This window comes from Pithys albifrons, chromosome 21 (assembly GCF_047495875.1).
Source record: "Pithys albifrons albifrons isolate INPA30051 chromosome 21, PitAlb_v1, whole genome shotgun sequence".
Classification (NCBI taxonomy): Eukaryota; Metazoa; Chordata; class Aves; order Passeriformes; family Thamnophilidae; genus Pithys; species Pithys albifrons.
Genome location: NC_092478.1, coordinates 4,471,106 through 4,577,647, shown reverse-complemented (window position 1 = coordinate 4,577,647; position 106,542 = coordinate 4,471,106). Strand labels below are relative to the sequence as shown.

The 106,542-nt window shown below is 49.0% G+C and overlaps 4 protein-coding genes across 10 annotated transcripts; 3 read left to right on the top strand and 1 right to left on the bottom strand.

The window, feature by feature from the left end:
• The first annotated feature begins 508 nt into the window (after positions 1 to 508).
• On the top strand, positions 509 to 84,268 carry CAMKK1 (calcium/calmodulin dependent protein kinase kinase 1). Of its 7 annotated transcripts, none has more exons than XM_071574795.1 (17): positions 509 to 632; positions 14,075 to 14,159; positions 36,287 to 36,828; positions 45,328 to 45,375; positions 47,003 to 47,056; positions 54,564 to 54,615; positions 55,181 to 55,314; positions 55,887 to 55,923; positions 56,693 to 56,714; positions 58,621 to 58,709; positions 68,909 to 69,108; positions 69,805 to 69,858; positions 70,772 to 70,845; positions 74,711 to 74,798; positions 75,656 to 75,784; positions 76,419 to 76,522; positions 82,461 to 84,268. In XM_071574795.1, the coding sequence occupies exons 3-17, from the start codon at positions 36,388 to 36,390 to the stop codon at positions 82,531 to 82,533; spliced, it is 1,599 nt and encodes a 532-aa protein (XP_071430896.1). In that variant the 5' UTR covers positions 509 to 632; positions 14,075 to 14,159; positions 36,287 to 36,387; the 3' UTR covers positions 82,534 to 84,268. The 7 variants fall into 7 exon arrangements, with proteins under 7 accessions (XP_071430896.1, XP_071430897.1, XP_071430898.1 ...); XM_071574796.1 differs by lacking the exon at positions 14,075 to 14,159 and adding an exon at positions 11,089 to 11,151; XM_071574797.1 differs by lacking the exon at positions 14,075 to 14,159 and having other exon boundaries at positions 509 to 576.
• A 5,377-nt stretch (positions 84,269 to 89,645) lies between these two features.
• On the bottom strand, positions 89,646 to 90,960 carry MIS12 (MIS12 kinetochore complex component). The gene has a single exon (XM_071574893.1). The coding sequence runs from the start codon at positions 90,561 to 90,563 to the stop codon at positions 89,931 to 89,933; it is 633 nt and encodes a 210-aa protein (XP_071430994.1). The 5' UTR covers positions 90,564 to 90,960; the 3' UTR covers positions 89,646 to 89,930.
• A 254-nt stretch (positions 90,961 to 91,214) lies between these two features.
• Positions 91,215 to 95,706, top strand: DERL2 (derlin 2). The gene is made up of 7 exons (XM_071574892.1): positions 91,215 to 91,351; positions 91,731 to 91,796; positions 92,065 to 92,138; positions 92,573 to 92,666; positions 93,087 to 93,282; positions 94,235 to 94,325; positions 95,320 to 95,706. The coding sequence occupies exons 1-7, from the start codon at positions 91,259 to 91,261 to the stop codon at positions 95,423 to 95,425; spliced, it is 720 nt and encodes a 239-aa protein (XP_071430993.1). The 5' UTR covers positions 91,215 to 91,258; the 3' UTR covers positions 95,426 to 95,706.
• A 552-nt stretch (positions 95,707 to 96,258) lies between these two features.
• On the top strand, positions 96,259 to 106,024 carry DHX33 (DEAH-box helicase 33). Its single transcript, XM_071574891.1, is given in 14 exon segments — positions 96,259 to 97,174; positions 97,177 to 97,253; positions 97,255 to 97,450; positions 98,643 to 98,803; positions 98,966 to 99,193; positions 100,088 to 100,258; positions 100,775 to 100,960; positions 101,236 to 101,347; positions 101,708 to 101,867; positions 102,282 to 102,370; positions 102,657 to 102,784; positions 103,335 to 103,538; positions 104,147 to 104,233; positions 105,246 to 106,024. Coding segments are annotated over 14 exon segments (2,151 nt in total). The 5' UTR covers positions 96,259 to 97,131; the 3' UTR covers positions 105,555 to 106,024.
• Positions 106,025 to 106,542: the final 518 nt, after the last annotated feature.

The following is a 106,542-nucleotide window of genomic DNA, read 5'->3' as shown; positions in this document are numbered from 1 at the left end:
AGCAAAAAGCCCCGTGTTTTCACTCAAGACCCCCCACCCCAGACGTGCTTTTGGCTGGAAATAGTCATATGCGCCGATAAAGACGGTTTTTTGCCTCAAAACCCACCCGGAGCTGAGGAGGGCACGGAGAACCCAGTGCCTCTCCCTGTCCCTGTCCTTCTCCCTCACGGCACACGCGCCGAAAATGGTTTTCTTGCCTCAAAACCCACCCGGGGCTGAGCCGGGCAGGGAGACACCAGTGCGTCTCCCTCACGGCCACAAGTCCCCGAAGAAAGGGAGGTTTTGCCTCAAAACCCACGCAGGGCTGAGGCGGGAGGGGAGATCCCGGTGCCTTTTCGTGTCCCATATGGCCACACTCCGCCAAAAAATGGTTTTTTTTTGCCTCCAAACCCGGCGGGGCAGGGCCGGGCGGGCAGGACCCCTCACGGCCACGCGGGCGCGCGCTGCGGGGGGCGCGGCCGCCGCCAGCCAATGGGCGGCGCGTGCGCGGGCGGGGCGCGCTCCGGGCCCGGCCCCGGCCCCGGCCCCGCGCGGCCAATGCGGGGCGGGCGGGACCGGCGGGGCCGCCGAGCGCAGGTGAGACCCCCGCGCAGGTGAGAGCCCCGGGCACCGACCGACCCACCCCCGCGCAGGTGAGAGCCCTCCCGGGCACCGACCGACCCACCCGCGGAAAAGTGAGATTCCCGGGTAGGGACCGACTCCCGTGTAGGGATCCGCACCGGGGCACAGACCGACCCCTGCGTAGGGACTCCCACCCGGGCAGGACCCGCACCCAGGCACTGACCAGCCCGTGGGCACTGACAGACCCGCACCCGGACAGGGACCGACCTCTGCGCACGGAGCGACCCCCGGCGCAGGGACTGACCCCCGCGCAGGGACCCGCACCCGCGCAGGGACCCTTCGCCCCACCGCGGCCAATGCGGGGCTCTCGCCGGCTCCGCCGCCGCGGTGGGAGACCCGGGGTGGCCGGGGGCAGGTGACCCTCGCGGGCAGCCCACGGGGACAATCCGCGAGGGACAGTCGCTGCGCAGCGTGCCGGCGGAGGCGGAGGGGACGCGGGTGGGCTGCGGGGATCGGTCGCAGGTGGCCGGTGCGGGTGCGCTCGGGCAGCCGCCGCATCCCGCGGGCTGCGGGAGGAGCCGCCGCAGCGGGGCCGGGGATGTGGCGGTGCGCCCGCAGCCGCCGCTCCGGTGCTGTTGCTTTTAGCACGCTCGAAAATAAATAGGGGGAGAAAATCCGTTTGAAAACTGGGGCTTTGAGCAGCTTACTTCACACGAGCTGTGTCTCGCCCTTTTCTAGAGGGAGCAGAGCAGAAGGTGAGAAGTGCGGTGAGCTCGGTGCAGGTTTGTCACTGCTTCCTAAGGCTCTTTGCTGCCCTTGGGATCAGCCTGAGCTCCTCAAAGTTTGGGTTTGTTCAGGGGTGGGTGCCTTGGTCTGAGCTGTCCTGCCCTGGCCGTGTCTCGGAGCACACACCTGGCAGCCAGGCTGGCGTGAGAGGGGCTTATCTCCTCTCTGCTTACCTTGGCTCTGAGGGACCATAACCTGCAGCTTCCAAAGGCCTGTGTGGTGTGAACAAGGAAAAGTGCTGATCCTGCAGAGATATCACTTTCTTCAGCTGCTCTGATGAAGGTAAAATTACCATTCTGTTGTAGTTGTAACTTAATGGAAAAGGTTTTGCTCAATAGGAAACTGTTGCTTGTCTATTTACTATAATCTGAGGATCCACATTAAGCTTACAGTGCTTCCCATCATGTATTAACTTCCTCCCTGTGAGGCATCTCTGGCAGCTTCTGTTTGTCCTGGGGGTTGACATGGAATGGCTTTGACTGTTGCTTTTGAAACTGGGTAAGACAAGCAGAGAGCTGCTGTCTCAGTTGCTTGAAGAGAACAACCAAAGCCAGCGTGTCCCTGTGCTCAGGCTGGGGTGCCTGGTGTGAATGGGATTCATCTCCAGGCAGAGCAATAAATTGCTTCCCTGGGCCTGCTCCCTTGGCTTTTTCCTGGAGAAGGCCAGATCTTAGCAACCAGGAGTGTAAGCACCAGCCTCTTACCGTTCCAGTGAGGAGTTCAGGCATGTTAAGGTTTGACCTGGTATGAGGGCTGGGCTTTAAGTCACAGGAGTTGCTGGGCCACTGGGTCCTGATAATTTTCCTCTTTTTTTTGAGGAAGCTGTGTTCACTGACCTGAAGTGCCTTTAATCTGGAACTACCTTTAGCTATTTCTTCTTGCTTTTGAGGTATGCCTAATGGGTTGGAGTGGGGTTTGTGTGGATGCTCCCAGGACAGCTCCTGGCTCAGAGAGGGTGGCGAGTGAAGCTGCTCATCCTGCTGCTTCTGGAGCAGAGCTACCAGGGGACCTCACCTGTCCCAGTGCTGCCCCACAGAGCAGGGAGGTGCCCCATCTTTTGGGGTTGTGGGATTTCTTTTCCCTTATGTGCTCTTGTGGGGTGGCTGCTGTGGGAAAGCTCTCAGCCTGCAGCAGAGGAGGTGTTTGGAAGGACAGTGTTGCAGTGTTCTGTTTGCTGGAGGAGGAAGCACAGTTTGGGCAGTGGACACCACAAGCATTTCTGTGGTTTAAACCTTGGCTGGACATGAAGAGGTGCCACAATGCTGAGCATGTCACTCTGCTTCAGTCAAGGCTCTGCTTGCCAGAGTACTGCCTCTCTTTTTGGTGATACTTGTTCCCTGAAGTTACTGAAGGGTGTATTAACCCTGGTTTGTGCCAGCTGACAAGCACTGGCTGCAGGGAAGGCAGGTTTTGCATATGTGGGAGATTTCCCTTGGCTCCAGGGCCCTGTGGATGCTGAGCACGCAGTGTTAAGCAAATCAAGTGTGAGAGAGGTAGGAGGAATCATGGTTTGTGTGAGGTCGGCAGCAGAACTCAGGTTTGGGCAGTGCCAGGCTGAAGTAGGAGCTCTCCTGACACCTCAGTGTGAAGGAGTGTGGGCAAACAGGGCTTCTGGGGTGGGGAGTTTACCTTTAACTTAGGGTGGGGGAGACTTCTGCAAAGCTTCTGCCCTGTCCCTGCTGCAGTTTGGCAGGTGGAGAGGGAGGGAAGCTGAGAAACCCTTTGCTGAGAAACAGTGAGGGGGCAACTTACCCCTCCATCTTTGGGATGAAAGCAGTCAGTGTGAAAACCCAGTATAAAGTTGGCAGGAGGTTAAATGTTATTGGCTTGTGTCTTAAAAGGTAGCAAAGCAGACACCTGGGGGGACAATCAGGTATACAGTAACCCTTATCAAAATTCTTCCTCTTACGTCTTTCTCTTCATGGTTTCTTCTCTGATTTTCAGTCTTTTTTCTTATTATTTTTTGCAAGGGATGTCACTTGCTTTGAGAAGCAAACATCCAGCATGCAGGGAGGTGACCAGAAAATATGTGGTTGGGGAAGGAATGTGTGTGGCTGGTTATAAAAGCAGTGGGGATGATTGAAGTGTACAAAGCAGTTGTTGACACGACGCAGTCACCGTGGCAGATGTGAAGGTTGGTTAGTGATGTTTGTAATGGATAAAGCAGCAAAGTATCAGGTACAGCAGGTGAATGAATGATACCAAATAATGGCATGTGGTCAAGTGTGTTGATTTAATTAAGACAGTGGTTAAGCTTAGCAGGGGTGGGGGAAATGTCTGAAAGCTTCTAAGGAGAAGAAATCCTGCTAACTGATAAATTGGAGTAGGATACCAATCTGAAAGATAACAGTGGGAAGATGCTGCAGTGACTTTTCATGGATGTGTGGGAGGGTGGCTGCTGATCTATGGTGGTGGGTGAGGTGTCAGAACCCATGTCCCAGCTCTTCAGAAACTCAGGTGTTTCTCAGGCTTGTGTAGTTGGCCACAGGTGGTGACTTTTAGGATTTAGTCCTTTATCACAAAAAACGTTTTATACACGTCATTATAAATACTGAGGTGCAGTCAAGGACTGCAGAACTTGCAGCTCTATCTTGGCTAGGAATTTGCAGACTGTATTTGTTGGTCACTTTTTCTGTTGATTTAAGTCTTGAGAAACATTTTCCTGTTTCACTGCAGTCTTCAGTTTTATTGTATGTTCTATATATTCATACTTGTATATTATTCAGTTTATTTTGTATTTTTGGCATAAATGATATGGATAGAAACAGAGGGAGCAGCACAAATGTTACATGTGTCAAGTACATGACAGTGGGGAGATTTTGGTTTTTGCTTTTATGTGCTGGTGTCCCTGGATAGGGAAGTTCTCCTGGAGGGTCAGACCTTTTTGAGGACACAGCCTCTGGGTGGGCTGAGGCTTGCAGCTGTGCCTTGGCAGCTGTGAGCTTCATATCCCACAAACCTGCTGCTTTAGGGAGTGAACCTGGCTGAGTATGAACCTCTGTATTTTATTTCTTGGTGTCACCCAGTGCATGAGCTGAGTCATGCCTTGGGTAAGGTGTGGTTGGTTGAGGACTTGTTTCTTTTGGGTTGCTGCCCTGGGCAGGCATTATTTTGGGGTGAGTGCTGCTGAAATAGCTGTAGTTGTTTTTAGTAGAATCCGTGTGGGATTAATTTAGGCTGCTTGCCTCTGGGGTGGGTTCAGCGTTTCTGCAGAGTAGTGGCTGTGTTTGAGGAAGGCTGTGAAATGTGATTAATTCTTCAGTATTGTTCAGAGAGTTGATGGTGAAGTCGTTAGCTACTTAACAGTGACTGCTCTAATCATTCTGGTGTGAGTGTAAACTGCAAGGCTGTGATGTGCCACTGCCTGCTGGAGCACTTGACTGTGTATCTCTCTGAGATAAAGACATCCTTTCCCTTTTTCCTGTTCCTGTGCTGCACTCTCTGCAGAGCAGCTGTGTGTACGACAAGCAGCAAAGCCATGCAAGTCCAGCTTTAATTTCTGCTGGTACTGGTGCTGAGTGGCAGCTGCTCCCTGGAGGGCAGTGGAGCCAAATTCATCATCTCACTTTTTTTTCTGCCTTCTGCATTTCCCTGTCTCCAGAAGTTTCCACTCACACCAGTGTAAGTGAGGACTGTGCCCCATCCTTTTCAGCTGGCAGCAGAGCCCGGGATTTTGGTGGGAGTCCTTGCTGCAGAGCAGAGATGGGGCAGAAAGGTCTGAGTTAAACAGAGCTGTGTGCCAAGGAGAGAGGCTCCCTAAAGGCTGCAGTTCCTGTCAAATATCCCTTGAATGTTTCTGGGGTGTGCTGGTTATTTTTCTCAGCCGAGTGACACTGAGATTTTGTGACCTTGTGAGGACAGAGCATTAATGACACATTTTGGAGGGATGTTAGGTCCCTGTTTCCATGAGGAAACTTCAGGGCAAGACTCCTGCCTTTGCACAGCTGTGCAGATAACATTTTCTTCAGCTTCAGAGGAAAAAGTCTTAACTCGGGCATTCTCACTTTACACAGATTTTTGGTATGGCTGCTGAACTATAATTATGTAGAAAGAAGTCCTAGAGACCCGTGAAGCTTTCAGCTGGAGAAGGAATTTGATAAAGCAGGATGTTAAATTAAGAGTAATTCAGTTGTTTCCTCTGGCTGCAGATTTCTTTGGTGAGCTGGAGCTCCAATTCACAGATAGACTGAAAAACTGAGTGCTAAGTGTGGGTGTTAAACTAGGGGCTCAGTTGGGGTGGGAAAAGGATGAACAGAGACATGCTGAGGAAGCCCAGGGTAAATAACACCTTCTGAGGACATGTTAGTGTTGGATTTGTGACTGATGGGGACTGTGGTGAGAGTGTGAATCAGCTGTACCAAGGGATGTGAGATCATCCTACCCTGGTGACCTGGTCTGCAGTGCCAGTGTTTGACACTTTGGTCCTGTATAGGAGCAATGCTCTGAGTCAGGTGTTCTCCTCCTGGTGCCCTGTGTTCCTCAGCTGTCCCTCTGCTGCAGAGATTATTCACAATTTCCTCGTGCAGTCCTGTGAGTGCAGCAAAGCTTGGACCATCCACCCTGTAGTTTGTCTTGGTTTTGCTCTGCTTTCATATAGTGTATTTATTAACTCAAAGAGTGTTTTGTTCCTATGAGAGACTTTATTGTGAGTGTCTCTCTCCTCCCCACTTCCCACTCTAGACAGTTGTTCATGTTTTTATTCCACAGGACAGAAACGAGTCCTAAAACCACAAAGGAGCTGGTGAGGAGAGGATTTTTTGTATACAAGCAGCATGGCCACAGTTGCAGGCTGTCACATCTGCAGTAGATAAAGCTGGAGGAATCAGGCAGCAGTAGTTAAAACCCAAGCCAGCACAGCTTTGCAGACTACATTGATGCCTTCCTGAGGCTGACTAATTACCAGCTCCCATGCTGTCCTGCTGCTGCACCAGCTCTGTCAAGCTACTCTAAACTACCTCCTGCCTTTGTGCTCCCTCTCCATGGTGCAGGCAACACACAGCCATTGCTGGAGCTTCTCTCCTGCCTCTGGAACTCATGTGCTAAGTGCAGCTGGTGGTCTCAGTCTGCTCTGATGCTCTCATGTGGTTTCTTGGAGAGAATTTGGGCTGCTCAAAGGGACCCCTGCTAGAAGAGGATCTGTAGCTGTTGCTTCATGCTGGGTGTTTGCTGCCAGACCCTCCTTTCCCCTCATTCCAGCCCAGCACGTGGGGGCTTTGCCTGTTGTGGACAAGCAGCTGGAAGGTGTGTGAGCTGCCTCCTTGTTAGGAGCTTGGGATGGATGTGATCTGAGGATGAATCACAGCTCCACTGTGGAAGGAGACTTCCTTCCTGCAGCGTGGGAAAAGGGATTGAGGGTAACATGAAAGAAAATAGGTGGATTTGCCCCTCAAGGGACTTGAGTGCTGCCTTGGAAAAGTGTGTTGTGCTGCTTCAGAGCTTCCTTCCATGTTTTTTATTAATGGTTACAGATCAGTGTGGAAAATCTGTGAGGGAAAGAGAGAGAACTGGGTTTGTGTGGTAGTTTTAGTGCTCAACCCAAGACAGTTTGGATACTGAGAAACTGTGAGGGAAAGGGAGAGAACTGGGTTTGTGTGGTAGTTTTAGTGCTCAACCCAAGACAGTTTGGATACTGAAAATCTGTGAGGGAAAGGGAGAGAACTGGGTTTGTGTGGTAGTTTTAGTGCTCGACCCAAGCCATTTGGGATACTCGTGATACACAGAAGGTGGTAAGCCCTATGCCAAAGAAATCAAGATACTTGAAAGGCAGGAGGGCCTCTTGCAGTGTTTCTGTGACAGTACACTTGCATTAAGCCAGACACTTAAATGAGTCAAGTCTTAATTTTGACACTTTGTAACACCTGATTTTGGTAATGCTCTCTGGGTATTGCTGTTCTGGGAATTGTGCTGGAATCAAGGCTTTGGGTCTGCCTGTGCTAACAGTGTGCCTGCTTCAAGTGGCAGTATGAGGACAGGAGGTTCATTGCTCACCTCTTGCTGATGAGGTGCTTTGATGCTGAAGTCTGGATTGGATTGACCTCTCTGTAGCTGTCAGGTAGCTTGACTGACAAAGGTTAATGATTCTGAGGCTGCCAGCTCTGCGAGGCAGAGTTTAAAACTGACCTGAGATGAGTCTTTTTCCCCTTCTGTGTCAGCACTTTATTCCTAGCTGAGAGGTGGGCCTGGAACAGTGGAAGAAGTCCCAGTGCAGTTTGTCAGGCCAACCTTTGCTGAGTGCCCAGGGAACAGAAACATGTGCCTCTGTCTCAGGACTGGGGTATGGGGTTACTGTGTGAGCAGGGTGTGCTTTCTTGGAATGGTGGAAACAAGATCCTGTGGCTCAGCTTGCCTTTGTACCATGTTGTGGTCATGAACTTCAGTGTTCTCAGCTGGCAGATCAGGCTGTGTTAGCAATGTGCATTTCCATGTTAGAGATCAGGCATCCCTTCCAACATGCTTCCACACTCTAATCAGGCTTCTGATTTGTCCTTTCTCATGCAGTTTGATGTGAGCAGTGCTTGTACTTTGCCTTGAAGCAATAGAAAAAAGGCATGTTTTATTCATAGCAATTGCTGGCAGCCCATTCCTTAATGCCAGGTAGATTGATTTGTGTCAAACTGCAGAGTGGAACTGGCATTTTTGGTTAATTTTCAGAGTTTGCTGTTTCCAAGGAGCTGAGACATGGCTCTGCTTCACCTGAATGCCACTGTATCTCTCTGCCATCCAGAATGATTATCACAGTTGCAAGAGGGCAATATGAGATTGTCCCACCTGTGGGAGGTGGTTGTTCTGTGGCACCTCCTCCCAGCCATCAAAGGAGTGAACAAGCAAAACCAGCACAGCTTTCCTGCTGCTGCTCCAAACATCTGCCTGCTTTCCTCCTTGTTTCTGGTGCTAAGAGCATAAACTTCACAGCAGGGAACCTCCGTTTTCTCTGTGCAGCATCAGGCCCAGGTGATAACAGTGTCTGAAGTGCCACAGCAAAGGAAAACAAACCTCCAGATCTGAGGCAGAAAATGGCAGATGTGCTGAAGATGCAAAGAGCAGTTTGTTAGCTGAAGTAATGTCTGATTTGACTCCAGAGCAGCACCTTGCTGGGCTGCCTTTGTTCAGTGCCTGCCCAGCATCCCCAGAGAGGTCCCTGGCTCTTGGGCTTGAGGCTGCTCACCCTTGTTTGCTGCTTGCAGTGGGTGCCCAGCCTCTTGCTAATGCCACGGCTGCAATGCCAAGGTGTTTTTGAGTCTTTGCAGTGAGCTGGATAAAACCACCTGGATTTACTGAGGGTGTTTTGTGGTTACTGCAAAGTGCTGAGAGTCTCATTCCACTGAGGTCTTGTGGACGAAAGGAAACCCAGAGTCTTTAATATTCCATGCCCTTTAGGTATGAATAAATTTTTCCTTGCCCTGAAACCTCCTGCTGTGAAATCTATTCCAATCGTTTTGTCTAAGACAATCAGGCTCCTTCCTTCCCTCCCTCTCTCCTCCCATGCCCCAGCTTTCATTAACCTAGAAATGTGCTGACACTTCACCATCAAACTGGTTTCTAGCACATGAAGGAGCAGAGTGTCTTTGCAAGTTGACAGTGTAGCTGCATGCAAAAGAAGGGGAAGATGGCTCAGAGTTCATCTCCTGGAGAATTTGCTTTTCCTAACTGATGGCTTTCTGCAAAAATGGCTGATGGCCCTGTCCATGTCTATGTGTTCCCCTGTAAAGAAAGAGCATGGGATTGCTTTAATGCATTTATTGTGGCAGTGCTCCTGTAGAAAATCCCTGTCCCACTATGCAGGTGTCCTGAACTGAGCATTCCTAAAGCCGTCCCTTCCACTGTCATGTCCTGGAGATCACTCGGTGCCTCTGCAGTTCTTCTTCTTTCTTGGCAAGAGGCCTGTGTCTCAGACTAAGCCCCTTCCTGCTCCACTCCCCTGGAATCTGAGCTTTCCAACACTGCCATAAAAGTTCAGTTCATATGTGGAATTTCTGCAGTAGCCTGATTTTGTGGCAGATGTGGCTCCTGAGGGGCGTGAGTGAAGCCTCTTTTTCAGGAGCAGGTACAGGTTCTAGAAGGACTGAAGTCCTGCTGGCAGCTGAAGGCAGCTTGGACAGTTAATACTTGAAGGAAAGTCATCCCAACCACTCCTTACTTGTTGACATTGAGAAGCACCATTTCCAGCAGCAATTTGGCTATTCCAAACATCTTGACCTCCTCTGAACTCTCTGTGGCCCTGGTATCTCCCAAGCTGAGCAGTGTTGGCAGCTGGGAAGTCTGAGTCAAATAACACATCAGCTTTCCTGGTGTCTTCCAACCTGACAGAGCCTGGCTCTTGCTGCCCTGCACAGCCCCATCCCCTGCTGGACAGTCCTGTGGAGATTCACCAGAGCCAAAGGCTTTGTGGGGATCAGCTGAGCAGCTCCTGGAGGCAGGCAGGGAGCCAAGGGCTGGAGCACAGGCTGGGAGCAGCAGGGAGTGTGGAGAACTCCCTGAAGGGAAGTTCTGGCCAGGTGGGGGTTGGTCTCTTCTCCCAGGCACTCAGCAACAGGACAAGGGGGCACGATGGGCTCAAGCTCTGCCAGGGGAAATTGAAGTTGGAGAGCAGAAAAAAATTCTTTGCAGAGAGAGTGCTCAGGGATTGGAATGGGCTGCCCAGAGAGGGGGTGGATTCCCCATCCCTGGAGGTTTTTAACCTGAGCTTGGCCATGGCACTGAGTGCCATGATCTCGTAAAGGGACTGGAGTTGGACCAAGGGTTGGACTTGATGATCTCTGGGGTCTTTTCCAACCCAATTGATTCTGTGATTCTATGAACCCTGCCCGGGAGGGACTCTGACATTCTTGAGGTCTGTGTTAAGTCTGAACAGCCACAGCATCACCCATTTGGGAACCTGACCTGAAAAACCTGGAGCCTTAAAGGATGGGAGGAGGAAAGGAGTGAAACACTCCTCTATCATGAGAAGACCTGGGCTCTGTGGCCTTTGGAATCCACATCCTCCCTGCCTTGTCCTACACACAGCTGGGGCTGTTGGGAGCACAGCACAGCTGCTGCAGCTGGATGTCCCTGTGACCAGCTGGAGCTGGCCAAGGAGTAAGTGTGACACCAGCAAACACTCAGGAGCAAACCAGTCCCTTTAGTTTGGCCTCCTCTGGAAGCCTCAGTGGGAACAACTCCCGGGCCTTGGGGAGGGTGATGCTGATGAAAGGAGGTTCCTCCCATTAAAACCAGATGAACTGCAGCTGCTCCTTCACGTGTGAAACTGGAACCCTTTGGGCTTGCCCTGCCTCTCACAGGTGCTGGGAAGCAGCTGCTCCTTCCATGGTGCCAGGGTGGTCCTACATCCCTCTCTGCAGTGTGTCAACCCAAGCCTGCTCTGGGCTTTAGGGTGGGCAGAGTCTCTCTCCTGTCAAACTGTTTGTTCTGGATACAGTTTTGCTTGGAAACTTGTCATTTTCTAGCCTTTCAAACCCACCTCCCAGTGAGCTTGGGAATTGTAAGTATTTAGACATATAATAAGAATGATGTAATTAAAATCCTTAATTTTATTTTTCTTGTTTGAGTTCAATTCCTTTGATTTAAAGGGTGGTAGTGGCTAATTGGATTCTGGGCCAGACTTGCACAGGCAGCCAGGGGGGAAGGGACTGCAAATGAGTCTAGCCAGGAAATTGCACATTTAAATATAGTTCTTGGTAGGGTCAGCAAAACACCCAAGGGACAAATTAAGAATAAAAGTTCTTCTCCAATGTGTTCATTTAGCTGCAGACATCATCTTAAGGGAAACAGAAAGGAAGTTTGGGAGTGAGAGGAGCAGATTTCAAGGTAGGTATCCCTTCTGCAGTGTGTTTGTGTGCTGCTGCAGATCTCTGACAGGAGCATTCTTCTCTTGGCTCTGTGCTGTCTGCTGCATTGGCTGATTCCAAGAAGAGACCACTGAAAGGATTTTTGGGTTTAGGGGTGTTGGTGGCTTCACTGGAGGTTGTAAATCCACAGTTCACACAGTGCCATGGGGCTGGTGCTGCTGTTCCAGCTTTGGCACAGGCTGCCTGGGTCACACTGTTCACCAGGCAGTGGAGAGATGAGACCAACCACTACCTTGTTGCACTGCTGGGTCACTGGGGGACATTCCCTCTGAGAATGCTGCTTTCTTCCCAGGTGGGTGAATGGGATGGTGCTTCCCACTCCCATGGCTACTGACCAGTTTTCCTGAACTTGTAAACAGGAAGGTGACTGGAGCCTGTGGCAGGTATTGGATTCAGCCTGAATGAAGAGAATTTAGGGAGTTGAAATACTGGATTTGTCCCTTTGGAAATCTGCAGTCTTTGCTGTGTGGGATTTACCTGCCTGCCAGGTTAAACTACAACATTTAAGCTCTCTTTTTAAAGCCTGCTTTGGTTCTCAGCTCTGTGAGCAAGGCTTGCATTGCAGTGTGCCTCACAGCACAGTGGGGCAGTGAGCTCTCTATTAATTGGGGCTGTTGCCAGGCTATTGAAAAGTTGAAATAACCTGACCAAATTTTCCAGTGTGGTTTAGGCTCTCTGCCTGGATGTCAAAAAGGGAAAGATAATTACAGTGTGAACAGAGGAGAACAGGCTGGCCTGAAAGAAATGTCATTAAGGTTTTCCTCAGGCCCCAGGTCAGCCCGTGTCAAATCACAGCTTCATCAACCTCTAAATTTCTTCCTCCTTCAGTTAAATTACTACCAAGTGATTTCTTGCAAACATAACCACATTTTATACCAAGAGAATGAATATTGGTTGTTCTCTCTAAATCCAAATAATAGAGGCTGGGCTGGGATTGCAGAAACAAATAGAAGAGGGCAATTTCTTCCCTTGCCCTTCTCTTCACTTGGTCCTGGAGGATCCTTGTCCTGTGACCTTTTTGGAGGCTGATCAGGGACTGTTCTGATTCAGACCTGGGCTTCGGGTCCTGAGCCTTTCTGAGACCATTTTTCCCTTTCAAAGTTCACATGGGCCCTGACAGATAAATAATGTATGTGGACACAATTTATGGTGTTCCCTTTAGCACTTCATCCTCCTCCTGAGGTGCCTGGGCAGACAGCATGGAACCCTCCTGCACAGAGGAAGGAAGATGCTGTGTTTGAGGTCAGGGTGAGCTGAAGTGTCAGATCAAGGCACAAATTTATCTTCATGTCCTGGATCACAAATCATTGAAGGAGTTGGTGGGATGTTTTTTATGTGGGTAAGGAGTGGACAAGTGCAGTCTGGCTAGAGAGCTGGCTAATAAAGAGTGTAGGACAAAAAATAAAATCCTCAGAGAAGATTTAATAACTGGGGAGAATAATTGTAAAGTACTTCAGAATATTAACCAATGGCTGAATGCATCTAATTAGCCTGATGAAGCTGGGTGGTTGGGTTCTTTTTTAATCAAACAGATGGGCAAAACATTATGCACAAAAAATGAGATCAGAATACAATGAACACATTTAATTAGCAAATAAAAGAGAAAGGATTTGTTTTTTCAACTTGAGAAGTGAAAGCTGCTTCACTAAAGAGAGTCTTAAATGTCATGATTTCTCAGGAGTCTCAGATTGTTACAATTACTTTTTGGAATGGCTCCTGTGCCTGAGATGGTTCAGCTCGGGCTGGCTGCACCTGTGGGCAGGTGAGTGGGCACGGGAGGCAGAAATGCCTGGGCAGGTAGCAATCCATGGCTGCTTGTTGTGGGCTGGATTCATCAAGGGTGGACTCAGAAGTAGTAATACTGCTTAACCCTCTTCTCCAAAACCTTTTGCCTATGTATTGATAAGTGATCACCTCTGTTCTGCAGAAGGAGAAATCCAGTACCCTGAGTCTGAGCAGGGTGTAAGGTCAGTGTCGAACATATGGTGCTGGTCAAGGTACCTTCAATATTCAGGACAGCTGTGGAGTGTTTCCCTTATGACCTCTGCTTGTGCTGGCCATGCCTGAAGTTCCTTCAGCCACCCGTTAATGCTGCTGGCCCCAGTTGGGGGGATCTGGCCCACCACTGGTTTCACTGTCCTTGCTGCAGTGCCGGCTCCCATCCCTGTTGGTGCCCCTTCCAGCACACACACTCCTCTGTCATATGTTTTCCTGGGCCATGGAAACCTGGTACAAACCAAAGCCTTGCCTCTCTAGATGGGAGACTCCCCTCCATACAAACCTCGAGTGTTTATGTAGGTGTGCAGTGCAGAGCTGTGATATCTGAGGCTTGCCAAGACTGGGAGCGTTTGCTCCAGTGTAATAACCTGAACAAGCCATTTTGATATTAAGCCTATAATAATAACACCTTGTAGCTAAAGAGTGTGTTTTCCCCCACTGGTGGATTACTCAGCCCTGTTCTTTTTGAGGCAGTGTTTAACAAAAGCAGAGACTTTCCCAGACTATATTTAATTAAACAGAGCTCAGGGATCTCTTCCGCTTCATTTCAGTGCTGTGATTATGTTGCTCTGCAGCCTCATCTCTGGGGCAGCTGCAAATGGAGCTTGTGCTCTGCCACTGCCACAGGCTGGGCTGGTCACTGTCCCCTGTCCAGATGTGCCCAGTGGTGTGTAAATCCTGGAGGAGCTCATGTACAAAGGGACCCACAGGCTCCAGCTGCTCTTGTGTGTGATGAGGAATGGGGCACTTGGGCAGCCCCTGAAGCTGAGTGGGGGCCTGGGCTGAGCCATGTGACCCATGCAAGTGGCAGCTCACTTAAAATGCTTTACATTACAACTAAGATTTGGGGTCCTAATCTCTGCCTTCCATTTTTTGTTTTGCAGTGTAGCTACAGGAGCACTTCAAATATGATGGCTTGATTATCAGCAAAGGGTTTAATTTGAAGACTCCCCAGTTCTGCCTTAGGAGGTATCTGTGAGCAGATGGTGATATGCTCTGGTTTTGCTTATCCTTGCAGATTATTTGCCAGATAATTTTTCTGACTAATCCTTTGGCCTGTGTTCTGTTTATAAACCTGGAGTCAGGTTTCTGGTAAAAACACTTGTGTTTGCAAATTTTAAAATCTGTTCCTGTGCTGGCTTGCTGATGTCACTGTGAGCAGGAGGGTGTTCTCTGGGTGTCAGATGCCCTCTGCTCCATGAGAGAGGGGCAGCTCCTAAAGCGGATCTTCCTTCCCAGTGACAGGATGGGAAGTAGCACCTTCATGCCTGGTTTTGTGTTTATTTTGTTTTAAAGCATGATGTGGCTGAAAGTCCTAACCCCAGAAATAGCACTATCATAGTGACCTCCCCTGAGGTCTCACTGCTGTTTTAGGTGTCATGGTGAGGAGCCAGTTCTGCTGCCACAGAGCTTGTCCTGTGCAGGTGATGCTGCATAACCTCACCTGTGCAGAGCAGAATTTGAGGGATTTGCCTGGGCAGGACACTGGTGGCAGTGGGGACACTGCAGCCACTGGCACAGCTCTCTCTGCTGAAAAACTGCTGATTTTATTGTTATTAGTAATAATAGTATTATTAATAGTATTATTTCCCCCTCATCTCTTGTCAACTCTCCCTTTTATTAAAAATCAGTTCTCTTGGATGTCTCTGGAGAGCTGGCTGTGGTAACTGCCTGACTGATTTATCCTAATGTTTTAACATTTACTGGATTTACATAACAGCCAAACAATCTGTTTCAGGAGTTTAATATAAACCCCACTCTAGTGAGTCACATCCATGTCAGCAGTAATGCAAAGAGAGGCAGCTGTGGGAGTGAGGAGGTGACTTTTTCTGGATTTCTGCATGGGAATATCTGGCTGCCTGAAATATCTCTGACACCTTATAGCCAAGTGATGCTGCCAGTTCTGCTCTGCCACTGGGGATTTGTTCTGAAACTTTGAAAGAGTGGTGGTTGAATCACTTCAGTGCTCCCATTGTTGCTCCTGGATGAGCTTGGGGTCTTTTCCAGAGCTCCCCAGGCACTGCTGTGTGTCCCTGGTGCTCCACAGCCCTGTGGTGTGTTAGATACCTTTACATGTATGTGTGTGCTTGACAGAGGGAGTGTAAGAATGAGAGTTGCAGGATGAAGCCTGTAGTGATTTGCTGCTTGCTTTTTGAATTAAAAACCACGTAGCCTTTTTTTGTGCCAGGTCTTTGTGGGCCAGGTCCTCAAGATGTGCAGATCAGCACAGCTGAGATGAGTTCAGTTGCTTAGAGTGGGGTGTTAATAACACTAAGGTTGTGGGTACAATCCCTGTATGGGTCATTTTTTTAAATGCAATAATCCTCATGGGTCCCTTCCAACTCAGAATATTCTGTGAAAGTGGAGTGCTGGTGTGTACCAGCAAGTCCTCCTGGGGTCTGGTGACCCATGTGTGGGTTTTGGGGACAGATTTTGAGCCCAGCTTGTGGCGAGCTGGCCCTGGGCAGTCACAGCAAAACGTTGGAGGTGTTGGGGACTCCCTGCCCAGGCACATAGCATATGAGCAGGGCTTGTTCACCTGGGACAGCAGGAGTGAGAGGCATCAGAACAAGTAACAGCAGGAGTTTTTCCAAGCATGGTGTGTAACCTGTGGCCTCAGGTCCTGTCCAGGCAGAGTGACTTTGGGATTCCCTCAATTGTCTCCTGGTTGCATGACCACAGCAAATCCCTGGAGTTGCTGTGCCATGGGCAGCCTGGCCCCTCATGCTCTGGAGGCTCTGGCACCTCTGTGATGTTGGGATTGTAATGTCAAACCAAACAGGTCTCCAGCCCTGAGCAAGATCCAGCAGCAATGGAACAGCCAGGTTTGTGTTGCTGCCCGAGTTAGAGGTTGGCTGTTCAGCTAAGCAAGTGCTTCTCTTGCTGCAGCTTATTTGAATTCTTGTCTTTAGAATGGAAAATAAATGCTGGCTGATGAGATCTATTACAGCACTAATTTTAGAGTGTGCCAAACACTAGGAAATTGTTTTCAATCTTCAGTCTCATTTCTCCTTTATTTCTCCCCTCTATTTGGGAAAATGGCCTTTGTCATTCTTCTAAATGCCTGGTGATGTCCTGCTCACTGATATCTTCAGGCATTCTCCTTCCAGTTCTCTTTTCTGTTATTTCTTGTTCAGATGCTTAACACTGGCATTAGAAAAGCTCTGTCTGGGGCACAGGCAGCCGTGTTGGCACGATGCAGGCAGTGAGGGCTCTGCCAGCTGGTGTGAGATGCCAACAGAGCCCCTGTGAGGCTGGGGGAGCAGGGAAGGCAGAATCAGAGTGGAATTTCTTATCCTTGGATGCCCAGGGCTTTTTAAGTGTTTCTAGCCCCACCCCAGCCTGCTTTCTTGATGAGCAAGAGGGAAAATATGAATTCCCCTCTAGTCTGCTGAAGAGTTTAGGAAGCAGTCCCAGAGCTTCAGTGTTTGTCCTTGGCACTGATGTGAACCTGAGTCGTTGCTCAAGAGGTTGGAGCAGGCAGCGAGTTAGGAATTGAAGTGTTTGATCGATGCCAGAGGGAACCAGTGGTGCACAAACCCCATATTTTTAGAACATGATTCCTCTTCATCAGCTGGAAGGTCTCACTGGCTTGAGAAGAGCCTGGATGCCTGAGTGGTGGTCTGCTCTGAAACCTTCAGAGTGCTGCAGGCACCAGTGCCTCCTTTAGCCCTGTGCCCATCTTGCAGTGCTTGGAAGAGCCTCACTGAGCTCCAGATTAAAGTGGGTGGCACAAGTCCAATGGTTTCACCCCGTGCAATTTTCAGAGGCTCTCTGGAATACGTTCCATGGGTTTGGCAACCACATGTCCCTGTTGGCAGCTGCTGTGACCATGAGCACAGATTGATGAGAGACTTGGTGCCTGACCTGGGGGGTGCTTTGAAAATCCTGCCCCTCCTCACCCCTCCTGCTCCCTCACCCTCCTCTCATCCCTTGGCTGGCAGCCGGTGATGGCTGTTTCCCTCAAAAATAGCTGTCTCTTGCCCTGGCATCTTGTGCTGGAGACAGTGAAAAACTCCCTGTTCTTACCAATTACCATTCCATGCCTTTCCCGGGTGCGCTCCGAGCCCTGAGGCTGCTCGAGGTGTCAGTCCCCGGGAATTCGGCTGCCAAATGTCTTCATAGTCAGCCTTTGTGAACATGGCTGAGATAAACCCTTTACTGGACTAAATGTGGTAACAGCTAATCCCTTGGAAACAGTCACCTGGGCCCTGCACGGTGAAAAGAGGCTTTGCTGCTCTGCTTTACAGCACTGGCAAGAACATTAACTCGCTTTTCTTTGGAAATGAAAAGCACCTCTCCACGAGAGTTCAAGGGATTAGATGCCAGCTGGAATATTAAGGTAGGTTTTTTTGCACCTTCCTCCTAAATATGTAGCTGAAAAGTGTGTTCAGTCTTGGTGGGATGGCTGAGTGTCCCTGGGCTGTAGTAAGGGAGCCAGTGTGGGACTGATGTCACCCGAGGAGCTGCCCTGGGAGGATGGCAGTGGTGACCAACTTTTGGCACCAACTGCCCATGCTGGAGTGTCTTGCAGGGCTCTGGGGCTCAGTATTGTAAATTAACCCCTGTCAGACTGGCCATCCCTTCCCCAAAAAGCTGCAACTCATTTAAGGTGTGCTAAGGGCCAAATGACACTGACCTTTTCCAGCCCCTTTAAGCAAACGCCGAAGGCTGTGGAGAACATTCCAGCTCTTTTGACAACTCCAGCTTCCTTTTCTGGGGGAGGTTTGCACTGGTTTCTTTATCATTATTTTTTAACACAACACTTCATTTTGAAAGCCTGAACTAGAAATTCCATCTCCATTGAAAGCAAAGCTCCTGTACTTCAGTGAAGGCTGCCTGGGCTGTGTTTTTGAGGCCAGGCTTTTCCCTTGGTGATTTCCATGAGGCTGCATTCCCAAGCCCTGCCCTGGCAGGAGTACAGCCTGACCAGTGAGCACCACATGTGATGGTTGCTGATAAAGGCTGCAGACCAGCAGCCTGACTGACTGAAGGGATTAAAACAGGTGTCTGAACTTTGTCCATAAAATAAGGTAAGACTGAGGAAAGTTTAAACACTTGTGTTAAGTATTTGTTGTTCAGAACACATTTGAGTGCTCAAACTACTTCCAAAATTCTGGTACCTTTCAACCTGCCTTTCTCCCACAGAATTTTCTATTTTAAGTAAATAGCACAGAGTTGGCTCCGAAGGGAAAAGATACAAGTGTCATTGTTCAAAATGTGCTTTACTGGTTAGGTATTTATGGGAGACATTCAGGAAATGAGCAAACACTTGAAAGTATATGTATTATTTATTATTGCAGCTGATGAATTACCACTTGAAACCTTTTGGTTGGTGTTAATGGCTCTGTATACTCTTCACAGTGTCCAGTGCTCCAGCAGAGTCCACAGTGGCATTTGTCCCACTTAAACATGCAATGGATTTATGGATGATGTGGGTTTGAGCAGTGGAAGATGACAAGCACTAGTGGAAGTGAGTGAGATCTGCAAGGACCTGTGAGATGTTTAGTCATGGCCCAATCCTCTCAGGCCCAGCAGGAGAATTTGCTGGCCCTTGTTTGTGGAGAAGCAGCAAGGTGGGGTTAACGTGTCTCACTCTGTCTGATGAAGTGATGACAGTCAAGAGTTAAAACTTGGCTCCCAAGCATTGGGCTGCCAGCAGAGACTTCTGCCCTGTTTCTTCACTGCATCTACAGCAGTGATTCCTCCTCTGGACTGGAATAGAGAAATGCAGAGTAATTGCTTGAAAAAAGAAAGCGACTCTTACCAGACACTGACCCCATCGTGCTTCCCAAAGCACTATGTGCTCTTTGCTGAGCTTTAACAAGACTTAAGCACATAAGGCATGTGTTGAGATACTTATTTAGTTCTAATCTGCACATCTTGAAGAATGACATGATGAAATCACGTTGGAGGGGGGGTGGGACTCCCTCTGCCTTCAGCAAAGTAGATGTGATGCTTGGTTGCATTGGCAAGAATCCCCTTTCCCTTGCTATCCCCAGTGGAACAGGAGGTTTGCCCTTTGCTCTGGCATCAGCCATCCCTGCAGGGATATACCCATTTAACCCTTCTGCAAAAAAAAGCAACTTTGCAGAATGCATCAAATGTCTCCTCTGCGGGAGAGGAGTGAGGGGGCCTGGAGAGGAATGGAAGAGTCATAAGAGAGCTGTAGGAAAATGCTTTTTATGGAATGAATAATTTTTGGTGCAGAGGCGGCAGCGTCGTATTTCATTCCAATTCGGGGATTTTTGGGGAGTGCGTGACTGAGGCCCAAACAAGGGGTGCAGGATGTCATTCCCAAGCTCCATTTACCTGCCAGTGCTCCTGCAGAGACTTCTCTCTGTGGATGCCATTAACTCATTTCCCACAGCACATCCCTGCAGCCTCTCCTGGGAGCTGGCAGGGCCTGTCCAGCCCCTGCAGCCGCAGGGAACCACTCTGGGCTTGTGTGTGTCTTGCTCTCCTTGGCTGTACCTTTGCTGCACTGGTGGGCAGGAGCCTTCCTGCCTTAATTCCATCTGTGGCTTGTTGCTGCTGAGCCAGGCTCAGCCTGGGCTGCCCAGCCCTGAGCTGGTTGATGCCCCATCAGCTCCAGGCCCGCTCCTGCCGGTCCAGTGTGGTTTTCCTTACTTTGCATCCCAAGCTCCCTTCTCTCCCTGACATGGCTGCATCTCTCTGGCTCCTCCCAACATGGGTTGGGTCCCTGCAGAGCATCGTGCCCAGACTCTGCTGGGTCAGGAAGAGCGATGCTGGCACTGGGTGTCTGTTCTCTCCTGTATGGGTAGTCCTGCCCTTATAAAAAGGGCCATTAAAAGTTTATTATGCTGCAGTATAAATTTCAGCCAAATCCTTCCTCTTGTCCCTGTCCTCTTAATTAAGAGTGTGTGTGTTAACTGCTGTGAGCCCAGGCAGAGTCTCATTGCAAAGTAAATGGAGAGTGTGGGTCTTTGGAGAGCCTTTTGTTGCTGCTGTGCAGGGCTTATGCTCATAACAGCAGCAGAGCTTGAACCCAATCCCTGATGAGCTTTCCAGGAGTTTGACTAATCTTTTCAACAATGGATCTGGGTTTTTGTTTGGATCTTTTTCCTAGGAGTTAAATTTTTGTCCCTTTCAGAGGACCTGTGCATCATGTAAGCACAGCAGTATTGCTTTGCTAATTGGCTTCAGGTTTATCTGTATCTATTATGTGAAGGGTTTGCAAGAAGCACCCATCACCATGGCATCAAAGTGCTTCCTATGCCAAAACCACTTGATAAAAACATACATATTCGTGTGCACACACTTTTTTGAGGCTGTTAGAAAGTGAAAAGACATTCAGCTGGAAGATGATGCTTTTACATGATTGTATTCCCCAAACAGTCAGCTTTGCAATTTGTGCTTTTCTGCTCATTGTCGTGGCTCTGGTTCACATGGCACTGAAGAGAGAGGTGTCTTTCTGCTGAGCTTTGGACCAGCCCCTGTACAAGCAGAATTTTGCATTTCTATTGTTGATGGTTCATACTGGAGAATGGCACTGGTGCTGTACAAAGACAGAGTCAGTGACAGACCCTGACTGAAACTTCTTGTCTAAAAGTCGAGGTGTAGCAAGGGGAGGAGAGAAGGCTGGGGAAGCAGAGGAAAGAGTACACATTTTTAGCCAGACTGGTGCCTCCCTGGGCAGACCACAGATGCCCCAGCTGGCTTTGACTGTCTGAAAAAATGCAGCAGCAGCATATGGAAGCAAGGTATTTGAAGTGACGGTGCAGATGTTGCAGGTAACAGGATTTAAAGGCTGTGTGGCACAAAATACAAAAAATGTTCCACTGTTTATAGCAGAAGGTTCTTCCTCTCTTGGTTTCACCTTATCTTGAATACACTCAGTGATTGCTTTTCATGTGTGAATGCTTGTAAAAATGGAGCTCCCTAAACAAACATGAAATGTTTATATGAGTTAAAGACTTTAGAGAGCTCTGGCTGTTTAAAAAATAGAGTGACAATGAAGTTGTGTTGGCCACAGTCAGTGCTCCTTCATGGAGCATATCCATGGAGCAGATCTGGCGGTGGCTGCAGTTGGAGCAGGGTGAAACCCTTAGCCTGAAATCAGGGTCTTGTAATTGGTCTTTATAAAGTGTTTTACTCTTTGCTCCCCTTTGAATTCAGCTGCCAAGGGAGGAGCTGCAGCTTCATGTTACCATAACCTGGAGGGCAGACCTGCCTTGTCCTTGGGTTGGATGCAAACTCTGTTCCCAGGGGTGAGATCACCTTTAAGCCTCTGCAGTGACCTCCCAGAGAAAGAGATTAAGGAAATAAGTTCCCTCTTTCCTGCCTCTCTTTTCCCCACATACAGCTGTTTGTTTGCTGAGAGGATCTATGTCTTTGGGCTCCCTTTTCACCAGAGGCATAAGTTCACAGTACCATGGCATCATGCTGGTCTGTAATCCTCCTGAGTGTCTTCTGTGATGTCCAGGGAGCTGGAGGTGGCTGGTGAAGTGTTGCTGCCTTGTCAGTGCTCGGGAGAGTGGCCTGGACATAGACAGGCACACAGAGTGGTTATCCCAGCAGGGAGCAGACAGATCTCATCACGTTACAAGCATAGCAGAAGAGCTGGTAATTTTATTTTGAAGGATGCCTTTAGTGTGAGAGTGTGAGTGTGTTGTTTGCCTCTATGAAGAGGATTTGTGGTGCAGTTGCTGTGCACTCTCCTTGAAGGCTGGTGGGTTTTCCTCCCCGGAAAATCCATTGGCTCATCCAATGCCATCGCCATGGAGAGCAGTAGGTGATGATGTGCTGGTGGGGTCAGAGATGCTGGGTTAACTTTATGTACACTGATGTCTGAAGGTGTGTGCCAGTGCCTGTGCCATCCTGGGAGCAGCTGGGCTGTGGTCACAGCTGAGCTGTCAGTGCGAGGAGCTCCATCCAAACCCTTCGGGGACATCAACCCACCTGCAGCTTTAGCAGCGTTTGCTGTAATGATGCTGAAAAGCAGCTCATCCTTTGCTAATCTTGGACCTGCACCTGCAAGCAGATGTAAGGAGCCTTTGTGGAGGTTTTCAGCCTTTTCATCCTTCTTCATCAATACTGGCAGCTGCTGCTTCTGCTTCTTGGTAACATGCAGGTTTTTCTTGGCTGATTCTTTGTGTCTAAGTCTCTTCATCCTCAGGCCAGCCTGTTGTGTGGCCTTTCTTCCCTTTTACTTCCAGAGGTGGGTCATTTTCTGTGTTAGTAGAATATTTCAGTGGTGATTTTGAAGTTGTTAAAGGGAAGGGGGATGTAGAAAGGTGGTCAGGAGGCATGGGCAGACATGAGCTAACATTTCAGCCAAGGAAGATCACTGGCACACTGCAGCACAGCTGTGGAGCCAAAGCTGACCATAGTTATGGGACTGAGTCCTGTTACTTGACTTCAGTTTGCATGAGGTTGAGTTGTGGTCACTGGATTTAGTGCAAAGGGATGCAAAGTTTTCCTCCAGTGCCACAGGGAATAATGGAAGCAGAGCAGCCTCAGCTGCAGGGAGGGAAGCAGGTGGGTGTTGGCAACTTTTAACACCTTTAGTCCAGCACAGGCAAATTGCAAACTCACTCCCAGGTGAGAAATCTATTATTTTATGTTTATGTAAAGGCAGATGCTCACAGGGCTGGCCACTTATATGACAGCCCTGGCTCTGTGTTCTCCTGGGAGTCTGTTGAAACATTCAGGAAACCTGAAACCTGTGGAAGTGCAATCCCAAGACACTGGTCATAGTGTGGTGCGAGTGGTTTGGTGCAGAACAACTTAAATTAGTTCTTTGAAGTTATTCCACTTACAAGTGTGTTTTTTGTGCTGTGATTAACAGAGAGAATTCTGCAGCCCCTGAGAGGGACTGTGCACTGGGCCGTAAAATGGACTGCATAGACTCATCTTTTTGAGGGGATGTGGTTACCAGACTGTTTGCTGGGTGTATTTCTGTCTCTGTGTTCCTGATGGAGAGGCATGTGGAAGAGGGACCAGATCTGCTCACTGGGCTGGGATTTTAGGGAGAGGGGAGAGGGACATCTGCCACAGATCTCCTGTTGGATCTTTAGCTGACCTTTCAAAGGTTTCATGGTATTTGTTGGGGTGTGTTGAGAAGGATCTATAGGAATTCCATTTGCTCCCCTGTGCTGTTTCCCTGCCGGTCAATGTATCCCACAGGATGTTTGGGAAGATGGTTTGTGAGATGCTCTCATTCCTCCAGAATGGATATTTAAGTGCTAGAAGTGATTTAACTTAATGCTTCTGCAACTTCATGTAAAAGAGCTTCTGCAAGAGTAACAGGAGGATGTTGAAGGTGTTTGGCTGCAGTCCTGGCACCTGCTGGCTCCAGAGCTGGGCTCTGGCATCCTGCTGCCAGGGGCAGGGCTGTGTTTGTCTGCAGGGGTGCTGAGCTGCACCAGCACCTGGTGCCAGCAGCTGGTACACACTTAACTCAAGAGTTGGCTGAGGTTGGAGGCGTCTCCAAGTTGACTTTCAGAGCACTGTAAGTGCAGCCTCGCCACGTGGTTTTGCTCTGCTGTTTCAGCACAGAGTGTCCTGGCAGTGCTCTGTCTTTCTTAGTGTGACAAGATCAGCAGCAATTACACTGGTGTTGCAAACAAGAGCCCCTTCCTGGCCTTGGAGTACTGCTGCATTAATGTATAAAATAGATAAATAATTTAGGTAATGAAGTGACTTGGATGTGGTCATGGATTGAATGAGGCTTCCAGAGCCAACGTGCTTACTCATCACATGAGTCATCTCTTAGTCACTTTTAGAATAAGTGCTTCTCTTTTGGGTGCTTCCAGAATGGGATGGGTGGAGATGAGCTTAAAATTTCCATCTCTGCCTTTGATAATTTTTAGTAGCATCTGGATTGTGCTGGGGTGGTTTATCAGACAGGAGAGGAAACAGCTCTATCTTGCCAATAAAGTGCATCCCAGGAGCTTTGCCTGAATTCTACAGCACTGCCAGATTTTAATTTTTCTCTTTGCTTCCTGGTCAGGCAGAGTGATCTCAGCCTTCAGATCAGACTTCCCAAGGTTTGTTCTCAGCTTACTGTGGTGAGTCCCTGTTGTGTGTAGCTGCAAGACTGAGCTTGTTCTCAAATTCCTCTGTGCCACCAACAGTGGAAGCTTCCCCCATGAAACACTGACCATTGCTATGCAGATAAAATCCTGCTATTCTTCACTTTAATTTATATGTGATTATGTTTTTTCATTACCAAAATTTTGATAAAGTTGACTTATGATTGGTCAGAAAAATGAACATGTGTAAGCAAGTGAACAGCATATCTGAGAGCCTGGGGGAAACAAGGAGAAATGTCTTTGTAATCCACTGTAAGCTTCAGATAGCAAGTAAACCTTTGTGTATTTCTTTTTCTTTCTTTCATCTTTCTGATCTCCCAGTCATCCTGCAACAAGCACAAAGTAGGCAATTCCTGCTCTAACCATGTTCCTGATGACTTGAGCTGTGGCACAGTGTGATCTGTGCCTGCCTTGGGCTGCAGCCAAAGTGTGCAGGGTGTGACGTGGGGCTTTGCTGCTGGCTTAGGCAGAGGCTTTGCTAAGCTGGATGTGGTTAAACTCTTATCACTGCTCCAAATGTAGAAAATGGGGATGCACTGACTGCCAGAAACAGGTCTGAAAGCATAACTGCAGTGCAGCCCCTCTGTCTGGTGTCAGAAATGATTATGTAGTATTGTTATAAAAAGTTATGCTGGTGTTAGATCTGCTCTTGCAAAGATTTGTTCTATTATAGAAGAGTACAAAGGCAAGTCAAATAGCCAGAGGTCAGGAATATGAAATCTGAGATTCTCTTACTGACCATAGAGGTGCTGTCTGGGTGACCCTGAGCAAGAGTGTCTCTTTCTAACCCCTCTGTGTGAATCAGTTTTTAGCCCTTGGTGATAGGCACCCTCTGTAAGACACTGGTAGGTCATGGCAGGTGACAGGTACTGTGTAAATGAGAGTTTCCCACTGAAATGTGTTAGGCTGCAACTTCAAAAACAAGAAGCTGAAGAATTGGGTTTTATTGTTAAATAGAACTGGTGAAAGGAAAGCCAAAAATAGTTTCCTTATGAGTGTCTTTTGTCAGGTAATAGAGAATAATTCACAGGCTCATTGGTTTTCAGGTCTCTGTAATTGTCTGTGGAAGATCTCCTGGGTCACAGCAGTGAGTTACCAGCACCTCCTCTCAGAGAATTCATGCAGGAGTAACGTCCCACTTCCTCAAGAAGTTTTCTAGTTTGTTTGCCTCTTTTAATTGCAGAAAAAGGTGGAGTTTTACCTGTTTTAAAATGTAACTAATTTAAAAGGCAAAAAAATTATACTAATACATAATAATATTATGGTAATAATAATCAAGGCAAATGTGAGTGATTTGGGGTTGTTACTGCCCAGAAAAGCTTCCAGATGAGGTTACTTCACATGCAGACGAAGCTGCTTCCAAGTGAGTTACTTCTGTGGGTTTATTTGTGCCTCTGCTCCTTGTCTGGTTGATGATTTGGGGTGGGTTTGGCATCCCTTTCCAAATGAGTGTGTGTGTGGGAGCCTGCCAGACTCCAGCAAGCAATGGGAAGGCTTGGGAGCTCCCTGTTGTCCTCCTGCCCTGCTGGGAGAGGAGCCCTGGGATGGCTCCAGAGTGACTGTGCAGCTCTGTCATTGAGACACCTGTGAAACAAATCCCCCCAGACACTCACAGGAGCATTTCCACATCTCTGAGGCTGAGATTTTCAGAGCTGTTCATGCTTCTTCTGTACATGAATCCTTTCTGCTGTCCTGAGACCATAAAGCTCAAGTCTGTGCTGGAGTGTTTTGCTGGAGAAGAGCCCACATGGCCATCGTGGAGAGGAGCAGCACATTGGGAACCTCAGTGGCTGCACACACACTGGTTGTTCTGAGCTGCAGCCTGGAAGGTGCTGAGCACCCTGGCTGGCAGCCAGCAAGGCTTTTAATCACATGCTTTGCTTAGTTTTTTTCATGCTCTTACCAGTTTCTTCTTTGATTTCTTTTCCCATGGCAACTGGAGAAGGATATGTGAGTAACCAGTGCAGTGTAATTCCTTTGCCAGTGATACCCTGACCTGTCCCACAGGGATGTCTCACAGGACATGGGACAGCTCTTGGGAGCTACCAGTGCCCAGGTCAATTGGCTTCAGAGCTTGGCTGCATTCTCCTGCTGGGCATGGAGCAGGCCAGGCTGCAGGAGCAATGCTCAAACTGCATTTGTAAACCACATCCCATCTTTTCACATGTCTTTGCTTGCTATTAAAATGCACAGATCACATTTCCTTCCCTCCCTTTCCTCTTAGACTGTGTTTGCCTTTCCCACGCCTTGAAAATTTTGGGAGCAAACTGCCAAATTCAGGTTTTATCTGGAAGTGATGTTGTCTGCAGTGGAGTCCTGGGCAGGGCAAAGAGGAACCTAAAAATCCTGTGCAGGTTGATGGATTTTAACAGCTTTTAGGTTTTCAAGGTGTTATTCTTTAGCTTTGCCTGCTGTGAGCAGAAAGGAGCTTTGACTCTGCCCTGTGTGTGCTGCCATCAGTACTGCCTGTGTCTCTTCTGTCTCTGTCTTCAGCTGGGGCAGCTCCTCCTGTAGCTCAGTTGTGCCTCCCTGGGGTATGTGAAGCAGGACTAAAGCCTCTATTGCTGTCCAAAACTGTCAGGACATCTCCTTCCCAGCAGTTTTACTCCCTGTTCTGCTTCTACACCTGCTGACCAGACACCTCCCTTTTCCCACTGCTCTCGTGGCTTTGTGGAAATGGTGGGATTTTGCAGCGTTTCTAACCCTTCAGAAAGGGCCCTGCTGGTTGAGTACAATGCACAGGACTTGTCCTGAGCCACAAGAGAGGCACTGCTTTATGTCCCAGGGCAGCCTGAAACCCCAGCCATGGCAGCCAAGTTTCAACCCTTTCACTGGGCTGAAATTAGGGTGTCCCAGGGTGGCATTTTCACTCTTGTTTTTTAAGTAAAACTGCACCTGGGAACTTTTTGGTTTTGGTCCTTTGGTGCTGCAGAGCCTTTTTCACGCTGATTGCCATCAGCCTAAAGTTCAAGGATAGCATTGCAGGGACTCAAAAGAACATCTTTTTCCCCAGCAGCCCTTGCCTGGATAATCTCCAGTCACTGACCTTGGGGCTTTGAAAGTGCATTTTGGCTTAAAGAGCTAAAGCTTAAGGCTTCAAAGGAGGTGGAAAACTGCTGCCCTTTCCATCTCCCAGCAGTAGGGGCTGTGTGTGCATGGACAGGGCTGATTGTAGGGGTGTGTGTTTGGCTCTGGGGCCTGGGAGAGCTGTTCCCTCTGTGCTGACCCTCTCTCCTGCTGCCTTTGATGCTGTGCAGGTTAACTGAGGACATGTTTTCTCAAGATGGGAGAGTTATCACAAGATGGGAGTTATCCATGTGGAAATAGAGCAACTACTTTGAGCTCCGAATTTGAAGACCATTTGTCTTGTCTTGCAGAGTTCACTGGTTTTTGCCTTGCTCCCTGTGGTTTTGGGCTTTGCCATCTGGATTGCAGATTGGCAGGGCTGATGAAGACCTTCAGCCCATGGACACTTAGAGATGGGTGCTGGAATTGTTGCCCTATTAAAACTCTGCAGGGATCATCTTGAATAGAAATCTCTACTCATATTTGAAGTGCTGGGGAGAAGAAAGCCTGCTGTGTTCTGTGCTGTGCACTTTTACTGGAGATTGGCAGTCCTGGAACAGGTGGAAATTAATGTTTTTAAAGTGCAGAAGAAACTTTTCAGTGCAGCTGGCTTACAGAACTAAGCAACTTGATATATCCCCTGAAATACCTCCAGATCTCTGAAAGGCAGCTGAAAGCTTTCTCCTTATCTGGGACAAAGATAAACCTCAAAGAGTGATATGTATAAATGTGAGCTTGTTCTGCCTGGCATGTTTGGTTTGTTGTGGATGCTTTTTAAACAGCACTGACTTCAGTACTGGTGTGTGCTGTGAGATCTGAGCCTGGCAAAGGTATTTGATGCTGAATTCTTTTGCCATGTTGGTGATCTATGTGTCCTTCCCCAGGTCTCACTTTGCTGCTCCAAACTGTACCAGTGATTTTCTGCAGTGATTTGCTTTCTGTGATTGAATTCTTGTATATTGTGCAGCACCAGGAAATCCGTGAGCACCTGTAAAGCAGAGTTACAGTCGGTGTGAAAGGTGCTGATGGGTGCAGAGGAGGAGGCAGGCAGGACAGAGACACACACTGGGGAAATAAATAAATTGGGGAGGAGGAAAGAGGGGGCCTGGCAGCCTGTGGGCTGTCTCCTGTGTGCTGATGTGCAGCTTGGGCTGAGACTCTGCTGCTGAAGCACCAGCCTGTCTGCACAATTCCAGGTGGTTTCTTCCCTCCTCCTTAATTTATTTAATTACTAGTGTATATTATGGGCTCTACTGTGAAGGCAGGATGCAGTCCCACCAGATCAGCTGTTGTGTACACTTGATTTCTGTTCTTCAGGGTGACAGATTGGTGTGTGAGAGCTGCTTTGCTTGGCTGGGAGGCTCCCCCGCTGTTCTGGAGCCTTTGCTGCAGGCTGGGCTTACCAGGCTTTAAAACCAGACCTTGCAGTAAAACCAGAGGGCAGGTGCCTTGTGCTGTGTCTGTTCACACAGATCTGTGCATGGGCTCATGGCTGTGCATTCTGGATTTGGTTCTGTTTCTCTTATATTCCCTTTTCAGAGATGCTTTCCCCAGGCTGTGCTGCTGCCCTGGTCCTGTTTGGATGGGATTTGCCCTGCCCTGCAGCAGAGTCCCCAGAGCCACTGGCACAACTGCAGTGCCTTAGAAACAGGTTTTATTGGAGTGCCCAATTCCTCTGCTGTGAGATCAGAGCAGATTTGGCCATTGTGGAATATTAGGACTTCACCCTTGCAGACTGATAGGCTGTTCAGGTCCTCTTGATTTCTTCATTTTTGATTTGTTTATCACTGTGTCATCTTCTGTGGCAATTGTGAGGTGTCATTATATCTTGCAGCAGAACATGGCTCACCTGAGATGAGTCCCTTTCTCTTAGCACAACTGAAAATCTTTTTTATAACTTTAACCTGCCCTTTACCTTGTCATGGTACAGACATTTGGAAAGTCCTTATTGCTATGAAGACCCTAAATGTTAAGGCTCCCTAATTCTGAGTTAGTTGGTTTTCTCATTAATCAACAGGGTCTGGCCTTACTTATTAATATTTTTACAAATAGTCAAAGCCTTTCAACTCTGAAATAATCTGACATTTCAGTTATTTTTTTGAGGCACCCCCTCACTGGCTGTTTAAATCCACCTCCAGCAAGCTGTGTTCCCTGCCACTGCTGCCCCCTCTCCTGGGGATCACGCTGCCTCTCAGCTCAGCAAGTGACAGCAACTGTGGCACTTCCTCCTCCTCTTCCTCCTCCTCTTCCCTGCTCGGCTTCAGCCCCACGATTCTTCTCCCTCCACTGCACAGTTTCTGCACTGACCCTACACGGGGCCTCTCTGGGAGCTGCTGTTGTCCATGCCCAGCTGTGCAACCTCAAGCTGTAGCACCGTGTGCTCTTCCAGGTGGTGGCCAGAAGGCTGCTTTTTCATTGGAGTTTTATGGGGTCCAGCTTTCCCTGTGCATCGTACAAGCCGTGTTTGGGGTGTTCCTGCACTTTTGATGGGTGTGGAAGAGGAGGTTGGGGTGGGCAGGCTCTGAGGTCTGAGCTTTGGAAATGGGGCCTCCTGAGTTTTTGCTCTCCACTGACATCAAACTGCGTAGTGGTTCAGATGTTGTCCAGGCTGTGTGTGCATTTTAACATGCCCAATTCCCTCACACTGCTCTCCCCAGGGTTACTTGGAGGTAAAGGCAAACCATCCAGTCAGACTGGGCTCTGTTCTCTGCCCACACCAACCTCCTGCCCCCTCCCAGCTCTCACTGCTGTGGTGTCAGGAGCTCACACCAGGCTCACCCAGGGGCCTTCCCCTGCAAGGCGTTGGTGTCCCTTGTCACAGGGGCAAGTGGGATTTGTTATAATTCGAGCTCAGATTGTCTGCAGAGTCCTTGTGTTGGCATGTGCTGGTTTGTGGTCACTTCTGGGCTGTGGCACAGATGGTGAGTCTGTGCAGCATCACAAGCAAAACCTGTGGGATCTGTGAGCTGAGTGCCTCCCACTGACCATTCCCTGGGCTTCCCCAGCTGCAATTTGCAAAATTAAACCATCTCCAATGCTCATCCACTGAGAAATAGCTTTAAAACATTAAAGCAGAAGAAAATATTGTCCAACATCAGGGTCTGATGCCCACATATCCTGCTGAACCTCTGCCATAAAACACAACAGCCACACCTGTTGTACCACAGTTGTTTGCAGCCAGGGCTTGAGTACCAAGGAGCACAACTCCTCCTCCATTCTTTGGTATTGTCCTCACTTAAGACAGTTAAAATTTACCAGCAGAGCTTTACCCAGTCAGACAATGCTCTGTCAGGGCTCCTTTTCACTGGCATTATCTGGTTTAATGTTAATATTGCTCTCACTTAGATGGACACTCCTCAGTGTTTTCTTGTTACAGGAATTTCCTTAAGTAGAAATTTTTTCTTCAGAGTAATTTTTGGTTGATCATTGCTTATATATGCAATTAGTGTAATGGCATCTGATTATGCAAATGTATTTAATCATATAATTAGAACATGGAGGGATGAGATATAATGCAGTTGGGAAACCTTCTGTGAAACTTTCTAAGCTCAGGACTGTGTGCAAGGGGGTTGTTATCTCGTGTGCTGTAGGCTGGTAGATGGAGATTTGGGTTCAGCATCCTGGCTAGTTTCAAAACATATTTCAAATATGCTGTTAATTGCTTTTAAAACTGGTTATGTGGCCTTTGTGGCATGAAGGAGTGTAATTCACATTCTTAAAATGAGAATATCAGGAGCCTGCAGCTGAGTTCAGCCCCTCTGTCTCACATCTGCATCCACACCTTACACCCATGAAAGCATCAGTTTTTCATCAGATCCAGACCCCAGATTGTTCCTTCTGGGAGGGTCTCATGGGCAAGAGAGGGAGAGCAGGACCAGCAGTTGTGCACCTGGGGTTGCTCATTCTCTGTAGCTTTGGGGCTGAGCTGGCCCCCAAATCCCTTTGGAAAGCACCCTGTCTTGGAAAGATCTATGAAGGATAATGTCGAGTGATGCATATTCCAGGCTTCGAGATGTTTGTTATCATTCAAAATGTCTGGCAGGAGCAGGAGCCTGAACCTGCTTTTCAAATTTCTCACACAGTGCTTGAATTGCAGAAACTGCTGGTTTTGTTGTGCAGTGGTTACTGTTAAAGCTGTGCAAGGAGCCTCACATGAGGCGTCAAAGCACCTGCTTTTAGATCTGATTTTAGCCGTGGCACAACAGCCAGGCTCTCACTGCCAGGAGCTGTGGAGAGAAGAGGGAAAGGGACTGGGATGATTAGAGCAGGATGGAGGGATTTCTCAGCAAGGTGTGTTTGTCTGTGCTCTAAAACAAGAGCCTCGTGAGCTGCAGGACAAAACAAATGTATGGAGTGTGTGCAAAAAGCACCAACAGTATATTCTTATTTATTATTTGGGTTGTGTTAGTGAGTTCTGCTTCTAGTCAGGAGTTGGTACTAAAGTGGCTACTGCTCTGGGAGAGCACAGTGTAAATGGCCAGGCTGGTGTACACCTGCCTTGATGGTCTCTGCAGGGATGAGCTGCAACTTCTTGTTGTCCTCTGCCTCTTGGTTTGGGCTGCCTTTTGGTCGGGGATGTCCTAAAGTGGTGTTTTTCACAGATGCCACAGCACTAGAGCTTCTCCAAGGTGTGATTCCTTGCAGCAGCTTTGTGAGTGGAGATGGGCAGGAGGTGCCCTGCTTGGTGTGACAGGGACTGGCAGGGCTGAAATGAAGGCCAACATAAAATCACAGAATCAAAATGTTAATGGGTTGGAATGGACCTTAAAGATCATCCTGGGCAGGGGCACCTCCTTTTAGACCAAGTTGGTCAAGGCCTTGTCCAGCCTGGCTTTGAACACTGCCAGGGTTGGGTGTACCTACAACCTCCCTGGGCAACCTGTTCCAATGTCTAACCATGCTCTGAATGGAATTGCTGCAGGAAAAGTGAACCCTCTGGCTGCTGTCCCACCACAGCAATGAGACCCATAGGGGACTGTTGCCTCAGATCTGAAGAGCCATGTGTTGCAAACCATTTGTGGGGTTTGTGGCAGCTCAGATGTTGGGCTGGTGCTTGGCTGTGGGACCAAGTCTGCCTTAAGCTTCTTCAGATCAAAATATTGGAGTGAACTGGCTGGGCTTTGGGCAAGTGCCTCCCCCACGTATAGAGTTGATGGGGTCAGGATGGGGTGTGTGGAGTTACTGCCCTCATACTGGGGTAGCAGAGTAATGCTGAGTGCTTGGGGAAGTCCTGCTGAACAGGGAGCACAGGAAAGACTCCAGGATGGAAATATTCCTAGGCTGTATTGCTTGGTGTGGGGAGACAGCTCGGGCTCTGGAAGGGACTTGCTGACCTAATATTTCTAAAATGTCATTCGAGGAGCTGTCCAGGACTTGGCAGCCCAGCCCAGGATGTGCTGCTTCTCTCCTTAAAGGGAGTTTCTGCTGCCAGTTGACAGCAGTCAGAGCAGATTCTTCATCGTGGCTCTGCTGCTGGGGGCAACATCTGAAGGAAACACACACAAGCACAGGGTGAAACAAGGCAGGGCTGGATGTGCTGCCAGCTCTGCCCCAGGCAGGAGGGAGTTTCTGGAGGGGGGTCTCACCTGAGGGATGCTGGTGATGGAGGTGACATCCCCTCTGCAGGCAGCCTGTCCTGACACACGGGTCACTGTGCTGTTTAGAAAGCTTGGCCTGATGCCTGACCTTGGCAGTGTACAGTGAAGCACAGACTAAATCCTGCTGTGATCTTTGGGACCTCTCTCTGTGACAGTGCCTATGAGTCTTGTGTGGTCAAGAGGCACCTGATGGATGTGCCTGCAGGCTGGGTTTGTGTGACATCCCTGCCAGTTCCCAGACTGGCATGGATGATGCCAGCTGTGAGTATTTGGAGTCTCTGAGCAGCAGCAGAGTCGCTGCCTGAACGCTTTCCATGCCATTTAGAGTTTTTATTCACAGGGATTATTTTACTGCAGTGGCCCTTGGTGCCTCAGAACAGGGCAGATGTGTTCCCAGAGACACAGGGGGGGAAGCAGGACGAGGTGGGCTGTGGGCAGCATCCTTCCTCTTCACCTGGGAACTGCCACAGATGAAGCTGTAAAGTCCCTTTTCTGGGTAGCCTGTAGCAAAATTGGGAAATGAAGCTGGACTTGCCGAGACCCAGGGCCTTTTAACCTCTCCATCCTTTCTCACAGGAACATTTCTAGTTAGCCAAAAGGATGGACCAGGCAGTAAACTAGATTTACAGGTTATTATTTTTCAAACAATGCTTAGAAATACTTTATTGAGCAGCAAAACTAATTGCATTCGCCCATCTCCCACTCCCACGTACAATACAGAGAGATTTTCTCCAGGATCATATTCCTTTCAAAGGATTTTTTTTCTACCACGCTCTGCTCGATGCCTTTCTGGGAAACATGTGCAGCCATTTGATAAATATATTGTGAAAGACACGGTTGAAGTGGCAGTCTGCCTGCAGCAGAGGAATAGCTACAGGGAAAAATGGTAAATAAGATATCTGTAAGTAAATTAATTTTGCTCATATAAGCTTGTTTGCAGCTTTGGTTTGTGTCTGCAGCATAATCCTCTGATCTACAGGAGGTGTTTGGTGTGGGGGGGGATCAGCCTGGAGAACGTCAGGCCCAAAGCTGTGCAGGAGCTGGGGGAAGGTGATGGTGGAGTCTCTGTTTCCCTGGGATTTCCTATCACAGCAAGCTGTGGTTGTGTCCCAGCCTGAGAAACTGCAAAGCCACCCTTGATTTTGCCTGGCAGGATTTGATAATTGCCTTTTGTAGTGAGTTTGTGCTCAGTGAGACTGGTCTGTGCAGAACCGGTTCACTTGGTCAGAGATCTTTGCTTTCCAGTACAGTTTTGGAGGATTTATCAGTGAAAAGGAATCCTTCAAAACAGCAGAACCTGAAACAAAGCCCAGCTCTATGGTTGAGCAATTATTTTCCTTTTAAGTCTTGCTGGATTTTTTAGCCTACTTTCAGCAGCGCTGCATTATTTGTTGTGACGCTGTTTGTTTTGATCGGATGAACTGATTTGTGGGGTTTATCTTTGGTTTATCTATTTAAGTTGTCAATTAGCTGAAGATTTGTTTGGCTGCCTGTGCTGTGGGTGAGAGCTGCCCTTCAGCTGTTGAAGGGGGTGACACCCTGGGCTGCCTGGTGTGGGTGGTGAGGAGCTGTGCAGGTGCCTGGCACGGGCATCGCTGTTTGCTGGGATCTGCCTGCTCTTCCCACTGCTTGTGGCCCTTTTTCCTGTTGGCTGAGCAGCATGAGACACCCAAGTGTTAAATCCAGGCGGGGGATTTGTGAGCTTTCATGTCCAGCCACACAGCAGCACAGACAGATTCTTCCTTCCCCTTCATAGGGGGAAAACCTTGTGGCAGAAGGAGGGAAGGAAGAAGGTGGAGGAACTGCAGACTTCAGTTGCCTGTTGATTTTCCTCTTGGTGCTGCCAAGGAATTAGGCGAGTTGTGACTGTCCAGAAGCTAAACCTGCTGCAAGGGAGGACCTTGGCTTTGTTTCTCTATAGGCAGAAGAGCAAAGCTAGGAGAAGGAGGTGAACAGGGAGATGTGAGGAGGAACATCTGAGATTTGGGTATTTCCTTTCTGTGACAGAGTGCCCAGGGTGTATCCCTGTGATTGGCACATGACCGAGGGTGAAGCCTCCCGCCCAGGTCTTAATTTAGTTTCTTTATTGATATACAAAGTTGCTTAAGCTTGGCTGCTGTGGGGGCTCAGGAGGTCATCCCTGTGCAGCAGAGTTCACTGTAGTGTGTTTAACTGGGCATTGCTGGGCAGCTTTGAGCCCAGCTTAACCTGTGCTCCTGCCAAGAGTGATGTGTGTTCCCAGGCTGATGCTGGATGGGCCTTTTTGGACTTGCTCACTCCTACCCTCTCCACATGTAAAATGAAATGTAGGTGCAAGTGTCACCTGACTTGCAGGGGTTTTATGCACAACCTGCTTTGCATGCAAAGGACCAAAGGTTGCAGTATTTCAGGGTTAAGCCTCCTCTGGAATTCACTGGCTGCAGGCCAGGATGCTGTGAGGAAGGCTGAGCTCTTCCCCAGGATCCCCAGGAGCTGGGCAGAGGTGTGAGATGGGGCAGTGCTGCATCCTCAGAGGTGATCAGAGGCTGAGAGCCACGTGCTGCAGGGGATCATTTCCTGCTCTGGACTGTGCTGGGAACACTGAGGGCTGGTTTAGGCTGAGACTGAAATCAGCATCCTGGAAGCAGCAATTTTATGCAGCAGTTTGAGCTTTGCATTGTGTTGTTGTGTTGTGTAGGGCTTTTCCCAGGGAAAAGCTGATTGACACATACTGTAATCATTAAGCATTGTTGATTTTCACCAGGTGTAGCTTTTATACCTGGTGGGCAAGATGAACGTGTGTTTGCACACAGGCTGCAACTGTGGGGGGCAGGGGTGACCCTGGAACCAGCTTAGCTTTTAAATTCTGCCTTGGCTGTTGACTACATTGCAAATTACAGTGTGAAGTCACCAGGCATGGCTTGACTTCCAGGCTCTTGTGTGTCACTCTCTAAGGCCTTACAGGGCAAGAGACTACTGGGGAGCCCTAAATGGCTGTGGAGTTGTTGTTGTGCCTGTTGGGTTTGGGTACATGCCAAAAGATCTTATATTCTATAAATAAGAACTCAGGAGGCTGAGAGTTCAATCCTTTACCCTCAGCTGCACTTCCCCAGTTGCTGCAAGCTCTGGTTGGCTGTTGGTCTGGCTACAGAAGGTGAAATTTTCTTTAGCCCTGTCACTTGTTGCACATCAGATAAAATCTCATCTTTATCTCTTGCCTATTCAGCTCAATGCTGGGGTTTCCCTTTCAGTCTGTGTTTGCACCTTGTTTACAGCCTGCCACTGTTTTGCCTTCGCTTTTTCATGTGCTGAAAGAAGTCAGAGATGCCTGTCTTGGTTGTGTTTATGTTGAGTGAACATTATTACTCACTTGGCCTCTGTTTGTGTTCCCTTTCAGGTGTTTCATGGAGCCTTTTCTCCAAACCACATGCTGCCTGTGAGTCTTAGCATTGCTGCTCTCCACGGGGCCATCTGAGACCACGCAAGCTGGACACAGTGATGGGGGACTCTCCAGGAAATGCCATGGATGGAGGCATGGACACACAGACAGAACTGGCAGAGCAGGTGGCAGCCATAGATGTGTCTGTTGTCCCAGACAGAAGTGACCAAAGTGGTGAAGGCAACGCTGAAGAAAATGACACAGTCTTTTCTGATAATGTAAAGGACATCCAAAGGAATGGAGTCAACAGTGATGTGGGAATCAATGAACTTCTGCCTTCCCCACAGTCAGAAGATGCTCACTTGAGGCATGTTCCCAAGAGACCTCTCACTAGACCTGGTCTGTCAAGTAGGAAGTTGTCTCTTCAGGAAAGATCATCAGGAGGTTATTTGGCTTCCAGCAACACTCCAGGCTGTGGCCCTTATGCCACAGGGCCATCACCACGTATAATGAGGAGACCAACGATAGAGTCCAACCGGGTCTCCATCTCAGATTCTGAGGTAGGCACGTTCTCCCCTGCAGTTGTGGGGTGGAGATGAGGTAAGTCAACTGGCAATGGGAGCAAACTTTTGGAGCAGTAGGTCTGAAAGCACTGCTATTTCTGAGGGGGGAAACAATTCCTGCAACCAGGAATCCTATTAGCTTGGAAAAGGTCCATCCTCCACACCTCTGCTGGGTGTAACCCTGGTCCTGACATTTGGTTCCTTTAGCCATCACCTGCTTGGGATAGTCCTGTTAAGGACTGTCGTGTCACAGTAGAAGGCAGAAGATCTTTCAGGTTGTTCAGAGAAAGGGCTGTGTCCAAATGCCTTTGCTTTCATGTCCCTGCTGTGTGTGCCCTTCGGAGATAATCAGTCACAGCAGCTTTGCTGATGGTATTTTATGGATTTAGACTTCTGCAGATTATGTGTCTCCTATTGTGCTCTGCCATAATTGAAGGCATGATTTAATTTTATAAAGAGCTTAAATGTGCTGGTGTTTCCTGCTCCTGTCAGGGTTTTCCTTTGTCTTTAAAGGGTTTGTAACAGCAGTGGTACAAGGGCTGTGACCCTCCTCTCCTTCAGAGAAGTGTGTGGGTGCCTGTGGTTGTTCCTGCCACCCATCTTGCAGCTGCTCCCCTGGTACCAGGCCTGTCCTGGAGGTGTCACAGGCTGTCAGTGGTCAAGGGTCTTGATGGAAACAGCTGCTGGTTGGAATTCCCAGTGCTGTGTTGTGCTGTCATGGGGAGGACAGGGAGGAGAGAGAGGGGCTGTTCAGAGCACACTGCCCAGTGTCATGATGAAGATGTTGAGCCTGAAGCAACGCAGGGACCCAAATTGCTGGAGTTTAGACTCTTACGTGGGTCCAAGTAACCTGGAGCTTAAGTCTAAGTGTGTGACTTAGTGTTTCCCTCCTGAGAAGTGGTTTCTTTTCCTCCTTGCACATCTGAGAGGATGGGGCTGTGCATGACCAAATCAGCCACTGTCCTCTGGGAAGCTGTGCAAGTCACATTAGCAGTGGGATGGGCCGTACATCCCCAGCTGATAAGGGGTTGCCTGCAGAAGGTGCACTGCAGAGACTGCAGCTTCTTTGACAGCAGCCATGTGCTTTAATAAGGGAGGCAGGGAGGGAAAGGAGCCAGTTCTTGGAAGCAGGACGTGACTTGAGTGCCAGCTCTCCCATCCTGCAGAACTGTGACTGTGCCAGGAGTGAGGCTTGTCTGAAATCTTTCAGCATAACTGCAGGCGAGTGTGACTGGCACATTCCCATCTGCAAGCAAATTCAAAATACTCCATCCTCTTCCACAGCATCTGCATCCTGGGGAACAAGTTCCTGCCTAGGGGTGGGAAATGCTTAGTTTGAAATGCAGATGTGGAGCCTTTGTGTCCCTGCTCCCGCAGCAGCTCTTTCTGCAGTGCTGCCTTTTTAATGGTCACTTTGATATCACTTGATTGTTGGAGCCCTGCTCTGGTGCAGCCCAGCTGCTCAGCAAGGCTGTTCTCATTGGAAACATCATTCATATTAATGGGGAATCGCTGTGGTAGGAGGGGGAAGGGAGCCTGGGAGAGAGCTGGGCATGTTTGGAGGTGGGTGCTCACCCCCACAGAGATGCTCTTGGGAGCTGTGCTGCTTCTTCCCAACTTAGTGCCAGCATCTGTATCCTGTAAGGAACAGGAAAAGGACTAAGGAAGATGCATGTTTGGTTACAGGGTAAAGTTTGAGGCTGGGCACTGAATGCTGAGGAGTGTCAGTGTGTGACAGCAAGGAGAGTGTGCAGCCTGGGCACAGCCCAGCTCCAGTGTCCTGCCTGTGACCCACCACATGCTGCCAAGTGGTTGTTGCAGGGTCATCATGTTCATGTCTGTGAGGGGCACTGCCAGTCCGAGTCCAGGCTGTGCAGCTCACTGAAGTACAGCAGGAAACGCAGAAATGGAGAGCAGGTTGTCTGTTCTCTGTCGGGGCTTCTAAGAGTTACTGGGAACTCTGTTGAGGCTTTTTGTTCTGTTGGGGATAAAATAAGCCTGTGATGAGAAATGCAATCGTGGTGCACTTAGCAGGAGCTTCTGGTGTGTGTCTGTTGGTGACTTTGATACACAGCATGGAGGGAGGGTGTGTATCTGACAAGATCCAGCTCACTGGTCACAGCATTGCCCTGACCTGCCTGCAAAGGACTCTGTGACATACCTTGTTCTGGGCAGGCTCCACATTTGTATTCCTGTCTCTCTCACCTGCTTAAAGCCCTTTTGGAGTTGCTCTTTCTCCTTGCATTGAGTGTCCAGCATCATCAGTCAGTGCCTTCCAGGAGGCAGAACATCCATGGATCCCGCTTGAGGCTGCTGCCTGACTCACTTCCAGTCTGTGCAAAACTGGAGATGAAGTTCAGGAGCATTTGGGCTCTGTCAGTGGCACCTGAGCAGGTGCCATCCATCAGGAGCAGGGGTGGGTGGCACCTCTGCCTGTCACAATTCCCATTACGCCGACAGCCATCTCGGGCTGCGTTCCCTCGTCATCCATGGTGACAGCTCCCTGCCTGCCCATCAGTGCTGCTGCATCCTCGACTCATCTGGAGAAATGATGGACAGGTGTGATTTATGGAGACAGAATATGGGGCTGCAGCAGAGGTGAATGTTCTGTCATTCACTGATGAATTATGGAAGAACCTCATGTTCTCTTACAGAGAAGTGCTGAGCTTTTAATGCTGTGTAATGCTTCACAGGGTGGGCAGAAAACTTGTATCCAGGGATCAAGAGGGCCAAGAGCTGAAGCTGAGCCTGTGGCACTGAGGAAGAATTGATCACTGCCACCAGCAGGCTGTGAATTGGGCTGTCCCATCACTGGGAATGATACCACAAACACGTGCCTTCCAAGTGCTTCTTGGGCTTGTTTTTAGGAAGGTGGTGGCTCCTGGGCTGGCAGGGTTGGGGAGTGTTGTCTTGCACAAAGACTGTTCCCAATCAACCAAGGAGAGCCTCCAATTAGCCAATTGCCCTGCGACAAGGAGTTGGCAGCTGCTGGTGTCTTGTAGTCACTGCTGGCAAGTCTGGATCTGCAGTATTAACTCTGCAAGAGGAGTAACCTGTTCTGCTCTCCCCACAACATTATTGTGTGCTTAATAACCTGATCTGTCAAATCTTTATCAAAAATTGATCTGTAATTTTAAAAACTCCCTGTTCATTCCCCTCCTTTCTTAGATTATTCATGGGCTGTGGCCTGGAAGGTCCTCTCAGTGCTGCCTTTTCTGGCAGGAGTGCCTGGTGAGATTTCTGCTGCCTCTGAGTGCTTTGCTCCAACAAGGGAATGGTGTTGCCTTTAGCTGTGGCACAGAAGTGATTAAGCTGAAGCTATTAAGGGTACATAAAGCTGCAGAGCTGAGGCACAGGCCCCAGAGTTTAGGTTGCTGCCCCACATTACCTCTGTTGATGTGATGTGCCCAGCAAGGCAAGAGGAGAGGATTTTCCTGAGCTTCTGCTTTGCTGCCCAGAGGATGCCTCAGTGTTGTATGCACCAGGTAAAGACTCTAAGGATGTTTGTACAGAGTGGTGGGGGTCTTGTCACTGTGTTTGACAGAACTTGTCCTGCCTAAAATGAGAGGACTTGTGTCTGTGAGAGGTGCTGCTCTTTGCAAAGTGGCATTTGAAAGTGCAGTGCTGGTGTGTTTTTTTATTCTGTCATCCAAAACTAACCTCTTTAGGTAGCCAAGAAAAGTCTTACTTGGAGAGTGGCTAGGAGGAAAAACAAGTTGTCTTTTTCCAGACTTTGTCCCCAGACCTGCCAGCACAGTTTGTTGCTTTATACTGTCTTTTCTCTGGTCTCTTCTGGCTGAATTGTCCTTTTCCTTTCACATGTTCCCTTTCTCTCCTGCATCCACCCACTCCCTGGCATCCCAGTTCCCCTCGCCCCCTGTCCACGTGGTCTCTCACCCTCTGGGGTCACTGGGAGGCTGTCTCTGTTCCTCACTGCCTGGACAGCTCTGCGGGTCGTGGGGAAGGGCTGGGGCCGTTTGTGCTCCAGCAAGAGTGGAGGGGATGAGTCAGGCTGGTGTGTCCTCCCTCCTCGGGGATGCTCCTGGCCTGAGGATGAGCTGACAAAGGGAATTTTCCTATGCTTGATGTCCCAGAGGCATGGAAAATAAATCACTTCTTTGTCCTTTCTTTCCTTGGATTTCCATATCTTTATCACAGCCCCCTGCTTGTTCAGCCAACTGGTTTCATGCAACCAGTGTCAGAGCTGAGAGGCACTGCCTTGGTGCTGGGCTGATCCAGGTCTCACACTCCTCCAGTCTCTGGGAGCTGCCCAGTTTTCTTCATAGTGATTTCCTTGCTGTGCACAAAGCAAAACTCGGGTGGGAGCAGGACAGAGGTGGGGACTGAGCTCCTGCTGGGCATGGACTGAGAGTTTCCCCTTCCAGCCCCACAAGTGCCCCAAAGGCATTTCTTCTAAAGGTGCTGCTGTGGTGCTCAAACCTGAGCTCTCTTGAAAAGATCAAAGATACTTGGAAAAGATTTCTTCAAAGAAGACTCCCCTACAGGCATTGCTAATTTCTTTTCCTTGAGTTAATTAACCTTTGTTTAAAGTTACATTTCAAACTTGAATAAGGCTGGAGAGAAGGAGGAAGCCCAAAGCTGCAGGTGGAGAGGGGCTGCCTTGGTCCCACTGCTCCTACCTCCCTTTTTAGCCACTCTCTCAGTGATATCCCAGTGACCTGGTGAGTGCCTGGGCTCCTGCATCCAGCTCCAGGTCCTGGGTGGGTGCTGAGCCTTGGTGCTGTGCTTTGTGCCCAGCCTCGGGCAGTGCTCCTGCAGCAGTGCTGTGCTCTCGGTTTTGCATTTGGTTTTGGATGTTGTTTAAAAACCTGTTTATTTTCCATGAGGTTTGGCCTTCCTGTCTGTCCTTCTCTGTCCGTGAACAACTTTCTAATTTGTATTCATTGATGCCCTTAATGCCCATTTTCTGGCTTTTATTTTCCTTTTGTCTGCTTTTAGAATCACTTTCACTTCCCCTTCCAGGAAGGATGAGTTTAAATCAGTGTTTCTTCATTATTGACTTTTAGTTCCTACTTTTTTTCCTCCCATGCTTCTCTTTAATGTGTATTTCTGAATTGCTGAAACTTGCAATTCTTTTCAAATTGGTGAATTTGGCTTCTTTTAGTGGGCAAAATTCTCCATTATATGTCTACGTGTGTTGTTTTCAAAGTGTCTTATTTTGGAAATCAGTGCTGGTTCTTCCTTCCAACCCCTACATCTCCCTTGGGACAGCAAAGGCTCAATTCTCAATTTCTGTCACCCAGTGATTTATGGAATTGGGCCTGGACTCTGGGCCAAACTGTGCTTTATGATTTTTTGACCAATTTTTTGTTTTCTGGGGTATTGATTCCTCCCCTTCCTCTCTTGACTAATACCTTGGACATGTTAACAAATGGGGCATCTTGTTTTTTAAGGCAAAACAATTATTTCCCACTGGATGGACTCAGTCTAATTTGCTGACAGCTTTTCATTAAAGGATCTCATTAGGGTTCTTTCTCTGTTTGTGTTTATCAGCAGTTGCAAGTACATTGAAATCAAGAGAATTGCACAATGTTATCTTAAAGGAACACTTGGCCCAGAAATAGGTGTTTCTTTCTGATAAAAGAATAGTACAATTATCCCACTTCCTTCAGGAGAACCAAATAACATAATAACAGCCCTGCCAGTCTGCAGCAACACGTGGCAGGAGCCACTTGAGCTGTGAATTATGGTCTTCAGCAAGGAAAAAAGAGGTAGGAAGCACCTGTGATGTGGTTTGATTTTGCTGTGTTCAGCTCAAGTGCTGCAAGCAGAGCAGCAGCTGAGGTGATGGTGCTTCTCAGCAGGAATTGCCAGAGTGGAGAGGGATGGGGGAATGGACCAGACAGGGATGTGCTGACAGGGACCCTCAGGGAGGCTCCATTGTGCCAGCATTGCCTTTCCCTTGGACCCTCTCTGGGTGTTACACTCCCAGTATTTATCCACCCCTTCCAAAAAACTGTTGCCTGAAGTTGAATGTCCCTTTTAGCAGCAGTGAAACACCAGAGATGCTCCAGGTGATCAGTCTGGTGTGGGATAAGAATGGTAATTTCTGGCCAGAGGTAAGAGACATTGTGGGAACATGATGGTGAAAGGAATTGGTACCTTGGACAGAGGGACAAGGCACAGTCCCTGCTCCGTTGCACTAATGCTTTGTGAGGGGGTTTGCATCCAGCACAAAGGGCTCAGATCCTTTGGGAGGGAGGGAGGAGGTGCCACCATGGTGGCTTCTTTGATGGTGTGTGGGCACAAAGCAGCACTTGGTGCTTGGGAGGTGCCACCTTGGCTTGAAAGAAGGTACTGAGTGCAGACCAAGGAGTCTGTGGCTACATGTAAACCCCGTGTTGGCCCCTGCAGGTAATCCCTACTCAGTGGAGCAGGTCTGATAGCAGGACTGTGTCATGACAAGCTTGCTGGTTTGAAGAGCAGGAGATGTGAGGTGGTTGGAGGCTTTCTTGGAGGAGAGGTCGCTTCTCCTGCCTGTCCCAGCCTCTCCAGGGAGTGTTTCCCTGTCCACAACACTGCAGATTTCCCAGGAAAAGGCAAAAGGGGTACAAAGCTGAGCACAAGGAAACCAGGGCAGGAAACATCAACAGAAAGCGGTTCCTGCTTAATTTGTGAAAATCACCACGATGCCAAGCACAGCTTTGTGCTGGGAAGTGAATCTGCTGACAGTGTGCAGGGGAATTCACCCTCCATGTGCCAGTGCCCTGGGCTCCTGCGTGCTGCCCCTTCCTTTGGGGTCCTTTCAGTGCCCTTGTGCCTTACACCTTGGCATTTGCTGGGCCATGCTTTCCCCTCTGCTTGCTCCTGGTTCTGATGGATTGTTTTTCACCTTTGGAAAGATGTGAGCTTTGCTAGCAGCAGAGTTAATACACTCCTGTGGGCCCATTACTCACAGCTGGCTCTTCTTCCCTGTCAGGGGAGTGGAAAAAACTTCCTTCACTGGTGACAAAATGAAGATTTAAATCATTCCTTGTATTCCTGACAAGCCACTGCTTGCAGGCTTTAAAAAATCATCAGTTCCCCATTTCCTTATTCTTCTCAGTGATAATTGCCAGCATTAGGAGTGTTTTCTGGTTGGTGATGGGGAAAATTCCAGATTATCATCTGCCACATCTGTGCTGCATCCCAAGAGGCAAGAGTGTTGCTGTCAGTGGGAACTCTACACGGGGCAGGGGCTGTCACACCCCTCTTCTTACAGGTGGACTGAAGGCATCTGGCGCTGCTTTGATGTTGTGGTGCTGCTTCTGCAGCTGGCAGGGCTAGTTTGAGATTTATGGAAAGGATAATCTACCTGTCTGTGTATTTTATATCAACTTTATTCCTGAGGAAGTGCCAGATGCAGGGGCTGGTTGTGAATTTCCAGCCTGGTTTACTGCTTGGAAGTCTCAGGGAGAAATACTGTGTTCAAAAATGCTGACTGGGGAAGTGTGTCCCACTAAGGCTCAGCCCACACTGTGCTGGAGTTGGAAACTCCTCTGTTCCCTCACACCACTGAGTTTGGGGCTCTCCCCTCCCCTGCAGTGCTGTGGGATGCTGTGTGTTGTCAGGATCAAGGCAAACCCAGTGCAGCCCCCTCTCCCTGCTGCCAGCACTGCAGACACCCTGGCAAGAGCTCTGCCACTCTGCCAGGACCTTGGCATCACAGCAAGGTCCCACCAGACCCCCTCACTGTGCTGCTACTGGAGAAGTGTTTTTCTGTAGGTACTAAAGGCAGGGTGGGTGTAACACTTTGCTTTCCAGCAGCCAGTGCCTGGGGCCACCTTTGTGCCCTGAGTGGCTCCTGCTCTGTTGAATAACTTGACATCCCATCCTTCCACCCTTGTCAGATCTGGCTGGGGATCTGCACCACCCACCCCTTGGGGTTTCAATGCTGGACTCTTTGCCAGCAGAGACCAGACTTGCTCAGGGGTGATTTATCATAGCAAATATTCCTTCGTCTGAGGGAATCCATTATTGTTTGTGTTCCACAGCTTGGCTTCATGCACGCCCCTCTGGGGAGAGGAGGGTGTTTCTCTGGATGCAGCCACAGCTGTTATTCTCAGCCCCAGAGGGTCCCTGTCTTTGCCAGGCTGATGTTGGGAAGGGCACAGGCTGTGACCCTGGGGCTGGGGTGGGCACTGGGGGCTGCCAGGCTGTCAGAGCCCTGGGGATGGAGGTTTTCCTGCTTGGCACAATCCAGTGGGGAGGGTCAGTGTAACCAGGCCAGGGGCTGCTCTCAGCAGGCTGAACCTGGAGCCATGCTGGGGAATCCAGGGTGGTTTTACACCAGCACAACCAGAATCAGAATGTGGCCCATAGTTATTTCATCCTGGACCATCAACAAAAGAAAAAAACCCAGTGTTTATAGTGTAACATACACCAGTTTAAGTGAGATTAAGTCATTATTTAGCACTCTGCCTCTACTTGAATCTGATTCAAACTCTGTAATTTCTTTTACCAATACTCTAATTATGTTCTCCTTTTGATCTGCAGGACTGTGTGCAATTAAACCAGTACAAGCTGCAGAGTGAAATAGGCAAGGTATGTACTGGAGCTCCTGGTGGTCAAAAGCTGGGCCAGCCCAAGGGACCTCACTGGCCAAGAATCCTCACAACTTGTTTTTGTTTGGGTTTGTTTTTGTTTGTTTTATTTTTCCTTATTGGTTTGAGCAAGTTTTGTTCAAGGTCAAAGTGGAGCTACTTCCTCTGAAATCTAAATTTATTTTTCCTCCCTCAGAAGGTGGTTTAACTGGCTCCTTTCCAGGCTGTTTCCTTGCCAAATGTAACACTAAGAGCCTTTGATGCATTAATGCAACACAACAAGGAAAGAAAAAATAAAAAAGGCAACAAAAATAAGATCAGAGCAGGTGATTGGTCCCCATCAGGACTAGTTAAAGTTTGTATGTCATGTGAAATGCTTGTTTAATTCTAGTCCATGTTTAAAAGCTGCAGAAGGATTAAGAAGAGATTCCTCCAAAGTTATTTGGAGGTCTGGGCTGGTGAGCAGCTCAGACACCTGCACCTTTGGACATGTGCCACCATTGCAGATGGGTCCAGCAGGGATGGAGCTGCCTGGAAGCTGTGCCTGCTTTGCAGTTGGAATGTTGCAGTCAGAAGGGACTGCACCCTGAGCTGCGGAGACCTTCACCAAAGGGTTCAGTAGCCCAAACTCTTCTCCAAGACAAGAGGCAGTGGGAGGAGGCACCCTTTGATCTGTGCCATGGGCTGTGCTGGCAGGCAGGGAGTAAGGCTGGAGATACCACTGCTGGTGGTTCAGCAGGTGCCATCCCAAACTCAGCCTCAGACCCACTTAGGGCCTTTGCCATTGGCTTGAGTGTGAAGGAGAGTGTGAGACCTTCCCTCAGGTGGATTTGCCCTTGGCTCCTTCCCTGTGGGCACTGCCAGGTTGGTGTAGGGTCTGCTGGCCCTGCAGTATGTGCTTCTGGATCAGCCAAGTGGCTTATTGGCCTCCTCTGAGACCAGGAGCTTATTCCAGCCCTCAGTGAAGTCAAGAGAAATGTTCTGAAGGTTCTAGTGTTTATCCCACTCATTTATTCAACGGGCATCTGTCAGGGGTGATAACCTGCCACACTGCATAAAATGGCTTGTGTTGACACAGAACTGCAAACAAACAGTGATTTGGATGGAGTTTGGCTTCAGGCTGGCACTGGAGCTGGGGATACAGCAGCAGTCCAGCTCTGCACCTGCCTGGGCGACATGTGGTTGATCTGGTCATCACTGAAGTCCCTTTGCTCTCAAGAGATGGAGGTTTTGTGCTGAAGATGGTTTCGTGCAGGAGAACAGGAAAGGTGTTCATGCAGAATTTCCAAACTTGCACAGAAAAAATCTACTTGAAAATTATGTTCCCCATCCATGTTGGAGTTCAGACAGACTCAGTGGCTTTGGCTCAGGGCAGGGGGTGATGGGCTAATACTCAGCTCCTGCAGACACTGATAACCCTCCAATGCCCAGTGGCTCCCATGGAGCTGCCAAAATGTCCAACCTCACTGTGGGGTCACATCACCTGCAGACTCTGCTCAGGGGTCAGCGTGTTCTGGGGCCTTAGAGTTGTTTTTCACCCTGTGTAAAGCTGTGCTTTACCAGCCTTGAGCAGCAAGAAGATGAGGTGAAGCTGCTGAACTGACGGTGCAATTGGTGTTTATTTTTAGGGTTCCTACGGCGTTGTGAAACTGGCCTACAACGAGAACGACGACAAGTATTATGTAAGTGCATCCCTCCTCTGCCCCTCTTTGCTGCTGCTGCACCCCCCAGAGCTGGGTCACCTCCACCTGGTTGTTCTTAGCGTGTGCCCTTCTGATTTGGGTGGCATGAAAGGGGCTGAAGGTGCTGCTGGGCACGGCCCCTCTGCGTGTGTGCAGTGCCAGGCGGGAGGGGAGCGGGTGCTGCCTTATGTAATGGGAGGGCTCTCACAGGCAGGATCTGTGGTGCTGATTTGTCTTGACATTTTTGAGCTATGAAGCAGGTCACCTGAAATTAGAGGCATGTGGGTGGTGGTGTTCAGCACCTGCTGTGCATTGGAGGGTTGGCCTGGAATGAGCAGGCATGTGTTGTAAGGAAGTAGGGGTGTTTATCAGAGAGATGCTGAACAGCATGACCTGGCTGGGCAGGGCTGGCTCCCCTGCATCCTGTTCAGCCTGGGGGGCACTGAACAGGGCATGAGGTGTAGGGGGCAAGACAGAAGGCAAACTATGGCTCTTGGCTCCCTTGCTGAGCTGAAGCCAGAGCTGGAGAGTTTGCAGATTCAAAAAGGCTGCTCACACTGAAGGCTCCTGCTCTGTCTCCCCTTCCAGAGGCAGGTGAATCCCCACTGTCCCAGCTGGGATTCCTGCAAACTCTGCCTGCAGATGTGCTCATGTTCCTGGGCTTGCCCCATGGCTCATTTTGTTCAGGTTGAGAGCAGGAGCTGAAAGGAAGGAAAACTGCCTTGCTGTGTGTGGCTGTGCCCTGAAGGCTTCTGGAAGGAGCTTCCAGCAGTTCCTGATGGGTGCCAGGGCAGGAATTGGCTGAGCAGAGCTGGGTGGTTGCAGTGCTGCTGAACCTGAGCCCTGCTGTTCCCAACAAAGCCCTGCCAGAGATGCTGCCCCACACTGTGTTTGGTGAGAGGGTCCTACTGTTGCTGCCATGGTGGAGTGGCCTCATGTGGGTGAATTTTCCAATGTGGCCCATCAGAGCACCTCGGCAGACTCATGTGCTGCTCCCTGTCCCTCTTGGTACAAAGGGGAATAAGAAAATGCTGTGAAATGTCAAGTGCCCTCATTCCCAGTGAGTTTTTCCTCCCTGACTCTTGAATTTACAAGTGACATCCCAGGCTGAAGGATCAGGTGGGAATTGGATGCCTGGGGGTATTCATTAGGCCTTCTGTGCTCCCAGCAGGCATGAAATTGCAGGAGGAATATCTTGAAATGAAGGATGGAATTGATGAGACAAAAATCTGGACAAGGTGCCCTGGAGCTGGCCAAGCAAAGGAACCACAATTTCCATCTCCAGTCCTTTCCAAGCTGACTCACCACTGCACCAGTGGCTCCTTGTCTCTGCTGGCCTCCAAATCCTTCCCATGCCCTGCAGCAGGATGGCTTGTTCTGCAGGGAGTGATGGTGCCAGCCTGACCCATCTGTCCCACCAGCACGGGCAGTGCCAGAACCAGCAGCACAGAGTGGGAATGCATCACATCAGTACATCACATTATTTCCAGCTGAAAATATTTTTGCTTCTAAAATTGTAATCCTTACGTTTTGGCACTGCCCTTTTGAGCTGGGAGTCCCATTGCTGTCCCTGTGGGCTGCCCAGGGTGGGCAGGGCAGCTGTCACAGCTCAGCAGGGCAGAGCAGGGGTTGGGTTGGCATTGCCTGCTGTGCTCCTGTCTGTGTTTTGGATGCAGATTAACGCCGTGGATGTAGATTTAGCTGGTCAAATCCCAGCCAAAAGTGAAAGCCTGTGTCCAGGTTAGCCTGGTGTGTGTTAGTTAATCCCCACTTAATCTCTGTTTCTAATCTAAGCAAACACTTTAAAGGTACTGCAGCCTGAGAGGGGCTCCAGTGCCTGGGTGGTGTTTCAGCCTCGTTGGGGGATTGCAGACCCCCTTCCTGGCAGCATAGCAGGGATGTGCTCCTTGGTTTGCCCTGATCTTCCTTCTGGGGGGTTGAGGCAGGGCCTGAACCAGATCCCAGCTGGCTGGGAAGGGGATCCTGGGAGGTGTTTGGAATTCTACAGCAGATGGAGAGATGGTACAGTGTCTGCCTGTGTGTGATTGCAGTGGGTGTCAGCATATGGGAGAGGGGCTGCACTGCTGCCACAAGGCTGAAATTTGTGTCTCATGGACTTGCTACCCCTTCAGCTGGGACAGTGGCACCTTCCCCTTCCCCAGCTGCAGTTACATGCAGACACCCTGGCACCCCTAATCCTCCCAGATGCCCATGCTTGTGTTTTCTGGAAGTGTGAGCTGTGATGGAGACGCCTCCTCTTTTCTGAGCTGTTCAAACAGCTCAGGAGCTGGCAGACTGTTCAGAGCTGCAGAGCAATCGTGCCAGTTGCATAACTGGCTCATGGTTGCTTGGCTGCCCACGCTGCCCAGTGTGCCTCACCCTCATGTTCTCTCAGAGCTCAGGCAATTCCATCCTGCTCTGCTTATCCAAACACCCAGGGCTGCTCCACAGCACTGCACCTGACCCACCAGAGATACCTCCTGCCACTGTCTGGTGCCAGCAGTTAGAAGAAGCAATTGTGATTCTAGTACAGTTTCTGTGTGTTATTTCCTCCCTCTAAATTTACCTCTGGAATGGTGTTTCTTGTCTCAGTGGTGAAAAGCAGTAACAGATCATTGGAAGAAATCAGCATTTCTTGGCCTTTGGTGAGCAAGGCCAGGTTGGATGGGGCTTGGAGCACCCTGGTCTAGTGGAAGGTGTCCCTGCCTCTGGCAGGAGGGGAACAAGATGATCGTTAAGGTCCTTTTAAGGTCTCAAACCATTCTATGATAAGATGATTTTATAGCTGATCTGTGTTTGCAGTGGTTTAGCATCAGGCCAGGGGGTTGCAGCCTTTTTATTGTCTTTAAGCTGATGTGCTGCAATAAAAAGGAGCAATATGGTAAATAAAGCAGAAAAAAATTATTCTGGGGTATAATTCAGAGTGTGGCTCCTCATTCTTGCTGAGGTGTGGGGCCCTTTGCTACCTCTCTTCAAAAGGGCAGAGTTTACATGTACCAGGGACTAAATCTGGCTCCTGTTGAAGCAAAAGGAAAGATTGCTGCTGCTTTAATGGGTTTTGGATCTGGCTTACAATTAGGAAAAACTCTCAAGACAAAAATCCAATCACTACATTTGGGAAAAATGCAGATGGGTCATTAAAAATAAGAGACTACTTCCAAGAGCTTTACCCTTCCTTGCTGTGAACAACCTCAGTGCTGTGGAGGGCTGTCAAAGTGTGCTGGCTCACACTGGCAGATGCAGGGAATGTGTTAGACCAAGGAAATGGAACTTTCACCATCAAGTATTTGACCCAGTGCTCCCTCCAAGGAGGAGACCCCTCTGGAATGCTGAGCTGGCTCCCAGAGCAGAGGACTGCTGCTCCTGGGGCACATGAAGCTGTTACAGCACCACTTGTGGGGCTCTGCCAAGGAACCCTTTACACTGGAAAGGTTTCAGTGTGTCTCAGTTTGCAGGAGATGCTTTGATGGTGACTAGGGGAAAAAAGAAAGGCCAAGCTCTGTGAAAAAGCACAAACAAAAAGCAAAGGCAGATGTGTCCAGGCAGAGATCTAGTTTGGAGTCATTGTGCTGATGGAATTTGATTCTGTGATGCCTCGAGTCATGTCTCCCTCCTATTTTAAATCTCTAAATCAGCTTGCAAAGAAAAGTGGTTATGATGGACATTTGTTATGCTACTGCTGGAATAAGGAAATAGTGTTGTGGGTTGTCAGTGGGTTTCTCTTTCTTTTTTTTAATCCTTTTTTAATCTGGTTTCCTAAGAAACAAGATCTGGGTGGCTGTGCTCTCTGCCTCTGTTTGTACCTAACAACCTTTGCATGCAGGGCTGTTTCCTACCAACTCTCAATGATGGGGAGAAATTCCTTCCAAGTTTTTGAAAGCTGTGGCTGAACCAAGTGCTGCTGCTGAAAAGGTGACCAGCAGCAAGCCTTGAACTTTCTAGCCCCATGAGAATGCACTTTGGTTGCCATCCAGGCGGGAAGGGAAGGCACAACTCCTGTGTTTCCCATCCTCTTGCTCACATAACAGCTGCTGAACCACTGCCAGCTGTGCTCTGGAGTGGTGAGGACCAGGAAAGGGATCTCTGGCTTACTTTAACACCCCATGTTGTTAAGCTCAGGAGTTGTGAGGGGTTGGGTCATCTGGGATAAGAGCAGGATCCTCTGGGAGACAGCTGGAAGCAGCTGAGCATGTTCTCCAGGAGGACATCCCTGCTGTGATGGCACAGCCTGCCAATGGAATCCTGCTGCTGATGGCACAAAAGGTGACAAATGCAGGAGCAGGATTTTAGGGCCATGACAAATAAGCCTGTGTGATTCAGGATTTTCTTAGAGTTCATAACACTCCTCTCTCTCCCAGCAGAACTTCCCTCTCAGCCACTTTATCTGAGGGATGTCATTGTGAGGCAGAACAGGTGAGGAAGGCTTGGGAATGCTCTCTGCTCTGCTCAGCATTCCCAGAGTGTGCCCTCATGCACTAGCAGAGGATTTAGGTGGTTAATAGCAACCTTTGAGCAGCATCCCCCTCCCTGGGGAGCTGCAGGTGGGGACTGTGCAGGGGGCTCCTGCCCCTGCAATGCAGGTGTGTCTGTTGGCAAATAAAATGACATCTTAAGTGCTGTGAGAGGATCACAAAGGACAAGTGGTAGGTTCTCTTGGCTCAATCATTTTGTCACCCCTCCCTGCCGAAACTAATGGCCATTTTGTGGTTGTCATTACCAGCAGCTTGTCGTCTCAGTGTTGTGAAAGCTGCTGTGTCCCAGTCCATCCCTTCTCTCCCTGAACCTGGGATCTCCTTTCCCTCAGGCAGCTTCCCTGTGGTTTCCAGCTGTCAGGATGATAGGAGGAGAGCAGTAAACTTTAAGATAATAAACATATACCAAAGAAATGCACACAGTCCCTGCTGCCTCTCAAAGGGAAATGTCAAGCCCCATGTCCACGTGTGAATAGCCAGAAGGAAGGAAGATGTTTGCAAGGGCATGTGTGGAGGAAATCTCCAGGGTCCCTCTTTTCCTGAGGAGGCTGAAGCAACTCTTGCCTCTGCAATGGGAAAATCCCTCGGCTTGGCTCTGAAGATTCTTTATCAGAAAGGCACTATCTGGGTAATTAGCTCTGCCTGTGAGTACAAATGTCTTTGGCTCTGTCATGTGTGAGCCTGGAAGGAGGTTTGCTGCAGCATCCCTGGATTGCTCCCATTGCAGGCAGCCACAGTCAGGAGGAAGGCTGGTCCTGGCAGCTCACTGTAATTAAAGTGAGGCTTCACAGCCTCCTGCTTTCCTCTCTGCTCTTGTGATAATTAAGTGGCTCTGGCCTGTTGCATGATGAAGTTTTTTTACATTTGTAAGCACAGTGGGAAAGGTCCTCTCTTCTGATCCAGCTTGTGCAGCAGCAGGTACTGGTGCTTTGGAGCTGGTAGAAGCATGTCCTGGTGCTTCTCCTCCAGAAGCAGTGGTGGTTCACAGTCAGCTCACCTACAAGATAGTAACCCCCCTTTCATAGCATCCTTCAAGGAGTTTGGGTGATGGCAGTAGCTCTTGTTCTCTCCATTTCTGTTCCTGAGAGCAATTCCTGTCTTTGCTATTTCTCCTCTCTGCACCTTCCTGCTCCCTCCAGCCCCTCTCAGAGCCTGGGAAGGACTAACCCGACATGGGCATGGCTGGTGGCAACAGTTCAGTTCCTCAGGCTGAGTCCTCCAAGCACTGATGCAACTTTGGAGGTTTCAGCAGCCAATTGCATCTTTTTTCTTTTTACTAAAGTTCCTTGCCAGAAGGCAGAGAGGACTCAAGATGGAATTGGAGCAAGGAGAGCCTTCTCCTCCTGGCTTGGCAGTGGTTGAAAGAGAAATGGCTGTACCCATTCCTTTGATTTTTCTCATAAATTTTCATTATGAAGAGATAAAAGTGGGGAGTGTAGGAGGTCCTCCAAGCTTGGTCCTGGCCGTATTTGGAGGTGGTTGAGCACATCTTGGATTCTCTTTCAGCAGACCATGAATCATCTGGCTCTGTGTTGGACACGGTGCTAAGATAAGCACTTTCTGAGTCTGTCTCTCAACACCATCATTTCCAACAGTTGGCTTGGAGCTGTCAGGCAGGATTGAGAACTACACAATGTCTCTTCTCAATTACATGGGTGCAAATCCAAAGGATTTCACTGGATCAGTACCAAAAATAACAATCCTTTCAGTGAGCCAGGCTGCAGCAGGAGCACTGATGGGAGTGGGGATCCCAGGGCATGTGGTGGCATCACTGCCAGGAAAAACAGCTTGGGAAGGAGCTCCTTGAAATGGATTCAATGACCTGTCCCTGGTATGTGTGTTAAAAACAGGTAGTGTGCAAAGAGCCTGTCTCTGTGGTATTAATGCCAAATTCCTTGGCATTTGACTGTGTCCTGCAGGAGTCCTTGGTTAATTATATTTTGCTAGGATCACTCCAATGTGAATTGCAGATTTGGAAGCTTAATTAATAGGAGTAACTGCTTGTTCTGGGGGAAGGAGTGAGTGACCATCCCAGGGTCTGTAGGCATAGGCTGTTTTACTAAGCAAATTATACCATGAGCTGCTTTCTCATGAAATATTTATCTGCTGGGCCACTCGGGGCTGTTGGAGTGGCCCTCCAAAAAGGTTATTAATGCACAGAGCAGATGGAGGCACAGACTGTTGATTGAATTCAGATTGCCTTTTGCCACTACGCTAATGCCAACTGGATGGCAGAGATTACCCTGACCCCCTCCCACGCCTCAGCTGCCCATTTTCACAGCAGTGCCAGCATCTGAGTGGGTATGAGAAGGGCCTTTGGCAAAATCCTTTTTGCCTCCCTGTGCCTTCGATGTGCTCCTGCCCAGAGCTGTCCTTGCTGTGTCTGATGGTGCAGGGGTGGATGCCCACCAAGTGTCTTGCTCATGGACTTGGTGCTGGCGCACACTGCACTGCTCTGTATCCCTCTGGCAGCATGGAAGGGGTTTGTGGGGCAAGAAATAGTCACTGGGAATGCAAAGGGGCCTCCCCAGGCTGTGTCCTCACCCTGTTGCAGTTCTGAGGTGGAGGTTACAAGGGTGTTGGCTTTGTGGCTGTGACACTCCAGCTCTTTTGCTTCCCTGACTGCCTAGCAAAGCAAAACATAAAGTGGAGCAGACTTGAAGTTGCTCTGACATGCAGCATGGCTGTAACATCATCCAAAACAACAGGTACATGAAGTTCAGCTAAAGGAACCCACCTGTTCCCTCAGTGTCCTGCCCCAAATGCAGAGATCTGGCTCCTTTTATTTTGTCCTGTGGAAAATCAATCAAAACCATCTAATTTTTCATGGGAAAAGTGAATTAAGCAAATGGTTAGCAGTGCCCCTAGAAAAGCCTGGGTCATTGTCTGTCTGTTGTGGCCATCACTAACCAAGACACATCTTCTCTAGGCTGAGGAGCCTCAGCCAGTCCCTGATACCCAGCAGACTCCCAGGTCACAGCAATGTGCACTTTGGCTCTTGTTCAGTTTTAACACTGCTTTTTCTTCTTCCTTAGGCTATGAAAGTCCTCTCCAAAAAGAAGCTCTTGAAGCAGTATGGATTTCCACGTGGGTATCACATTTAGAGGTCTGCCTGTTGATCTCAGCCAGGCAAATCACTGTAGCAACATTGTCTGCAAGGGCTGCAGATCTTGGCCTCATCTGAAAGCTGCCCAAGTAGCTTGATCTGGTTAAAATGCAGTGGGTAGTGAAGGGGCAGGTACAACCACGGGGAGATTCAATGCACTCAGTAATTAGAGTCTTGGCTCTGATTTTTGTCAGTCTCTTTCAAGTGGTGACTCTTCCCATGTTCACCATCTGTGAAGCCTAATTAAGTGCTGGAAGTTAGGCAGGGTAGTCCCCCACCTTCCAGAGGCTCTTCTACCCCCTGGGATAACACCTGGCTGGGCTGTGGGACCCCCCCAGAAATGGCTGGGAGGGTGAGAGCACCTGGTCTGAATGAGGCTTGGAAACCTCAGTTCCAGGTGAGAGACTGTAATGCTTTGGGATGAGAACAAGGTGATGAGATCTTCCAGAATAGCTGGAGGTGTCAGCAGAGGGGTCAGTGGCTGCTCCTCCTGAGTGCCAGGTGTTGCTGACAAAGGAGTTCTTTGCTGTGTTGTCACACTTGCAGGTCGGCCTCCTCCCAGAGGGTCAAAAGTATCCTCTGGAGAGCAGCCCAAGCCCATGGCACCACTGGACAGAGTCTATCAGGAAATAGCCATCCTAAAGAAGCTGGACCATGTCAACATTGTTAAGCTGATAGAGGTGAGCAGCTGTTCCCCCCTAAGCTACACTGAAAGTCTGGTTTGTATTGCAACAAGAGGATCTTTCTTCAACTGCTCCTACTTCAGCCAAAATAGTTGCTCAGAAATTTAGGCTGGTGATTCCAACAGGATCATGCCATTTATGTAGGACAAACTGACACACTCACCCTGGGCTGTGGGCTGGTGCCCAGGAGAAGGTTGTGCTGGTAGAAATAGCAGCAAGCTTTGATCACTGAAACTGGTGTGCAGACAAGCCTGGGAAGGTGCACAAGTGCAAGACTTCAGTGCCTTTTTCATTACTGACTGAAGTCAGGTTAGGACAAGCAGTGCCTTTACTGGTATGTTGTTTCTCCAGGCAGAAGCCCAGATTTTTCTGGAGACAGGAAAATCTGTGTCCTTCAATGCCTCTCTCTCTGCAGAACTCTCTAAATATTAGTTGAAGTTGTTCTCAGGGCTCTGCAGCTCAGTGCAGTGTACAGGGAGCAGTAAAATGTCACTTGATTAAAAGTCTCTTATTTTTCCTGCTGTTTTTCTCTTTTCCCTTCCCCCTTATTTCTCTGTTATCAATCACAGGTCCTTGATGATCCTGCAGAAGACAACTTGTACATGGGTATGTGAGTCTCATATATTAACAGAACCATCTGGGCTTAGACCTGGGGATGGAGTGACACGTACCAGGACAACCCCATCATATGGAGCTGCCTGGTGCTCTGGGGAGGGGATTTGAGTCTTGGGAGATGCAGGAAAGCCCTTGGTAATTCATGAGGAAAGAGCTGTCCTGCTCTAGATAAAGGCAGATCCTTCTCCTGTTTGCACAACAGGTCAGAGCAGGATCAGAAAACCACCTTTCCACCAACCCCCTAAACAGACACAAACTCATGTGCTCTGCAAACCTCAGCTCACACCAGCAAATCCTCTCCAGCTGCTCCTGCCAGGGAGTGTTTGCCTCTGACAGACCTGTAGCTGTGCTGCTGATTGACACACCAGAAATGGAGCAACATGTTCTTGCAGCATCTTGTTTGGTATCAGCAATTTAGCAGAAATATCACCCCAAACATCCTTCCTGAAGGTGCTGAATGCAAGGGAGCTCAAACCAGCCAGGGCTGACACCAGGAGCAGCAGCAGTGAGGCTGATAAATCAGCACCTGCTGTCTGCCTGTGCAGAGCTGGCAGGAAGGGGGATATTTGTCTGTGCCAAAGAGAAGAATGTTTTCATTTTGCATCCTCTGGTATCCTTGTTATGGCTGAGGGAAGAGAAATGAGTGGAGGCAAATTGATTTTGTAGGTATAGGAATGGATGTGTTTTTGTAGGTGATGAGTCACGAATAGGCCCAGTTCACTCTTCTCATTCATTCATGGCTTATTTCCTTTTCTTGCAGTGTTTGACCTCATGAGGAAAGGGTAAGTAGCCCTCCTGGGATGCTTTTTGTTGAAATTATTGGTGTTCATCGTTAGCTTTCCAGGTGAAATGGAGGTTTGATATGTCCAGTGGGACAAACCTCAGTTTGCAGGGAAGGCAAACCCCGGCTGTATTTGCCTTTGCACTGCTACAGCCTGCAATGATGTGGTGAATAGTAATGGGCTGGGAGGACATGTCCTGGTGTCTGGTTCAGAAAACAAGTTTGATGTCAATTCTCCATCAGGTGCCTGGAAGAAAAATTAGTAGGAATACTCTCCTGGGGTACCAGCCACATCAGGGCTTCCCCTGGCACGAGGAGTGTGTGGTTGCATCAAGATTTACTCACCAACTGCTGCCTCATTTTGCCCCCAGCACTGACCTGTTGTGGGAGGCTGTTCTGTTGACACATTTTTCCGTAACAGGAAAAGGGATAAGGTGGTGAGAGGCTCCTCACTGCTTTTTTTGCTACACCTGCACTGATTCTGCAGCTCTGCAGTCTCAGCAAGGTCAGGAGAGCTGTGCCCAGAATGGGGGAGATCCCCAGAGGGCTTGTTTTGATCTCATGAGCAAACCATGACTGAGGTTTCAGGCTGCCAGCTCCAGTGGATTTGCTGTTGAGAGGCTCCCCAGTCTCCCTGGTGACCAGGCTGATGCCCATCCTGTAGGAGAGGGAGCTCCTGTAAACAGCTTTGTCCAGGGAACATGTCACTCAGCTGAGAGCAGCCTGGCTGCCTCCAGCAGAAGGCAATTAGACTCCATTAGTGGCTCTGCCAGTCCTGCACTCACATCATCTCTCCCTGGTTTCAGCAACAGAAAAATGTGTGTGAACAGAGGGGGAAGGCAGTGGCAGGAGAATGCAAATGGGAGATGAAGGTCATCAATCAAATGGGCAGCGAAGGAGAAGAGAGAAGTGCTGCAGGAAGGATTTGCTGCAGGGTGCTGAGGAAAGAGCTGCAGAGACTGGTTTGAGTAATAGACTATTCCTTGCCAGTTTTGGCTTGCCAGGACAGTGTCTCAGGAGCACTCCCTTAAATCCAGCTGGACTCAGTGAGCGTGCATCCAAATGCAAGGTCAAGCTGCCAAGCACAAGCAGGATTAACCCCCAGTGCAGTGAAGTCCTCAGCTCCTGCTGTTCATCCCCTGGGGAGCAGAAGATTCTGACTAGCTCTTGCAGCCTCTTTGCCCTCAGCTTTCAGCAGGCACAGGCAGAAGAGGGGCTTTTAGAGGAGCCTGTGCATCCCTCAGCAGTGGCAGCAACAAAGGAAAGGAGAGGAGAAGCTGAGCAGGTAACCTTGGCTGTTCAGGGCTGAAGGGCTCAGTTCTGGTGGTGGCTGAACCCTGAACAGCTAAATAGGTTTTCAGAGCAGTCAAGCACAATGTACTGAAAATATCTGCACTTAACCTGTGAGCCAGTGGATCCTGTCCAGATTCTGCCTTGGTGTGGACTAGCTGCACACTGGTGTTGCTTCAGGGCTGAGCCCCAGCAGGTATGAATCCAGTGCACACCATGGACAGTGTCCCCACTGCTTCCTGGGACCTCCTGGTGATGCTGGTGCTCACAGCCAGGAGCAGCTTTATCAGGAAACAACAGAACTGGACCTGGCCTTCTGTTTTCCCTTTAGGACTCTGAGGAAATAGTGTTTGCCTTATTTTGTGCAGACATCAGCAGTTAATTTTTATGATGATGATGAGGGCCCTTTGGCTCATGCTGGCTCAGGGATTATCCAAAGCCACCCATGACTGCTAGCCAAGCTCACTAACCGAGGCACCACCACTTCCAGAAAGGATGGACATATCTCTGTCCTGTGTCACAGCACCCAGAACCTCCTGGGAGGAGAACTACTCCTCCAGCAAGGATTGATACTGCCACTCTGCAAAGGACTTAGCTGCTCTGCCTCTTCCCAACAGGCCTGTCATGGAGGTGCCCAGTGACCAGCCCTTCAGCGAGGAGCAGGCTCGGCTCTACTTCCGAGACATCGTGCTGGGCATCGAGTACTGTGAGTACCCTGACACTGCCAGTGCTCTGCAGAGCATGTCCCTCAGCCTCCTGTGCAGCTGGGAAGGAGCATCTCATCGCTGGTGTGCTCTCGGATGAGCCAGCCTGGTCCCCTCTGGTAGCACGTGGTGGGGTTTGCAGTTGGAGGTGGCCCCACTCAGCTCAGGTTTACCCAGGCAGTGTCACAGGTTCCTTAGAAAGGACATCAGGAAAATCATGGCTTCCCTTTTATCTTCCATGTATCTTTTTTTTGAAGACTGTCTTTGAAGGCAATAGCAGAGCCAGAGAATGGGTGTTTGCACTGACATGGACTAAGGCAGTCAGCTTCAGCTGGAACAAATCCCTGTCTGTGGCTTAGCAGGGCAAGCATTGGCCATGGGGAGAGCTGGCAGGTGGCACTGGGAGGGTGTCTGTCATGTCCACTCCCTTTGCAGAATCCATCTGAGTGATCCCTCATCACTCAGGGCTCAGGGGTGATGACAGCCCAGCACTGCTGTGTCCTACCAGGGAGGTGGTGACTCAGGTTCCCAGAGACTCCAGCAGCAGATTCCTCTTTGCAACCTGTTTGATTATTGCCACCTTTTTTAGGGGCACCTTCTTCCTCCATGACTGAGGCCAGATTCATTGCCAAGTGCCTGTTGTGCAGAGCACAAGGAAGCCACAATAAGTCTGTAAATACCAGCAGGGATATTTCTGACCCCTTTGTGTTTGCTGGCATGAACCTGGCAGGGGTGGGAAGAGTCCCTGAACTCAAGGCACAAGGTGGAGTGGTCTATGCTGGCATCTTGTGAGCAGTGGTGGCTGCCAGTTCCTGCTTCTATATCCTCAAACTTCTGGGTTTGGCTCTGTGCCTGTTTGATCCTTCTGCCTTCCTTGGAGACAACCTTCTGTAGGGTTCAGTGATTCCACTTCACCACCAACTGCTTCCTCTGCACACTGAAGAGTTGCCCCTGGTCAGTATGAGAAGGAAGAGGCAGGACAGCTTTTCCAGGGGCAATTCACACCTTGCAGACCTGTTTGTTTTTCAGAGGAGACAGCAAATATGTAGATTAGGTGATCCTGTTATTATATGATGCTTCGATTGCCAAACAGCTTTTGATTAAATCCATTAACAGTAGCTCATAAAAAAGCCCCTAAGTCTCTTTGATTGGATGGGCTCTTGTGGATTAATAACTAGACAGTCAGGAAAGCTGTAATAGCTTTCACAATGGAGAAAAGTCACACATGCAGTTAAATAGAAATCCATAATGTGGGCTGAGTTGTTCAATATATTCCTAATTGACCAGAAAAAGGGTAGAGGACAATAAGAAATTGGTGATGACACCAAGTTATTCGGGGTAGTTGTTGTTAGAACTGACTGCAAAGACTGGCAGGAAAATGCCATTATAGCAAGTGATGGCATGATAAAATAACAGATAAAAATTCTTGTTACTGACTGCAGGGTAATGTGTGAGGGGGAGAAACAGCACTAAAAATACACACAACGTGATGGGCTCTAAATTATCTGTTCTCACTCAGGCTTTATTCTGGATAGTTCTCTTGGAAATGCCAGCCCATTAGTTAGTGGCATTCAACAAAGGTAACAAGATTTGGGGAATTACTGGGAATGAAATAGAGAAGAAAAGAGAAGTTGTCATTATGCAATTATTTGGATCTCTAAGAGCTCTTAGGTACAGGCAAGGAGTATCCTGGATATTTTGTGCAACTCAGCTCAGCCTGTCCTAGAAACAGCTCTCTAGAACTGAAGAAGGCCCAAGAAAGGTGATTGGGATGGTATTGGAACATCTGATGTACAGTGGTAAGACCAAAGCTCTTCAGAATGGAAAATTATCATGAGGAGGGGTGATATTACAGAGGCTTATCTAAAATGTCAGAGAAGTGATGAACAGGGAATGAATGTTCTCTGTCTCTAAAAACACAACAACTAAGGGGTAACAGACAAAATAATCAGGTAGCCAATTTAAACCAGGACAAATTGCTCACCTGGCTTCCACCACCCACAGAGAACAAGTCTCTGAGCACACCAGGCCTTGGTGAGGCAGAGGAAAGTGGTTTGCAGTGCCCTGGTCCATCTCCACATTGAAATGCAACACCACCTCCTCTTTGGTCCAAAACCAGTGGTTGGGAATAAAATCAGTGTTTGCAAGTCTGAGAGTCCAGAAGCTCCCAGGTGGTGCCAAAATCTGTCAGATCAGCCCAGACAGTTGGTGCAAGTTTAGATGTGAATGGAAAGCTCAAGATTGTCTTTGAGTAGAGTTTGAAGGGCGAAGAGGCAGCTTTTTATATTCTCATCAGCATTCATGTTGTAGCAGAGCCCGTGTGCCTCAGCTGGGAGATCCAAGCTCTGCTGTGCTGGATGCTTCTGGAACAGTTCCTCCTCAGAGGAAACTTTGAGTTTAGAAGATAGGGGGGAAATAAAAAGTAAAGTATGAGTAGTTTTAGGCAGAGGGAGTGAAACTCTGCAATAAATTATAGGATGCCCAAGCACTGCCAGCAACAGGAACAATAAGATGCTTTATTTTGGGCCATTGAGTAACCACTTATTTTATTAGGGAATGAAAGTTTAAAATGGTGTTCTCTCTGAACTGCTGGGTAAGTGCATGGCAATTATTATATAATTAAGAGGAAAAGTGCACCATTTGTGCATGCTGAAGGAAAAGTGTTGCCAGGCAATCCAGAGATTGCAAGGTAATTTTAATGTAAGCATATATAATTGTTATGTAATTTGGGAGGCTCAATAACCCTGCAGCTGCTTGAAGCTCACAGTCATCACAGCACCAAATGCATCCTTGCTGGTTGGGCTTTATTAGATTAGGAGTTGCAAAAGAAAGTGGTTTTTTGCTCCAAGACTTCCCCAGTACTGCTGGCACTGCACAACCCACAGAGGAACTGGGGCAGCCTCTGTGTGTGTGAGTATCCCTGAAGAGGGAATTCCAGAGTGTGCTCAAGTGCTTTGGATGGGAAAGTTCTGCTGGATTATTTGTGCCATTAACCAAAGCGTGTTCTTAAGTGTCTCTGTGAGTTAGAGATATGTGCAATTACCTCCCTTTCCACTTGTAACTCCCTTCTAGTAGTGCTTGGCAGGGGTTACTTAAGCTTCAGTTTCCCTTGTAGTAAGGCAAACATTGCTTTCCCAGTGAGCCTCAGCAGAAGTGAATGTACTGGATAGCAAATAGTCACTGAGGGAAAAGCATCCCATCCAAAGACATGAGGGATATGCCAGACAGGTATCCCAGTTTGATTTTAGGGCTGGGACACAAGTATCTGCATTTAGTAAGAGCCTGAGTAAGGACTAAGAGTGAGCAAACAGAAGGGCTGTCTGAGCAGGTGGCCTGGCTGGGACACTGGCCAGGAGCAGCCACTTAGCACAGAACACGCACGCAAGGGTGACCCTGGGGAGAACCTGCTGACTGCCACGGGCAGGATGAAGCACAGCCACAGGCCCTGCTGCTGTGGAGCTGCAGGCTCAGTATTCAGGTCATGAGAAGCTGAAACAGTTGCTGTCAGTGTGGCTGAAAAAGAAAGAACATTATTTCCTTCATTCCCTGTAGGAAGTCCATGATTTTGCTCTGACTGTTTCTAGAGGATCGAAGGGTGATGGTTCTGGTCCTCTCTGCAGAGGAATGCTTGACTCATCTGAGCTATTGGGTTGAAGGGAGGGTCATGACATGCAGCTAAAGCCATTGGAAAATGACCCTTCCAGCAGCAGTTCCCTGCAGGGCACCTCTGTAAATGCCTGAGTGCCCCAGAGTGCTGCACACTGAGCCCAGAGCCACAACGAAGTGCCTGATGTGCAGATCAAAGCTGGCTTTTCTGAGATAAGACTTAATCTACTTGGTCATCAATATGTGAGTATAATTTCCTTTATCTTAAAAGGAAATTTAAGCAAATACATCAACAGCTGAGTCAACACAGACTTGTCTCTTCTGAAGAATGTCTACAGCAATGTAAGCCCGGGGTGGGTGTGCTGAAGCATCAGTGGTGCAGAAGGGTTTGATCTGGTTTGACCCTTGGCAGGGGTGAGTTCCTCAGGCTGGTGTGGGTCAGCAGAGCTGGGACATGAGGCTGTGGTGGAGCTGCTGCTTGCTCTGCTATGAGTCCCAGCAAGCTGCTTGCTCCATCTGTGCCTTCATTCCCATGGGAGAAATAGGGAATTGCCTCTTCTCTGCTCCTCCTTCTTGCCTATGTGAGTTCAGAGGTCTTCAAGCAGAGCATGCTAAGGTGAGGGCTACAGCTGCAAGGTGCTGGGTGTCATCAGACTGGTTTGTGTTTTATCATGTGCAGGCAAGCTCTTTTTAGATGATAAAAACCAAGCAAAAAATGCTTTAATGAGCTGCAGGTGTTTCTGATACCGATCGATAAGGACTTTGTACAAGAGTGAGAGTAATTAGCTGATAGAGCAGATCAGGGAGATGTGCTGGAGCCTCTTAAGAAAGATCAGGCACTTTGATTTTTGTGATTTTTGTTGTTTGATGCAGTGATGTGACTGTGCTGGGGGTTAGAAGCAGCCCATGGCACCGACTGTGCAGGTTGTATGGGCAGTACTTGCTGCACATACCCTGCTCCCCACTTCCCACTGGTTCCTTGGACATTGACATGTGTGGAGCCACAGCTGGAGGCTCTGCTTGTCCCCTGTACTGGTGATAAATGCTGTGCTCTTGTGTGCTGGGGGAGAAGTGCAGGACAGCCCTTGGCAAGGTTCCCTCTCCTCCCTCTTCCCTGTTCTTCCCCCTGGCAGTGTCCCACACCTACCCCCTCTGCCAGGAGCACAGTGCCCAGCTGGGTGCTGAACATGGAGCACAGAGGGCAGCTGAGCTCTTCCAGAGGGTTGTGCTGGGCACGGGATCCTCCTTAGTAAAACCTGGGCTTAAGCAACATATCCCTGTGGCAGAGGCTTGATGGGTGCAGCAAAATAGAGAGCAGAGCTGAGAATGTCAGAGCTGGGATCCTCATCCCAGCCACTGCACACAACCCCTGCATGGGAGGGAACTGTTCCCCCTCCACAGCCCACCCCATCCCTGTATCCCAGCTCTTTCCCAGGGAGCACTGCAGAGGAGTGCAGAGACTTCCTTCAAAGAGCAGCCCTCTGTTTTGAGCTCTTGGATGGTGGTGCAGCAGTTTTCTTGAGAGGGTGTTAAATCATATTTTTGCTACAGGGGAGATGTGAGAGTAATACTAAGCAGAATCTGCAGGATCACCATATGGATTGCTTTTGCCCTTGAATGGGAAGGGGATTCTGGTTTTAATCAAGTAAAATTCTGCATCAACCTCAGTAAATAGCAGGGTGTGTCAGTGCACTGCAAAGTTTTATATGCATAATTTTGAAGTGAGCTTTTAGCAAGTTGGTATTAACCTGCTGGAGCTCTAAAGTTTCCAGAGGGGAATGCAGTGAAAAGCACCTTTTTTAAAAGGACTGAGGTATGATATCTCTTTCTAGCACTTTTGTCTCAGGCCCCTCTGGGTCCTCACTTCCTGTTAGGAAGTGGAGTTGTAAGTAGACAGTTCCCAGGTGTTTGCCTTGCCTGAAAGGAAAAGCCTGGTTAGTCTTGGAATAGCCTGTGGGATGTAGAAGTGAGGAGTGTTTGTGAAATGGGTGGCACATTGCAAAGAAAAGCTGTCTGTCCCTCCAGAGCCAGCTGAGGGACTGAACAGAGGAATGATGTGCTCAGCAGGACTTTGCTAAGGAGCCCTGATGGAGCAGGGAGGCAGAGGGGCAGCACTGGGGACACCCAGGTGGGATCACACAGCTGGCCCAGCAGCTGAGATCCTCCCCAAAGCTGCCCCTTTCTCCAGCCCCATCTTCTGTGTCACAGCCACTATTGCCAGCTCAGTTCAAAGACAATGTAGTGAAGAAACAAACAAAAAAAGCCTTGAAAAGCCAGATTTTCAGTGAGACCTTTTATTTTGGGTACTTGTTTCATATGGGCTTGAATTGGAATACCCAAGTGCAGGTTCATGCTCTCAGCAGTAGGTGCAGGGTACCTGCTACAGCTCTATCTGAAACAGAGAGACAGGGGAACATGGTCCTTTCCCAGGTGCTGCTCACACCCTGAGAGCTCTGAATCCTCTTTTGAGGTCATATCTCTCCACTACGTGCCCTCAGCCTGCAGCAGGCTGTTCTTAGGTGATGCTGCTCCAAAATCAGGAGACACACTAGACTTTTGGGCATGATTCCCTTGTTTCTGAGCACCCTGAGGTTCTGGGGATTGACAAAGCCCAACTGGTCAGACTTTCTAACACAAGTTGTGATAAAATTTAGTACCCAGGCCCTCACCTGCCCTGCCCGCTTTGTTCAAGGGATGGCTGGGAGGTTTAGCAGACAAGCATTTTGAGTTCTTTGCCTGGATGATGCTCCAGGAATCCATGAGATCATTATCCAGATAGGCCTGAAATACTGTTGCATTTCCACTGAAGTGAAGAATGGGTCTAATAAAACCAAATTTAATGGAGTGCTGCATAATCAGACCTTGTCCTGAGGGCTCTGTGATATCTTGTGGGATTTCATTTTCATTATGAAGAAGTATTGATCTCTGCTTTGCATTGGGTCTGTCAGCACACAGAGTGCAGAGCATCCTGAAGCCCAGGCAGGACATTCCAGTGAGGTGCTGAGCTCTGCTCTGAGAGCAGAATCCTTTGCAGGTACAACCAACATGTGGAGCCGCTTAGTGAGTTTTCTAAAGCAGCTTCAGAGGAGTGTCCTGCTTTGGCCAGCTCAGTGTGGATTTTAGCCATGACAGGGATGCACACAGCTGCATTTGCATGGGAGTGAGTGTTTTCCAGCTGTTGGTGTCCCCTTGCCAAGGCTTTGTGCTTCCATCAGCCACATCCCTGTGTCTGGACAGTGTGGGGCTGAGGGCAGGGCTGAGCTCTGCCTGCTTTGGGACTCCTCCTGTACTGTCACAAGCCAAAAACCTGACACCTTGCTTTGTCCAGTCTCTTTGAGCAGGACTCAGAGTAGCTGGAAGTTCCCTCAAAGGCATGGACTCAGCTTAGGAGTCCCAGTTCCTCATGAAGGGAACTAAGGGAAGGTCTTGTGTTGATCTAAAAGAAGAATAATCCCCAAACGCTGCTGGAGCAAGTTTAGGTGCAGTGAAGATTGTTCCTTTGGTTATGTGTCTTTAAAGCATGTTCAGGGATTTTATTCAGAAAGTGCTTTTCCTTCTTTGCTGTGCCTGCAGCCCTGCTCCTGTTTGGGAGTGGCTGTGTCACAATGTGTCCTCAATTCCAAGGACAGGACAAGCATTTTCTTTCTGGGACCCCTGGGCTTCCAGTGAAGCAGTTCTAGCAAAGACACCTTTCCTACCTGCTGCTCTTACATCTGCAGAGGATGAAACTTGCTCCCAGATGCTTCAGGCTGGTGAAATGAGTGAGTTAATTTATGCTGGTGATTGTGTTAGGCTGACTGTGGCTGTCACCTGCTCCCCTTGGGGTGGCCCTGTGGGTTGTGTGCTCCTGGTGCCCTCATCCCTTCTGTGCAGTCATTAGTGGTCATTAGGGTGTCATTAGTGGTAGGTTTGTATTTCCAAGATGCTTAGCTCTCCCTCTGGAGTTCTGCAGGGATAACACCATCTTTTCCTCTGTGTCTTGTGCTGGAGATGCACGTCATGCTGGATTAACAAGTACCTTTCCCTCAAGGACTTGGGCCTGATTTTGAGGGAATCTTTTGCTCTGTATTGAACTGAACTGCCCCAGTGGCAAGACACAGCACAGGAGAGGAAAAGCCTCTACATTCTGAAGCCCATTTTGGAAAGCTGTGCAGGGGAGGGTGCCCTCAGCAGCTGGCAGGCTGGGACTTTAACAATTCTATTTCTTCAGGTTGTCTTCATCAGCTTAGCAGCTCCACACCACATCATTTCTTGGCAAATGTGAGCACTTACTCTTACAGCTTTTATAGCTGTGATGTTCATTTAGAGCAGCTGGTGCTCAGTGCAGAGTCCTTGTCCTTCTCCCTTCATGGTTGCTGCCTCTGCACAAGGCAGCTGGGTAGGGAAGGGGGTTTGGAGACAGCAGAACTCTTCTGAGCCAGCTGGCACAAGACTTTCATTACTGGCTCACTCCTGAGAGCTCAGCCTGAGCTCCTGAGCCCCAAAGGCTTCTGTGCTGATTCTCTCCTCTGAGCAGTTGAGGTCAGACTGTCACTGTCCCCAGTGCTCGTGTCAAGCACGTGGATGTTCTGGTGCAGCAAACCCAAATATTCCTTAGCCCAGTGAGCCACTGTTTGATGGCTTTGATTTTTGCAAAAGTTGTGTTTCTTATTTCTTTGTTGAACACTAATATTGCTCCTGTGCCCAACAGGCAGCACTGGCCAGACCTGCTGGGTACCAGCAGAAATGGGCACTGAGCAAACACAGGGCAGCTGGCAAAGTGCTGTGGTGTTTCTCTGCTTCATGAGACTGTGCAGAGGCAGGGAATGTATTTTGCAAAATAGTTACAAGAGAAAGTTATATAGGGAAATAGGGAATAGTTATATAGGGGAAAATTGTTTGTGGTGTTGTTTTCTTTGGGTTTCTTTTACTTTCCTGTATAGAAGAAATAATAAAAATTGTGGAGTACCTGTTTGCCTCAATTTTCACAGACCTAGCTCCAGGTACACATATATTTGTAGCCTTTTTTTTTTTTTGAGGGTTTGGGAATCTTAGCCCTGTGGTAAGATAACAGACAGCTGCCTGAAAGGCAGCTCATAATTTCCTGAAGGAAAACTTAACTCCCCTCTCACTCTTTTCTGCTCTCCCTATATTACCATAATGAAATGTCAGCTTGCCACCAGCTTTGCTGCTGAGCAGATGTCTCCTTCTAATTACTGTTGTTGGAGGGTTCCAGTGTTTATCCTGACTGTCTAGCCAGGCTGTTACAGCATTGACTGGCTCACATCACAGCCTGGCCACACAGTTGCTGCACATCTGGAAGAGGATGTAAGTGCTGGTGTTCTCCAGCAAGTTTATGTCTAAGAGTGGTCCTTGCAGGAAAAATACCTGCAAGTGTGACTTCAGTTCCCCAAGCATGACCTGCTGGAAAGTTGGCTTAAAAAGTGCATAAAGTTAAGTGAAATTTGTTCTTTCTTTGTCCTGACACACCAACTGGGGTGCTCTGTAGGGCAGACTGCCTTTGTGGCACTGTATTGACCAGGTTTGCAAAGCAGGAAAGGGTTAGGGCAGCATTTTCCTCCACCCAATTGTGTATTTCCTAGGAGATATGAAAAGAGCTCATGGGGAGGTATAAAAACAAACATGCTCTGTTTGCAAGAAGGAAATGTGAAAACAGTGTTTGGGGCCAGGGAAGGAGGGAGGCTCAGAGCTCCTGGTCCTGTGGGAAGGGCAGAATTGGAGAATTTCCTCTCCTGTTCAGTAAAGTCTCTCATGTTTTCTACAGTTTTGCTTTTGGGGTCATTTTATGTTCTGAAAGTTGGGGGTGTGTGGTGTGCATATTTTTATAGTAGTTCTCCAAGTTCCTGAGAAATCAGCCACTTTTCTGGAACTCTGTGCTTGACTCAGTGGCCTGGAAATGTCTCTCTTGCAACTGCAATATCACACAAGAGGGGTTTTTTTTGTTGTTTTGAGTGCATCTCAACCTCCAAGCTCTTTGCAAGGATTTGTTTCATTTTTGGGCTCCATTACAAATCCTGGCTAGATGGAAAGCACCTTTTCAGGGTGCTGGCACCAGCCAGCTGGTGATTGCTGCAAGGCTGGAGCTCCATTCCATCTTTTGGGTTGGAAACACCCACTGATTTCTGAGCTGTTGGCTGGACTTGGCACTCAGCTGCTTGTTGCCTGTTTTGTTCTACCTATGGCTCTGCCCCTTTTGATTAACTCTGCAGTTTCAAAATAAATACATTAAAAATGAACCTCTTTATTTGGATCCCATAAACTTCTAACACAGCAAGCTGTCCAACCCATCAGCTGGTAAGATAAGGCCAAGCAAATCCTTGGGATTTGAGTGGTTTTCCTCTCTGGCAGCTCTGCTTGATCCCACTGGTTGAGCTTTCTTTCCATAATTCCTGGAGACAGATGTATTCCTGGGAGTTGTGCACCACTGGGACACCAGGAAGAACAAGGCATTTCTACTCCATCACGTTGCATCTCCAGCAGCAGTTTGGAGTGAGGTGTCTGAGCTTGCCCCTTTATTTTCATCCTCCTGTCATGGTTTCCCCTGGGTGTGTTGGATGCCATGGCAGACCATGCTCCTGCTTTGGGTTTTTTTCAGTGCACTACCAGAAGATCATCCACCGGGACATCAAACCTTCCAACTTGCTCTTGGGAGATGATGGACACGTGAAAATCGCTGATTTTGGGGTCAGCAATCAGTTTGAAGGGAATGATGCCCAGCTCTCCAGCACTGCAGGGACCCCAGCCTTCATGGCACCAGAGGCCATCTCACAGACTGGCAAAAGCTTCAGTGGAAAGGTAGGTCTTTGCTCCCAGCTGGTGTGTCCTGGGAGCCCCAGCCATGGCACAAAGGGCAGCACCACACCTGCAGCCTTTCCTGCTGCCCATCCAGGGCTTGTGGTGCAAATTAGTGTTGTTATTTAGCATTTAGGCACAACTGAAGCTCTGATTCTGTCCAGTGCAGGCAAAACTCTCACTGGTTGTTCTGTGCAGTGGGCAGGCATTTTGCTGTGGGTTCCTGCCCAGGCAGGAGCAGAGTCCCTGCCCAAAGGGAAAACAGGAAGCTCTTGATTCCCTTTCAAAATAATCAAGAGGCACAGGGGGCACCAAGGTCATATCGTGGTTGCCTAAAAGGGAGAGGCACTGCCAAAAGTGCTAATGTAGACATGGGGATAGGCTCTGATGGGGATTTTCTTACTTGGAAGACTTTTGAGGTTCAGCCCTGAATGGTGTAATTTTCTGTAAGAAGGGGCTGTTTTCTGGTCACAGCCCTCCCCAACAAGGCCAAGGGAGCAGTGCCTGGTGCAGCACAGTCCTCACTGCTCAGGTGTGCTGTGGGGGCCTTCAGGAGCCCAGCTTCAGAGAGACCCTACACAGTGACATGGAAAATGGTAAATCCATCCAAATAGTGTGCTGGGAGTCAGTGGGAAAATCCAGCTCGTTGGGATCATCTGTGTGGCATCTCCTTTAGTGCCTGTACATGCTTTCTTTCAGGCACTGGATGTCTGGGCCATGGGAATCACCCTGTACTGCTTTGTTTATGGGAAGGTAAGCTGGCTCTCAGCTGCTGGAGCCCTGCGTGGCAGTGTCTGTCTGCCTGGCTTTGGACTCATTCCTTTCCAAATAAAGGCAAATATTAGAAACCAAGACCTACCTTCTGCAAGCTCCCAAATCCCCCTCTGAATGAGAAAGGGCTGACACTGATCTGTGGAAAGGATCATTCCTCTGTGCAGGGACATTTTTCATGCCACAAACCCAAAGCAGCATCAACAGCACCAACAACAATCTGTGAGGAGAATTATCCACATTGCTTATATTTAGAAATTAACCATTTCTTTAGAAATTATGTATTTAGAAATTTAGGCAGAGCATGGAGAGAGGCATAGGATTGATCCCAAGCTGCTGCAGCACTTTAGCAGGCCAGATTCAGAAAGCTCTGTCTGCCAAAGCTGAGTTGGCCAGTCCAGTTTGGCAGAGCCAGCTTTGCTGTGCTGCCTCCTGCAAACTCCATGTGCTGCCATGGCTTTGCCCTGACCTGTGGCCAGAAGCCCTTTTTCACAGCCACACTCTCCCAGGGTGAGCAGTACAGCAGGACTGTTACCTGAACCTCCTGTCCAAGCATGGACCACTGCAGATCACACCACACAGACATCAGGGATCCAGCTCAGGGGTAAGGAGTGGTTGGGGCAGATGGCAGAGGCAGTTTATGCTCACCTGGCAGCCTGGATGGAGGAGGATATCCCAGTCCAGTTCTGTATTCCCTAGATCCCTCTGCAGTTCTTCTGCATTTATTTTTTAATAAGGAACAAATCAATTTATTGTGTGGGGGAAGATTTTATTTATTTCCATCTCTGTGTAAAACTGAGGGATTACAGAGAGTGTACTTGTGTTACATGAATGACAAATGCCTGAGTTGTGCCAGGATCTCTAACAACTGGAAAATCTCTTATTTTTTTTACAGTGCCCTTTTATAGATGAATATATTCTGGGTCTTCATAACAGAATCAAGACCAAGCCTGTGGAGTTCCCAGAAGAGTGAGTAAACTTTACTCTGCTACTGTAAAATAAAGTTCAGTTTTCAGCATTATTCTCTCTGCAGGACAAATGCCAGTTGGTCACGATGGAGTGACACAGGTGGGTGGGTGGGGTGCTCTGTTCTCCTGGGTCTTTCATGTGGGTTTTGTGCTGGTGATGTTGTTGAGGTGCCTTCAGGCCTCTGGTGACTTTCTGTGGGCGATTAATTGGTCTCTTCCTGGTTGCTGTCAGATGAAGCAGCCAAAGCTGGACTCTGTTTTCCTTCCCAAATCAGCACAGTAGTCAGGCAAAGAATTTTTTTACCTTCTTGACCCAACTTTTCATTCTAACAAAAACATGGAGATAAAATTCCTTGATTTCAAGCACAAAGAAATTAAAACTCTAATGAAGGGCACATCTGGTATTAGAGAGGAAGGGAGGGATGTTGTCAGGCAGGTTGTGATACATGCATGGACCCACCATCTACTGCGTGAGTTTTGTGAGATGATCCCTGAATTTGCAGACACTGCAGTGAAGGGCTGAGCCTCTGTCTTGGCAGGGCCAGGCTTCCTTCTGAGCCTACAGAAAGTCCTCAGGCTGCCCCGTGTTGGACATCTGCCCCAGGTGGGCTGACCCAGGCCCCACGGGCTGCAGTGGTTACCTGTGCACTGAGAGGGGAGCTCAGGCACAGCCACCTCTGCCCTGGCTGGGAGAGCCTGCACAGGACTCTGTGCAACACACACCTCCAAAGACCTGGATAAATGTTGCTACAGAAAAATGAAGAGTGAGCAGTTCAGATCTATGAGGGACCCTGTGAGACTTAGCTATCAGCTTAGAAGCAGCAAGGAGCACAGCTGCTGCTGGGTGGTAAGGAGGAGGTTACTCCCCAGGGATTCACACAGTAGTTTCTCACAGGACTCTGCAGGTGCTTGAAAACATCCAGGATGAGATAATATAAGCATTGGACTTGTGAGATATGGATTATAAGCAATTAAAGTTTGTGGCTTGATGGTGTGAGGTTTTAGCTTAGCCAATGGTGTGTAGCTTTAGCCCTATATAAGCCATGTGTGGTGTATAATAAAGGGGCATTCACTCCATCACATTGGTCTGTGTGTGATGTCCAGTTCCTCTGCCATATATTTACTTATTTCTTTAGGCAACGAGGTCAGGCCTTTGTTAGATGGCACACACAGCCCCCAGTCGTGGGTGTGGAGCAGCTCTGGCAGGACCAGGTGACCAGGCATTAGGAGCACAAAGGCTGGTCATGCTCCACTGCCACGTTCCCACCAGTTCCTCTGCAGCTGGGGCAGGACTTTGTCTTGCCAGCACTGCAGCAAAATGTTTGTGTTTCCCTGGCAGCCTTCTCCCCTTGCCTGGGTCCTGGCCAAGCCCCCACCTCTCCCAGCCACCCTGTATTTGGGTTAGCAGTCAGCTCCCCAGTGACTGTTCCCATCTGCCTCTGCAGTAGGTGATTAACATTTAATGGGCTGACTGGGCTGTGCTGAGATCCTTCCCTTCATTCAGACATTTCCTTCGGCGATAATTGGGCTGCCTGATTTATGTGGATTCCTCAGTGACCTGCTCTCCCAGTCTAAAAAAAGCTGTACCCCTGGTTAGGTTGTTGGAGCAGAGTGTTACTGGGTGTTGACAGCTGTCCAAACCACATCTATTTGTTAGATAAAGGCAGCAACAGAGAGGCACAGAAAGCTGGAATTCACTGGAGTGGATCCACCCCGACCTCCCACAGAATTAGCACCTCGCTATAGTTAGGAGTATTTTGGTTTCAATTTATTTCACCATGGCTACAAAAGACACGTTCCCGTTTGCAGACAACCCGTGGAAACTCATTGCCCGTTTCCTGACAGCCTTTAGGGCAGAGGGAGCTGAGTGTACCGATGTCACCACCCAGTCCCTGCCCTTAGAGACACAGGGATAAATATTTATTGCACTCGTTCATGTCACTGAGCCCTTGGTGTGACACGAGGCAAACGGGGTTAGCTCACACCCTGCTGCTCCTGGCATGGCTGAGAAACAAGCTGGAGCCCTTTCTGTTCAGACATGGATGAAGAGAGGCAGGAGCTCTGCTCATTCCCTCCTGGTGAAGTGCAGGACAGTTTTCTCTGACCTGTGGGCACTCTGTAAAGTGATCTGTGGTGCTGGCAGCCCTCCCAAATGGGCACTGAGCTCCGTGGTGCTTGACATTTTCCTGAGAGCTGTCACAGGACCACGACTGTGAGAAATCCCAGATAGCACAGGCTTTTCAGGTGGAAAATGCCATCAGGTACAACGTGCACCTACCCTGGCAGACTGGAGAGAAGGGAAACCAGGGTGATGTGAGCTGTTACCAGGTCATAACCCACCTGGCACCTTGTGATCCTGTTTACAGGGCTTTTCCTTATCCTGTGTTGCACAGAAATCAGTCTGATGCCAAGAAATGTTAGGTGATTATATATTCTTTTCCTTTTATTTTAAAGAAAGCTGTTGGCAGTTTGGCACAGGACTGATGTTAAGTGTTTTAAAAGCACTATCTCACCTGCATCAATGTTGTCTCTGGGAGGAGTCTGTTAATTCTGACCTGCTAAATGCACTGTCACTGCCACTGCTGTTCCTCTGTGCCTGGAGCTCATTCCAAGAGCAGCACCATTCTTCTATTTTCACCTAAATTGTCACTTGAGTCTCTGAGGACTGTCCTGTCTGTATTGCCTGTGTACTGCAGACCCTTGGGGCAACTCTGAAAGTCTTTAGGCTTTAAACTGAACCCACTTGCTGCCCCTTCCTAGTGAATGACCAGTTTTTCCCTGGTTGTTTGCAAAGATCCCATAACCAAAGTCCACATAAAGTATTCATAGATTATGAAGCAGCAGTTCTGTTTTCACCAGACTAAAATATCCCTCACTGTGATGTGGTTTTCACTGTGGTTTGTGATAGTTTATTCCCTTCTCTGCTTTGGGGAATGCAGAGCAGGTGGGCACAGCACCTGGTCCTCACCAGTGTGTTCAGTCTCAAATCCAGCCCTGCTGGGCAGTGACGTTTTGTGCTGCCAAATTCCATCTCTGTGCAGTTCTTCAGGAGTCATTTGTGGCACAGACTTTCATCTGCCTAATATGGTTCTGTCACATGCTGGCATTTTACTGCACTTTGATCACACAGATCTGGTGTTTTTAAAGGATGTTTCCTGTATCATTAACCACAGGAGTCATTGCAGCCTTTGAGCTTGAGGGGTGGACTGCAGGGCCAAGGGCTCCATCTGAATAGAGTGGCTTCTGAGTTCAGGCACTCTAGCATTTAGATCTTGGAAATGGTGTTAAAAATTAAATGTATTTCTCTTACATCTGTTTGTTCCCTCCTTTTGTTACCCCAAGGCTGAGCTGCACAGGTAGGAAATACAGTCAGTCTGGCTGCCATCAGTGTTCGTGGAAGGAATTTAATTAACATAAGGTGCAAGCTTAGCTGGGAACTGGAATATCATTTTGTGGGGGGTTCATCCAGCACACAACTGCTCATGATGCAGGTTCAGCAAATTTAACTGTGCCCTTCTTGATCTGGAGAGTTAAAGTTCAGTCCTGCTCTCAGCAATGCTTTGTTGTCCCAGAATCTGAAATTTCCCTATGATGTGCTGTCTTAAAAATGCCCTTAGGTCCCTTCACCTGATCTCTTCTCATGCACTTGGAGCCTGTGCCTTTGTGTTAGTGGGCAGAACAGGATGACCAAGCTCTGTGGTGCCTGTGGAGGAACCAATAAGACCTTCCTTTCCCAAGCCAGGTTTGCAGAGAAAATATCCCCTGAGTGGAGCAGATTCTCTGCCAAGTAACTGCAGTCAGACCTGTGCCTGCCTTGAGCACTTACAGTTCCCTTGTTAACTGTCTGCTGCTGTTCCTTCCCTCAGAGCACAGATCACTGATGAGCTCAAGGAGCTGATTCTGCGCATGCTCGATAAAAATCCAGAAACCAGGATAACAGTCCCTGAAATTAAGGTAAATTGGACCTTGATAGGAGTGTTTTTAGTCTCAGCTGGTTTTGTTATTCCTGTGGTACCTTCTAATGAGACAGAGCTGTTCCCAGTGTTTGTTTTGGGAGCTCTCCCTGGCATGCCATGTTGGAAAGGGAGAGTGCTCATTTTGCAGCATCCCACAGCTCTCTCAATGCTTCTTGCCTGGGGAATATTGACAAAAGCTTTCTTGTTTACTTATTTAAATGAAAATTACTCAAAAGCTGGCTGATCTCAGTGAATCCCTGGGAGAATCAACACTGTCAAGGGGACTGCAGAGCCTGTGCTGGCAGTGTTGTTCTGTTACAGGGGCTGGATGTGTGTCCCTCCTCTGGTCCTTGCGTGCTCAGTGGCCTCAAGGCAGAACATTTGTTTCTATCCTCATTACTTGGGAGATGATTATTAACAGAAATAATGGCTAGGCCTGATAGAGCACGATGCTTCACAGGGTTTGGTTTTATTGTGGTTTTGCATGGGCTTGGTGTCCTCCTGTCACATCTTGCTGGAGGATCTCAAGTGCCTGCCCTTTCTCTGCCCCTCCTGAGGAAGTTGTACCTGCAGTGGACACACTGCAGCTCCAGCTGGTCACACCAAGTGCCCTCAGTGTCCTCACACACCTTCCCCTCAAGGCCCTTCCCTTTGGACACTCTCTCATAGCTTCAGATCTTACATTATGGTTACTAAAATTTCCAGGGAAGCTGGTTGAAAGCCATTGCTGGCAGTGGAAAATGGAGCAGTACCTCTGACCCCTCCTCAGCCCTGTACCCCCATTGCTCTCCCACTGTGGCCCCACGTGGCTCTGGTGCAGAAGGCAGAGCCAGAGCTGTGTCTGTCCCTCCCCAGGAGCACCCATGGCTGACCAGGGGGGGTGAGGAGCCGCTGCCACTGGAGGAGGAGCACTGCTCTGTGGTGGAGGTGACCGAGGAGGAGGTGAAGAACTCGGTGAAGACCATCCCCAGTTTGCCAGCTGTGGTATGTATAAACCACAGCCTCATACCTGCTGTCTGTGCTTTGATTGGAAATAGGATGCCAGGTTGCTGCAGGCACAGCATTTGGTGGCTTTCAGAGATCTGGATTCTAGAGCTTTATGTTGGGCAGCATCACTCCTTTTTGCCAAAACAATAGGAAGGACAAGGGCTGGTAGCCCTCAGTTGCACCTTTCTGTTGTTCTTGGCACTGGAGTGGGAAGCAGCAACACATTTGTACCCCTTTTCTGCTTTGAGAGGGAATCATGGGATGTGATCACAACAACCTGCTGCCACACATGAATATGAGAGGCAGGTACTCTCCAAAGACATGGCAAGGATATCCCATCTTTGCTGAAATTAGTGGGATGGCAGCCTTGGACTCAGTGGAGCCTTCAGCTGGAGGGGGAGGTTTGGGGAGGGGACCTTGAGCTGCTGGCATGGAAGGCTTGGCCTTTCAACCCTTCTCGTGCCAGAGGACTGAGACAGCCTGGCTGTCAGGGCGCTGCTCTGGGGGTTCCCTCACTCCGTGCTCTTTGCTGTAATGCTGCCAAATGTCTCTTGGATTATTAAAGCTGTTGTTCCTGACCTTCAAGGAGTCAGCCCTGCTGCTCTCACTGCTCTCTTTTCCTTCCTGGAAGATCCTGGTGAAGGCCATGCTAAGGAAACGCTCCTTTGGGAACCCCTTCGAGGTGCAGGCGAGGCGGGAGGAGAGATCCATGTCTGCTCCAGGGAATTTGCTCATGTAGGTACCCACAGCCTGCACCTGCAGGGCCAGGGGTGGGGGGAGGATGGAGGAAGCAGTTTGCAAATCTTTTCTGTAGCATTTAAGGACAAAACTCCCTTTTAAACCAAACACTGAAGGTAAATTATACCTCAGGTCCTCTCAGATTAAAATACAGTGCATGAATGGAGCCTGAAAGCTCTTTTTGTAGATACTGTAAGATGGGTTTGGCATAAACACATGTAAGTTGCTAAAATTGGGTCTGGTTTTTCTCCTGTTAGTTTATTATATGTTGTGATCAAAGATCCATTAGGGATTAGTGAAGTAAAATAAGTTGAATTGGAGTCTAGCCTAAATATATGCTTGTGGGTTTAATTCTTCTCTGCTTTTTATGGACAAGAGAAATGGTACCAGCTGAGCAGTTTGTATGGTTTTTAAGCTCAAAATGAGATGAAGGGGTTTGACTGTGTGTGGGGCCCAAGTCAAGGCAAAGACACGTGGACAGACAAAAGTGAACACTTTGAAATTGCTTTTTCATCTCAGAACACAAACAGTATTTTTTCACGCTGCTAGTTGTGAAATAGTGGAACACATTGCAAATGGATATTTTGGAGGCTGGATTTAAATGACTAAAAGGGAGTAGAGACATTAATAACTAGTAAGTTCATCAACAGTTTTTCAACATGATGATCTGTATGTACAGGAGTGGGGAGAGAATTACTCAGCCCTTTACTTGGTTCTTACTATTCCTCCTGATTTCTGTTACTGATTCCTTTCTCAGCCAGGATTCTGGGCCATCAGTCCAGTAAGTACCAGCTGGACCTGATCAGGGACAAATATTTATATAAAAATAAAGTTCTCACCCCACAGGATTTGTAAGGCTGTGGTTCACAACAAAGCTGTGTTGTTCCAAAATGATCCTTTTCCACCCAAAATCCCAGTACTGTGCCTGGCAGACCCCCATGGGGGTATGCTGAGTCTCACTGCACCATTGACAGTGCAGTTAGAGGAGTCTCTCTCTCTCTCTCTCAGGTGTGTGGGGACTTGAGGGCTCAGCTCAATTAAGGGTGATAATAATAATGCTTTAGGTCCCACCTGTGTGTTGGAGACTCCACTAAAAACTTTGCCTTGGAGCCCAGGGCCAGACAGCAGTTGAACATTTGAGCACCCTGGACATGAGTGCTGCTGTGGGACATTCTGGATGTGGCACTCACAGCTCCTGTGCCAGCTTAGCACAAGGGATTTGTCCCCATTTGTTTCCCCTGGCTCGTTGTCTTCCAAATTAGTTATTGCTAATGGGACACACATCCCTACCCATCTCTTCACTGCCATTCCTGGTCACTGCATTGTGTTGCTGTGAGATGGGGAAACATTTGTTAAATTTGAAGAAAAATGTATTTTATTCTTCTCAGTGTCCCAGACAGCTCACTCAGGGCAAGGCAGGATTTCTTCTGTTCAAACCCTGTCTGAATTGACATTTCAAGGTGATCACCCTGTTTCCAAAAGGGTCCTGTTCCCTTCCACCTTCACTTGAGATGCTTGAAAACCTGTGCCACCAACTCCCCATCTGGTGGGAAAACTCCTTGGCCTTGTGGCTGGTTCCTGCCTGGAGCTGGTGCTTTATTATCTTCCCAGAATAAGTAAAGTTCATTTGAACTCACATAGCTCTTAAGTTTCTGCTCAGCCACATCATCAATGTCTAATCCTCTTTAAAATCTTTTTAGACCTTCAAGATGAGCTCTAAGCCTCCACTTTCATTTGCCTCCTTCCTAAAGCTGCTGGTCAAATTCTCCTCAGCTTATACAAACCCAGCATCTTTCCCTGTCTCTGCTCATTCCAGCCCTCTGTTTTATTCAGGCTCCTTGTACACACTAAAAGGGTTTTTTTAAAAGTGGACAATTGGCATTGTTATTCTCCTGTGTCCAGTGCCCTTAGTTCACAAACCATGCCAGGCCATGGATGGAGCTGTGGCCATGCTGGGCTGGCCTCTGCCCAGCAGTTTAATGTCCAAAACTAATGTGAGTGGCCTTTGAATGTGCCAGTTCTCCAGTGCACTAATCCCTGCTCTTCATTTCTCAGTCTCATGCCATCAGTGCCAGTTTTTGGCAGGAGCAATTTACTTTATCCTGAATTAATTCATGCACAACTGGAGCTTTGAGAACTCATCTTAACCCCCTTCTGTTTAAAAGAAAGACATTGGCCAAGTCTCTCCAACAAAGTGTTGTATATTAAACAACTACAGCAGGGATGCTCCTTTTAAGGCATGTGGATTGTTATTATTATTTCAAACTTTGGAAAATGCTTTACTAGCTGAATCTAATGAAAATTGCTCGAAATTTAAATAAATGAGCTGAATCTAATGGCATTAATTGTAAGTGAACCAAGTCTAAATGGGAATGTTCATTGTTCAGTGAGTTATCTCTTGATTACAGTGTTATTTCCACAGGGGCAAACAGAGTAGACATGAAGCTCATGCAGTCCTTAATTCATGGTGGGTTGTTCCCTAGAAAAACCACCCTTAATACCCATATAAAGTACAACATCAGTGCCAATGTTATGAATAGAACTGTGTGAGTTAAAATAATTCTCAAGTGAGTCTGCATTGCTGTAAATTTTTAGGACCTTGCAGGAACAGATGATACTGTTGTAGTAAAGGCTCTGCAGAGTTTCTGCACATGCAGCACCCTTGGAGCTGGACAGGGGTCCCCAAAAGTGGCTCTTGGCAAAGAGCAGAGCCTGCAGCCCTTGCTGCTCTCCAGACATGTGGCTGCCCACGAGATGCTGAGATTAAAAGGAGCCACAGGTTCTCAAGGTCTCCTCACAGAGCTCCTCCTCCCCAGTGGCAATGTCTTTGGAGAGAGCTAAATCAGCTTCTGTAATTGCATCTCCTTCTAGTTATGGGGTAAGAAATAACTTGCTGTGTTTCTATGGAAGAAAAAAAAAGAAAAGCAAATAGAAAACTCCAGTTTCACATTCAATTTATTTAATTAGGCTGCACGTGGAATTGCCAGGGCCCCACTCACTGCTGCTTCAAGCATCTTATAGCTGTGCCCATTCTGGGGATGTATTTTGCAGGAAATCCTCTGGCAGCTGAGCCTGCTTTCTGGCATTTGATGTCTAATTGATGGTTCCTAAAATGGAGCTGTCCTTCAAGCTCACTCTTTGGGATTTGGAGAGGAGGAAACTGAATCATGTGGCTGAATCTTCTTTCCTTGCATTACCCACACAGTGTGCTGGGCTCTGTTCCTGGAAATGCTTCCTCCAGTAATCTGGAATAGCAGCAGGGCTGTCTTGTTTGTAGCCTTGGTTCCTTTAGAGGACACCATTAAGACACCAGTGATTTGAAATAGTTCTTAGGTTAATACTGGGAGGAGAGAAAGCTTTTTTAGCACTCCTGAGACCTGGGAGAAGCAAATCCTCTCCTGGCTGTTATTTATTGCTCTGTTTATCAGCACTGAACATTTTAAAAGGCAGCTGTTAAGTGCAGGCACACTCAGCAGGTGGAGAGGAACTAAAATGAAGATGCCCCCATTTAGCAGTTCTTGTTTTGCACACCCAGCGTCGTGTGAGTGCTGCCAACTGTCACTTTGCCTTGTCACCTGGGTGTCCAGGTGTCCCTGGGTCCTGCCTTTCATGCAGGATCTCCCAGAGAGGCAGTGATTGATGGAGCCTTGCAGGTCCTGCACACTGTGTCCATCATTAATGGTGGCTGATTCTTTCTGATTTTCCACAGTATTTTTAAGCCCAACTGTTCAGCATTCACAGCTGAGTTTTGGGCTTGTGTTTGCTGCATTTCTTCTGCCTGCTCCTGGTTTCTCCTGACTGAGTCAGCACTGGCTTCATCACATTTTATTGCTCTCATTTATTGCAGCTACTACCTATCAAATTAATTGCTGTGTTTTGACAGACCCAATTTACTTTCCCATTATGGCTGCTATTGCTATTGATGAAATGTGGTTGTCAGCTCCTCTGTGGAGGATCAGTTGGTATTTAAAAAGCCTACCCTGTTTCCAGCCTTCCCAAAAAGAGAGCAAAAGAGCCATCAGTGCCCTTAGGGCCATATTATCCATGTAGATTAGGCATGAGGAAGCCAAGGGGGAAAAGTCTCCAAGCAGAAACAGCTTCTTCCAAAGCAGCCTGGAGGTACCAGCCTTGCAGGAACTTTGTGCTGAGAAAGTTCCAGGGCTCAGTGCTGTAGGGCTGCTCAAGAATAGGCTGCAGAGGTTCTCCTAGGGCAGCCAGGATTACAGCATCAGCTTTGACAAAGGAAGAACTGCAGGTTGGGGTTAGATTGGCCAGGTGTGTCCACTCAAGATGCTCCCTTGGCCTCTGTTAGTGCTTGGTGTGTCTCTCCAGTCTCAGGGAGGTTTTGTTTAGGGGCCATTAGATGCTGTCAGAACAGAGTGAAACCCAACCAAAAGCCTTACCAGCTCTCACTGCAGAGAGGACTGCATGTCTGGTGGGCAGAGCCATGCCCCACGTGCAGGTGGGCAAGGCTGTGGCACAGGATTTTCCTCTGGCAAGGACCCACCAGGAGCAGGACCCTCCCCTGAGTGCCCAGTGCTGCTGTAGCTCTGCCCTGTTGCATGTAGTGGTGATGCCAGGCCATGATAGGACACAAAACCTCCCGAGGTGCCCAATTGCATGGCCCAGGGACATCAGCAGTGTTGGAAGCTGCCTGGAGCCTTCAGCAGTGTTGGGGCTGGAGGGGGTTTGTACCTGTGCCCACCCTCATCTGTCCCTCGGGCTGCAGGTGAATGTGGCTGCTGCTCCATCCTCCATCCCACTCTGCTCACTGGGCTGGTCAAGGCACAGAAGGACAAGCTCCTTTGCCTGCTGCCATCATCTCCATCATCACTTTCTTCCTTTGTCTCGTTGTTTTGCTCTCAGGGACAGATTCCTCTTAAGCACATCTGTACATTTGCATCCATCACTAAGGTAACTCTGTGTCTGTGTTTCCCTGGGTGCTGTAGGAACCCTTGTCCCCTCCTCAGCTTGTGTGATCTGTGTGGTAGTGAGAGCATTTGGCTCCATCCTTCCTTCCTGTAGGAGCAGTTTTACTGCAGTCATTCTGTGTGTGTGACATTAACATTTCTGAATGCTTTTTATTATAATTATTATTTGTGATTTTTTGGCATTTCAACTGCTTTTAGAGAGGGAGGAGTGAAAAAAGCCAGGGGGGTTTGAGCAGGAACTGGTGCTCAGCCCTACATTTGCAGAGGGAATAGCTACAGAATTCAGGAAAAGCTGAGCTTTGGCATTTGGGCTCGGGTTTAATATTTAGTGATGATGCAAAAGAAACAGAGGTGGAGCCATCTCTGCTCAAGATGCCACACCCTTGTGCTTGTGCCTCTGATGCATCGTTTGGGAGGGCTCTGAGAAGGCTGAAATTGGTCATTCCATGGAACCACCCAACCCACCTCAGCCAGGGTTTTGGAAACTTCTGTTTTGGGCACCAGACAAACTCACAGAAGCTGAAATCACACAGCTTTTGTGTAGGACAAACTGGGCTCTGGTGGAAACATTTAGTTTTACTGCCATTTACAGTGGGGTTTGGGAGAAGCAGTTATGGGATCAAGCCATGCCTCTGGTCTTTATAAAAAAAATTCAGATTAAAGGAAAGCAAGCCAAAACTCTCCAAACACTAGCTAGATAATTTAAAAACATTGCTGCTGCTCTGCAGGACTTTCCCCAAGAACCAGGTACCAACTCATGATGCTACAGCTGGAGAAGGACGTTCAGGGAAGTGCAGAGGCCAAGCAAGTGTTGAGGCACAAGCTGCACATCTCTGCAGTGCATCACCCTGCAATATTGCCAAGGTGTTCACATGGCACCAGCACAACAAGCTGGTTCATTGTTATTGCCTCTTAATATTGATGCTGCTGACCTGGGTTGGAAAAACCACCCTCCTGCATTCCTCTGTGCCTCTAATGTCTTTCTTTCCTTGCCATTCCTGCAGAAAACAAGGGAGCAGAGAAGGAGCCAGGGACCCAGAGCTGCCCGACGTGTGCGAAGACGAAGCCACGTCCTGAGGCCGCCCCGGGCTGCGTGTGCTGCTGCTGCTGCTGTGCCCATCGTGGTGTTGTGTAGCACCATCGCCCCCATCACCCACCCCGGGGCCTGCAGAGCCAACCACGACCCAACAGGAGCCACCCAAACGGAGCCACCCAGGAGAGCAGGCAGGAGGAGCAGGGCAGTGCCCATGGAAGCCCAAAGGAGGAGCAGGGCAGTGCCCAGGAAGGCAGGCAGGAGGAGCAGGGCAGTGCCCAGGGAAGGAGGAGCAGGGCAGTGCCCAAGAAGGCAGGCAGGAGGAGCAGGGCAGTGCCCAGGAAGGCAGGCAGGAGGAGCAGGGCAGTGCCCAGGGAAGGAGGAGCAGGGCAGTGCCCAGGGAAGGAGGAGCAGGGCAGTGCCCAGGAAGGCAGGCAGGAGGAGCAGGGCAGTGCCCAGGAAGGCAGGCAGGAGGAGCAGGGCAGTGCCCAGGAAGGCAGGCAGGAGGAGCAGGGCAGTGCCCAGGAAGGCAGGCAGGAGGAGCAGGGCAGTGCCCAGGGACAGAGCCAGCCCTCAGGTGCTGTCCATGTGTGCCTTGCTCTCCACTCGTGCTTCACCCTTGTCCTTGGGGGGTCTTGGCTGAGGAATGTGGGTTTGCTTGTAACCTTGTCTCAGGTCCTTCACTCCAGAGACTTTTTTTTCCCCTTGTGCTGTTGTATTTTCTTATTTCAAGCATCAGGAAAGAAAAACGACATTGGAGGCAGGTTTTGTATCAGAGGGCAACTGTTTTATTTAATGCACTTCTGTGTCCAGGGCACAGTCCTGCTCCTGGTGTGGAGCTGATGGCAGAATTCCTATGGGTATCAGTTAAATCAGGATGAGATCTTGCTTTTGGAGTGAATGCTCTCCCTCCCTATGCCTTTCTTTCTCTTTTTTAACTTCTTACCCCTCAGTTTAGCACAGTGTCAGTCCCACCTTCAGCCATGGCTTTAATCAGGGCAGTTTGTAAAACAGAAATTGCACCATGCCATGAGCCTTGGAATGTCCCAGAGCTCCAGAGCATTGGGAAATGCTGCTACCTGGAACAGCTTAATGTGCACCAGGGCCATCTGCTCACCAAGGCTGCCCTTCCCAAAGACCTGGGAATGCACCCCATCAGCTGCACCCAGTCCTGCACCTTGTTCTCAAGCTGAAAGGAGTGGCAGGTTTGGGGGTTACTTAATTTCATTCATTTCCCTCACTCTTCTCTTAGGTTATGGACCTGTTATCTTGTGTACCTGATGCTTTTAAACTTTAATTTCCTGAAAACCACACAAAGTGGGAGAGCTCCCTAAGATGGAAAATGTGGGTGGAGGGTTTTTAGATTAAGGAAAGCTACAGAACACATCTTGATCTTTTGATTTTTTTAAGGCTTTAATTTTTAATTTTATTTTAAGAATGTAATTTTTAAGCATGTGCAGATGCTGCTATTTTATTCATAGATTGCTTCTAAACTTGGGATTAGAAGCTTCATCTCTCCAGTCTGACAACATGTTGGTTGCACTTCAAAAGGAAGTGCAGCCATTTCCGTGGCTGTTGACTGTGGACTGTGTGGATAATCAGGAACTCCACTCTTGCATTCAGAGAGTAAAAAACAGTGACATCAATTCATCAAAATATGTGTCAGTATTTTCCCTGAGCTCTGTGGGGCCTGAACATGCCCCTGGGAAGCCAGTGGGATTGGAATCTTATTTTATAGCACTTAAATAAAGGACACGATTAAATTTGGTTCCTACATAATCATCTTACTGTCTTTTATTTTTTGTGCAAGGAGATACATGGATGAGGGTTGTTGGTAGTGACTGGTCTAGACTGGTGTACCTGTTCTGTTTGCTGTGATCTGTTTGGGTGGTTCCCAGTGTTTTCATAGCTGGGCTTTGCTGCCCGTGCCTTCTGCCTGTCCCCAGCCTGTCCCCTCCCCTGGCTCATCCTCAGCCACCTTGTTGGGGTGCTCAGCAGTGCCTGCCTGGGCTCTGCCCCACATCTCACCTGTAAATATTGGCAAATTGGGAAATAACATTGCAGCTAATGGATTTTATTGAGGAGACCTTTAATATTTAAAGCTGGCAATGATGTTGGATCCTGGAAAGGTTACTGCTGTGGGCCTGAGCTGTGCACTGCTGCATCCAGGGGCTGAATCTTGCCTGTCTGTGTGTCTGTCTGCACTGGCTGTGTGCTCAGCATCCTCCAAGGGACTGTGGTCCTGCACCAGCTGATCCATCCCACTGGGACACTGGACCTCTCCCTTGGATCCTGCTGCCTTGTAATGAAGATTTAAGTACCCAGAGACAGGGAGTGAAAATGGAGATGGGAACTCAGCAGGTCTGAGAGCACAGGGGGGCTCTGCAGATGGAAAAGACTGGCCAGGAGGATCCACTGCCACTGGGGACAAAATGCTGGAGTGCCACCAGCTCCTGAGCACACCAGGGCCCAAGCCCTTACATGCCCAGGCACCCTCCAAGGGTTGTGGCTGCCCATGGCCATTCTCAGAGTCCTTATCCCTGTCGGCTCCAGCAGCATCCCATGGCTTTGGATGTTCTCACACGTGAGAGGCTGTTGCATGACTGCAGGGTGTCCTCTGGTGGTGCAGGAGCTCCAGAGCAAGGATGGTTGTCTCTCCAGTGTTGTCTCTGGGCAGACTGGCAGTGTGAGCTAACAAGATCATTTATGGTCTTGGACACCTTCATCCACGATTCCAGGTGCAGAGCCCCCATCTCCAGGGCTTGGAAAACTGCTGAGTGTGGCTGTTCTGCCACAGTCAAAGCTGGTCCTGGTTTGGGATGGGTGGGATGGCACTGGCAGGATCCTTTCTGCCCCCAGGGGCAGTAAAAACATTTGCAAAGGCAGGACGGCTGTGCTGGGGGATCCCACTGAGAGCACCACCATGTCCTATGTCCAGCAGGGAGACTGGAAAGCAGGTAATGAAGGGTTTGTATGTAAATAGAACCTTGTTTGGGTGCCAAAATCCCCTGCTTTACTGGGGCACATTTACAGTGGAGTTTGCTGAGCAAAGCTGTGGAAGGAATTCTTTCTGTCCCAGAGCCTCCTCCAGAAAACCATTCTCTGATCAGGCCCCTCCCAAGCTGAATTTCCCTGGATTATCTCACCAGCCTGTTGCTCTGAATGCAGCCTTCCATAGGATGAGGGAAGGAAAGCAGCTCCTTCCCTTCCTGAAAAAAAGCCATGTGCACTCTGAGCTGCTGCTCACAGACACCCAGGCCCTCAGTCAGTAACCACAAGCCATCAAAGCATTCCAAAAAAGCATGTAAATTCAAGAAAAAAACAAACTGCAACTTTTGAGGGTGTAATTCAGGTCCTCTGTGCTGTATTTTTGCTGCTGTTTCTGATTTCTACGCCTGTTCTATTTAAGTCTCTTGCTACACTTGCTGTTGGGTCTCTGCCCCTGTATGTGCTCTGCTATGACTCAAGCATGATGTAAATGCACTCAGTTCTGTAACAGCACGTGGCTGTTACACTGTAAATATGTACCATGAAGAGAGAGGCTATTTTTTGCATGCTTTTGTACTGTAGAACTGATGAGAAAATGACAATAAAGTCCACAGAGATGACACTGAGTGTTAAGTGCAGTTCCTTGGCTCTCCTGTGCTCTCTGCTGCTGGAACTTTCTCTGTGCTTTAGCTACAGCAGAGAGGGGCTTGGGGGGGCTTCCTTTCATCCCCCTTTCCCTGCTGGGCTTTTCCTGGATGAAAAGGCTCAGGGAGACATTGTGCTTAGGTTATACAACCCCAACTGTTACAGCTGCAGTGGAGCTGGGCAGGTTTTCTTGCCTTAATTCCATTTGTATCCAAAGAAATGTGCAATTTGCTTTGAGAAAAGGGGTTGGGGCTGGCCTGGGTCCAAAGTGTTCAGTTCTGGGGCAGGATCTGTCCAGGGAAATGAACTCTTAAGGTTCCACCTTGCCTTGATGTTACTTCTCTAGTTCGTTTGCTTAGTTTTCTTCTTAGGGCTGAAATTAAATTTCCTGCAATGATTTCATAGCAACCTGGTCTAGTGGAAGGTGTCCTTGCCCATGGCAGGGAGGTTGGAATGGATGATCTTGAAGGTCCCTTCCAAGCCAAACCCAGCTGCAGCATGGGGAGGATGAGTGCAGGGCAGGATGAATGGCCAGGGAAGCAGCCAAAGCCATCCAGAGGAGGAAATACTTTTACTTTTTCCTGTCCCCAGTGAAGGGGAATCATAAACTCACCTTTGGTTGTTTTCCATGCTGCTCCACACCAAGCACAGGTGTCTCTATAGCTTCCCTCCAGCAGAACCTCTTTAATCACATTTCCTCTTTCCTACAGCTTAATTAGGGGAAAAAAATAATCTTTGATGTGAAAGTGATTCCTTTGTTGCCAAACATTTCTAGTTTTTTCTTCTCCTTGAGTAGGAAAAAGCATTTACCATGTTCTTTTCTAAAAGAGTTTCCAGGCACGTCCAGCAAACACGGCCAGGAACCATCAACAGCCAAGCCCTGACCGAGTTTCTTCGCTTGAGTAAATCCATGTTTGGCCACTAATGGGAGCTGAATGCCCATTTTCTGTGCCCCATTTATTTTATTGCCAGCTCTGGGGTGCAGGGGGAGGCAACACTGGGGCAGCTCCGGAAATCCCACGGGGCACTTGGTGTGTTCCCTCCCATCTGATTTCCCGGGGTGTGATGTGCAAACACATCAGGGAATTGCTGCTACTCTCACCAGCTGGGATAACACAGCTCCCAGCTGTCTCTGCCTCCCTGCCTGGCCACCTCCAGTATTTTTTATTTGGAGATTCCAAAGGGTTGTTTCAGGAAGGGAGATGCTTTTGCTCACCCTGTGCCAGCCAAAATCCCTGTTGAAGAAAAATTCTTGGCATAGCAGTTTTTTCATTATTATAGTGGAAAAAAATATTTTCCTCTGCTCTGTTGGTCCCTCCAGCCCTGCTGTGGGATGGGAGCCCTGAGCCACCCTGACATGGCAAAGGCAGGAGCTGACCCACCACCAGCCTGAGGTGAAGCAATTAAAGGGTATGGCTGCCACCAGCATTTCTGGTGTAATTAAAGCTTTGAATGAGGAGGCATATGGTAACCCCCTCCTCCCCCCTGGCCCCATGCTGGCATTTTACCAGGTGTGGGTTTATTAACTCCTGCTAATTACACCATCACTCAGTGCCTCACTCAAGAAGGGCTGCATTGCCTGGCCCTGAGTGCTCAAACAGGCTGTGAATGTTGCCAAAAATACCTTAATTTTATTTTTCTTTGTCCCCCTTATACTGAGTACTGAAGCCCAGGGGTCTGCAGGGCATTCTGGGGACACCAGCACCCCTGGGACACAGTGCTGGCTCCTCTCCTGCAGATCCAGCTGCACGTCCTCCTCACAGCCAGCAAATGCTTTTATTCCCTGGAGTGAGCTTTGCTGGAGGCCTGACTGTGCCAGTAGCCACAGGGGGGCTCAAAGCTGTGCCCCATCCAGAGGTGTATCCAGCTGCCAGGACATCCCAGTGCCGTGGAGCCTCAGGGATGAGTGCCTGGATCAGGAGTGGGTTGTTTATCCTGGTAGGAAAACCAGTGGCTTTGTTCCCCTCAGACCTCAGCTCTGCTGCTGGATGTTCATGGGACCAAGTGCTGGCCAGAGGTTGTTTCCCCCCTGCAAAAGGCTCTTGGGAAGAGTTTAACAACAGCAGGTTGTATTTCTTAGGATGGGTGTTGGGAAACACCTCACTCCCAGCCTGGGGCTCTGGATCTTCCGGCTCCATGGAAGCACTGAGAGAAAATGAGCGTTAAAACCATCCATGTGGAAGTTCTCCCCTTCCTTTCCAAGCCAGTCCCAGGTCAGCAGCCCGGTGCCACCTGTCCCTGCTGCCTCGGACCTGTGCTGGGTCCTGTGCCGTGGCAGTGCTGCTCCAACATCCTGGATCTGCCTCTGGAGGGACTGGAGCCGATGGAGAGCGGGACAGCAACAGAGGGAGAGCCCACTGAGGAAGCAGGTGAGGTTTGTTGAGCTGCTCAGAAAGGTCTGAACCTCGAGGGGCACCACAAACACATGGGCACGATTTAGGGTTGGAAATGCCTCCCCAGTACCGTGGGAACTGTGGACGTGGCACTTGGGGACATGGTGAGTGGCAGCCACGGCAGGATGTGATGATCTCAGGTGGTTTTTCCAACCCAAACCATGCTGTGGTTCCATGAACTTGCTGCCTGAGGGTGGTGGGTGCTGGCCAAAGGCACCTCCAGCAGCACTCTCTGGAATGTCACAATATAATTTGTTGGGAAACATTTAATTACAGCGACTGGAGTGACAGGAGCACTCGTGGCAGGACGTCACTTCTGGGAGCAGGTGGGAAGGGGTGTTTGCAGGAGGGTGTAAGGCTGGGGTGGGTAATTTCCACAGCAGGAGGGTGGGATGTTTAATATCAGATTTAGTTATTGACATATTTCCCTATTTTGTAATCCAAAATCCCAGGGGTTGGGTGCTGAGTGCAGTGAGGCACATCCCAGTACACCCATCATGCCCAGTCCTCCCAGCTCACCCACCTTCCAGCTGAGAAGCTGCACTGGGGAGGACCCTGGCATGGTGGGAGCTGCCTGGTCAGGAGAGAAGAGTGGAAAAGGAAATAATTCCTCTTTAAAGGCAAATACAGTGCTGGGGTGTATGAACTCAGTTACAATCCAGCTTTCTGCAAACACATGTGTGGTCACTCCTGGCATGAAACGCCCAGGAAAAGTGTCTCCTGTTAATTAAGGATAAAAAAACTGATTCAAAAGTTACACAGAGAGGGAAAAACAAACCAAGCTTTTGTGGAGCAGAGCCCCAGGCTGGGCTGCTGGTGCCCTCTGCTGCCAAGTGAGAGCTTGCACATGTTACTCCTCCCAATTCAACATTAAATGAAACTATCTACATATTTGCATTCAGTCTGCAGGCAGAGCTTCTTGATTTTGCAGATTTATTACTGACAGGATCAGAGTCATTGTTGTCCTGCAATTCCTACTTGGCTTTTCAAACAGTGAAAGGCACCACAGCCAGTGCCAGGCAGCTCCTTGGGGAGCTGGCAAAGTCCCCATGTCCCCCCCAGTCCTGCACTGTTATCCAGCTGGAAACCCACCCACACATTCCTACAAATCCGAAAGAGCTTGTTTTCCATAACCCTTAAAATAAGCAAGGCCTACATTGTGTTCAAACATTAAGTTCTACGACCAGGAAGGCACCTTCACAGCCAGGTTATCCAATGCAACATTTATTCCAAATCACCAATTTGAGTTATATTTTACAGGATTTTCCTCCTCTGCTTCCATAAGAAGGTGCAAACTGGCACAGCTCAACAGCTTTTAGTTCAGATCCTGCAGCTGAGAGGAGTAAAGGAGAGACAAGCCCCCACCATTTAAGAAAGCTCCCTAAATGACTTCTGTTGCCTTTCTAGAATTTCCATTACATTAACTCATCACGCATCTTTAATTTTTTGCCCTTCTCCTCAACCTCTTTCATCACAACCTGCAGTTTCTCAGCACTCTCTTTCAAGAAGGCGAGGCTTTCCTTTAAGTTGCCGATCCCCTGTTCCCTGAAGATCTTCTTAACATCATCAAACCACTGCAAAATCTTCTCCAGCTCGGCCTTGACAACCTTCTGCTCCTCCAGTTCGGCCCTCAGCGCCTGCTCGGCGGCCGCCTCTGCCCTGCACTGCAGCTCCAGCTGGCGGATCTCCTCCTGCAGCGCCTGGAACTCCTCCTGGCTGTAGGGAAACTCCTCGTGCACCTTGTCCTCGGGCAGCAGCACGTTCTTGGGGATGCTCAGCACCAGCTGCAGCAGCACTTCTTCCATCTTACCGAAGAGTTTATCGAAACGATCCTTCATGAAAATCAGGAATTCCTCCGTGCATTTCCGGACCTCGGAAGGGCTGACTGTGCAGCCGGGCATCTCCTCCAGCTTCTTGAGGATGACGCCCTCCACCACCTGCAGGACTTCGAAAAGATAGTCCTGGAAGGCGAGGTAGATGCGCAGCAAGCACGTCTGGGGGGTGAACCCGAAGAACTGCGCCTCGTAGGCCATGGGATTCACCGACATGGCTGCGCCGGGGGGGGCCGCGCTGGGGCCGGAGGGGAGGTGGCGTCGCACGGGGCGTTACCCGGGGCAGTGGGGCCGTTCCTGCCGCTCGGGGGCCGCGGCCTGAGTCCGGTGCGGTGCCCGATCCCCAAAGTCCGTGCCCGGAGCGGTGCCGAGGCCGTGCCCGATCCCCGCGGGCCGTGCCCGGGGCGGTGCCGAGGCCGTGCCCGATCCCCGCGGGCCGTGCCCGGGGCGGTGCCGAGGCCGTGCCCGATCCCCGCGGGCCGTGCCCGGGGCGGTGCCGAGGCCGTGCCCGATCCCCGCGGGCCGTGCCCGATCCCCGCGGGCCGTGCCCGGGGCGGTGCCGAGGCCGTGCCCGATCCCCGCACTCCGCACCCGCCGCCGTTTCCCGCCTCTCTCAAACGGCCCCTCAGGAGTCCCCGCCCTCAGCCAATCAACGTCCGTGAGCGCGTCCGCGCCGCCCAATCACCAAGCGCTCCGTCCATCGCCGGGCGGGCCGAGCTCGGGACCAATGAGAACGCGGAGCGGCGGGAGGGCTCGGGCGGTTTGGCCAATGGAAGTACGGCACGGCGGGAGGGCTGAGCTCGGGACCAATGAGAACGCGGAGCGGCGGGAGGGCTCGGGCGGCTCGGCCAATGGGAGCGCGGCGCGGCGGGCGGGCGCTGAGGGCGGCGGGGCGGGGCGGTGCCGCCAAGATGGCGTACCAGACGTTCCGGCAGGAGTACCTGCAGGTGCCGCCCGTGACTCGGGCCTACACCACCGCCTGCGTGCTCACCACCGCCGCCGTGGTCAGTGAGCGCCACGGGCCCGCCCGGGGGCCGCGGGAGAGGGGGAGAGGGGAGCGGGGAGATGCTCGCCGGCCGGGCCGGGCGCTCGGGAGCCGTGTTTGAGGAGCCCTCGGGCACCGCCCGCGCCCAGGGCCGGGTCTGGGCCTCTCAGGGCCCACTGAGTGAGAGGATTCCCAAAACCCACCCCGGGAAGGTAAAGCACAAGTAAATAACAGCAACGCGAGCGATTGAAGGGGTATCGGGGCTCCCACTTGCCACAGAGCTCGCTGTGCTGATTGAGGACTTGACCCTTTCACAGGAATGGGTTATTGGTTTGGGGATATGGTGTTTTTTCTTTTTTCTTGTATTGATCCCGTCAAAATGTCCTCTTCTTTTTCAGCAACTAGAACTTATCACACCCTTCCAGCTGTATTTCAACCCTGAGTTAATATTTAAGCACTTTCAAGTAAGTGTTTTATGAAGTGTGGGGGGTTTGAAAGGGCACTGTAGAGTTTAGAAGTGCTTGTCTCCTCCAAACTGAGTGTTATGGCTTTTTGTGTGAGAGATATACTTATAAACAAGCTCTTGGAAAGCTGCAAATGACTGTACCTTGGCACAGGTGTTAAATTTGTTGTCTGTAAAGGAGGTTTCAGTTTCACTGTTGCTCCCTTCTCTCTTCAGACAATAAACATAAGCTGTCATGTTTAAAGTCCTTGTATTTGTCTTATTTCCAGATATGGAGATTAATCACAAACTACTTATTCTTTGGACCAGTTGGCTTTAATTTTTTATTTAACATGATCTTTTTGTATCCTTCATCAAGCTGGTTTGGTTCCCTTGGCGGGCAGAGCTCCAGAGTGCAGGAACGGTGCTGTCCATGCACACAGGCAAAGGTGCAGTTCTGCCTCATCACGAAATTCCTGGGAATGCAGCAGTGGCTTCCCTGGGGCCATGACTGGGGCATCTCCTTCCTAAGTGATCAAGAATTTTGCCAGTTATTTTTGTGGTGTTAAGACTTTGTACAAGTCTGAACCTCCAGGTTGGTGCTGACGTACAGGAGAAAATTCCAGGTAACCTCTTTGTCTCCTGGGTCACCCTCTCTTCGGAGGTGTCCAAAAAAGAGCTGGTTGATGCAGGAAATGGATAAAAAAACTTTCAAGCTGATGTATAATTGAATCCTTTTCCACTTGGATCTGTCTTTGAACTGATTTGCAATGAGGTTTTCCTGACCTGAGGCCTCAGATACCGGTACTGCCGCATGCTCGAGGAAGGCTCTTTCCGGGGTCGGACGGCAGATTTTGTATTTATGTTCCTTTTTGGAGGACTTTTAATGACTGTATCCTTTTGGCTGTAATTCCAAGCTCCTTTAGTGAAGTGAAAGGTGTGTGAATGAGAACTGAAACCATGATTTTAATCCTTTACCTTAATTCTTAGAAAAACGTGTTTTGTTTGTCATACAAGGCACATTTGTTAAAGTATTTTTGAATGCTTTGTGATTGTTGTGATTTTCAGGCTGTTTACTGCTTGGTCATGGAAATCAGGTTATCAGGGATCATGCTCAGGGTGTCTATGAAAAATTAAATTATATTTTAATGAGTTTATTCATGCTGCAGGCACCCCAAATCCTGTGTTTGTTTTACACAAACCCGGGAAGATGGAGTTAATCAGCTGTGTGCAAAACATGGGATTACAAGTTAAGCTGTGAAGTTTTTCTCATGCTTGACCTTATAACTGTTTCCTTAATGAGCTTTCCCAGCTTTTTGGGCTGTTTGTGAACCTGGTTTTCCTGGGCCAGGCATTCACCATCATGCTGGTGTACGTTTGGAGCCGCCGCAATCCCTACGTCCGCATGAACTTCTTCGGGCTCCTCATCTTCCAAGCCCCGTTTCTGCCCTGGGTATTGATGGGCTTTTCACTGCTTTTGGGGAACTCCATCATCGTGGATCTCCTGGGTAAGCAATGGCAAGAAGCACAAAGAGCAGTTCCTCCTAATGTTTTACAGAAAATGGGGAGAAAATCCAAGGGCTAAATGCCCTAATACTTGGTGTTAGTTCATCTGGTGTATCTAGACCAAGCTTTTCTGATTTCTAAACATTGTAGCCTTTTTTGTGCAGTCACAAGGATGGAAAGAGCTTCTGTTGCTTTGGCTTTTTGTTGCTTGGAATCGGCCCTGATGCATCATTTTTTGTGGCATCAGTCTGCTGAAGTAAAATAGTTTATAGTACTGTTTCATCAACTCTAATAAAGCCAAAACATCAGTATATTTAACTGATGCTTAAGAATTTAATGTAATTTTAGAAGGTGTTAGAATCATTTAGTCTCTGCTGAGTTACTCTGATTTTAAGTGTGCATATTAAGTGCCTTTCTCACGAGTTTAGGAGCTGCTTTCAGGCTTCATCAAGCCAAGCTGTTTTTGAGCAGACACCTGCAAAATAACAGGAGAAGACCCAACTGGCCCCCACCATGAAGAAGGGGGTAGATTGACAGACCTTTTGGGTGGGCATTAAAGAGAAATGAGAGTCCTGATTGGATGTTAATGAGGGGTATAAAAATCCTGAAACTTCCTGACCTGGGGGTCAAACCCCCCTGGGTTTGAACGTGAAAGCTTCCAATAATAAACCCCTATATCTTTCTCCTTTAACTTGTCTTCAGTGTTTCTCTGTTCACAGGGAAACGTGATCTGGAGGCATCATAACAATGGCAAGCAGTTTTCCTTGTATTAATATTTTATAGCTTTCCAGCTGATGTTATCTTGCTTCCTTGGGTTTTCTAACTCTGTATCATCATATTTGCTGTGAAAGAACCAATGTGTGTTTCAATTTCTTGAAAACTGAAGTGAATTAGTTGAAAGTTGTAAAGGAGAAATACTGAAAAATCACCATTTGACTTCTGTTTCTATCCCAGGCATTGCTGTTGGGCACATATATTTTTTCTTAGAGGATGTCTTTCCCAATCAGCCTGGTGGTGGGAGGCTCCTGAGAACACCATCTGTCCTGTAAGTATTGGTGTCTGCTTTGCAACTGACATGGGAAGGGTGCTTGTGTGGAAAACTTTCTAACCCAGTCACATCAGCTTCTGGTCAGTTGGGCAGAGACAAAATTGGGGTGTGTCTGCACTTGACTTTTTATTAAACTGTTGCCAAACCAGGGAGGAGGATCTGGCATTTGTGTAATCTGGGGGAATTTTACCTTTGGTTTCTTTGGTAACACTTGTCAGGCTTTGCTGGCTGAGCTTTGTGGTGGCACCAAAGCTGCTGGGTGTGAACAGAGTGAGGTATTACATGTCTAATAGTGTGGGGGTTTCCTGCAAGTCATCCTCGCTTCACAGTTATGGGAAAAAACCCACTTCAGTCTTTATTGCATAGAGTGGTGCTGTTCCTGCTCAGTTCCCTCTTGTGCAGAGGCTCTCCCAGAACAGCTCTCGTGGTCATGGAATCATTTGGGATGGAAAAGACCTCCGAGATCATCAAGTCCAACCCTTGGTCCAACCCCACTGTGATTACCAGCCCAGGGCACTGAGTGCCCTGGGCTGGTGATCATAGTAGGGTTGGATCAAGACGTGGTGGATTCTCAGTCAGTGCCACATCCACAGAATCACAGAATGGATTGGGTTGGAAAAGTCCTCCGAGATCATCAAGTCCAACCCTTGGTCCAACTCCAGTCCCTTTACCAGATCATGGCACTCAGTGCCACGGCCAAGCTCAGGTTAAAAACCTCCAGGAATGGGGAATCCACCCCCTCTCTGGGCATTTTTATAAAATCATAGAATATCCTGAGTCAGAAGCTGAACATCCTCAGCTTTGATTTGGGCACACAATTCCAGACCTCCTTCCCAATGGCTCTGACCTGGAGAGAAGGGTGTAAATCCCAGTGCTTGGGCAGGCAGTTCCTGAGGGAGGACACTGTTACACGTGCAGAATTTGAGTGGGTCTGGTCTCGCTGTGAAACATTTTAAGGGAGAATAAACCAAAGCCCCTTTCTGTTTTCCAGGAAGGCAATATTTGACACACCAGAAGAGGACCCTAATTACAACCCGTTGCCGGAGGAGCGGCCGGGGGGGTTTCCGTGGGGAGAGGGGCAGCGGCTCGGAGGGTAACCAGGGCTGTGCCCACAGCTGCCACCCTGGCAGAGACTGCAGCGAGTCCCACGGGGGAGATCCTTCCCTGCCACAGCAAGGACTCTTCCTGACAGCTCTATGGGTTTGAATACAAGCACTTTATGAATGGCAGTCTAATCCAAGACACTTCCAGCGTCTTTCCCAATCAGGGAATTTATTGTGCTGGACAGAATCTAATCCAGTGGAGCCAAAAATTTAAAACTGGAAACGGTTTCTTGTCAGCTTCAGTTAATAAGACCATGAGTACTTGTTTAAAGTGATTTCTAAAGCATTTTTTTCAAGTTATTTGATACATGAAACTCTCTGGGAAACTTTACAGGGGACAAACCCAACCAAAAACTCGGTTTTTTATTCTTGGATAAAACAACTACAAGGTGGTTGAAAGTCTAAGTCACTATTTCAATGGCAAAAGGTTTTTTTAATCTGAGATGCTGTTATTCTCCAGTCGCCTTTGAATCGTAAGGAATACAACATGCAGCTTCTCCCTCTGCCACTTGGGCTTCTGGAAAGTTCTGCAGGCCGGGATGACATTTTGGTGACACTTCAGGTGCCCAGGTTTGAGTCTGACTGGTGGGTCTGCAAAATCCACCCCCACACACTCACTGCTCACAGGTACTAAATGACCTGCAGCTCAAGGGAATCACAGCCTGTTTGGAGTCAGAACTGCTCAAGTATCTCAGATGATGAGTTGAATAAAATGTCTTGTGGATAATTCTTGGTTAATCCTTTGTGTAATCCTCTGGTTTTGATGCAGCAGGTAAAAAAGCAGAGGCTGGGAATAGCAAGTCCTTGAAGGGGCAGGGTTAATAGAAGGTTTTCCCAGGGAAAGGATTGTCTGCTCAGGATGGGAAATCCGTGGGCTGTGTATGAAGTTTGCTGTGGGATGTGTGTCCAACACAGGCCAGTGACACTGAGAGGGGTTCAGCTTAAAGTTATCTTGGCTATAACATCTCTGAGGAGCCACAGGAGGGATTTGGAGCTCACCTTCAGTTGTTCCTAAATTGTATGGGCTGTACTGGGTAGGGTTTTCATTGATTATATCATAATAGATAAAAAGAGAGATTGAAGCTGCATCTTCCTCCTAAATTCTGGAGAACAGGCTCACCCCTGATACACGTGATTATGTTGTTTATTCTCAGATTTTGTTGTTTTTAAGAACTGGCTCCAGGTTTTAAGCTGTTCACAATCCAGGGCATGAACGTGTGGGAAGCTCAGGGGAAATGCTTTGTCCAGGATCTGGTGTCAGGATCTGATAAACAAGCTGGGTGAGACCATTTGTATCTGGTAAAGTCTGTAAGAGCCTAAGGGAGTTCTGGGGGTTCTTTTATGGTTGGAGTTTGGTCTGTGGTTGTTTGCAATACTCAGAGAGAGTAAAATATAAAACGTTTTGGGCAATGTTGCTTGGGCATAGCTTAGGAGTTAGGAATTAGGTGAAAATCTTATTATTTTTCCTCTTTTTTTTTTTCTGTTCAGTGTTCAAGAGCTTTCATAGTTTATTACCAGGACAAGTCAGGAATCGGTGGACATGCCTCCACACTGCCTCCGGAGCCAGCTCTTTGCCCATTTGTGCCTGGATTTAGCAGGTGTTTGGGGGCGAGATTCCCGAGGTTTCTTTTCCCGAGGGTGTTTTTCCATAGGGTGTTTTCCCGACCTTCCCGAAGGCTTTTTCCGGAAGGGGGCTACAAATGGTGGCGGCGGCGGGACTACAACTCCCGCGGTGCCCCGCGGCGGCGCGGTGACGTCACGGCGGCGCCAGACGGGCTGTGGGGCGCGGGACCGGCCGGAGCCCCGGGAGAGCCCCGTGAGGGGACGGAACGGAGCGGGACGGACCGAGCCGAGCGATGGCTCAGGATCGTGAGGGACCTCCGGCCAAGCGCTTCAAGGCGGCGCAGCCCCAGAGACACGGCCCGCCCGCCCACGTGCAGCGCCGCTCGCTGCCCATCTCGGCCGCCCGGGGCCCGCTGCTGGCCCGGCTGCGCCGCCTCGACACCGCCGTGCTCATCGGTGAGTGCCGGGCACGGGCCGCGCCCCCGCGGGTACATCTGGAAGGTGGTCAATAAGTAATATTGTCATTCTGGTTAAGGCAGCCGGGACTTCATTTTTTAATGGAGTTCAGTCAAAGCCCGACGGCAAAACTCTCCTCTTCAGAGCTGTGTCCTCAACTACATTTTCCAGGGTTTTTCATTGATTTTGTAACGCTTTCTTTGTATCCAAACTAATAAGCTTCTTCTTAGACTTCCAAGAACTCAAGACATGCAGCTTCCCACCTGGAAGCACAGAGACCCCCCATTTATTGGAATTAAATGAATAATTATTGTATTCAATTCCTATTAGTGAACCCTTAAGAAATAACCAATCATCCACGGTATCTGATAGGTGTGACTTCATTTATCTTCTTTCCTCTCTGTAATCCTGATATTACCATTATTGTTGGCTAAATTCACAGTAAAATACACCACTTAAATGTTTTGCAGCCGTGCAGTGAGCTACAAAGCCCACTTGTGCTTTCCCCAGTCTGCAGCTACAGCGCTCACAGTTTGGCTTTGGGTTCTTCCCTGCTTGGTGTCACCCCTCTGAACTTCTCAAGCCTGTGTTGGAAACACACCTGGGGGAAATGGGGTGGTGTTTGTGTTGTTTGCTGGTGCTGTGTGGGTGGAGAAGACATTCCCCTGAGCTTGAGGGACTGTCTCTGATTTCAGGGAGGTGCAGGGAAACACTTGCTGGCTGTTGGTGCCCTGAGAGCTCCTCTAAGAGCCTCAAGCCTTCACTCCCTTCTTGCTGTGGTGACCAAAGCTTGGCTTTAATTTGCTTCCAGCTTTTCTTACAAACTTACCAGTGTATGTAGATTTGTGCATATCCCAAATCAGTGTCTGTTCTTGCTCTGCATGATTTTCACCTTGTGTTGGCTGTGTCACAGACACTTCATCTCCAGGCAGGCTGGAATATGTTTCTAACCCAGAGTGTGGCTGGAGAGCACCTGGGTGGAAGGAGCTCTGGAGGGGCCCAGCAGCAAGAGGAGGGTGCTGGGCTCTGTCTCTGACCTGCCACTGCTTTGTGGTGTGACTCTCTCCCTGTTTTCAGCCTCCCCATCCTGAAATAAGCGTTAAAAGTAAACATAAAAACGAGTCACAACCTTTCATTTAACAATGCTATAGAAGGTGAAAACCCCCACCCCTATTCCCTTGTTGTTCCATAGGAGAAACGGGCTCAGGGAAGACCACTCAGCTCCCCCAGTACCTGTACGAGGTGGGAATTGGCCACCCTGGGCTCATTGCTGTGACCCAGCCCCGCAGAGTGGCAGCTGTCACCCTGGCTGCCAGAGTGGCAGAGGAGAAGAGGACAGAGCTGGGCAAGCTGGTGGGTTGATTTGCAGATTAACTGCAGACACACTTCTCTGCTTTGCAGAGCCTCCCTGCAGCGACCACAGGGCTTTGTAGTCCTTCCTTGTGGCCCGTGGCACTGAGAATTGGAGTCTTTGTGCTGGTGCTCCCTGTGATCCCGCCCTGATCTCTTCCATAGGTTGGCTACACCGTGCGCTTTGACGACTGCACGTCTGCCGAGACCCGGATCCGGTTCCTGACGGATGGGATGCTGCTCCGGGAGGCCATCGGGGACCCTCTGCTGCAGAAGTACAACGTGGTCATCCTGGATGAGGCCCATGAAAGGACCATCCACACAGATGTGCTCTTTGGAGTGGTGAAAGCTGCCCAGAGGAAACGGAAGGAGCAGAGCCTAAAGCCACTGAAAGTGTGTGCAGCTTAGGTGGGGCTTGGGCTCGGGCTCTGAGTGCCATGAGCACCTTCCAAAGTGTTTGGAATTTCAGCCTTGACCATTTCTATGTTCCTAAGTAGTCCCTCTAAATCTGAATAGTTAAAAGGGTCTGACTTATGATGTGTGGGCCTCATGACACCTGAACAAGGTATCTGGTCACCTCATGTTGCCTTTTTCCATAAAAGTGCCCTGGGTATGAGCTCCAGACTAAATGTACTGTTGGGGAAGTTTTGATGCTGCTGCTGAGAGCACTCCAGGAGCTCTGGCCGATGGGACCACTGTGTGTCCTTCCTGGGAAGGACACTGCATGTGGGTTGGGTGGACACATCATGAATTTGTGTGAAAGCATTTTAGTTTTGCTGTGGGGGCCTGGCAGGGTCCTCACAGTCTCATTGCACAGACCATTATACAGCCCAGCTCTGTGGCTGTTGCAGACCTGTATGTGCCCCTACCCTGTCCTATTCATTGATGAGTGTACATGCAGACTGGGGCCCTTGGGTAATGCTGGAGTGTGGGATTTGGGTGGATTTGGCTGCTGGGCTCTTACAGCATTAGAAAACATTCCTGCTTCTCTCCCCTATGCACACAGCATGGAAGATGTGTTGTACTTTGGATACTCAGCTCTCTTTGTTAGATATCAGAAAGTAATTTTAACACGTGTTCTCTGATCACACCGTGTTATGCTTGTGTTAAAGAGCTGATGGCTTGAACAAAGGGAGATCACTCTCCTCTGTCTCCAACTCTGTGAGGTTTTAGCTCTTCTGAGCATGGATCTCAGTATCCAGAAGGTGATTTTTGGCTAGTCCTGACTTGCCAGTGTTCAGCTGGATGGAAACTGCAGCTCTAACCTGCCCTGTGCTCACACTGAAGGTGATCATCATGTCAGCGACGATGGACGTCGACCTGTTCTCCCAGTACTTCAACAGAGCTCCTGTCATTTATTTGGAAGGCAGACAGCACCCCATTGACATCTTCTACACCAAGGAACGTCAGAGTGACTACCTCCAGGCAGCTCTGGTGTCCATCTTCCAGATCCACCAGGTATGCTGGTTGTGCCAGGTGTGTGTCTCTCTGGGGCCAGAGACTGGCACTTTGTTCTGGGATGTTTGACTGCCAAACTGACAGATGGTTGTGTCATTTCGTTAAACTGCATTTAATGCTTTGAAGATGCTGCTGCTGTTGGATTTTGGTACCTGTACATCAAGGCTGGAGCTGAAAGGAGACTGCTAAGCCAAGCTTTCTGATGTCAACTCATGCCTGATACTTGAATGTTCCTCTCACCTGAGTTGTCTGTACCTGTGTTCTTTCAGGCTTTCCCTGCCTGTCCTGGGCAGTTATTTAATGACACAGCAATTCCTCCATCCTGTTAAGACTCATTCCCAAAAAATGTGATTTACTCTTCACCTCTGGTGAATCCATTGGGAGTTCAGGCTGCTGCATACCTTGCACCACATGTGTGCCTTTTCTTTCTTCCTTACCTGCTTTGCTAACTTACTACCATCTCAGTGCTCCTTCCCTATCCAAACCCTCCTAACTTGCTTTTTCCTCTGGCTCCAGGAAGCATCTGCATGTCAGGACATCCTGGTGTTCCTGACTGGTCAGGAAGAGATTGAAGCAATGACCAAAACCTGTCGAGACGTTTCCAAGCATCTCCCCGAGGGCTGCCCACGGATGACAGTGTTGCCTCTTTATGCTTCTCTGCCCCACTCTCAACAACTCCGTGCCTTCAAACCTACTCCCGAGGTGAGGGAATGTGATGGGTAAAGAAAGCCAGTGAAAGATACACTGATAACAGCTGCTCTGGTGGTGTATTTTGTTGCAAACACATGTTTTAGAAACTGATTTGAAAATGGAGATATTTTAGTCTAGGAGAGCTGGCATAGCAAGCACAGCGTGTGGTCACAATGTGCTGCAGGGACAGGTAGGCTTGGCTTACACTGGCCAAAAGCAGCAGCATTTTTTTGTTGCAGATTCTCTAAGGTTGCTTTGGATGGGGTTTAATTTGTCCTTCCTTGTAGGGCTGTCGCAAAGTGATCCTCTCCACCAACATTGCAGAAACTTCCATCACCATTTCGGGGATAAAATACGTTGTGGACACAGGCATGGTGAAAGCCAAGAAGTACAGCCCTGGTGAGGAGTTCTGAGGAGCAACTCAGAGATGGGGTTTGGGTTTGGAGAAGTTCCTGGAGGCCATGAGCCACACTGAGGGGTGATTTCAAACACCCTCTGTGCTGTCTGAATTAATACCCCAGGTTTTAGATGTTGGGGTTTTGTGGATTGTTTTGAGTATCAGTCATGTGGGGGTAAAAATGTGTCAAATATGAATCTTTTCACGGACACAGTGCAGGGATAATTTGCTGTGCTTCAGGGTGCCACAGGAAGTGAACTCAGCAGTATTTGGCTGGCACAATTGTTCTTGTTAATGCTCCATGTGTTTCAAAGCTGTGCTTTGTGCTGGCATTACCTGAAGTGGTGCTTTTCCATGCTCAGACACAGGTCTGGAGGTGCTGGCAGTGCAGCAGGTGTCCAAGGCCCAGGCCTGGCAGCGCACGGGCAGAGCGGGACGGCAGGAGAGCGGGATCTGCTACAGGCTCTACACAGAGGATGACTTTGAGAAGTTTGATGAAATGACAACACCTGAGATACAGAGGTGAGGGAAAACCCTGAGGCCATCATGTTTCTTGCCACACCTCTTTGCTGTACTTCTACAGCTGGAGCTGTGTGAAGAACTGAGCAGCAAAACTGCAGCTCGGGGCTGACTGGGTGACTTTTAAGAAAAATGGTGTGAAGACTAAACATAAAATCTAGGAAGTGTTTGCTCAGGATGGATAGTTGGGCACTGAGCCTCCAAACACACAGGGCAATAGTTCTCTTGGTCCTCCAAATCTTGGACTCGCCTCTTCCTGGTTTTAAGAAGTAAGGCTTCACTAGCAGCATCAGACCAGTCTCTGTCAAGTTGTAGCACAGACCTGAGGACTCCTCCCCAGCTTACAGGCAAATAAAATTAAAAAAAAAAAAACTAAAAAGGAGAGAACCCTGACAGTTGTTTTTTCTGCCCCTCTAGATGTAACCTGGCCAGTGTGGTGCTTCATCTCCTGGCCCTGAAAATTCCTGACGTGCTCACCTTTGACTTCATGTCCAAACCATCTCCTGGTAAGTGGTTTCAAAGGTACCCTTGGGGAAAAAAAAGCAGGGAGCAGTCTTGAGTCATGAGGAACAGGAAGGTGTGTCTTGACTGCCAAGGGAAGTTGTAGTAAATTGGAAAAGGTGCTTGTTCTCCTGGATAGAGGTAGATAAACCACGTTTTTTGACTCAATTTCTCTAAATGAAAAGTACTTGTCCCTCTGGCCAGGGGAAAGAGTCAGTGGTGGTACCAGTGTCCTTCACTTCCATCAGTGAGGCAGGAGGTCTCACAGCCACAGTGTCCTTGTTTTGGCAGATGCTATTCAAGCAGCGATTGATGAGCTGGACCTGCTGGGAGCTGTGACAAAAAAGGAAGGTCAACTTGTCCTGACACCCCTGGGAAAGAAGATGGCAGCCTTTCCTCTGGATCCAAAGTTCTCCAAGGTAAAAACTGCAGAAGAATTAACTGATTTTTATCTCTTATACTCATCTTTTTACCATTTCTTTTTCAAACTCCTTAAACAAGGTGTGGAATTTGGGATGTCTGGAGCTGTGCTGGTATATTTGCTGTACATTAATGTACATTATTTACAACCCCTGTGTTGGTTTGGTTGTCATTTGTCATTTAATTCAGGAAGGTCTTTTGAAAGAGAATTTCTTTTCTCTGCCACCTCTGAAACCAAAATGAGGCAAATCTTCTTGCAGTTTCCAGGATTGTTTAGCAGGTCCATGAAGTGTCTGATGCTGTAGTTGAGTTGTCACCATGTTAGTTCTGTATATGCAGTGGCCAGCCTCAGGAAGGAGCATGGCAGTTGCTGTCAAAGGTGCTTGGTGGGCCCAGAGAAGTGTTTGCAGTTGTCCCTGGGCCCAGATGTTTGTGGAATTGTCCTAAGCAATGTTTGGTGAACTTCCTGGGCTGCCAGGGAACAGAAAGATCAGTCCATGTGAAATGAATTTGGTTGACCAAAAATGAGTTTTGTGGTGTGATTTGCAGGCCATCCTCCTGTCCCCCAAGTTCCACTGTGCTGAGGAGATCCTGACCATTGTGTCGCTGCTGTCGGTGGACAGTGTCCTTCACAACCCCCCTGCCCAGAGGGATGAAGTGCAAGCTGCCAGGAAGAAATTCATCTCCAGTGAGGGGGATCATCTGACCCTGCTCAACGTGTACAGGGCCTTCAAGAGTGTCAATGGCAACAAGGTGGGATGCTCCGAGGGTGCCAGTGCTGTGTGGGCTCCTGGGGGTGAGGAGCTTTGGCCTTAGAGCAGAGTGAGACCTGCATCCTCCAAAGCAGTGAGAAGAGAGGACTCATCCTTTGCAATTGGAGAAAGCTGTTCAAGTGCCAAAGGTTCCAACAGAACAGTAGCAAAGCTTTGTGAGGCTGTGATCAGAGCCAGGTTCCTTCCCTCTCCCTCCCCTGGTTCCAGCTGAAAACAGGAGGGAGCGGAACAGTGTTGAGGCAATAAATACAATCTCTGTGGCAGTTTAAATTGCAAAAAACTGAGCGTATTTACAAGCAGATTTGGATTTACTGTACCCTGTCAGCTGCTCAGTTTGATTTGTGGATCTGTGGACTCATGTACTCCATTCCTTGCAGCATCTGTCACTCTTATCTGATTTGCTGTTTCCTAGCACTGTGGGAGGGAATCTAGTCAGAGAGGAGTAATCAGGGGTAGAAATATGGCCAGCAAATGGGTCAGCACCTTTTCTGAGACATTGTATGGGAGATTCTGCTTTTATATCCAAAGGCTGTCGTGCTGCTGGGGTGAAGAAATGTCCTGTTCTAACTCCTCATGTCTCTGCTGCAGGGATGGTGCCAAGAGAACTTTATCAACGGCAGGAACATGAGGCTGATGGCAGAAGTCAGAGCTCAGCTCAGGGACATCTGTGTAAAGGTAACTTCCTGCCATGCTGTATTCTCTGTTTCACCTGTTCATATTTTCCTGTTTGTCCCCAAAGTGATGTCACCGTGCACCAAGTCCCAGGAGTGAGGAAATGTGGATTTATTTTCAGGCTCCCATGAATAATTGGGTAAAATTTCTGACTATGGAGTTGCATCCCAAAATCTGAAAGCCGCAGGGCTTGGTGGGTCAAGGAGAGGTGAAAAGGGATGGGGAGCTCTGGGAAGGCCTCTCAGGAAGAATGCAGATTTTCCTAAGGGATTTTAATATGTACTAGCAGGTGTGTTAATTTTGAGGACAAGGATTGTGTGTCAGAGCAGAGTATGGTAAGAGAGGTACATTATGACCTAATCACATATATGAGATTCTCTCAAGAAAAGAAGATTCATCAGAAGATCAGGGAAATCTGGGGAATGGGATGTGCTGAAATCACCACCAAAGTCCCTCAAAAGACCTGTACTCATATCCAAATAGTTCATATAATAATTAGCACATATGCATATACTCAGGGAATGTGATGAATATGTAATAGAAATGTGATGGATATATATTATTGTTGCCAACCACGCTCTAGTGAGATCACACACACCAATATGATGTTCAAGCAAATCCCAAGTTTATTCAAAAACACAGGTATAGATCACTTCAAGTGACCCCGCCCCAGGTAGAATGGTCTGACTCCAATTGGTTGAGGCTGGAAACATATCCTTTTAAGGTGAAAATGAAACTTGTAAGGTGGTCTTTCAGACCCACCAATATCAGGGCTGCAACATATTAGTTTCATGAATATAACCTGCTGGTTTAGGTTGCTGGGTGCCTTCCAACTCAGCATATTCTGTGATTCTCTACATCTTGGCCAGACCGTAGAGCTGGGATGCATTCAAGAGGAAGAAACGGGGTTGTTGAGGAAGGGAAATTCCCTGAACAACCCCCAGAGTCCTTCAGGAGACCCCCACTGTAACACAGTGATTAACAGTGACTTGGGCGTGCTGTGTCTCCCACACAGCTGTCGGTGCCGCTGGAGTCGTCGCGCTCGGACACGGCCAACATCCGCCGCTGCCTGGCGCACAGCCTGTTCATGAACGCGGCCGAGCTGCAGCCCGACGGCTCCTACAGCACCGTGGGCTCCAAGCAGGCCGTGGCCATCCACCCGTCCTCGGTGCTGTTCCCCGGGCGGCCCTCGTGCGTGGTGTACAACACCCTGCTGCGCACCACGCGCTGCTACATGCGGGACCTGTGCCTGGTGGACGCCGACTGGCTCTACGAGGCAGCGCCCGACTATTTCCGCAGGAAACTCCGCACAGCCAAGGACTGAGCCCTCTGCTCTGGGGCCAGCAGGCTCAGGGCGTTTGGCATCACCTTAAAAAACTCTTTTTGTCTTTTCAGGAATTTATATATAAGCACATTCTATTAGGCAGGACAATTTAAGTGTGTCTAAGGCAGGGGATGGGTATTTATTTAGAATGGATTTATATATTTTTTCCAGGATAAAGAAGTTATTGCAGGAATCCCAATCCTGTGTGTTGTTTTTGGGAGGCACAAAAGCTGTGTGGGTGAACAAATGCAGTCAGGAACCAGTCCTTGTGTTGCCTGTTCTCGAGGGAGCGTGTTAATTGTCAGCAGTCTGGGGTTAGAGATGTAAACATGGGTTAGTGAATCTGTGCTTTGTGTGCAGAATGGACTCTGCTGTTACTTGTGTTACATGTGCAGTGTTCAGACACCTGCCTGGAGTTGGGAGTTTAAAATTCCAGTCCTTTGATGTGGTGGGACAATACTGATGTGATGTGGTGGCATCAATGCTCTGCTGCTCCAGCCTTGCAGAGAGCAGCAACTGGGCCTTCTGTGCTTCTCAACAGTGGGCACCAGTGGCAGCCTTCAGACAAAGGGAACACTTTATTCCAGGAAATATCACCTTGGTCAGTCTTCCCTCTAAAATATTACTATAGGAGAAAAAAAGAATAATCCACTTATTTTTCATTTTTCTGAGGAGGCTGCCACGGTCTGACCTGAACACTGACAGATTCAGTTAGGAGTGGGATGGTGTCTGGGAAGTGTTTCTCACAGACCTGGGAGCTTTCACTGGAGTGATGTCCTTGCCCATTCCATTGGGATGGTATCCGGGGAGTGAGCCAGCCTGGTGACACACGCTCGTTCCTGCCGAGCCCGCCGCACTCTAACCCAGTACTCGAACCTGCCAGGCCCGGGACTCGAACCGGTGGCACTGGGACTCGAACTCGCAGGGGTCGGGACACGAACCCAAGACTCGAACCCGCAGGGGCCGGGACTGGAACCCTCGGGGCGGG

Coding starts and splice junctions, on each gene's coding strand:
- CAMKK1 (XM_071574797.1), top strand. CDS start 36,388: ATGGGGGACTCTCCAGGAAATGCCATGGATGGAGGCATGGACACACAG. Junction 58,710..68,908: donor CGTGCTGGGCATCGAGTACT/GTGAGTACCCTG, acceptor GGTTTTTTTCAG/TGCACTACCAGAAGATCATC. Junction 69,109..69,804: donor GCAAAAGCTTCAGTGGAAAG/GTAGGTCTTTGC, acceptor GCTTTCTTTCAG/GCACTGGATGTCTGGGCCAT.
- MIS12 (XM_071574893.1), bottom strand. CDS start 90,563: ATGTCGGTGAATCCCATGGCCTACGAGGCGCAGTTCTTCGGGTTCACC.
- DERL2 (XM_071574892.1), top strand. CDS start 91,259: ATGGCGTACCAGACGTTCCGGCAGGAGTACCTGCAGGTGCCGCCCGTG. Junction 91,352..91,730: donor TGCTCACCACCGCCGCCGTG/GTCAGTGAGCGC, acceptor CTTCTTTTTCAG/CAACTAGAACTTATCACACC. Junction 92,139..92,572: donor TTATTTAACATGATCTTTTT/GTATCCTTCATC, acceptor CTGAGGCCTCAG/ATACCGGTACTGCCGCATGC.